General features: G+C 43.5%; 5 protein-coding genes and 2 pseudogenes across 10 annotated transcripts; 5 read left to right on the forward strand and 2 right to left on the reverse strand.

Moving 5' to 3' along the window:
• The first annotated feature begins 24,533 nt into the window (after positions 1-24,533).
• On the forward strand, positions 24,534-33,688 carry PEX26 (peroxisomal biogenesis factor 26). 3 transcript variants are annotated; one of them, XR_012629310.1, is made up of 6 exons: positions 24,534-24,902; positions 25,515-25,655; positions 26,024-26,337; positions 27,041-27,187; positions 27,956-28,192; positions 33,611-33,688. XR_012629310.1 is itself a non-coding variant. In XM_074871737.1 (5 exons), exons 1-5 carry the CDS (start codon positions 24,736-24,738, stop codon positions 28,057-28,059), a joined length of 873 nt encoding a protein of 290 aa, XP_074727838.1. In that variant the 5' UTR covers positions 24,534-24,735; the 3' UTR covers positions 28,060-30,496. The 3 variants fall into 3 exon arrangements, 1 of the variants encoding a protein (XP_074727838.1); XR_012629309.1 differs by lacking the exon at positions 33,611-33,688 and adding an exon at positions 29,217-30,496; XM_074871737.1 differs by lacking the exon at positions 33,611-33,688 and having other exon boundaries at positions 27,956-30,496.
• Positions 33,689-33,735: 47 nt separating this feature from the next.
• On the forward strand, positions 33,736-38,884 carry LOC141944692 (tubulin alpha-8 chain-like). Its single transcript, XM_074871735.1, has 3 exons — positions 33,736-33,824; positions 35,165-35,845; positions 36,574-38,884. The coding sequence occupies exons 2-3, from the start codon at positions 35,249-35,251 to the stop codon at positions 36,865-36,867; spliced, it is 891 nt and encodes a 296-aa protein (XP_074727836.1). The 5' UTR covers positions 33,736-33,824; positions 35,165-35,248; the 3' UTR covers positions 36,868-38,884.
• An 8-nt stretch (positions 38,885-38,892) lies between these two features.
• Positions 38,893-49,146, forward strand: LOC141944691 (tubulin alpha-8 chain). 2 transcript variants are annotated; one of them, XM_074871733.1, is made up of 6 exons: positions 38,893-40,508; positions 41,382-41,750; positions 45,616-45,838; positions 46,529-46,677; positions 47,239-47,919; positions 48,742-49,146. In XM_074871733.1, exons 2-6 carry the CDS (start codon positions 41,748-41,750, stop codon positions 49,027-49,029), a joined length of 1,344 nt encoding a protein of 447 aa, XP_074727834.1. In that variant the 5' UTR covers positions 38,893-40,508; positions 41,382-41,747; the 3' UTR covers positions 49,030-49,146. The 2 variants fall into 2 exon arrangements, with proteins under 2 accessions (XP_074727834.1, XP_074727835.1); XM_074871734.1 differs by lacking the exons at positions 38,893-40,508; positions 41,382-41,750 and adding an exon at positions 41,776-42,264.
• Positions 49,147-55,322: 6,176 nt separating this feature from the next.
• Positions 55,323-71,152, forward strand: USP18 (ubiquitin specific peptidase 18). Of its 2 annotated transcripts, none has more exons than XM_074871739.1 (11): positions 55,323-55,554; positions 58,318-58,513; positions 59,594-59,690; positions 60,962-61,107; positions 63,012-63,091; positions 63,901-64,047; positions 64,888-64,983; positions 66,015-66,185; positions 67,114-67,245; positions 68,276-68,325; positions 68,847-71,152. In XM_074871739.1, the coding sequence occupies exons 2-11, from the start codon at positions 58,345-58,347 to the stop codon at positions 68,893-68,895; spliced, it is 1,137 nt and encodes a 378-aa protein (XP_074727840.1). In that variant the 5' UTR covers positions 55,323-55,554; positions 58,318-58,344; the 3' UTR covers positions 68,896-71,152. The 2 variants fall into 2 exon arrangements, with proteins under 2 accessions (XP_074727840.1, XP_074727839.1); XM_074871738.1 differs by having other exon boundaries at positions 55,329-55,446.
• Positions 71,153-76,207: 5,055 nt separating this feature from the next.
• LOC141944156 (aldo-keto reductase family 1 member B1-like) lies at positions 76,208-85,691 on the forward strand (annotated as a pseudogene).
• Positions 85,692-93,027: 7,336 nt separating this feature from the next.
• Positions 93,028-103,299, reverse strand: LOC141944695 (aldo-keto reductase family 1 member B1-like). 2 transcript variants are annotated; one of them, XM_074871740.1, is made up of 10 exons: positions 103,140-103,299; positions 102,226-102,393; positions 101,608-101,724; positions 100,200-100,277; positions 99,684-99,806; positions 96,164-96,270; positions 95,927-96,008; positions 95,304-95,387; positions 94,402-94,484; positions 93,028-93,657 (listed from the first exon to the last, which is right to left on the reverse strand). In XM_074871740.1, exons 1-10 carry the CDS (start codon positions 103,203-103,205, stop codon positions 93,615-93,617), a joined length of 951 nt encoding a protein of 316 aa, XP_074727841.1. In that variant the 5' UTR covers positions 103,206-103,299; the 3' UTR covers positions 93,028-93,614. The 2 variants fall into 2 exon arrangements, with proteins under 2 accessions (XP_074727841.1, XP_074727842.1); XM_074871741.1 differs by lacking the exon at positions 103,140-103,299 and adding an exon at positions 102,518-102,926.
• A 9,112-nt stretch (positions 103,300-112,411) lies between these two features.
• Positions 112,412-122,736, reverse strand: LOC141944157 (poly(A) polymerase gamma-like; annotated as a pseudogene).
• Between the last annotated feature and the right edge of the window lie 5,329 nt (positions 122,737-128,065).

A 128,065-nucleotide genomic window follows, 5' to 3' on the forward strand; every position in this document is an offset into this window, starting at 1 on the left:
AAGGACGCGGTTCCTCGCCACAGCCCCCTCACGCTGCCGGCTCCTCCCCCGCGCCCCGGCAATGGTACGCTCCCGCCGCTCGAATCCCACGGTCGGGCGGGGATTGGCCGCCCCGGCGGGGAGGGGCGGGGCCGGGGAGGCGCGCCAAACGCCACTGGCGGAGCGGAGATCAAAACGCAGGGGCGGGGCGACGCGGCAACCGTTTAAAGCGCCCTGGGGAGGGGTTGGCGCTCGCGTGCGGGGCGGCGCGCGCTGGGGGGGGGCGAGGGCGCGCTCCGTGACCCGAGCGCGCGAAGGGCCATCGGGGCGCGCGCGCTGCGGTCAAGGCCCTTGGGGTGGGCGCCTTCTCCCTACCCGGTCCTAGGGCAGCTGCCCAGGCGGGCCGCCCGCCCGCCCCTCCTCGAGGGGAAAGCGACTGTCTCCTGTTCGAAGTAAACCCGCTGCTGACCAGAGTCCCGCGAAGAACTGCCTCCCCCCACGGCCCCCCTCCGCCCGGGACACAGCGACCGCAGCCCGACCGGCGAGGCAGGGCTACCGCGGGCCCTCTTGCAGCCGGGCAGCTGAAACAGTGGGCACTGCCACAACAAAGCGCTGCCTCGGCGAGGCTCCTGGCACCAGCCGAGGTGTGCGCTCAGAGGTTGCCACACACGCTCTGCGTGTACATGTGAAACGCTGATGGAGCCGAGCGCGGGAGAGATGGCACATAGGAGACCGGCAGGAGAAAGCTGGCAAATCAGATCTAAAAAGGGCTGGAGACACGCTTATAAAGTCATCATGAGAAAGGGCTAAATATACTTTCGGCTCGGGGTTGGCTGGGGAGAAGCTTGGAGCTGTGGTCATAGCAACTCCTCCTGTTTGGATCCTGCTGTGTGGGGAAAATAGCTCATTGCCTGTGTCTGTGAAATAAACAAAACTACATCAGATAATGCCTGCTGCCCTTGTCCTTTTCTCCTGCCAACTGAGTCAACTTGGAAGACATGAATATTGACTAATCCCTCAGGTTACGCTGAGGTAATAGTATAGGTACTGGATGGACCTGGAAATGACAAACCCCTGTTCTTCAAGAAAGTACTGAGAAGCACATTGAACTCTTCAGTGTGTGTAGGCTTATATATATATATATATATATATATGTATGCACATCTGTTTACTTTTTAAAATGTTCTCAGAAGCCACTGGTTACTGGCTGAGTGCTCTGCATCTGAACTAGCAGTCAGGAAGAGCACTGTTAGTTCAGCATATACATACACCCACATGTCTGTGTGCAAATATATATATACAGGTTTGTACACTGTTTATATATAAACATTTCATTCCTATCTGTATGCTTTAGTGTGTATAAGCAGTGCGCATGTATATGCTGTCTTCACCACACTCAGCTGAATGTGCCCTTCAGTTCTTCAGCCAAGGGAGCCAGTCAATGTGCACCCAAATAAAGCAGGAATGCACTGTGAATGACCCAGGGATTAGGAATCAAGAACAAACCCAGGATAATATCATAATAGCAACAGTAATACCAAAGGAAACCAGTTTTCCTTTAAACAGGTCTTTCCTGCAGAGATAATTCAAACACCTTTCACCTCCAGACCCACACAGTCCCAGTGCCCTACTAACGCCATAGTTCTCCAACCCCACCTTAAGAGAAGTTTTGATTGCCATAGCCTATTAGAGATTTTGGCATGAAAAGCAGTGGAGTACTGCAATAACGTGGTAAAAAACCAAAATAGGTACTGTTCATAAGAGATACACGAGTTTATGACACAGCTGAGGAAATTCTTACTACAGTGTGGTGCAACAAATATCAGCCAGAAGTGCACAATTCCCAAATCACTATCTATATCCCTGTCTGAGAACAGATGGAGGAAAGCCTTTTGCTGATCTAAACTTGGCTCAACCCACCCTGTTTACTGATGGAGTTTCCATGAGCTACTGGTTGCACTCACTTGAGAGCCGCAGCCTGCTGATTCAGCTTACGTGTTGGAAAGCCTGGCAAAGACGCCCGTCCTTACCTGAGTAGAATCACAAAGTCACCACACACGTACAAGTGCCAAAGGGCAGTAAGAGCTCCAGTCAACCGATATTTCCGCCTTTGAAGTCAGCGAAGGCCACTGACGTAGTAGCTCTGCAGGCCTGGCAGCAGCCTGTATTACCTCTTGATAGCAAAATATCGAGGTGTCCTCCTCTGCAAAGATGCAGGTTGAGGATGTGTTAGATTATTGAAAAATGAAAGCAGGCAGAGGAGAGGGTTTACATATGGTGATATAAAATGCTCTCAAAGGGGCCAATACCTGCAGTGTGTCCACTGATGACTGGCTGAGCACTCTGCCCCTGAGCAGTCAGGAGGAGGGCTCTCAGTGTAACAGCAATCTTTGTAAAATGCTAGTAAGGACCCGAACAATTCCCCTTGGGGAACTGAAGAGCCATCTGCATGCTAGCATGAGGCTGCCTATGGCATCCACAGCAAGACTTGTACTTCTTGGCTTGATATTTTGGAATCTAGCACCAGAGAGACTTAGTCATATGACAGGGTTATTTGCATCATTATGCTGTTAGATTCCCAGAGACGCTTTCACAATGCACTGTACGAGGAAGGGTTTAAACAAGTGGAACTAAAGCAATACCAAAGCAATGTACTTCCTTCGCGTGTCTCTTTTCACTGCGTGCACCATGGTGGTCAGAGTGGGAGGAGGGTGGAAGGCAGCACTGTACAGACCTTCAGGCTAATAAAGTGCATGCACAAAAACAAGGGGCTGCAACATCGGTACAAAATGGGCTACTTTGTAAAAGCAAGCAAAGACAGCTGAAATCCTGCATCACAGCCTAGTAGAGGCCGATGTTCCAGGCTGGTGATGTGCAAGGTAAGCCCATCACCATATCTTCCCCAAGGGCTTTACCAAACTGCAGGTTTGCACTGGGCTAGGTAACAGTCACCTTGCCCCAACCAAGGGGTGATTCCCTGTGAATGAACACCTGCAGGCACTGTAACTGCGTGCCTGGCGCTCCAGAAGTGACCACTAGTAAGCGGATCAGCCATCAAGAAAGCAGTCCCAAACCAGCCCAGGGAAAAATACTGTGATTCAAGATTCAGCTCTTAAAAGGAGGTGAGCTGCTACTGCTCAAAATAAGGTCAGGGTATGGTACAGTGTCCCATTCTGAAAAATCAATATACAAAAATAAGGTGTGACTTTTTTATATATTCCGCTACTAAGAGAAATTATTGAAGTTTCATAAGGGCCAGGTACTGCTCCCAGTTAGACAAGGAGTATAGCAAGGGAGGCAAATTACAGAAGAAAATCCAAGAAAGTTTTTGGTGATATCAATGATATCAAAGCTATTTTCACAGTAAAAATGGCCAAGGAATCTGGAATTCTCTTCTGATGACCTTCCAAGCCTTAGAACTTGCCAGGTGCATGACTGCTCCTGTGGGAATTTGTAATCTCTAAAAACCAAGAACAGCAAATTCCACTGGAAGCATACTGTCCCAGAGCAGAGCCCCCACATCTGGAATTAGCAAGTAAAAACACAGCAAGTGGATTTTCAAACAAGGAGGCGATCACTGAATTACAGGGCTGAAAGGGATACTGAGAGGTCATCTAACTCCATCCCTGTGAAAGCATCTCTGTCCCATCTGTTTTATCCCTTACAGACCTCCCCAGTGCTGCAGACACCACAGTCTATCCAGGCAAGATGTTCTTTTCTCATAATTCACTCTTTACCTTTAGAAAATTTTCCCTAATGATTAACCTGGATCTCTTTTACCATAATTTGCATCTACTTCTCATCCTACCCATCACAGACAAAGAAAACACTTGTTCCTCTCACTCCTGCAACAGCCTTTTAGATGCATGAAGATTTATCATGTCACTTCTTATTACATACACTCCCCAGACCTAAAACTTCATTTTTTCTTGCCTGTCCTCCTAGGTTACGTTGTGAGACCTCTGGTGATTCCCGATGTTCACCTTTGATGGCTCTCACTTTAGTCCATGTCTTTCCTGAATTTCCCTGAGCAGGAACAGCACACAGCATGGTCCCAGTTGAGGCTTTACCAGTATAATGTAGAGTGGAAGGAGCACTTGGTGTGCTCTGCAAACATCCCTCCTGTTCATACATCTTAGTATGCTGTTTACAGTGCCAGAGGATTTCTTTTTCTTTCCATACACATGGCAGTATTTGTAGAAGTCAAGGCCACAACATGAAGCCAAAAGTGCCACTAAAGCATCTGAGATGCTCTCCATTAACCAGAAGGCTTCTCTCCGGTATGAAAGTGTTTCTGCTAAAAGTCACTGCATTTAAATTGTTACCTGCTGGAGGCAATTTAATCGGGGATCTCCTTGATGAGTTATAGTCTAATTTTCTGATGCTCACATCTACTTGGACAGCTAGAGCAATTTTTTTTTTAATGTAAAAATAATCTCTGTATAAATCAGCAGCTGAATGCTTCCAAAAGAAGAAATGTTTCCAGAAGAAACTGAAGGACAGCAGAGAAAGTCTACTTGACAGAAGTCTTACAATTTGCTGTCTTCTGCATCAGCTGCAACTATTAGCAGGAAGAGTTGTCCAATTGCGGAGAAAATACACAGCTGACTTCCTAAGCAATAACACAGGTGTTCAACTTGTGTTTGAAATAGAAAGCAGAAGTCATCAACCACCCAGCATTCTCCTGATGCAAGTGGTTATTCACTGCATAAGCATTTGAATAACTGTAATATTTATAAAATGATGCTATTTAACCCCCTTTTGCCACCCCTGAACATGCATGCATACACTAATCTGGAGTGATGTTGTGTGCAGGGGTGGGTGCTGAGCTCCAAATAAATTGCTGGTGGTGTTTTATTACAAGAAAACAAATACAAGACTAATTCACTTGAAAAAACTACCTATTGGCTCACTAAGAAAAAGTAGAAACTTCTCTAGGTAAAAACTTCTCCAGTTCACCAGGGAAATAAAAAGTCAGCCCCTCAGATCCAGTAAACTTTGATCACATAGAAAAATGTTTCTAACCCTTCAGGCTAAGAAAATAAGCTTTCAGATAGGAACTAATAAGGAAGTTTCTCTGGGGCTACATGCAAATCTGCTGAGTGTTCAGTGCAGACTTAAGCATTTGGGAGCATTTTAGGAATAAGAGAGACTCCAAGTCTGTGCATACATACTGTAGATAATTTCATTGCTCACAGATTTTTCCAAGAAGTAAAATATAAAATTGCAGTTGGGTTTGCTGCTGTGACTCAGGACTGGGCTTTCAAGAAGCTAGTAAGAAACATACAACTTTCACTTCACTATACTGTAAATTTTTAAGTAGAAATAAGCCAGAACAAAGGCTACACAAGGGCAGAAAACTCCCTCCCAAAACTGTACAGTATGCTAAGGGCCAGGAAGAGTAGCCCAGCTGAGTCTGACTTCACACTTCCTTTAAGAACAACAGCTTGGGTGTTTAAAGAGGTGCAAGATCACCTAAAGCGGTAAGACAAGTGCTTTTCAATGAGCAAAATAGAGACATGGAAGAACAAGACCATATCCAGATGAAGTACTACTAGACTGTTGTCATACTATGCAATTAATATATTAAACAAAAAATCAGAAATACAGCATTTCCTTGTATTCAGTTAGTCCCCAAGAAGGACTAAAGGAAAGGATTTAAATATACCTTGGTGAAACGTAATGGAAAGTCCTGTGAGGACGTCACTGAGACACTTTGTTGGTTCTTCACCTACTTTGGGCTATACAAATGCCACACAAGAACTGCCTGTGCAGGGCTCCCCGTGGGACTGGTTTACTCCATGTAACATGCATTAGTGTCTAAAAGGCATGTTTACTATTTGGAGTTTGGATTAGGGGAGAGCCTCAACTATGATTTGTATACTTTTTTTTAAAGCAACAGCTTCTTATTCCTTTAACCAAGTGTATAGAGCAGCTCCCTTGTGGTGCTGCCTAGAAATAACCAACAGCCCTGAATCTTAAACAGGTCTGGAAGTTTTTTTCAAACTCTCAATTTACCCATGGTTGGGTTCTCTTTAGCAAAAGGCTTTGGGGTCCTGGTTGAGAACCTTATTGCTTTACTACTACTATTAGAATTGTCCTTTGACAAACTATAAAAGAGACTCTACCTATGTTCCATCCAAATTCATCGCTGTTTAGAGAAGTATTAATAAAAAGGGGAAAGTAAATCAATAAAGTCACTTTATTGATTCTGAGAACGTGGAACTACTATTAATAAAACATGTTGATGTTGTTTTATGGATAGGTCAAAGTCCTGCTAAGGGTGTGTTTGTCATTCTAATTTATGTGCAGTTTCATCAACAAAGTATTTGTTATTGCAGTATTGTATTTATTCATCTCCTGTTTTCCTCACCCACAGCCAGAACATCTGCTAAACGTTTCTGAATCTAAGCTTGTTGGGATAGGGCCCATTTCTTTTACATATTTATGAACTGTGTGGTACACTGGCACTCATTCAGCAAAGACTGTTTCCCGAGGCTCATGCGCGAATGACATAAACCGGTATGGGTTTATGTGCAAGAGGTTCACATGTGCAGGGGTCACAGAGGGGACTGGAAATCCAGTTACATCCAGAAGTACTTAAACTCCACTGCTGCAGAGGAGCACTATCTGCTATTATTTGAGTGATGCAGGAACGCAAAAAAAAAAAGAACAGGCATTTATGGCGTCCTAAGGAATTGTAATGAAGAGTAATGGGATAAAACTGAATCAAAAGAAGCTGTATCTGACTCCAGAAACATCCTCTATCATCAAAATATTTTCAAGTTTGGTCAAACAGCCCAAAAAAGCAAAAGCTACTATGCTTGTATTAGTTAGACTGGACAAAGCAGAACACAGGACTCGTTCTGGGGATGGAAAAATGAACAAATAATCCATCTCTGATTTCTGTTTTTCTTCTGTTGTAGCCTAGCCTCTCATGCCAACACTCACACAGGCATAGCTTTATACTATTTACACACTGAAGGGAGTGTATTCTGCCGTTATTGTGCAGAGAACTTACACATGTGACTCCCATTACCACAAACAGAAGCTATGTTCATAAATTGCCCTTGTGTGCCTAGGCTGAGTGGACCTGTCCCTATTTGCCTTTCCGGGTGGTTTGCAAACAGTGCCTTTCCAAAGTTGAGGCTGTAAGATTTTCAGACCTCGTGAAATAGAACGTAGCCTATCTCCTCTCAACTGTGAGAGCCATCCATGCTCCGATGATCACTTGTCTGCCTAAATGCATGCCAGGAACAGAGCACAAGCACAATCACAGCCTAATAGTCTTAATGAGATTACAGCTAGAGATGCCCCAGTGTTGCCGTCTGGCCAAGGAACAGAACAAGCACCAAATTCATCTGGAGAAAAAAAAAAATCTCCTTGGCTTTCATGTGAGCAGACTGCAGGATGATCAAGATTTTAGATCTATGGTGTACAAGATCCCTTTGATTTCTTTTTCCTTATAATTTTTTTGCAATGCTTTAATTTTTACAAAGCAACATATTCTTCTCATGGATCTCTAGAGTTAATTAATATTTTTCAGATGAGAATTTAAGACTGGTGATCATACTGCTCTGTAGCACAATTACATTTATAAGATGCCTATTGTTAGCCATGCTAGACTGATCGCACCCATGGCTTTTTTATGGTTGACTACTGTCTGTCTGTATGCTTGTCTATGATATCCATGTGCTACGGTGGAGTGTGGTGGATCTTAGCCAATATAATAATTCTTTTTATCAGCAGTTTATCTGATGCATCTGTTTAACTCACTGGAATGAAATTGCTTGTAACTCTATCCTACATAGGGCAAATACTCTTTCTGCACCTGTTCCAAGAAGCAGTTGGTTTACTTACTGCTTAAATTCTTAATCTCAACAAAAACAAGTAAGTTAGCATGTATAACAAAGGGTGGAGTCATGAATTAAATTAAAAAGCTGATCTTTGGATAGTATCATACCAGCTGGCTGAAGTACAAAACCTGGTATCAATGCATTACGGTACGGATTGTGCAGTGCTCACTGCAAACTGCAGATACTGGCCTGCAGATTTCCTCAAGCTTGCTGTGAGAAACCTGCTGCTAACGGGTAAGTCTGCAGCTCCTACAGGACTTCATGCCTAGGAAAAAAAATCCAGTAGTAGTGTATTCGTGGATTTTGCGTGAAGCCTACTTAGAAAAGCTAGCACAAAAGAAAATTCCTCCCCTTAGAAACAAGAAACCCCAGAATTTTATAGTCAGCAACAAGCAATAAATAACATTTTCAGTAGAAGGTATGAGAGGCCAGCTGGGTCAGTACTCACAGAGCAAGGCTGCGTAAGTGACCTTCTTCTCACACAAGTCAACTCCTCCCCAACAGGTGCTCATAGTTCGCCTGCCTCTGCCAGGGTGGGAGTCTAAATTAGAGCCCCCTCACCACTCATCTTGCCCTGCCTCCACACAGGTTTCTCTTTGGAGAGCTCAGACAATTTTCTCTTTTTCTAGGCTTGCAAGGTAAAGACAAAGTAAAAAAGAAATTGGATCTTGGATGCAAATTTTCTTCTGCAAGTCTTTCCCAGAGCATCTCGCAGGGTGTCAGGGAGGCTGTGTGATGATGGGTTTGGCTGCCAGTTCGTCACTGTTGCCACGGTAACGGAGCAGTGGTCCCCTGTGGCTTGGTAAGGGAGTGGCAATGGGAGCACCGAATGTATGTATTGTCTCCTCCTTTGAGGACTCCTCTGACCTAGGTAATCCACCCATTTCTTTTAAAAAAGGCTGTTTTATACAAAAGGTAGTTCCCTCACACTCCACAGCCTACATCCCACTTTGGTTATTCCACTCACAGAGGTCTACAGCATCTGTAAATCTTGGTTTTATGGTATAGGAAAGCTGGCATAACCCTGAGAGAGCCACTCACTTCCTCTGGGAAATACCATGTCATGTAAAAACAAGAAAAAAGAAACCTTGTTCTGGTAAACATCTGAAAATCAGCACACGTTCACCAGTGTTTGAAGAAGTGCTAGGACAAAGTGATATAATTTTGTCTCTCGGAGCAGGTGAATGAGCAGCTGAGACGGCAATAGGGTATTTTTCTGCCAAGTGTTTCTCTGCCAACACAACCAAGCACAAGTGTGTCTGTGAGCCCTATTACAGCTATGGGGAAGCTCAGGACAGGCAGAGTTCCTTTGTTCCTGTCCCCTCAACTGAAAAGTCATGGTGTTATCCTTTCTGAGCCTTAATATTGTTGTCTTCTACTTGTGTTAAGGTATTTTTATTGTAACATTGACATAAATATTATTAGTAATGTTAGGCAGGACAGACCACATCAGCAGAAACCTACAGACTCCAGGCTGTAGTTAGAGAAGCAGCCAGGACTGCAGGAGCAGGTGTTATTTTGCTGCACAATGAACAATTCAGGCTTGTTTTGGAAAAGCAAATCCATGGTCAGTTAAATAATACCACTTGTTTACAAGACAGACTATTTATCTCATCTTCTTAATAAAATGTTGCTAATGGTTCTTCGTTGCTTTCCTTATTATTCTCTCTTAATGCCAAGTGTTTCTTTTAAGGTAATGGATTTCCTCTCTCAGGACAACAGTAACAAACACAGCTCTGTGTGCACGTAGGTGGTATGGACAAAAACAAACACAAAGAAGTAAAACCCACACATTTGCTTTCTTAACTAACTTTCCTATCCTCACTTTTAACTCACATTGTAGCTCTGACAGCAGTTCATCAAAGCTTGCTAGGTAGGGACAGGCCTACAGATGCCAAAATCCAAATATTAATGATCCCATCATGACAGGGGGTTAAGTACCTTTTTGCCCCACTATAATTTGAAGCAGCAGAGATGGGACTAGCTCAGAACAGCAGTATCAGCCAGAAGGGTTAAAAAGACTTGAACCAGATTCAAAAAACTGTGAGTGGGCTAAAAAAATCTCAGATGTTAAAAACAGTAACAATTCAAGTCTTTTTACTCGTCTTTGCATCTGCCTTCAGACTAAATTTTCCAGTTTTTCTCCAACATACTACAAGGATTATAATTTGATTTAGAAAAAAATTTTCATTTCTCCTATGCTTATGTGATTCTAACACATGGGACTTGGAGAACATCACCAAATGCAGTGATGACCATGACAATGCCGCTAGATTTGGCAGTGCAGAAGTATCTCTGCAAAGTAGGTAAAACCATCTAGGCCCAGTCTCTGGAAGTATGTAGCCTTCACACTAAAGATGCTGGACTTTAACAGCATCACCCCCACCTCCTTCCATGGTGGCTTAGTGGTTTGTTCAAAATTAGTTATGAGTATACCCAGACTTATGAGCTTCTGGTTCCACACAGATATGAGGTTACTAAAAATATGAAGGCCTGTTATAAAAATCCATGTTACCATGGGCATTTTACAGCTGCTTCTTCACTAATCTTAAATGAGAATGCAATAAGATCAGAAACTGAACTGCACATTTAATCTTACATAGGGAGAATGCTGGTTGGTACATATAATTAAATATATCTGTCTTGCTGACACACACACTCCCCTTCCCCCAGACATTTTTATGCTTGACTTAGCGGAAAAGACTTGGTGCCTCTGGATGTGATAGCATGAAGCCATTCAAAATAAAGCTGTCCCCTGAAGAAGACAATCCTGAGAAGAAATAACGCTAGGCTAGCAGGGGGTATGAAAACAGCAGAGGAATGTAGTGGAGAGGAGGTGGCTGGGCTTGGCTTGCTGCACCGAGAAGCCTTTTCCATTTGCAGCTTTATGTTCCCGCAGTCAGAGCACTAGCTAGAGCTATTTAATGGGATCACGAGGGCTGCTGTACCATTACTTACAGAAGAGGGTATAAAAATGACAGCAGCTAATAAGCACCAATTTCTCATCAGTCGCCTCATCAGGCTGATTTCACAAACAGAAGGTTTCAGAGGTTAAAGGGCTGGAAATGACATTCCAGCTGCTGGATCCAGGCCAGTACAGACAGAGTACATCCCTGCGCCTGACACTTCAGTCTCAACCACAAACAAAAGAGAGCTACCCTAAATGTACGTCCACAGGAGGACACATTTTATAAACTGAGCTGGAAGGCTGAAGCCACAGCACATTCATTCTTTCTAATGATGAACAGGCAACAGGAGCGGAGCGGGAACATGAATGTTCCTTTGTCCATAAATGTCCACACCACATTCCTGGTTGTGAAGTTCCCTCACAGAAAGGAAGGCTTTGTCTGGAGCTCATGAGAGGACAGCAAGAAAGCCTTAAAAAAACCCCAAACTTGGTGGACCAGGCTGGAAACACACCTTTAATTGAGGAGTTAGTTCAGAGGAGGCGTTCATGCGTCCGAAGGAGGAGGCTGGCTGATGCAAAGGGCAGAAAGTGGACAGAGATGCGTGTGTGGTCCAAGAGCAGGATAAAGGCAGGGAGTGTGTGTTTATGCGTGTAGGAAGGGAATGGACTGTTTGTAGTGGGAGTGCAGTCCATGCATGTGAATTATAGATGTCAAAGCTGAAAAAGAGCTTGTTGGCCTTTTCACTTTTCCTTCTTTCAGCCCCTAAAGATTTGAAAAGTTGAATCTTGCAGTCATTGCACCGAAGGATCCAATGTAGCATATCTGCTCTAGTATCATCAGTCACTAATTAGGTAATTTTGACAAAAAAATCTGTGACAAGATTTGCTCTTTCAAAAATCAAGGTTCATTTTTACTCTTAGTATCACTATCCAGTTTTTTTTTTTTTTTATATGCATTTCATTTTTTTCACGCTGATCTATAGTTAGCCTTATCAAGGAGTGTCTATGCTGTTTTGCTATTTTTAAAAGTTGGGCCCATATTTGCTCAGTTTTTCCTTGAAATTCTCTGGTGCACTGCTGGTAAAATTAACTCACAATGAGTTTTCAAGGCTATGAGAAAGTTATCACCACACTAAAATATATTCTATGCTAAAGGATTTGTCTATGCTACTCTTTTTTTCACAGTATTTCCACACCTGGTTTTCATGGAGATCTTTGCTCCTGCTTGTCTATACTACTGTTAACTGCTGCTGTGGTCATGCCTGTTATTGATGGGTTTCTGGAAAACTCAGCAACTCAGCAATTTTATAACCGCATTATAAATAATTCAATCAACTGTTCTTCCCCACATCTAGTTCTCATTTATTAATGGACTTTCTTTCTAGGCAGTATTTTCTCATCTCTCATCACCATCCAATATATATACTTGGGGGAGGAATGTAATTAGTTTTGTGGTCCTTCTGCCAAAACTTCCACTGACTTCAGTCAGAGATTTGCCTGGAGAATGCCTGATTATAGCCTGTAGGAGTTGGTCCTATTTCTGTACACCAGGAACAGGCTGAAGGGAGTGCACACACGTGGGCAACGGAGTCCCACGAGCATTTTAACCCACAGGCATTTCAAAAGATGCATGAAAAGGTGGGTTTATATGCATGAGAAGAAGGTGAAGGACATGGGAGAAACCAGACAAGGTGAAAGAGGATTCTGTTATCCAAGAGCAAAGCGAACTGAAGATTTTATATGATTAACTCATGTTAAACTCTGTTTGGTTGGGGTTTTTTTGTTTGTTTTGGTTTTTGTTTGTAGGGTTTTTTTAAACTTTTCAAATAACAGAAGACTGGATTTTCTTTCTCTCCCCTTTTCTCTCATCAGACAGCTGTGCAAATATTTTAGCATGTGATTGTGGAAGCACGACACTGAAAACTTCTGAATTGTGCCAAGAGAAAAATACAGGAAAACAAAAGGCAAAAGGCCTGGGGTAGATCTAGCTGCCAGGATCTCCTGTCCCCAGGGGAACTAGACAGAGGAAAAGGCAGAGAAAAAAGGAGAAGTCTGATAGCTTTTATTGCTTACAGTGACAGTAACCCAGGTCAGAAGGAAACACAGGCTTTTGAGGTCTTTTTGAAGGAGAGTAGCAAAGGTATCAGACCAATTAGCAGTCTATTAAATCACTGGGTTCTTAAAGATTGTTGGCTTTATCTGCAGCACCAACTGCTTGTATTGTGCTTGCTTAAGATACTGAGTTCTCAGGTTGCAGGTAAATTGAAAACTTAGTGCAGTCAGTCAGTCTTTGAATTTAGGAAATCAGATCTACATGCTTGATCTGCGGTTATACTGGCCTGGCATAAAAAAAGGTCTTCTTTCAGCAGCTTACGGGGTTCATCAGCAAAGCCGTGATTCAGGCCAGCTGACTAAAAGTGCATCTCTTCACAAGTTCTCTCAGGAGTTTATGCTACTTAAGTGTGGGCAGCAGGTGATAACACAAACCTAAATATGCCACAGACAGGAATCAAGTTGCAGTTATTCTCTACCAAAGAATCCTATCTTCTTACTGCAGGGGAACGAATCAATCCATGAAAAAATTAGCTTTCACTTGCAGCGTTCTCAGTGTATTTTGCCACATTCATTCAGCGATTCCTCTACATCAAATGACAGAACAACTTCATCTTCAGCTCCTGCTTAAGTTGAAGCAATAGGTCATGCCGTAACTGCATCTTATCTCCCAGCAATGGCAGATGCTAAACTTTGCAAGGGAACGCGTACCAATCCATTCTGCTGGTGAGAAGTCAAAGGAACAAGATTTCTTCCTGAAGCTGGTCATCATTCTGTGCCCTGAAACAGAGCTGGTGATCTTCTCGTTTCTGTTAGGCCCATATAACTGCTGAAGTTACTCAACAAACAAGAAACCTTTGGCTGTGCTGCATGTAATCTCCCATCCCAGGGAATTAAGCAGGTGGTTATTAAAACTGCAATAACACCCACACTGCGAGCACGTTTAAACCCTAAAGGAAAAAGTCTTCCTTCCATCAAAGACAGCAAAATCATTTAAAGATTTCAGGAAGCCTTCATACTCCAAACTTCCTCTAACCATTTTCATTCCACTTCCATTTAATTACCTGAATGATTAATTAAATTAGCTAATGTTTTGCACAGTGCTTTGAATAAGTAAAGCACTGTATAAATCCTTGGCATGAATTGTTTATTAGGCTACTATTTATTTCACTGTTGTTGCTCTCTGGGCTCTTCCTATTCCTTTTCATATTCCCTTTTATAGGCAGTGACCAGTGCTACCATGGCTATTACTTCTAGTCCAAGTTATGCAGTCAGCAACACCATCCTCCTGTGGCCATTTCAAGAACATAAGGCTTTTCTGGTATCATCACATGTACTTTTATGCAACCTGACTGCGCAGCAAAGACCTTGCGCCCCATTATCCACTTAACAGCATTTTTACCTCGACACCAGGCTCAGACTCCAGCCTCACTGCACCTGTCCCCTGCCCACACCTGCACAGCAGTGAGGACAGAGGCTCCCATTGCTCAGCACGACAGCAGAAACCAAGGGTGGTTGCAGCACCTCCCCAAAAGAGACCAGTTTCCTGACTGAGTCCTGGAAATATCTGCAACTCTGTCCTTCCTTTAGGAAGCCTAACCAGGCCTCTCTTGATGCCACAGGGGCTGAGCGGAGACTACTGCAGTCATGGTTAATGTGGCCTCCAAAGACAAAGAGGCTTGTCTGTGACAGAAATCCCACCCACCTCCCAGCTTCTCCACAGTCTTGTACGACTCTGAGCAGGCCATTTACAATTAGATGTACAAGCATTGATTTTGGGTGTCTCAAGTTGCACTTGTTTTGAGAGACCAGAGACATGACTTTAAAAAACAGGAAGTATCCCTCCAATTGAGATCAGTGGGCTCTGTAGTTATTGTCCCTCTAGATCCTGTGAGGTAAATATACAAAATACTGAGTTTGCTTTGTTTTTCTTTAACTGTCAGCCATACAAATTCAGCTTTATAATTGAGAGTCAAGTCAAGTTCTTTCCTTCTTACTCATAAGTAATATTCAACAGGCCAAAACAGGCCACAGGGATGCCAAAAATATAACTCTTTGGAACTTGGTAAACAATTCTGTTGATACTGCTGAAAATGGAGCAGAATCATTTTCTCTTAGCGCATTGGCTCTTCAAAGGTAATGACAGCTCGTTTCTTTGAGTCACTGAACTGAGCAGACCCAACTGTGAGTGCAACCGGGGCAGGCTGAGCTGGTGAATCTCATGATCTTTCATGTTCCAGCTTACTTTAACTCCTTCTAGGGTCTCCAAAGCAAAAGACTGTCTCATGCTCAAAGACACTGAAGCTGCAAAGGACAAGCGCAGAAATAAAGTCCCTGTAATGTTCCTTTCTTCCTTGCTTACGTCGGTGGCAGACGAGCATAGGACTTTCTGGGCAGAAACATCCATGAGAGAAGGGACAGAAGAGAGGAAAGCACCCTAATCATTCTGCCCTCACAATCCCTTTCCTTCTGTATCCTCACATTGTAAGCAGCTATGGGCATGGTTTGGGGGGACTACGAAGCTCTGCTTTCTTCTAATCCTTCCTGTCTTGGCCCTTATTAACCCTGTAAGAAGGCTGCTAACAGCACCGGTTCCCACCCAGGGCGGCCATGCAAAGCATCTGTTGCAAGTTCTCCAAGTAACTCCCACAGTGATGCCCAGGGGTTTGCCCATCACAACTGCCAGTCACAGTCACCAGGGCTGAGAAATGATGGGATTTGCAGTAAGTTAGCAACTGAGGAGCAAGGAGCCAGAAAACAAAATGAAGAAAAGCAAGGGGAAACAAATGGACAGCACAGAAAAGAAACATACAGAAAACAAAAGAGAAATCAAAACCACTTAATATGGTTTAACTCATCTGTGGCTGGCATCTCAAAATACCAAGAGATCTAGTTAAAGCACCAGAAAGGTGGCATACTTGTCCTGAGACCTGTACGCACATACAGACATGGAGGCATTACACAGGCAGTATGGAGAATTCAAATATAGGGGTTAAAGTCTATATACTACTGTGTGTATGCGCATGCTACATGGTATGCAGTACCAGCAGCTCTGAGAGTAAAAAATCATGAGTCAGGCCTTGCGTTATAAAACAATAGGCTTAAAAACCTTAAGATTTTGGGCTTTAAAGAAAAAAAAAAGACACGAGCACTTTTTTGCTAAAATTGCAAAAGTGACAGAAAAAGGTGAGGAGGAAGAGAAGTGGTTGCTGAAGTTTATCTGTCTGCCACCCATTAGTACCTGTGCTGGAGAAGGTACACAGACCTGCCAGTGTGTTCTCTGCCGCTGCGGAGGGTACTGCTTTATCTGAAGAAAACGGCAAAGGTAGATTTGCCCTACCTGTCTTGACTGATGTGGATATAAACAGCAAATGATACATTTGGAACAAATTGCAGCAAAAGGCTGATGAGATGCTGCCTGAGTGCCCAACACAGAATGTAAGGAACAGCCTTGTGAAGAAGACTGGGCAGAAGGAAGAAAGAGTATAAGGGGTTTGACTTTTTTCCACCGAGTAAAGAAGGAAACAATATATAGGTCTTCCTTCTCTTTGGCTACAGTGACTCTGCGAGAGCAGGGAGATTGGTTTCTGTGGCTCATTAACCCAGGCTACTGCTGTTTCATGGAGATCAATGTATCATTTAATAGGGAGAGGCTTTTCAGCTCTGTGAGATTTTATCTGCTGATGGCTACCATGATATTTATAGACATATCCATCACTGTAACAGCAGGAAGCAATTCTCTAGGGATGGAATTGGGTGGATTCCCCCCATTTAAACCCCATTATGGATGCAGCTTTCTGTATAGGATTAACCACTTAACTCACTGAATCCCGAACATCATCAGCTATTGTTCACAAGAACTGATGATCTCCATGGCTTAGTTGTGGAATGGTTGACTTGTTTTCAGCCTCAATTATCTTTTCAAAGAATGAGGTCCTTTGTTAACCTCTGACTTGCTGAGCAATGTGTAGGCAGCCTATTAAGTACTTCACAGTCCTCTTTTAACCCTATGATTCAGGCAGCTCTAGAGATTTAGTCCCATGATTGTCCTATTTCTGACCAATCTGAATCTTCAACTGTCACATGAATAGCAAGACCAGAGAACCAGCTCTGATCACAGCACGCCCGTTTAGGAAAATAAACAACAGTGGCTTGGAAGATCAAGGCAGAAACTATGTGCATATTATGCAAAGTGTTTTAATGCTTTCAGCCTAAGTTTTGGTAATGATTTACAGAGCATGCTTCCCTGCTAAGACTATTTTGAGAGTTAGCTCCTTTGGGGATTTAGCATGCACTGATTCTATCTCCTAAAATTATCCCGGTATCTTTATAGTATTGAATTTCTTCTAGCGAACACACCTTTTGGCATGAGATAATCTTACAAGGGGAGCTCAGAATAGACCTATTGTTCCGACAGCTCACAGCACATAGGGAATGTTAACTGCTGCTTAATTTGACAAAGAAAGAGGGATGTTGAGACCTTGCATGGACAAGTATTCTTGAACACAAATAACAAATTTGAGCTATTTAATGTTTTGTTTCTAATCGCCAGAGCTATCATCAGTCATGTCTGTCCATCCTCTTTCCCTTTCAAATTTACCATGACCCTCTTATCCCCCTATTTCTCTTAACCTTCCCTCGTGTTTACAGTGACCTCCACCCTCAAGACTTGGTTGTATTCCTAGTGCCAGCCTGACATGCTAGCATGAAGCTCTCATCTTCCTGTCTACTAGTGCTTCCTCACAAACAGACTTAATGAGAAACATGAGGGCAGATGCTATCTATCCCCAAGTGCAAAAATTAAGTTCCCAGTCTCTGGCAGAACCCACCCAATTTTCCATCCTTGAAGGTCTGGTCAAAGTTCATACATGAATCTCATTCACATTACTTTGCTCTTGAGTAATTTTATTTTGCTAGTGTATACAGCTACAGTGTACTCTTGCTCCTTTGCTTTACACCAGCCCGTATCGTTTCATCCAGATATCTCAGAACACTCCATAAATACAACTTAAATTAAAAAACTGATAAGTCTTCTGCCAGGTAGGAAAGACAATGATGTTATCATCTTTGTTTTACGAAAAGAGAAGCTGATGTTCAGAGAGAGAAAAAATGTATAGGAAGAAATCTCTAGTTGATAAACTCTGCATCCAGGGTGACTTGTGATAATTGTAATGCTTGAAATACACCTATCCAGGACACTTTTAATTTTTAGCTAAATCAAGACACTTGTGCAAGTCTATTAATTAGTAGAATTGTTTTAAAAATATTACTACATTATATAATTCTTTAATCATCTTAGCAACACCTGGAACAGTGTAAGAAGTCATCATCAGGCCCGCACCCACCATGGCATTAATAGACTTTAAATGCCTCACTGAAGACTCTCACCCTGCACTCCCTGCCCAGCGGTCCTGGAGAGGGGGATCTCTATTTAAGCCCCATCCTGGGCACCCAGGCCTGCCCCAAGCTACACTGTAGCTGTGCAAGTCTGTGGCCCTCTCTCTGTCGCTTAGGTGGATGTTGGACCTATGTCACAGTTCTGCCTCCTGCTGTTCCTGACTGGAGTCCCAGGATGGACACTGAACCTGATTCATCACCTGGCCTTGTCTGGCACACTTGATGAAACCTGTTAGCAGCGCCTGGCGCTGCCCACCCTGCTCAGGTCCTCTGGGGGCAACTGTGCCCTGGTCGGGGAGGACACTGTCCCTGCCTGCCCTGGGCTCACCCCTGGCCTGTAACTTGTCCCCTGCTCTTTCTGCTCCCCAACACCCTCATCCCCACCACCAGGTCATTCTCATACTGGAAATGCTGGAAAAGATCTTGTGAGCACTTCAGCACAAAGCCAGCAAGCCACCTTGGTCCAAAACCTTCTCAGTGGTGGTTTAAAAGCAGCCACTGACTTTGTAGCGACGTGGCTGCCAAGCACTAACACCAGCCATTGTGTTACCACTCTCCAGATGAGCCAGTGTGATCTGGGGTGAGAGTTAAGTTACTGTGGGAATGCTATGCTGAATTCCCCTCTTTGCATCTGCTGAAGGATGACTGCAGGGGGAGACGCAAGAGTTACAGCTTAAAGTTCACATTGATAAACCAAAAATATTTAAAATACAACTTGCCCAATCTACGGTAGAGTTCCAAAAGATATTAATTACAGTTTATTATCTTTTCCACAATATTTCATGTAAGTTCTTTCAGGCTATCTACACTGAGTCATTTTTTGGAAATAAACATTTTGGACCTAACCCTAAGTGAGAAATTATTTCAGATTTGGTAATACAGACTGGATTTTCAACTTCCTCCATGGACAGGCATCTGGAATGAAAACGTATCTAGAACATTTTGGCCTGCCTGTTCAGCCTGCCCAGGCTCAGGCTGCTCTCAAAGCTGAAAAACTCACTGGGAGACAATGGTTAGATTCCTCATGGGCTGCCCTTCCCCCAGTGCCAAGAAGTAAACACGTATATCTAAAGCTACATAAACTAATTAGACACCTAATCCTACCTTTGTCTGCATCTGGTAATGCCGAGAAAGATGAGAAGGAACAGCAAGTAAGGGAGGAACAGAGGGAAAGAGAACATCAGCTCATTGGAGAAATGGGGGTCAATATACTGCTCGAGACATTAATTTTACACAAACTATAAGCATACCTCTCAAACCAGTAAGACCCTAAAATAGCACACAGATCTCCAGGAGGGGAGAAATCCTCCCCAAGAGAGGTGCTGCACTTTCACTGACTACATAAAAGAGCTCAGAGGCAAATTAATAAAAAAACCAATAGTTTCTTAATCACTGTGTCAAGTTTGTGAGCAAAACAGCAAGCAGGGCTGTCCTTCCCACTGCAGTGCTCCTAGCAGAGGGGCACATGGGGGTAACACTCACCATGATACACAAGACACAAAGGTTGCATCAGCAAAGAAGCCCTTCCCAGTGGGTCCTCTCCCAAGGTTCAGGTGACACTACCACGCAACTCTGTGGCACTGCTGGCTTTCCTAAAACAACCTCTCATCACAACTTTTGTGAGCATCACAAAACCTGGCCAGAACCAGCAGCCTGAGATGCGAAAGAGTTTAACTTCTGTTACATTTTCTGCAATTTCCAATTCAAGATGCAGAGCACACATCACCTGTTTGTAGTGATAATTAACAGAAGATTGCAGTAAACATGCATTCAAAATGAGGGACGGATGTCTGACAAACTCTGAAAAACGAAGTACTGACAAGTTAGGAAGCTAGGTTAAAAATGAGATGAAACGTACTTTCTCAAATCACCTCATTTGCATTATGGTACAAATACTTTCAGGACTCACGCTGTCAAGCATTTCTAACCATGAGAGCACAGTATTTGCTTCTGAAAAAGAGGAAAGGTGGAGATTAATGGATGACAACTGATTTTGGCAGGTGGGGTTCTGAGAAGAGGTATTAAATATTAGAAGGGCTTGTGACTCTAAATCAGTGAGCAAAGAGATGCTGTGCTAGACAAACATGATTTAATTGACCTACAGTGATGACAGGTTTTAGTATTTTCTCACAGATAATAACTGGTTGCAGAAAAGAAGATGCCTTAGGCCTTTAACCAAATTGGTCACCTTAAAGCTATGAAATGCCCCACCCAGCACTAATTATTGCTATTATAACAGTAACAATGAAGTCAAAAGTAATAGCTGTTATTCTTTGACTGCTGCCTTACCAAGGCTGGTATTTTGATATGGAGCAAAAAAAGAGACTTAATCAACTTAAAATCACCCTTTGTTTCAGAAAGCTTCTTCCACCATCTGATTAAAACTCAGGTTTTGACAAGTTGTGAAAACAACTCTGTGTTTCCAGTTTCCTAATTTCCAGTGTTTATACCTTACACAGTGTTTGTACATCTGTGATGAAGGTTAAAACGGGGACTCGATCAGACTTTTATGTTATGCGATACCCCCCCACTTGGACTGTAGCTGTGACTACCCCTGTAGTTGCCTTTTCTGCCTTCTGTTGTCCTCGCTTGTTTATACGGGTTTTCATGCAGCCAAAATAAGAGGCAACTGCTTTTAAATACAGTAACGAGGAACATCAGCAGGTGGTCTCAAAATCATGTGAGTCGCCTGTTACTAGCTCTATTTTTGAAACAACAAAATGGGTTTGATTCTGTGCCACCACACTCACTGAGATAAGAAAGCGAAGCATCACGATCAGCCATCTGTTCAATACACAGCCAGAAAGCGTTCACCTTTACCCAATCAAGGGCTCTGACGACCACCTGCCAGGAGCTCAGGGAGCCCTGAATCTGGGGTAATTGAAGGGATCTGCAGCCAGCTATCTTCATATTTAACAGGGATGTACTGCTGGTGGAAATTACAAGCAAATTACAGATTCCAGCATCTCATGGTCTAGCCAGACCCAAACAAAAGCACGTGGTGATAAGGAAAGAATGCTGCACGCTGGGACCTGCGGTCTCCATGGACCTCATTGCTTTATTAAAGAGTTGCTGATAAGCTATGATGTACTACAAAACTTCACATCTTTCCTAGAAACTATCCTTTCCTCAGTCATGTTTATAATGCCTTTTATAATTTCCAGCTCTTCTGTTCGTTTTTATATGGGTGTAAGAGGGTTTCTTTATCTTCAAATCAAATCATAGCGCCTCAGTTTCTAGCTCAAAGTCTCCCTAATGCTGCTAATCTCATATTAACAGCCTACTGACACAGAAGAGACCACAGAAAAGACTGATTGCCAGCCCTCTGGCCCTGTGACCGTGTGTCAGTCAGATCTGGATTAATACTTGAGGCGATTTACCTCAGGAGGCCTTGTTACAGGTGCCTGTAACTCTAAACTCTCCTTGAACTGCCTGGCAGGAGAGGGAGGAGGGGAACCTGTGAATCCACAGCTGATGCAGACACAAACAAGGCCCCTCTGAAACTCGCTTTCTTTTCCTATAGAAAATCAGGATGACAGCAGCAAAAAAATCCTTGATTTCAGATAAAAGGTGAGGACATCCCACTTAAGACACAAAATCCACTGCAATGCTCTCTCTTACTACATGTCACTGACAGCAAGTTTACTTGACTTTAGCTTTTCTGGTTACTAGAAATTGTTACTCAGGAGCACAGGCAAACATGCTGACTTCCTACAGTGTTCGTGTAGCAGTATAGCCCTGCTGGGTAGGCTAATTCAGGTACAAGAGCGACTCTTTCAGCTTTAGAAACAGTTCAAGCTGTTTACATTTAAGAAAAGATGGAAAAACAGCATCATTCTTATTTGGCAATGAGTGTCCATGTGACAGTTTGGTTCACCAGCCTGAAGGGCCTCAGGCTCCTCTCCAGGGCTGGGCTGCACCTCCTACATTGGCAGCACTGTGCCCTGCCGACTCTGCTGCTCCATGACCCTGCACAGGAGGAGAAGAATGCTGGGATGACAGATCAGGCTGACCAGCTGCGCTTGACGTCACCCAGCAGAAGAGAGTTCACGCATTGCATCCGAGCTGCACAAGGAAGATGCCCAACTGCCAGGGAGAGAAACGGAGGCAGGAGCTGATGCTGCCCACAACCAGGTCAACCTCTGAGCTTTGCATGTGCCCGAGCCTAGAGCTAGAGCATCTCTCATCCCCACTAAGGTGATTCTATTTTGGAATTATTTCATTTTGCTTGTTAACAAATTGCAAATAAAATAGGTAATTGTTCCTGGCCTGAAGTTAAACAATCCTGTTACTGAGCTACTATTATCTGCAGGTCAGAGAATGGCAAGAGGTTTGGCCCTCAAGGCACCACACTGTCCCCTCTAGGAAGAGGGGTGAAGTACAAAAACAGTATACCGTTCCTTTACAGAGAAATTAATTTTACCTATAATTATTGTTATCACAAGGTTGCTAGTTCCACACTGGCTTCTTAAACAACAACACTGCAACTCATACTTCTGTTTAGAGCAATACTTACCTCTCCCTGACCCCTTCCTGCCTCTAATATAACTGCATGAGTGTTGCAGCTCGTGTATCTTTCCATAGGTCTTTATTAATAAGGAACATCTGCAGGGAAACAGGATCTGACTCACTCTGTAGTACAACTGCTCCTGCTGCTCACTTCCCCACCTGAAACAACAGTCGTTTCAAAAGTTGCCTCCATCACAGCAGCAGCCAGCTCTAACATCACCAGTGTGATGCTGTCCTGCCCTTCTAAGGGACAGAATATTCCTAGCCGCTCCCTGCAAAATAAATTCTTGAACATATCTTTGCATATTGCAAACTTACCTTGTTTTTGTGCTGTCTCGCTCCTTTTCTGAGTCTCAGTGGGGAGTATCCAGCCAGTGCGAGTCTCTTTCAAAATTGATTCCTTATCCATATTTGGGAATTTGTGCTGGGCACTAGCTGGTACGAGGCATGTTCTTCCCACAGTGCACTTTGGGACTTGTAGTTCCCGAAAAGGAATGTTGTTTTTCAAATTGCAAGTGCCAAGCAACAGAAAGAGAAGTCTGAAACGCCTTTACCTCTGCCTTTGCTTAGCTGCTGGGCCCTTCCTTTTATAATGTTTCTGTGCTGTGGCTTTGCCTTAACCAGCCTCAATCCTCCAGGAACTTCCACCATTAATGGCAGAGGGTGCAAACCCCTTGGATGCACCACTGCGCAAAAGCTGCTACTGCAGAGTGCTCCTGCTGCTACCGTGAGGGGCAGGTGCATGGCCCTACCTTCTGGAAACAGCTACTTATTAAAAGAGTTATGATCAAGTTTTTAATCATACTCTCCATACTTTCTTCCCTGCTTACAACGTTGAAATGGCATAGAAACCCCCCTTTAAAAGATGTGTTTCACTTATTAAAACGTTCTGCATCAGCCTGTTTGATTTTTTTAAAATTAAATCATCATAGTAGGGGCTCAGCATTACAAAATAAGTAAATCCTGCCTCTCCTGTGGAGATTAATTTTTGAAGAGAGTTTGCACTGACTGCCATAATTGCCTTGTAACCAAGACACCCTATTGTTTTTCAGTAATAACTGAAGAAGCGTGTGAATCGTTGCCTGTAGGGCACTGATGGAGACACCGCCGTTGTGCCCGAACTCCAGTTCCTTTGACGGCCTGATGCGCTCAACACCACGGACACGGGGTGCCTGAGGAAGGGGCCTCGGAGGAAGGGGCGGCCGGCACAGGAGGGCGCCCATCACCGGCCCTGGAAGCTGCCGGCCGAGCTCTAGGGGAGCGCCTCTCCCTGTACCACTCACGCCAAGCCCCTTCGCCGGCTCGCCTGGCCGCGGTGAGGAGGGCGGCCGGACCGCAGCCTTCCTCCGCTGGGGCCGGCTGCTCGGCAGGGCCGCGCCTGGGCTGACGCCCGGCGGCCGCGGCGAGAACGGCAGCGGCCGCTGCGGGGCTCTGGCCCGCCTGCTAACGAGGGCAGCCGGGGCGGGGGGCGCTGGCCCGGCCCTTTCCCCTCGGCAGCCACACGAGTGAGAAACTGAAGGGGTTTCTGGCAAGGGACCCGCACCGAGCCCGCTGCCGGCAGAGCTGACAGCGCCCTGCTCCCACAGCCTACAGCTTCTGGGAGGGCCCGCGGAGGCCCCGCTTTCAACCGCTGGCCCTCGCCGAGCCCGCTCTGCCACCGCCCTGGCTGCGGGCGGGATGGCCCCCGGGGAGCCAGGGCGCCGGGAAGCCGCCGCTCCTGCGTCTCGCCCCGGCAGCCGCTGACCCCCCGCGGCCTCCCGCCGCCCCGCGGGGCGGGGAGAAGATGGCCGCCGGGGCGGCCCTTCCGCCGCTGGGAGGCGGTGGCGCGGGGGAGCAGTCGCGGCCTTCCGGGGCCGCGGGAGGCCGTGCTGGTGCCGCTGCCTGCCCGAGCCGAGCTGAGCCGAGCCGAGCCTAGCCCCGGGGGGGGCGGTGGCGGCGCTGGAGCCCGAACCGGAGCCGGGCGGGCGGCGGGTGGTGGAGCGCGGGGAGGGCAGAGGCGGCAGCAGCCCCCCCGGCAGCCCTCCCGCCGCCGCCATGAGGAGCGAACCGCTGGCCTGGCCCCCGGTCTCGGCCCAGGCGGCCTCGCTGCTGGAGGAGGCGGCGGATCTGCTGGTGCTGCACCGGGACTTCGCTGCCGCCGTGGAGAGGTGTGAGGCGGGCTGCGACAGCCTGGGCCCCGGGACCGGCCCCGGCCCCGAGAGGTGCGAGCGGACCGGGGACAGTGGCTCGGTGCTGCATCAGCGTCAGGCGGGCTTCTGACTGCAGGCTGCGTCTGTCCTGTTTTGTGGCTTTAATTTTTTTAATAGAGGGCTTTTTGGGTTTAATAAAATGGTCTTTTGGCGGGGTGTTAGGAGCTTCTTAGGTTTGAATATAAATATCTGTATAAATGGCAGTAGTGCCGATGGTCCTTGCTGTGGTTTTGCTTAGCTTTTTCTTAATTATCTAAATTAATAGAGGATGGCGCTTGTTGCTTAAAAAGGAGTCAGTAACCGTTCAAAACCCGGCTTGGCTTTGGCTGCTATTAGATAACGGCCTGTCTATATTTACGTGTTGCGTGTGAAGGGATCTGTGCGTGTTGGAGGGAAGCAAGGTGTGCCTAGGAGCCTTTCCCGTGTCCTCCTGGAGATACAGACTGACTGCTTCTTCTCGGGGGGTTGAATTTACCTTTTCATGGGGGGTGAGGAGAGGGAAAGGAGGGGAAGCGGCTGCTAGAGAACTGTAGAGTGTCCAGGCTGGGCTGCAGCTCACTGGAAAGGATGTAAGGGATAACATGGTTACAAGAAGTGCTTATTTGGGTGTCTTTTTGTTACCAGTTCTGCAGATGTGAAGTGCTCCCTTTGTGTTGTGGGGATTCAGGCGCTGGCTGAGATGAACCGGTGGAGAGAAGTTCTGTCTTGGGTCCTACAATATTACCATGTCCCTGAACATCTTCCTCCAAAAGTTCTGGAGCTGTGGTGAGTTTCTGTCCGTGACTGTCAGATATACACAGGGCTTGCATTTAATAGCAGGCCAGACTTGAACACTGTGTGACATTTCCATTTTGCGCCATGTAAGTGAGGGTGAAAGCAGAACCTGGGACAGGCTTGTTCTTGACCTGTGTGTGCTGGATAAAAATACAAATTATGGTGATAAAATACAAAAAGGGTGATGCTGAGAAAGTAGCATCAGTGGCTGCGCCTGTTGTCCACCTCAGAAATCTCTGTGCTTCAAGTGTTGACCCTGATACATACCTTCATGATAGCTACTTGCAGGTAGTAACTGTCAGTGATCTCAACTTTTACAAAGAATTACTGTTTTCTAATATTTCTTTCTTCTGTTTCAGTATCCTGTTATACAGCAAAGTGAGAGAGCCCCAGGTGATGCTGGAGGTTGGCAGTAGCTGGCTGAGAGACCAAACCAACAAGAGCCTCCCCGAGTACGGTTTGTTGCTGGAGCTCTATCTGTCACATGTGTTGCTTCCGCTTGGCCGGTTTGAGGGGGCAGAAGAGCTTGTACGCGGCTGTGATGTTTTTGACAGCGAGCAGCAGCTAGCATTTCTTGGGACCATTTGTGAAAGCCGATGTCAGTGGACTCAACAGGAAGAGATGCACTTGGCTGCTGAAGAGCAGCAAGACGCAGCAACAGAAAGTGTTTTGGGTAGGCTTTTCCTCTGTTGTTTGTGCTCGTCTCATTTTTTATAATTTTATTTCAAGTTAGTTGGTCCCTTACTAACAAAGGCTAGCAAGGATTAACTATGTGTTAAGAATATTGTCATGACAAACCAACAATGAGGAGGTCCTGTTGTGTATCACAGAAGGAAATGAAAGACATAGCGATCCATTTGCTGACAATTACAAAGCATATTTAGACTCTGCCGATGTTGAGAGGTGAGAATTATTTTCCAGGTTCAAAAGCACTTCAGAATAAATGTGGTTTTTTTTAAAAAAGGGTACAAAAGGGAAACTAAAACTACCTAGCAATCCTTTAAGGGTCCATTTCGTTGGCTCTGTGTACTCTCTGCTTCATCTCCGTTTATAGTGGAACCCATGTAGAACAATGCATGCCTAGCATTTGAAGTACTACTTCACCTCCAGAACTGTAAATCACTTGACGTTATCTCCCAGGAGAGAAGCTGGCACTACTGTGGTATAAGATCTTATACAAAAGTAGATGCATTAAAAAAAAGGTATAATGAATTGTATTACAAAGTCATCTCTCTGTTTTCTATTATGAAAAAATTCCCAACTCTCATGCAAAGAACAGTCTTATTTTAGTATCCTAGTTTCTTATTATCTGTATCTATGTGATTACTTTTTTTACTTTGCTTTGCCCTAACAGCCTTTCTGTCCTTGTACTCTAGGTGCTCTGTCCCAAAAGCTCTTGACCATGTTGACATTGCTACGTAGAGCACTGAGGTCCATGTCTAGCCACTTCTGTTTACTTCCTTACAAAAAGATGCTCTTGGCTACTTTTCTGCTGTACCTGGTGGTGGTGAGATTAGACCCAGGTACAGTATTAAGAGTTTGAATTTTTTAAATTCCATTATGGTTACAGAGAAGAAAATAGTTGCTTTTAATAGATTTGGTCTGTGTAAATGTCTCCTCTTTGGGAGACACAAAAACTGGGTGACTAGGAACTTACTATTAGGCTTGTTTCTAATGTTTCCAGCTGCAATCTGTGCAGGAGCATGTAGCTCTACAAAAAACAGTTTTCTGAAAACAGTTATTCCATCCTCAGCTCTTTCCAACAGACAAGGTACAGACTGTGAGAGGTAGGCTGAGCTGTCCTAGACTCAGCCTCTGCCTCAGTCAACTCGAGGTGCTACAAGGTGAATGTCTCCTGGAAGAGTGATTGACTGACAGTCTGTCCTATCAGGAAAGTGGAGAGTTGCCCAGGGCAGCAATGTAGTCATGCATTTGATTTGCATATGCTGGACTTTCACTAGTGATGGCTGCTGCTGTTGCTGAAGATCGGGCTGATCCTATGGCATAGAGGTGGCAGCTGGGATGTGGAGGCGATGGGTGTTTCCCCCTCCGCTGGGTGATGGGTGCTCCGTAGCTATTCTGCAAATACTCCATTGGAAAATACTGAAGGTGCCTCGCTAGGGATGGGAGCAGTGCCCTGAGCGAAGGCCCAGGTATTGAACCAACGGAAGGAAGTAAGACAACTAGGTTTTGATTAACTCTAGTTGGGATTAGTTCTTTCTTAATGTTTAGTGTATTTTAGTTTTACCTTTTATAATGAAAGCTCTTTTGCTTTTTATTTTGTTCTGCAGCTTCTCCCACATCACTGCCATTCATTTACAAACTGGTCCAGCTCTTCCGACAGGCTTGGGCAGCTGTATTTTCTCCAATTCATAGGCCTCCAATTCAAGACTAAGCGTCTTCCGTCTGAATGAGTTTTTCTCTGCTGCTGTAAAACTGTCAGCTTATCTTGAGGATGTTATCAGGCTCTTCAAGGACTGTTGAAATCAGTGTCCTACTTGAGATGACCGCCTGTGAACTCCTGTGTGGTAATAACATTTGTTTCTTCAGATGGGGGGGGTGGTATATGAATTTTGAAACCACGCCAAGTATTTCTGACGTTTTGCTTGGCTCTACAGCACTGTTCTGTCCAACACCATGGTAAAGGCTCTCTTTCTGTAATCTACAACTGAATAAGAATTCTCCTTTTCAAACACTTTGCTTCAGATGTAGCTCTTGAGTGAGGGTTGTGTAGCCAGTTACAAACTATGGAAGAAGGCTCCATCCTTGCAAATGCTGGGCAGTTCTGGAGGCATGACTGTAAAAGGTAATAGACTACCAGTAATTAGGGGAATATTCTGTTTTGCCTGAAGACATCTGAAAAGCCCAGTTCCTGCAGCACGGGATTTAGGACAAGCACGTGAAAGAAAAACACTGGAGAAAGTGAAGCCTGTTGCATTTTGAATGCCATGGTTTCTCTTGTGACTGATGCCTCCTTATACAGGCACTCTTGATTTTAGTCATATTTAAGCCAGAAGGCCAACGTGGTGGGCCGTAAAGACTATTGTACTGCACCTACTTTTCTTAAATGCAAATTACAACACTTCGTGCATGCCTAATGCACAGTAGTTCTTAGGAGCACGTGGTGGTGGTAAGGAGATAGATTTATTTTTTTTAAACTATATTCTGTATTATTGTCTAGTTGAACAACTGAAGTTGTTGCGTTGTTTTACACTTTCCCTATCTCTTGCTTTGTTTATGTAGATGTCAAAAAGTCTCTATATGTCTAGAATTGCCCTCCCTGCACCCAATATCTGAAATCCTGGGTTACGTGGGAGCCATTTAGCAATCCTCTATTCATTGAGAACAAAAACTTATTAGTAGGTAGAAAGAGATACTTCTCTGAGATCCCAAAACCTTTCCTAGATCTGTGGCAAGAAAATTACTCTTTTCTTCTTTCTTCACCAGACTGACCCCATTTCTGACCACTTGGGGCAGAAATTGGAGCTTTGGGGTAGAACATTAATTTCTTATCTATCTGTCTCTCTATCAATCAATCATTGATTGACAAAGGGTGAATTCCAAAGGGGAGAGCACTTGCTCTCATACTGCTTTCACTGGAGCAAACTGTTGTGTGCTGGAGAGGACGAGTTAAAGGGAAGGAGCCTTTGTGGCAAACAAGTAGCCCGCCATCCCAACATCTGTGCCAAAAGGATTCAGACTGACTGACGTCAGCCCAAACTACAAAATGTTGAACAAAGCAGCCTTTTTGGTGGGCAAATTCTATCCAGCAGACCCAACCTGTGAAAAGTAGCTGATATAGATCCCACTGTGGTGTCTTAAGAACAGTATTCCCCTTCAGGTTGTTCCTTTGTCTCCAGCAGTAGCCATACACTGAGGTGGTGGCTGTTTTCTCCACATGGATGACAGCCTGTTGGTGCCTTCAAACTCTGTGCAGTCTGTTGCTTTGCTGTCTGCCAGGATGCTTTGAAAACAGTCTGCATCTTCACTGCTAAAAATAGTTCTGTGTCTATTTCTTCTTGGATTATCCCAGTAGAAGAACACTCCAATATTAGCGTTGGATAAAGAGGGGCAGGTCATTCATAAATGCAGTAATGACCTTGCCTACTTGTCTCAGAGGAAAAACCAAAACAATCCTATGCCCTTCCCCAAAGTTTCTGTCTCTGCTAGGACTTTACACCAGGATAAATAAGAGCTATTTCTTATATACTCTGCGCACATAGGGAAGAGCTGCTCTTAATATTGCTAGATGGTTCCTGTAATCCAACTATAAGTGTATCTACGACTCTGCAACCAGCAGTTGATGGGAAACAGAATAAAACACAAAAGCTCTGTCTGAGCTTTCAAGAAGTGACTACTGGCCCCCTACTTTGCAAAGCCTCACTTTAAATACTTTGTAAGCCAGTTAATGAAATAGCAAACTTCACTCTGAAGTCAGGCCAAATTCTCACCAAATTGACTGCTTAGGTAACAACCATTTTTTGCTCTCATTTTGTATTAACAGTTTTAGTTAGATGGCAGAGCTGCATTTTGGGAGTTGGGACAGTGGTCTGGGCAGGCCATACGTTATGTTTAGAATGCTCTTAAATGTCATAGCCATTCATTTGTCAGGACTTTAACACTGAACTTGAACAAGTGTAGGTTGGTAACCTTCACTTTTTCTGAGTACTACTGATTTTGCATTTGTATTGTACTTACTGTTTCATTACATACAATACATACTATTGTATTCTTCATGAGAGGGCAAGAAGGAAGAAAAAAGCTATCAGGGTTTTGCAATTAAAACTGCAATATTTAATTTTCACAATAAAGTGACTACTGATTTACCTCTATTGAGTTGCTTATTTGTGCTGTGATTAAGTATATGAAAACTTGCATTTAACGTATTGATGCTCTAGAGTTTTCACAAAATTTCTGGAAATGTTTCACTACATGTCCTCATTGTACAGGCATATTTGAATTAAGAACAGAACTTGTTCAGTGTGAATCTGATGAGATCTAATCAACTGTTGATGTCAGTAGGGTGTAAATCTGCATCTTCATAGGAGTTCACAGTGGTAATTTCTCTGACTGATCCATTTTTTTTTTTTTTTTTTTAAATGTTTCCCTGTGTACCTTGGGATGGCCAAGACAGTGCTACTAAGAATAAAGTACCTGGTATTTATCTTTAGATGTGTATTTCTCTGCACTCTCATTATATCATGGAGGGAAAGACATAGCCATGGGGATCCTACTATTTAAGCCTTGGGAGAGAATGTGTGTGTGTGCCCTGTGTATGTGAACTTTCTGCTAGTAACTCCAGATATAAGAGCAAATTACAGTTCTGCTTTTTGTTTTGCCATCTTCTTGATAAAAGCAAAAAAATTGTATCGGCCTATATTGTAGGCAGCTGAAGGACTGAAGAACAATTGTGTATAATCAGATGGAACAGAGATCACAAAGATAAGGAATGTCTGGCAGAAAGATGAAGTTTGGTGCATTAGCACCAGGAGACAAGATAATAATCCCATGTACCTTGTCCACAGATGATCAAATAGTCAAGTGCAATTCCTTGCAGTTCAACCTGTGCCCCAACTCATTTCAGTCAGTGGAACTTAGGCAAGTTAACTCCATGTCCACCAATCCTCTACAGTCGCCTTTGTCAGAAAGACGCCATTTAAAAATGATGCCACCTTTTGAAAGCATAAAGGAAGACATTCTGAAATGGTTAATAATCTTTAAAATTAGTTACCAGTAGTATATTCACCAGTTGTTAGAGTTTTAAGGAAGGAAAACAGTTATTTGTTGAAGATGCTCTTTATGTGTTAAAAATTCTGGTTACTAATACCAGTTGTAGTTTTCTTCTTTTTTATTTTTAAAAACCTCACCTTAGGTTTAGCTTGGAGAATTAACTGGGAAGACTTGCTTAAAAACACTTCAGGGCTGGGTCCTGTACATGGGTAGAAAGCAGGCTGTTGGTGTAACAGGTGAGTGGGTGGAATGAGATGGTTGCTTGGAGAGATTACGACCTCTCCAGCCTATGCTGTGACACCACGGGGCCCCAGCCAGGAGGCATGGGTGCCCAGCCACCTTACACCATGCAGCTTATACACCAGTAACCAAAGCTGCTGCTACCAGTCAAGAAAGGAGGCACGCAGGAGAAACAATGGTAAGAAAAGAATCAGATTATTTTATGAGAGAATGAACAATGACTTTGGCCTTCTGTTTCCCCTTACTCTGGCGAAGATCTGAGTGAAGATGGGAAGGTTGAAGTGAATTTTTTTGCTTCATTTTGGTGGCAACAAATGTTGCTCACAGTGTACTGACAAACTATTGTATCAGATTTTTGGTAAACAATTTTAGAATCCAATATGTACAGCTACATTTGTGTTAATAAATTTATTACAAGGGAAGTCATATGCAGAAAAGGAAGGATGGGGTTGGAATTTATTTTTCCCTTTTGGGTAGAAGCTACTCTGGATGCACTTTGAATACAGTATGTTTAACCCTGTATTAATGGTGTGTGAGTTGACACAGGCATGATGCAGGAACAACCACAAAACCATGGATGAAGTGCAAAGAGTAAATTTATTCTCGTTACCTCATGACCCGGGAGATCTCCACAGCAGCACCCAGGCAGAGGCAGGCAAACAGGGACACAGGCACCACAGAGCTCAGTCCTTGCTTGCCAGAAAGAGGAGAAGAAAGAAAACGATCTTGAACCTGCTGCTTTTGCCTGTATATATCAGGGATTTTCACAGGCGTAGTTTTCCACTGTGCTTTGATCTTTCCAACAGCAGGGCAGGACTCTTAAAGATGTTCGATAAGGTGCCTCTGAGTCTATCACAAGCCTATGTTATCTAAACACAGATGTTCTACCTGTCAAGCACACAAAGCTAAACAACAATTAGTATGATACATGTGGGTTTCGACACCCCAGCTGCAAGTCACTTCAGCGTGTTTACAATCCTCCTCACCAATCTTCCATTGTATTCCCACAAATGTCCCTTTCCTCGTGAGTGTTAAAATTAAGAGCAAAGAAATGGTGGACATTTCCCTAAGATACTCCATATAAAACTGGATGGGAATCATCTGCCAAAAGAGTCATACCATGTCCAACAAGAGTGTTTTGAGAGAACCCTTCAAATTCACAGTACTTGGGAGTCTGCATAGCAATCTACAGAAGAAGACATGCTTCTTTTTCTTTTTGAATATGATATATTTTGTGTTTCAGATTTCTGTTATTAAACTATGTGTATGACAGTAATAAACACTTTAGAAACTGGTTATTGACTGAACAGCTATGCTTACAGAAGTGTATGTATGAGAAGGATTTCTCAGGAGATTAATTCAGTCTAACATGTAAAGAGTACCAGGTCCTCTTGAGTATCAAGTTAACTCTTGACATGTTAAATTGAATTAAAAGTACCCATAGAATGGGCCAAAACAATCAGTGGTGAACTTAATTAAGGTACTAAAGGCACTTTAGTTCCTTTAACTCCTACAAACCTGTTTTCCACCTGTTCAACACACATGTTCAACAGAAGGCTGAGAGATCAGAAGATACTTCATTCCCTTTGCTTTATCTATATATCAGTAAGGCAGCATAGCTGTGTCTTGTCCCAGATAACTGGACTTGGCTCATATGCCTTAGCTGGGACCTACTGTTGTTTATTTTGTCTACCTATACACAGTTTTTCTATTTGTATAGGTTTATGTGTGTACTGTACACCATGTGTAGGCATGACTGCAAATTGCTAGCTGTTGTGATTATTGTTTCTTTCCATGCACAGCAAAATATTTTTCTTCCTATTTCTAAATAAGTGTCAGATAACTTTCCATTAATGCTAGTCTTGTGGAAAACTTTGTAATCATTGGTTGATTTGGGGTTTCAGGTAAGATCAGCTTATAGACTCTTAGGATATTCACTGGTTCTTCTCACCACTTCCCTTGTCCTCCCTTTTCAGCGTGAGTGCATCTCTGTTCACATTGGCCAAGCTGGAGTTCAAATTGGCAATGCGTGTTGGGAACTCTTCTGCCTGGAGCACGGCATTCAGCCAAATGGAACCTTCATCGACCAACCCAGCAATGATGACTCTTTTGCCACATTCTTCAGAGAGATGAGCTCTAGACGATACATGCCCTGGGCTGTTATGGTGGACATGGAGCAAACTGTAATAGGTCAGTAGGGAACTATTCTTGGAAAACAGAAATGAATTAATTCTTCTGGGTGCCAAAGTTCAGATCACTGAGGAGCAGGACGATGTCCTTACCATTAGGGATGATCCCAACACACAGGCAAAATGTACAGATTTTAAGTTTTTAATACCAGGTGTTACTAAAAGCTCTGCTATTCTTAATAAAAAGATGAAAACTGGACTGCACTCTGTCAAGGGTGCTCTACTAATAATTAATAAAATCAAAAGTTTACTATTGTTTAAACCTCCACTGGTTATGAGTACAATTTGGCTTTCTTAAAGAGATTCCTTTCTGGTCTTTTTTTGTGGTGTTATTTTTCCTTTGCTAACTGACAGAAAATTCCTTCCTCTCAGATGTAAGAGAGGAGCATGAAGAATCAGACAACAGAAGTGTCCTGACAGATTTTCAGAGGAAACCACTACTTTACTCTTGCAAATCTCCTATTTTTCCAGTCATTTCCCTAAAGGTTCTGATGGATTTCATCTGATCAGTATACTGAGCTGAAATTTTACCTGAGCATGGCACAGCCCTCATCTGATAAATTAATTCATTTGTATAGCACAGCAACTTAGACTTGGAGCACAATCCTCTTCTTTTTTCTTCAGAACTGAGAACATCTCAGATGATACTCCTCAACCTCTGTACTTTGTTTATCAATATTCAGATCTTCCATACCATTTTGTGCCAACATAAAATGCTCCATTTGTTTGGCAAACATTATCAATCTTGGTGAATTATCTCTTCCAAGTTTATGCTTTTTCTCTCTTGTTCAGATGAAGTGTGGACTGGCACCTAACAGTAGCTCTTCCATCCAGAATAGCTGATCACTGGAAAAGAAGATGCAGCAAATAATTATGCATGTGGCCACTACTCTGTTGTCAAAGACATAACTGACATGGCATTATATCGTATCCACAAGCTGGAATGCACTATTACATTGGAAGCAAGAGGGAGGGTTGGAAGGGAAAGAAGCACCACATACATTTTTTTTTGGTAGAGGCTCTCAGTTTGCTTTTACTATTGTCATTGGCTCAGAACAGAGAAATGCAGGTCCCAGATGTCCCATCTTAGTTTTCATATGAATGGAAGACTTCAAAGGAAAACCTCAAATATTGCTATAGCATTATTATTGTAAGAAAAAAATCAGTGTCATTCTATTGATACTAGCCAGAGTTTTACAGGGGAAAACAGACAATGAGAATTTTCTGGGAAAACTGCTCTCTTTTGTACTGTGCACTGGCTGTGGGTGTTGCTGTCTCTATTTGAGGGTGTAATTTAAAGATATGTTCACTTATTCTTTCACTTTCTCTTTTGCTTTCTAGACTGATGCCTGTTCTGGGCTGCAAGGATTCCTGATCTTCCACAGCTTTGGTGGGGGTACCGGCTCTGGCTTTACCTCCTTACTGATGGAACGCCTCTCCATGGATTACGGAAAGAAGTCCAAACTGGAGTTTGCCATCTACCCAGCCCCTCAGGTCTCCACCGCTGTGGTGGAGCCCTACAATGCCATCCTGACCACGCACACCACCCTGGAACACTCGGACTGCGCCTTCATGGTGGATAATGAGGCCATCTACGACATCTGCCGCCGAAACCTGGACATCGAGCGCCCCACTTACACTAACCTCAACCGCCTCATCAGCCAGATCGTTTCCTCCATCACCGCCTCGCTGCGCTTTGACGGTGCCCTCAACGTGGATCTGACGGAGTTCCAGACAAACCTGGTGCCCTACCCGCGCATCCACTTCCCCTTGGTGACCTACGCCCCCATCATCTCCTCTGACAGAGCGTATCACGAGCAGCTCTCGGTGGCTGAAATCACCAACTCCTGCTTTGAGCCCAACAACCAGATGGTGAAGTGTGACCCAAGGCATGGGAAGTACATGGCCTGCTGCATGCTCTATCGTGGTGACGTAGTTCCCAAAGATGTCAACGTAGCAATTGCTGCCATCAAGACCAAGAGAACTATCCAGTTTGTCGACTGGTGTCCAACAGGCTTCAAGGTGAGTAGGGCTGCCATGAACTTCTCTTTAATGTTTAAAGGGCAAGTTCAGTACAGTGGAAAAACTGTATTTAAAGACTTAGATCATGTATGTTTTCCACTTGTGAGATGAATCAACATATGCAGGATGCATTTGTATAAAATGTGCCTTTTCTCCTTTGAACAACCCATTGACACAGACTCCTAAATATTTTTTAAAATTGAAGCATATACAGTATTTCTATATTCAGTAACAGGAGAATGTCAACCCTATAAGACTTTATACTTAAAGAAATTCCATTTTAGGAGAAAGATCAAAGTGAGACTTATACTCTGAAGACACTGAGACGCTTGAGTGTGTCCTTCATGACATTTAGTGATCAGTAATATATGGTTGGCAAGTGAAACATTTCTACATCTCTGCAAAGAGCAATTTTTTTCTTTGTCCCAAATTTTTCCATGCATACTGACATATTTTTAAAAGTTTTCCTTCATTTAGAGTCCAGTTCTGATTGGTCTCACTCTTTTTTTACTTTTTATTTCCTTGAGTAAGGGTAAGGAATTGACTTGTGCACAGAAAATTAGCTTGAATGACATTGGACTTAACACTGATGTGATTTGGGTTTTTCGCTACCTCTTTTCCTCCCCCCACCAATGCTTTTACAATTTTCTTAACCTGTTTATTGCTTAATTTTGTCCCTTTTCTCATAACTCTTTTTATTCCTTCCTCTTTTCTATTGTTATTTGCAGGTTGGGATCAACTATCAGCTTCCTACAGTTATACCAGGAGGAGACCTAGCCTGGGTTGAGCAAGCAGTCTGCATGCTGAGCGACACCACGGCCATTGCAGATGCCTGGTCAAGGCTCGACCACAAGTTTGATCTGATGTATGCCAAGAGAGCTTTTGTGCACTGGTACGTGGGTGAAGGCATGGAGGAGGGACAATTTGTAGAGGCCCAAGAAAACCTGGCTTTCCTGGAGAAAGACTATGAAGAAGTGGTAACTGACTGCTTTGAAGAAGAAAATGAGGGAGAGGAATCTTAAAATTTACTCTGGCCTTTTCCGTGTATAAGATTGTCTCTATGTCTCTTTTTTTCATGTGGCTGCATTTCTGCTTGTCTCACACACACCAAGTCCATTGCCATCTTAGTAGATTATAAACAGGATGAGTTCTCCACTATGAGATCAGAAGACAGTAAATGTAGGATATATGACCAGCTAATCATTAGTCACTTTGCCTCAGAGTGTGGCAGGCTTCATATTTTTTTCTACTATATTCTGAAAGTATCTCTGTCATCTATACTGTCATTTATTCAATACAAAGATACAGCCATGTAGCTGTAATATTATTTGCAGAACTCCTGCTTCAAAATGTTCCACGTAATTGCTACAGACACTACATAAGGAGAAGTTACCTCCAGTGCTCAGTCTTTATTTCATACTAATTTGAAACATAATGTTTGTAAAGCTGTAAGATGCAGTAAGAACTCTGTTGGTGCCAAGAACATACAGCTTGTCCTAAGCCCTTGCTTCTATAGAATCCACACTGTGGGGTGGTTAGAAGGTGTGATTTTGCCAGCTGCCATGAGTAGGGGCACAATTCAGGTACTCTTAACTTCAGCAGGAGTTTAGAGCACATTATACTTGTGCAGTGACTAACAATCATAACTGGACTGGTCTGGAGGTGCAGGTATGCTGACACTTCTGTTGTAACTGCTAAATGAACATCTGTGACAGATTTAAGGGCCTTGAAATGACCAGCTTGTGGTATGCAGGACAGAAGCACTACCAGCTCCATCAGACCTACTAAGACCACAATAAATCAGAACCATGACAGGTATAGATGGGATGTCTAAGAACATCAGGTATGAGTTCACAGCTTAAGTCTTCATAAGGTATATTTTTGTATATTCCCATTGGTTTAGGATTTCAGAACAATATATTGTTAAGGTATGCAGACAGGTGGCCAGCCATGGCCTGAAGTTGAACTGATGGGATAACAAGAGAAACTGTTGGATGTTGCAGATAATGGAACAGGAAAAGTGGCTGGCCAATCCTAACCTGGGTCTAAAGTAAAGAGGTAATGGCAGGAGAAGCTCCTGGGCATTACATATAGTGAAAGGGGAATTCTGGGGACAGTCGCCTTGAGTGTAAGAAATCAACAGAAAGTGAAGGGGGTGTTGGCTTAGTGGGGGTACTAACTAAAGCTGACATTATGAAATACAGGTGTCAGATTAGCAGAGCAGGGCCAGTGGTGAAAAAGGGGTGTGTGTGTGTGTCTATTTAGGAGGGAGGGAAGCAAGAGAAAGGTAATAGAAGGTAAAGAAAATGGTGTCCGTTCAGGGGTACCTGTTGAGCAGTCCTGTGCTTCAACAATGCCTACAGCAAGACAATAAGCCTGTTGTGCTGACCTTGCCATGTGTGTCTGACTTGCTTTTGAGCTCACCTGGAAGGTTTCTCTTCACACTGATGAAGTGTGGAGACCAAATATATACCGTTGTTACTTTAATGCTGGATTTACCATTGATCTTTCATAAATTTCTTTTAAAGAAAAATCTATGTTTTCACTGAAACATATACTCATGGCATACAACTCCTGCAGGGCTACAAAAATGCATTATGTTTTCCCGAACTGTTGAGGACCATTGTCCCCTTTCTGGTAAATTTGTTTGTATAAGGTTTGCTAAAAGGCATAAAGCAGGCACATCCAGAAACATTGCTGATGTAGTTGGTCTTTTTATCTGCAAAATGAATGGCTGATCTTTATATTAGAAATTATAGTTCTGAACTTCCTGTATTAGGGGAGATAATTCTGCAAGTCCAGTTCTAATTCTATAATTTTTAACATATATAGAGAAATTTTGTATATGACAATTCTTACCAAAAAGGAGGTAACTATTTTGAAACTGTATCCCAACATGTGTTTAATTTTTCTTTATTTAAAAGTAATTTTAAAAATACATAGAACAGTTCTCTGTTTCAAGGCTAATGCCTGAAAGCCAGTATTTTATCAATATAGCAGTTTTATGTAGGTACTGAAATACTAGACTTTGGGATTTCAGAAATACCTGAAATGAGATGCTGTCAATTCTCCCAGTAGGTGGCAACAGAATGACAGAATGTAGTTCTACAGGGGACACAGGGAAGCAGTTATATCTTCATTCACCTAACATAAGGAGGTATTATAATGTGTAGGAAACGCAAAGACTTTCACACACACCAAAGAGGTTTTTGTATGATCACCAAAGAACTTCTTAGGAGTGCACTGTTTTGTAAGATGGCACATCACTGTTCTAAAATAATCCACGATTCTGCCACTATTGGTGAGTCACTTAGATAACCAGTCTGTAGGGAGTGATGTACATCTGGTAGAGGAGATAAAGAAGTTGACTGTCCTTCATTTGCCTGTTGACATGTTTTGATCTCTAGTCAGAACAGAACTGATTGATAGATGACAGGACTCAGTGGTTCTCTTGGCTTAAGATCTGGTGGACAGTACTTCTAAGATCTAGATTATTCAAAAATGCTATTTTCAGAGATGTGTCTATTTTTAAATAGAGAAAAAGGAGTTTAGGTTTTGTATGGCCATGTTAAGGGGTTTTTAAAAATCCCTCTAAGAGGCTGATTTTCATAGTATTATAAACAACTGGAGATAATAACTCACAGCTCCTCTGCTCTATTGCATTGCTCTGGAGGGCACTTATGGCACAGCACCCAGTCCATGTGCACATGAGAAGCCCTCCAAGAATGTCCAGAGTATCCCAGTTGCATGGAGGCTGCGCATCATCCCAAGGAGCATGGGCTATTCACAAGCCCTCTGGCAGTACCAGCAAAGCCACTCTAGCACTCATGCCAAATTCACTTATTTGCACACCTCAGGACTTCATGGAAGAGCTTTTTTATAATCAGCCCTATTTAGCTCTCATCATCATCCACCAGTGTCTCAAGGTAAAAGCTGAAGTGGGCAGGTCTTGACCAGGCTGCTGGGCTATCAACCCTCCCCATGCAGGGCATGTCTCAAGCCTGTTCCATGCAGGACAGAGAGGTGCCCCGACAAGCTCACCATCTGCCCACACAGGTTGAGTGCCAGCATCGAGCAAGATGACTTTCTTTCCAAGAATCTGGGTCCAGGCCACATCTGCCTCATGTCTCTACAGAGCAAAACCTAGAGGTCAACTCTGGAGGCAACAAAATTCACCAGTACCTGGGAGCACAGTCCTACACTGTGCTTTCAGGTTACCCTCCAAATCTAGGCCAAGGGTTTTCTGCCCAAGCATTCCACAACACAGGTGGACAGAGCAACATAAGGAAACCTCATGAAAAACAGTATGCCCTCAACGTTCTTATGTCTGTGTCTGACCTTCACGCCAGACCAGCACATATTTCCAGCACTTGAGTTCACGGGCTATCTCAAGACAGAGCAGAACAAGCACTGTCTTTGGTCTAAAGCAGACTTGCAAAGGCCTTTTTATTAGTTATGCATGCGTGAGAAAGGGAAAAATAGTAATTTGGGTCATCCCCAAGCTCTTCAACCTCAACTGGTTCTAGAAATTCTCTGTGACATTCTCTATGGACACAGCCATTTATTCCCACCAGCCAGGGACCCTGCTCAAGACTCCATCACTCCCTGCTCCCTGGAAGTTTTTGACTGGTGAGACTCCATTCAGTGTGGCAACCCAACATTGGTGAGTCTATGGATGCTGGGACAGTTGAGTTTGAGTGGGGCAGAGAGAGGAATAATTAACACTGACTCCCAGAGGCGCTCTTACTGCCTATTTCAGAAGAGAGGAGGGGGGCAATGGAAGAGCAGAGAAAATGCAGAAATTGACTAAGTTGCAAATAATTTAGTAATTCACAGACCTCTCTTAGGTTTTGTAGCTGCTAGATCTGACGTGTTGACTCAAATAGTGCCTAGGAGGATTTGGGTGGTGGACTGTTAGAAGTATTTGCTATGAGACTTTTTCCTGAGGTTTCCACATCTGGTGGAGCCATGAGCATTAACATTTCAGATTGGAGCACCGCAGCTTGGCTGGAACATTACCAGTTCCATTGGAAGAAGAACACTAGAACAACCTGTTCCTTAGTCTCAAAGCAATGATCTGACAGTTTTCTGGAGAAGTGTGGGACTTAGCTTAAACAAAGCAGCAGATAGAAATTACCATGTGAATTATTCCTCTGTAAAAAATATTTGTGGCTCCAGAAATCTCTGTAGCTTTTCCCAGCCAAAATCAAAGAGTAGTGATTTCCAGGTTTATGTAAAGATTGGCGAAATGAAGACCATACTAAAGTAAATGTGAATTTATAAAAACCAGTATGAACTACTTCACACTGTTAAAATGTAGGTGTTAGTTAGAGAAGATACTTGAATGTTGGTTGCCAACAGTGGCAGAATAATCTATTAAACTCATCATGTCAAAGTAGACTAACCTAAATTTTAGGAATTGCTTATTTAAATTTCTACTGATTAAACATAATAATAAATAGTATGCTTATAAAGTCAGGGGATACATAATATTCAGATTCAAGCTACTAAGTCTGCTTTCCTCTTTGTTACCTAGGAGTTGCAAACACGAGGATTTCACCACCGAGAGAAGCTGCTGCTTTCCAATGCTGAGCTAGTGCAGAAGGAGCAAACAATAAAGTGGTGGAGGCAAATACCCTAATTTGGTGTGAGAACATCTGCGTGATGCCTCCAGCTATGTCTTGCAATAAGCACTGCATTAAGAATCAAATTTCTTTCTGTGTTTGGACGGACAAGTTAGAGTCTGTACTGAATGCTGTCCCGTACTGCTGACAGCCCAGATGACTGTACACAGAAAGAGAAGCAATAGAAGTAAATTGAAACATTAATAGAGAGGCTGCTGGAGTAAGGAGAGAAAGAAGTCAGGCCAGCATTTAAGAGCACTGGTAGAGCACACTTCAGAATGGTAATTACACTTTTCCAGTTTTCTGGTTTTGATCCTTCTCTTTCCTATTCATTTGCTCTCTTATGCCTTCTTGGTCTTCTGTATTGGGATTCAGGAGTGATTTTCATCCACATACTGGCAGAACAGGAAACTGGGATGGTATGTGTCTTGCAGGTGATATATATGTATAATACTGAGGTGCTAGAAAGTATAGTGTATGGCATGTTACGTGGCCATGCTCAGATTTAATAAGCATGCCAAACCAGGCGGGACTAAATTTGAAATCTGGGGTATATCTGAGCCCTGCCTGTCCTGATGAATTTGCATACGTGGGCAGCAAGGCGAGCAGTGATGCAGCAGGCAGAACTGTGGAGCCGGTGACCTATTCCCTGTGACGCTGTGACACTGAAGCACAGCAGCAGGTGCTGGGTGCGGGGCCCAGGCTGCCTCCTGTCCTGCAGCCCAGAGCTGGGCTCCTGCAAAGACCTGACACCACTCATCCAAAAGGGAAGGAAACACCACTGGAGACACCATGGTAAGGGGGATGTGGGGACACCAGGAATACGGGGGCCAGGAGGACCATGGGCGAGGGAAGGCAGGGGGTCTGCTGTTGTTATCAGTGCTTTGTGCCACAACACCCTGATCTCATGCACCAACTACCATGTAAGAGGAGAAAGGACTGTCAGAAAATCTCACTGGAGCTGTAAGGCATGGTGAAGCAAAGTTTTCTTCAGAGAGTCTCTAGTGGAATTACAAGATCAATTAGATCTGGAATCTTAGCTTTTTAGTACTTTCTTTAGTACTTTGACTATATTTTCTCAACACAGGTTGATTTTCATATGAGAGAATAATTTTTTAAAGAAATAAACCAAAAACTTACTTACCTTTGTGTCTGTTTTAAATTAAATTAGCCCCAATGGCTGGGCAGTACTGTTCATAGCTGTACAGTGTATACATCTGTGTTTTCAGAGTGCATGAATGTTTTTATACGTGTATGCATTTAAGTAAGCAAAAAAGACCCTTCATTTTTAAGATTTGGGAGTTTACTATAAATTTGTAGAAATCTCTCAGCATTTCACCCCAATTCATGTCTAGCACTCTTATTTTGGTGCAGAGAACTATGTTATCTTCTGCTAGTACAGCTGCAGGTCCAGAATGAGCACGCTGATTTCGCAGGCAGATACACACTTCCACAGGCTCCCCGTGCCTTAAGGCAGACCTAGGGTAGTGAGTATGTTTCAGGACGACTAAAGTCCGCCTTTGTACAGTAAATACTTAAGCCAGGAGTATTCTGGTTTTTTATTAGAGTGAAAGCTGTCCCAAGTTTAGTTTCACAAAGGACCTGGCCCTTTCTACTCTCTCGGTAGATAAAAAGTCAGGTCCACAATTCATAAGACAGGTCCTGGTACACTGGTGATGGGATGTGAAACATGAGTTTGGAGTAGGTTCCAAATTTAAATATCATGTAGAGATCAGTTTACTCTGCCTGTGGCTCTGAAGAAGACCCACACTCTTCCCTATTAAAAGTCTGATATCTATTTTAAAGCTGTTTACTACACAAAATTAGAAGCCTCCTTGTTACTGTTTACTCTCATCAGAATATTTCCAAATTACTGCTGGGGTAGGAGAAGATGGGAGTTGAAGGCAGGAGCATGGCAAGAGGCCTGGCTCAAAAGGCAGGGTTGAGATAACTGCTTCAAACTAGTGTAGCTAAAAGCTCAGTCTAAAAGAAAAGAAACTGGTTCTGCAGTCTTCAGCTGTAGTCCTGTACTAAGCTTTACAGTATTAACTTTCTAAGGCAACGTTCACTTGTTCCATCTGTGAAAAAGCAGTCCGATTCCTCTACTGATCTGAGGAACAGAGCAAAGCAGCTCTTTAAGTTCCAAGTACTGCTTGACTTGTAATTGTAGTTTTGCGCTAAAAGGTACCCTTTAAAAAAGTCACCTGGACTCATTGCCATATTTAAAAGGAAAAAACTTTTATTTTCTTGCTGCCAGCCTCACAGATTCACATTAGGATTTAAAAGAAAAGCAGGAGCCTATCCTGTGCAAAATCAGCATTAATTGAATTCTCTAAGCCCAAATATACCTCAGTGTCTCCCGAGTAATCCTCCAGATTGCAACTCCCCTACAACATACAAAGCTATGAAGCCTCACTGGCACCCAAACAACTCAGATACTTTTGCACAACTCAGTTGAGAAAAACAGGGTTTTGCAAGTACACTTGAGAGCACGTTACACACGCTGCTGCATATGCATTTGCAGAGTCAGCAACTTACAAATGAGTACTGAATAGAAATAATATAATCATTGAATGAAATACTTAAATTGACTTTCCATATTCATTTGAACTTCTGAGGATGACTAACTGGGGTAATGACGACTTCTGAAATCCCACTTGCTTCTGAAAAAATATCTTTAGTTATGTTTCTAAAATATATGTTAATTTGTGAAGAAAACGCTGCTCCAGAACATTCCTCCTGAGGATTTAGTTTTTGCAGAAGATGCATTTCACTCTCAGGTCACAGGATGATTTTGCAGGGTAAGCAGTTACAGAATTTTTTTAAAAAAAAGTTAACTGGCCAAATCTGATATTAAGTCATTAGATATCTCTAAATGTGATATTACAAAATAAAAATGAGCAAGGACCATTCTCTGGCCTTGAAGCCAGGTAGCACGCTCTGCTTCATATTTTGGCATCTGAATTCTGTTTCCCTCTCCAAAGCCAGGCAGTGGTCAGTGAGGTGCTTACTGGAAACCATTCTTGACCATGAGTTGTATTCTGGATGGTGCCTAAGCACTGTCTGAAAAAGTATGAACTGGCATAAGCCAAAACTGTGCCAGAGAGCGTGCTAATTATCATCAGCACAGACAACTGATCACAGGTCAGTGTTCCGTACTATGACCTGACCCTTTCTTACTCCCTTGTATAGACAGGGCCATGGAGATCACAAAGATGGAGCTCAGAAGGCTTTAATTATAATTGCTCCAAAGCAGAAACTGAAGCTGAAAAACTCCACATCTGAAAACACTCTCTTCTTAAAAAAATGCCTTTCACTACACTCAGTGTCGTAATCAGGAACTAACTCAGAAGTATCTGCTTTGTAATTCTGTTTTTGAACTTATTAAATCCAGCACCAGGTCCTTCATATTCCTGTACTCTAAAGTGTAAAGGATTTTTGAGCAATTGGCACCTGCCTATTTTAGCCTGGTGTTACATACATTGTTTTCTTTCATTAAAATTCCTGGCTACCACAGAAACTATGCTCAAAATTATGCAGATAAACACGCTATATTGCAAGGACACCACCTGAATAAGCAATAGAACTGCAATGTAAAATTCATAGCTGCTCAGGAGCTTGAAGGAACATTTGTTTCAACCAAGAGAATCTGAAATAATTTCCTGAGGTGAATATTGCTTAAAGCAGTTCTTCCAGATTTCCACTCTAGCCGGCTATCAGAGGGTAAAAGGATCAAAAGACATCACCTGTCTTGGGTTACATAAGGTTGAAGGATACCACATGGCTGTGTCATGTTCCAGCCAGGAGTAAAAATAAACTAAAATGGGACGTGCTCCTCCTCAGGGCCAATCCATAGGAGGAAAGGTGGGGTTTGTGTAACTGAAATTATTTTTTTTCCTGCCTGTTTTCATGTACCCATATACTACAGCACATAGATCTCAATTTTTTAAAGAACTGTCCCAGTATCTGGCATGTATATGTACAGTCTCATTGTGGTCATGGGGTTGAACAACCAAATGAAATGCTGACAGTGACAATTCACCATCGTCTGGGAAAAGCAATACACTGGGAAAAAGTAACCACTAGGAATAAGGAGGACTGATATGCACTGTCTTCTCTGACTCTGTCTCTGCTCTCTCCCCTTAGCGTGAGTGCATCTCTATTCATGTTGGCCAGGCTGGAGTTCAGATAGGAAATGCATGCTGGGAACTCTTCTGCCTGGAGCACGGCATTCAGCCAGATGGCACCTTCAAGGATCTACATGATAAACTCAACTATGATGACTCTTTTACCACATTTTTCAATGAAACAGTCACTGGGAAGCACGTGCCACGGGCCGTAATGGTGGACTTGGAGCCAACTGTAGTAGGTCAGTATAGAAGTAAACCTGGAAAATGGAGGAGAGCTTACTCTTCCTAATATCACCATGGTGTGCCACCAGTCTCCACTGGTACAAAGCAGCACAACCTTTGTATCTTGGTCTACCACTAGATAGCATGAAATTAATTTTCTTGTGACACAGAATGCCAGATTCTGTCATGTGTTATAAACATAGGAACGGCAGAATCCCCAGTAACTTGATAGCTACTACACATGGTTTGTATGACTTCTCTTTGCACAAACATTTAACTTTTGGTTTTGCTTATCGCGACATTTTTGCCATTTGAATTCTGCTTTTCTCTAATTTGGATTCAAAGTGGGAGCCTGACAGTTTCCCTCCAGGAATTGAAGGGTTTCTAAAAATTGGGGCACCTTGGGGAACCTGATTTTCTTCACACTTTTTTCCTGGTGACTCGTCCTCTTGTGGGTACAGGCTGTACAACTGACAAGTTCATGAAACGTTAACAAGTTATGTGGCTGCATACAAGTCACACCATAAATCACCAGACTGCAACAATGAAAAAATGCTTAGGAGACAGTTCCCTTCCCCATCAACATTTGTTTTTTGGGGTCATCGTCTCCCATGTCTGAAAGCTTGCATCAATGCCAACAACAACCAGAACTTGTTGGCAAGGCAGCACAGCCATGCAGCTTCTTACAATTTCTCTTCCTTGCTCAGATGAAGTGCGGGCTGGCACCTTCCGGGAACTTTTTCATCCAGAACAGCTGATCACTGGAAAGGAAGATGCAGCTAATAACTATGCCCGTGGCCACTACACCATTGGCAAAGAAAGCATTGATATGGTGCTTGATCGTGTCCGTAAGCTGGTAAGTCCCAGTAGTTTTGAAACAGCAGTTTGGATTCTGCAGAAGAAAGAAGTGCAGAACAGGTAGTTTGTTAACTACAAATTATACCAATGGTTCAGAAAGGACCTTGCAAGACATACAGAGGCATCATTACTAGGCCAAAAGAGAGAAGCCCAATAGTCCACTTTCCAGCTGTATGCCTCAAGATATTCTTAAAAAGTGGTTCTGAATATGTAATTCTTCATTATTAGCACAGCCCTAGAGCACCAATACTGATACAGAAGGGTGGATTAGGCAGTTCTACATTGCTGGCTTCAGCTAGACTAACTAAAAGAAGTGTGAAGTTCAGAGAGAGAAGCTCCACAGATAAGAGTCTGATTTTTATGTGATAAATTCAGCCAGTGAGGAAAGAAAAGGATGGGATTATCACCAACCCTTTCTCAGGAAAACCTGACATGAAATCTATGCTGTATATTGCTGATGACTGCTCTTTCCTTCAGCTCAGAATAAGCTGAAGTAGTAGATGAAGTCTTTTCATTCTTCTTCAGTCCCTATTCTTTCACTTTCTCTTTTGCTTTCTAGACTGATGCCTGTTCTGGGCTGCAAGGATTCCTGATCTTCCACAGCTTTGGTGGGGGTACCGGCTCTGGCTTTACCTCCTTACTGATGGAACGCCTCTCCATGGATTACGGAAAGAAGTCCAAACTGGAGTTTGCCATCTACCCAGCCCCTCAGGTCTCCACCGCTGTGGTGGAGCCCTACAATGCCATCCTGACCACGCACACCACCCTGGAACACTCGGACTGCGCCTTCATGGTGGATAATGAGGCCATCTACGACATCTGCCGCCGAAACCTGGACATCGAGCGCCCCACTTACACTAACCTCAACCGCCTCATCAGCCAGATCGTTTCCTCCATCACCGCCTCGCTGCGCTTTGACGGTGCCCTCAACGTGGATCTGACGGAGTTCCAGACAAACCTGGTGCCCTACCCGCGCATCCACTTCCCCTTGGTGACCTACGCCCCCATCATCTCCTCTGACAGAGCGTATCACGAGCAGCTCTCGGTGGCTGAAATCACCAACTCCTGCTTTGAGCCCAACAACCAGATGGTGAAGTGTGACCCAAGGCATGGGAAGTACATGGCCTGCTGCATGCTCTATCGTGGTGACGTAGTTCCCAAAGATGTCAACGTAGCAATTGCTGCCATCAAGACCAAGAGAACTATCCAGTTTGTCGACTGGTGTCCAACAGGCTTCAAGGTGAGTAGGGCTGCCATGAACTTCTCTTTAATGTTTAAAGGGCAAGTTCAGTACAGTGGAAAAACTGTATTTAAAGACTTAGATCATGTATGTTTTCCACTTGTGAGATGAATCAACATATGCAGGATGCATTTGTATAAAATGTGCCTTTTCTCCTTTGAACAACCCATTGACACAGACTCCTAAATATTTACCTAAGTGGAAATCTGAAGTGTATATGATTTAAAATTTAAAGAAGTATTCATTTCAAACCTGAATTTTGGAAAATCCAGTGAGTGTTCCCTCTGAAGCCACATCTAAAATAAGGAAATACCAAAACTGATACAATTATTAAAGGATAATATGCTGATATTTGGAATCTGTCAGTTGACCCCCTCACCCACAAATATTATACAGCCTCTCCCCACTGGCTACATAGTAGTGTTGGGAAACATGATTTCAACCATAATACAGACATTAGCAGTGGAAAAACATTTGTCATACAAATAGCTGGTTTAATAATGAAAACTTTTAACTGGGAACCAACTTTCTGTATCAGTTTCTATCAAGTATCTTGATGAAACTTATGTTCAGTGTTGGTAGCTGTTAAGAAAGCTACGAAGTTGACAGTTTACATTAAACAGAAGAATAATACAGACATGGAAATTACCATCTTTTGTACTGTTTATTATGTTATTATTTTTGATGGCATTAGCCATCTGGTAGTTTTGATAGCTGCACCACTCTACCCCAGCATCCGTATCTTTATTCACATTTTTTCAGCTCTTTGACTGCTTTCTGCTCTTGTCTTTTTACCACCTTCTCTCATATTCCTGTTTCCAGGTTGGGATCAACTATCAGCCTCCTACAGTAGTTCCTGGTGGAGACCTAGCCCAAGTTCAGCGAGCAGTCTGCATGCTGAGCAACACCACGGCCATTGCAGAGGCTTGGGCAAGGCTTGACCACAAGTTTGATCTGATGTATGCCAAGAGAGCTTTTGTGCACTGGTACGTGGGTGAAGGCATGGAGGAGGGAGAATTTGCAGAGGCCCGAGAGGACCTGGCTGCCCTGGAGAAAGACTATGAAGAAGTGGGAACTGACTCCTTTGAAGAAGAAAATGATGGGGAGTAATTTTAAAATACACTTTGTTCCTAGTGAGCACAGAATTGTCTCTGTATTACTGTATTACACACGTCTATCATTATGTCACCTTTTTTGTTTGTAATATACAGAAATTTAGGAGGGGTCATATAGAGACATCTTTTATTCCATAAATCACAGGTAAATTGTCCTATGAGACATGATCAGTTGTAGTAATGCCCCACCACTCCCAGCAATGCAAAAAGACTTGCTCTTCTTCCTTGCACATTTAACGTAAGGCTCTAACACACCTCTTCAAGCTCTAATACACATGCTAAAACCACTACAGTTCAATATATGCAAGCTTATAATGGAGCACAGTCAATCAGTAGAGTTTTCAAAGTTCTAATTTGACATACCTTCACCTTTTGCTTGTTGGCATGTCAAAAAATAATGACCATGGAAAAACGGGTCCCCTGCTCTGTGCTTTATTATCCTCTCACTGACCTTCAGCTGACTGACCTAAAATGGACATTTCATTATTCTCTGAAATACCATTTCTGGTAAAGCAAGCACTTCCTTCAGAAATGTTAAAGCAGTGCAATTTTTCCACATTTGGGGGATAAACATCTGTGTTATGAAAACAAATATCCTTTTTGGTTGGGTACCGCTGCAGCAGGCATAAGAATTTTTTTTCTGTGTCTCTGTGAAACTGTTTAAATGAGAAAGCTCCCTCCTTTTTATAAAAAAACACTTTTCCCTACTGAAAACATTTCAGTACTCCTTATGCCACCTGAATGCTTCTTCCTCTGCAAGAAGCAACCTCTGCTTTATCCAGCAGACCACTGTGCCATCTGTGGTAATCTTTATTCAGTGCACCATGTGCAAGTGAGCCTGCAATACAGGCAGTTGCATGTTCACTCAAAAATAATTCAAAGTAGTGATCAAAGATCTTGGATTTATAGGATTCACATCTTGCTAGGCAATGAAAAATTTTTTTGACTAGGAAACCCTTCAGTAACTTTTTATCTAGGTCTATGTCCTTGACGGGATGCATCCATGAGTGCTGAGGCAGCTGGCAGATGTCATTGCAAGGCAACTCTTGATAATCTTTGATTGATCGTGGTGACTGGGAGTACCAAAAGACTGGAGGAAAGCAAATCTCACTCCTATCTTCAAAAAGGGCAAGAAGGTGGACCCAGGGAACTACAGGCTGGTCAGCCTCACCTTGATCCCTGGCAAGGTGATAGAGCAGCTAAACCTGGAAAACATTTCCAGGCACATGAACAAGAAGAAAGTCATCAGGACTACTCAGAAGGGATTCACCAACAGGAAGTCATGCTTGACCAACTTGATAACCTTCTATGGTGAAACAACTGGCCTGGTAGACAAGGGGAGAGCAGTGGATATTGTCAACCTAAACTTGAATGAGGCTTTCAACACTGTTTCCCATAAAATCCTCATATAGAAGCTGCTGAAGTATGGGCTGGATGAGCAGACAGTGAGGTGAACTGAAAACTGGCTGAATGGCTGGGTCCAGAGGGTGGTGATCAGTGGCACAAAGTCTAGTTGGAGGACATTAACTAGTGGTGTACCCCAGGGTCGATACTGGATCCAGTCTTGTTCAATATCTTCATTAATGATCTGGGTGATGGGGCAGACTGTATCCTCAGCAAGTTTGCAGATGAAACAAAACTGGGAGGAGTGCCTGATACACCAGAGTCATGCTGCTATCCAGAGGGTCCTCCACAGGCTGGAGAAATGGGCTGACAGGAACCTCATGAAGTTCAGCAAGGGGAAGTCCAAAGTCCTGCACCTGAAGAGGAACAACCCCATTCACCAGTATATGCTGAGGGCCACCCATCTGGAAAGCAGCTTTACAAAAAAGGAGCTGGGTGTCCTGATGGACACCGAGTTGACCATGAGCCAGCAATGTGTCCTTGCTGCAAAGAAGCTGAATGGTATCCTGGGCTGTATTAAGCAAAGTAAATCATAGAATCATAGAATATGTCCATATTCCATAATGGTTCATCATTCCATAAGGATCATCAAGTCCAACTCCTGCTCCTCACAGAACTACCTAAAACTAAACCATATGACTAAAAGCATTGTCCAGATGCTTCTTTAACTCTGACAGGCTTGGTGCCATGACCACTTCCCTGGGGAGCCTGTTCCAGTGACTGACCACCCTCTCAGTGAAGAACCTTTCCTAATGTCCAATCTGAACTTCCTCTGATGCAGCTTCATTCTGTTTTCTCATGTCCTGTTGCTGGTCACCAGAGAGAGGAGATCAGCACCTCCCCCTCCACTGTCCCCCTTGAGGAAGTTGTAGGCTGCGATGAGGTCACTCCTCAGCCTTCTCCAAGCTGAACAAGCCAAGTGACCTTAGTCACTCCTCGAAAGCCTTGCCCTTGAGACCTTTCACCATCCTGGCTGTCCTCCCCTGGACACATTCTAATAGTTTGATGTCTTTCTTATACCGAGGTGCTCAAAACTGCACGCGGTACTCAAGGTGGGGCCGCACTGGTGCAGTGTAGCGGAACAATCAATCACCTCCCTCACCTGGCTAGCTATGCTGTGCTTAGGAGGCCGAAGGAGGTGATTCTTCCACTCCACTCAGCAGTGGTGAGGCCACACCTGGACTACTGTCTAGTTCTGGACTCCTCAGTACAGGAGAGCCATGGACATACTGGATAGAGTCCAGAAAAGAGCCAGAAATATGATTAAAGGACTGAAGCATTTCTCCCATACGCCATCTGGACATGGTCCTGGGCAACTGGCTCTAGGTAGCCCTGCCTGAGCAGAGGGGTTGGACCAGATGACCTCCAGAGATCCCTTCCAACTCAACCATTCTGTGATCGTCTTCATGTGGAGATTTCTATTTCTGTTGGCAGTTACATTTCACAGTGTAACATCACATTGAACTTGCATACTCTGTATGCATTATATGCATTTAGTTAACCAGATCAGTAAATTACTAAACTATGAAGTTATGGAGTACCAGAAATATCTCTGTTTAGGAAAATATCCTACTCAGGATATACTTGGTTATGTACCTAACTTGAAGCAACGTGAGTAAGTATTACCCAGCCTAGTGGGATTTAGACTCTTACATGGCTTCTCTCACAGTTCTGTCCTGAATTGGGACCAAAACCAGAAACAGGAAATTTCATACACGGAACATATGTATGTGTTCAAACCATGAAATGACCCTGCTCTTCCAGTGAGAGAAGAAAAATAGGGGGCAAATTAAAGACAAAGATGTGGTTAAAAATGGCAGATGAATTGCTTGTTCCATTCTTTGAAAAACTGCTGAAAGCAGTGCAATGAAGAAGTGGAAGTTATTGATCCAGTGTGGAGTACTTTATAAATTCTAAAACACTGTGTGTGGAGTTCCTAACTTTCTGAAAGCTTTTTAAATCTCATTCTGATCATCAATGTTATGGTTTATTTTATTTGCAAGGACACTTAGGAATCAGGATCCCTGCTCTCGCAGTAGTCAATGCACTCTTTGGAATGGTTTGTAGACTACTTTAGAAGTGTAGCGGCAGTTATTAGGAGCTAGCAGCTTTTGTCAAAGTGACACTACACCACAACACTCATCAGGCACTGTATTTGGAGGTGCGAACACTGAATCTTTCAGTTTTAGCCATCTCTTCATCCGAGCACACTTTCTAGGCTCAGGCTTCTGCCTGCTACCTGTTTTGGAAGTGGGGTGTCACAACTGACTTCCACAGGCAAAACTTAAAATATTCTTAAATAAGATATATGCTCCTCTTAATCAAGCATCCAGGCTCCTACAGGGGTCATTACCAAAAGCCACTTCAGCTGCACACTGCTTCACTAGCTTCCACAGACCTATCCGACCTAGTGCCTGTTTAATCTCCAGTGTCGGTTTGCGCGTTGCTTGGGTGGTTTAACTGTCTCTAGGCAACTTACGGTTTAGCAGTTCTCTCTCTCTTCCTCCCTTCTATCAGGCAGACCCCACACAAGCTAGAAATAGAAAGCGAATATCACTAAATTTAAACTATTGCCAAGTGGCTCTGCCAGAGTCACAACAAAGATGCTGAGTCATTTGTACCCTCCCGCTCACATGTCCCTACAGATAGCCACACCCACCCATGTGGCAACTGAGGAAGCTTCTCACTGCCACTGCTGCTTTGGGTGAAGAGCTCTGACTGCCAGGCAGCTGTGCTGCCTCCAACAGGGCCAGGCTGTATAAGCAGGCTCTCCAAACTTGCCCAGAGGGTAGGCAACTGGGACCTCTTCTGTGGGGACTGCAACAACGACAGCTCTGATGGGCTCCAGACAACCCCTCCAAAAGCCTCCTTTGCACTGTCTCCTTCCCCTGGTCCAGTGAAGCAGGGCAGGTACCTGACACAGGGCTGGGAGCGTATGCTGTCCTTACCTGTGCTAACAGAAGAACTGCTGACAGTTTAGCCTCTCTCCACAATAAATCCATGTTAGCATAACCCTTCCTCCAGAAGGTGCACCCAAAGTGATCTGTGTTATGTGACAAAGGGGAGGCAGTGAACATCCCTTCTCACCATCATCATCAGGGTTGCATACATCCTTCTCTGAAGACAAAGTCTTCTAGCCACTACCTCAGATGGCTGGCTCTTTCATTCAAGGTGTAACAGGAACAAACAGTATGTTAATAATAAGAACACTTAGGTCACTTAATGCTTTGTAGAACCTCTTTGCTGCAGAAATATTATAAAGGACTTCCACATTCTACTCCTAAATACCCTCTAGAACCGCTAAATATCTGTATAATACAGGAAGGAGCCAGTGAGTCAGGGCTATGTTAAGCGGTGGTTTTCCTCCCCACACCTGTTTTTTCTGTAACATTCCTTGAATTTAGTAACTTAGTGAGACAACAGCTGAAGGCTTCTGCATAGCACATGTGAATTCGGTTTGTTATCAGCTCACAGAAGGGGCTTTTCTGGGGGACAAAGGGTGCCCCAAAGACACCAATGAGCTTCTAAGGAGCAAAGAAAGGGAAATGAAAGCCATCAGGAGCTCAGCACAGCCTGTAGAAGGGGGCAACACCTTTCCCCTTGCTAACCCCTCATGTCCTGCTAAACCAAACCTACAGGCAGAGAGAGAGGGGGTTTGAACCTGTCCCTGGGGACCAGCTGGTGGCACCTGCAAGGGAGGACGTGGTGTCCCTGACCCAGCTGGAGTTCATCCATAAAGGGTAGGCAGGTGTGCCCTGCCAAATCACACAGGGACTCTCTCTTCTGGGGTCCCAGAGACTCAATCTATTTCACACACATAGCAGGACTCCCTACATCACCTGCACCATTTCCCTAGCCAGCAGAGCTCTGTGGAGCTACATTAGTCACCTTTAAACTCTCCCACCTCCTCAAGTGGAACAAAGCTGGGCTACTGGCCATACTCTGACAAGCAAAGCTCCCTTACAGGATGCTGTGCCCCTCTGTTCCTCCTGCAGACACCCAGGAATAAGATGAAGGAGAAAATCTGGAAACCCAACATACACACCAGAGAAGTGGCCATGCAAGCACTTCTGCTTGACCGGACATAGGTGACTTGTTTGGGCCTGAAATCTCATAGCTTGGGTTGGTGCTGGTATTTCTTTACTGTTTTGCTGCCATTTTATGTATCTTGCTGCACACCACAGCCCACCATCAGATGGGAAACTGCCAAGCCTTTCAGTTTGCCATGTGGGTTAAGTTTCTAAGCGAGTTACTTATTTGGGGTTATTTTAAATGAGCTATTTCTTGCTTCCAGGTAGGCTACTGTAGGCCTTGATGAGAGTTTGGCTTTTCTGTTGCTTTTGTGGTTAAACCCAACAAATGCCAGGCCGAAGACATGTCCGCTTTTGAGAGGAAACGAGTGACCACGCGAAGCCTGAGCAGTACAAACCCCTGAGGTACTGCCTCTGCCGACGAGGGTTTTTTCCTGCAGAGTTCAATTTCTCACCCTTCCCTTGAAAGCTCGCTCTTACCTCTGCCTAGAAGAAACCAGGCTGAACCAGGCCGAGGTGTGGGAGCGGGGGAGGGAAGGGGCCACTGCCCGGTGTCAGCGCAGTTCTTCCTGGGCCTGCGGCCCCCGAGACGAGCGGGCAGCCCCTGAGCCCAAGGCGGCTGGCTATGGCGCCTCGGCCGCCTTTCTCCCACCGCCGGCCCGCGCTGCCGTGAGGCGCCGCCATCTCGCAGCGGCGGGTTGGGGAGGCGGCGGCCCGGCCGCGAGCAACGGCGGAGCCAAGTTTCACTTTCTGTGCCTGTGCTCTGCGGAGCGGGAAATGAAAACTAAGCGGTGGGATGGGCGCTGCTGCCCTCTGACGCTGCCGGCGAGAAAAGCGGCGGGGCAGCCCCATTCCGGCCGGCAGCACCGCCGCGGCAGCCGCTGCCCCTCCGCGCCTCCCCGCTCGCTGCCGGCAGCCCTGCCGGGTGGCAGCCGCTGGGCCGGCCCGCCCAACGGAGGTGCTCCTCTGTGCCGCAGGTGAGCTCCGTGGGGGAAGACGTGGGGCTCCCGAGGGCTTCTCAGCTGGTGCGGCGTGAACGTGAGGACCTGCCAAGGCTCGAAGCGCGCCTGGTCCTGTGGGAATTGGTGAGAAAACGTCTTTGCTGGCGTGTCAGATAGGATGAGCCAGAGCCACAGTGTGCCAGGAGAAAGGGAAAAAAAAAAACAGGAGAGGGGAAAAAAGAAGGTTGAACAAATGCGTAGTTTGACACCAAAGTGGGGAAGTCTCGTTTCACATCTGAGAGAAGTGTGGAGGTGAAGGGCTCAAGTCTCCTCAGGGTGGCCATCTCCTCCCCAGGGCTGTTGCCTCAAAGCCCACCTCCCGCCCCAGCACCATCCCCCCCTGGCCGCCTGCTCCTCGAGATACCCCTGAGGGGAAGGGGTGACAAGGGGGAGAGGTAGGGGGTCCTCCTTAGGCAGAGGGGGGCTTCGGGGACTGTGGTATGAGGGTGCGAAGGGACTCTTGGGGGTTTGTAGTGAGCGGCTGGTGTCTTGGGAGGGCAGTTAAGCTGCGGAGCAGGCCAAGGGGAAAGGAGGGATGCTGGGCTGGCTGAGGGAGGGTGAGAGAGAGGGCTAGATGGTTACGAGGTGGAGGGTGCGAGGAGGGTATCACTGCTACCTTTTCTCTGCCTAGCGCTAGCATGGTCGCTTGGCTTGGCCAAGCCATGTGCATTGAGGGAGTGGTGCTGAGTCCTGCGAAGGAAACTGAGAAGCAACCCTGCTCCTCCAGTGAGAAAGGAGAAGTCAGGAGCAAGAGGAGAGCCTGCTCCTCAATTCTTGTGCTCGCTCACCATTTTTTTTTATACATTTATGCAGGGAAAGGAAGGTCAAGTGCAAATCTTAGTAATGCCATATTTCTGATAACCAAAATGAGGCAGTTCCGTGCAAGGGTTGGGAAGTTTTGTTCATGTCCCTGCTCCCGCACCGGGGTTTCCGCTGGTAGTGCCTGGGGAAGAGTTTCATCAAACCAAAGACCCAAATCCTCCTATCTCTGTATCCCCCTGCACCTTCCTGCCCTAATATCTTTCGACCTAATTCTCAAGTCAGCCAAAGCCTTTTAACCCTGAGCTTGTTCTTTCATCCCACCCTTAATCCTACCCCTCCTGCCAAAAGCTGTGTCTTGCAAGTTCACCCCTTCCCCAGTACATCCCTAGCTGTTGTTCAGCTACCTCTGCTCTGCCTATCCCCCTCCTTTCTGTCTCCTTCGGCAGCCTCAGGGGCTATGCGCATTACTTACCTTCTGGCTGAACTACAGCAACTAAACCCAGTAGCTCTTGCGGTACAAGGAAAGATGGGCTCCAGCTCCAGCTGGGCTTTCAGAAACCTGAATGCCTTATTAAATAATTTCCAGGGGAAGAGGCAGTGTGAGTTCAGACTCTGTTTTGCGAAGAAAGAAATCTAATCCAATTTCTCTTTTCCTGTGTAGCTGTTCTAATTGGTGGTTTTGGAAATAAAAAGTAATATTCTTGAATCTATCTATGAGTTTATTTTTTTTTCCCCAAATAAAACTCTTCAGCAAACTCGACAATGTTTAGTGAAAGTGAGTGTATGACACTTAAGAGTTCAAAAGTAATCTTCAGAAGTGAAGAATCAGAAGTACAGTTGGGAAAAAGTATACTTAAGCTTAAAGGTAATGGGGGAGAAAAAATAATTTCTAGTTTCCCTGCCTTAATCTTCAGAAACTTTAATATTTAACATTATTAGGCATAGTTAACCTGAAAAATAACTTGCTTTTAAAGCAAACGTTTTCTTTTTGTGGAAGGTGAAACCAGGATTTTTTTCTTATTTCCCTTTCTTGTTAGCTTGCTTTCATTCTTTCAGCACCTGGCCTCAGGTTCATTTTACATGCTGTTTAATATTTGTAAAATAATAATTTCTGAGCATTTTTTTTTTTTCCCCCCCTGTGAATGCTTCCCTAGGCATTTCCTTTTGTTTCTGATTCTGCCTCCCGGTTGGAGGTGTGCTTTTAAAAAGTTTAATTTTTGCCCGGTTGGAGGTGTGCTTTTAAAAAGTTTAATTTTTGCCCGGTTGGAGGTGTGCTTTTAAAAAGTTTAATTTTTGTGTAATTTCATTTGAATATTTGTTACATTGTTTTGCTTGTGTATTTTTAATTTGCTTTAGTTTGGTGGTTTTTTGAAACTTACCTAAAGAGCTAGTAGCTGAGTCATAAGAGACTATCAGATTAATGGTCTGTTCAATACTGCCTTGAAAATCAAGGTATTATAATGGTTCTCTTGCTTAAACAGTTACTTTTTCCTGTGATCACTTGAAGGAGCATAAGAAGAAACTGCTATTTAGGTGCTTACATGTCTTTAAAAATTACAGTCCAAAGTGCCACAGTAGAGCTGTGACTAATGTGCTTAAAAACAACGTGGAGACCCCAGTACAGAAAACAGACAAATGCTTATCAGCTCAAAAAGCTAGAGGAGGTGAAATTTGCCCTTTTGAATACTTGGGTGATAAAGCATTACTTTTACTGAACAGAGGAGTTTTGCAACATTTGTCATTTGGACAATTTTAATCATATTATTTATTCCATCTTCTTGAACAGGGATATCTGGAGTTCCTTGGCTAGGTGGAGCTGTTTCTGTGGAACTGAAGGTTCATTTATTTATTTAGCCACAAAAGGAAGACAGGATGTGCAGTTGCCATCAAGCTGCATGTCTGTTACCTTGCCAGTAGTCCGCACACCTACAATACCCATGTTAATTCAAATATACCAAATGTTGTTGCAGTAATCTAATTGTATTGACATTCCAGCTTTTTCATAATGAAAGTACCAAATACAAAGACAAATCCTGTGTTTCTGGGTGCTCTCCCTCTTTCTGATCTTTCTGTGTCTTTCTGCAGTCCTTCTGTCTTTGTACAGTATTGTTTATGGGACAAAGAAGTGGACGTCAAAAAAGAAGCAAGAAACTAGAGGTGGCACTAAGCAAGACCATGATGACAGAAGCAGGAGTACAAAGTAATAAAGAGGAAGCCAGAGAGCCAAACGCCAAAGAGCAGAGGCTAACATCAGTCTTTGGTGTGGCAGACTTAAAAAATGGTAATGTTTGTCTATTCTTCACTCTCATATCTTGCATTTCTAATGCCTGCTGTTCTGTTCTCTGTCCTTTGGCTTCATTTTCTCCTATTCTTTACCTCTTCACTGAAGAATATACAGATGATTCTCATTTTGCCCTGTGAAGTAAGCATTTTGTTTTTTCGGGCAGGTATTACATGAGGATCTCAGAGCTTTTTCCCATTTTAAGTCCTCAAATTGGCCATTGCAGCCGAAAAGGTCTAGATGCTGGCCCTGTCTCTTTCCAAATACAGCCAGCATTGCTTCTGCATTTGCTAAACCATGAACTAGGCCCTAGTTATTCTGCTGCATCACTAGATAGGCCTCTCAAAAGCTGTCATTGGTATTTCAGGTGTATATACTGTTCTATCCCAGGTATAGCCCACCCTTACCACTGACTGTATGCATTTCAGAGTTGTTCTGAGTTTCCGTTCCATGTCCTCTCTCCCTTTGGTGATGACTCCAGAAGAAAGACTTCTAATTTCTGACCACAGTTACTTATACTGCTTTGGGGCACAGAATAAGTCATCTTCTGCAAACAGCTGTGACTTGCTTTTTCCACTCCTCTCAGGGTAGTTCCTTTCTTTGAAACTGAAACAAAGAATACCAGAGGTAGGCTGAGGTGGAAACTTGAAGCCTGCATGGTGGACAGCTAGCATTTGGTCCCACATGTAGCTCTTCATTTCGTTATTAGGCCTGGCTGTGTAAAAGCCTGAATGAAAATCCTCATACAGGCAGCCTTTGACTTCTGATTTTTTTTTATTTTTGTCATTTTATATTTAGGTGTGTGATGTGAGGACTGAAAATAGAGGAACTGGGAGACATTTGAGTATCATAATCCAGGCTTACTTGGATTTTTCCTGTCAGTTGCCAAACAAAAATAAATGTTATCTGCTTGAGCAACATAAGAATAGATTGAACGCTTTGTCAGGTCTGAACCAGATGCTGAGCCTGTACACTGAATGGCTGAATATATGCAAGAGGAGTTTGCTGCTTTCAAATAATTTTCACTTTCTTCTCTTGTACCTATCTTCAGGCCTCACTTCTCTTTTTCTGTGCCTACAGAAGCTATTGGACTGTACAACATTGGACAGAGCTGCTGTCTGAACTCTGTGCTCCAAGTGTTCCTCATGAATACGCGCTTCACAGGGATACTTCGAAGGTACCACTTGTTTGAATTAACCTGAGATAGATACATCCATAGTTGCTCTGTTGTCTCCCCTCCTTTTTTTATATGGGATGTACATTTGAAGGCTTGGATCATCAAAGTTCTAGCAAGGTGCTTTCAGTTCACTCAGCAACGTCTCTGCCTTGTGTCTGTCATATACAAGCTAGGGCCTGCAAATGTAGAAGTTGCAGTGTTATGACTTGTTTGTCATCTCTGGTTCACGTGGTGTTTGCACACTAGTAAGCTGTAGTCTTGAACTGAGTCTTTATGACTTGTATCTCTCTTTTCCATAACAGGATATGATTTTATTCCAGGTATACTCATAGGCCATTATAACTGAAGGATGTGTCGCGTAAAACCATATCCACTATTAATTTTGTAACTTTAAGCATGTAAGTGTAAACATATTGTGATCCATAGCCTCTGGCCCCTGATTGTCCTGGCTAGCACCTGAGAGAGGGTAAGTGTTGTTGCAGATAGCAACTACCTAGTGTTACTTTGTTTTGCTTGACTGTGCTCTCTACTTGTTTGTGAGGAGGATTTGGACTTCTGCCTCCCTACCAACTATACTAATAATTGGTTTGATTTTTTTTTTTCAGTTTACTCAGTTCACTGCAGCTTTAATCATCTAAGTGGATCATTCCTATTCAGTCCTCCTTTCTCCAGATTTCTTACACACTCATCAGTGTGCAGAGGGGGAAGAAGACAAGTTACAGACATGCAAAGATGAGAAGTGTCAGAAATGGTCAAAGCTAAATAATGTAGACAGTAGGTTACCGTTGTTATTTGAGGAAAGACTTAGAAAAACCTGCGGACTGCAATAAATTTAGGGATGATAAAGAGTTTTCCAGTTGGCATATAGTTGGAATACAAGCATTATGATACACATGCCCATGAAATTTTGAGTGTATGTTGAGAATGAAGTCAGGAAGAGGTGGGAGGCAAGAACAGCTCTGCAACTGTCTGTAACTGATGTTGTTTCTAGAGCCCAGAAAGCACTTTGGGTCCTGCTTGGTTTGCCCCTTATTCAGGAACAGGCCAACTTTACAATTGTGGCCTTTTACTTTAGAAATATCGGTCTGCACTGTGGGATGAGCTAGTGCAGGTGTCTGCTTCCTCTTCTTCCTTCTTTTGCTGAAAACATGCCCATTCTGGTTCCTCTTGAGTTGCTATCTGTGCTGTCCACCTCTTCCTTCAGATGTGATGTCTAATATTTCTCCATCGTACTGCTTGGTTACGATTCATTTTGCTTCTTCTCTTTATAGGATCACAGTGCCACCAAGTCCTGCGCAGAAGAGGAAGGATGTCCCATACCAAATGCTCCTGCTGTTGGAGGCGATGCAGTGTGGCAAGCAGAAAGCTGTTTCTCCCACAGCCCTCGCTTTCTGTCTTTCAGAATACAGAGTGAAATGTAAGCGGCACTGCCTCATGCCCACTTCTGTCTGCAGACCAGGGATGTTAATTATCAAGCACTAACAAGCAGTGCAAACTTTGACATCTCATTCAGAGATTCAGAAAGGGGAGGAGTTAGGTATACGATGACGTAGTGCTCTTTATAGCTGCCTCCCAGTTGTGAGTTAGATGCTGTGTCTTAATTGTGAAGAGGGGAAGAAAAGCTCCTTCCAGATATCCTTGTGATGTTCAAAGGGTGGGAAGACTATCACGCTGCTACAGGACTCAGCTACTGATACTGGCTGGAGGGAAAGGGCTGTGCAGGGGAGAGAGGGGACAGTTTATAGCTTGATATGTCTTGCTATGCTGGCATGGTAATAGTGAAACAGCTGCTATTATTACAAGGAAGGGATTGTATGAAAAAGCTACTGAGTTCACCCAGATCCGCAAGGATAGAAACCATATCCTTCTTGTTCCTTGTTATAAGGGCAGAGAGAAGAATTTGATGGCTTAATCTCCCATGTGGACAGGATCCCAAAGGAGAGAGACTGTTAAATGCATGGTGACGAGTAATAATGGGATACTGAGGATCTGTTTATATATACAAATACACAGGGTATATCCAAATGCCCTGATCTTTATCATACAAAAGCCCAAACAGGACAGCACTGAAAAGGACAGATGGTAGCCAGCCCATACCTATATTAAGGAGGAACGTGAAATAACATGAATATTTCTGCTTGCATCATATTTCTCTCTGAGACTGAATGGCTCTGCATTCTGCCTTCTCCCAATTAAAGAGGGTTGCCCAAAGAGAGTTTGTAAAGCTTCAGTCTCCCACCTTGTCCTTCTGCTTTAAAATTCAGGTGTGGTTCGTGAAGTCCTATATCCCAGCAAGTGGTGCTTTACCTGGATCAGAGATGTGCTGTTAGACATGAGGAAAAGTGTATTTTCTGAGCTTCATTCAGTCAGGGATGTCTGTAATCTTACTAGAACCTAGCTGAAGTCAGTACCTGTGGACTTGCAGGGGAAGTTGAAAGCACTTCCACCTCAGGGTGTTGGATTATTCCACACAATTTGTTTCACCTAAAATCAAGCGTAGATGTAGTCCAGAAATATCAAGATTTTGCAAACCTATGTGTAGTTTTTGCCTAGTCTTGAGTTCATCATGGGCTGACAACATCCGTTCTTTGCATTCAAGGATGTGGATTTTTCCCCCTCTGCCCCAAATTCAATCTTGAAGCAATTCTCTGCTGAGTCATTCTAAGCAAGCTGTGCATTGAGCTGTATCCCACCATTTTAGGTTTCTTAATATGCCAGTCTAGCCAGAGTGGAAAGCCAAAGTGTAATGTTACACCATCCTTGGCTTCCTATGCTGAAACTGCCTGCTTTTTCCCTGGGTAGGGATCAAGGGGTTTATACCATTCTGTGGATGAGACATATGGATAGGCCTCCCTATCATTTTTATCTTGGCACTCGGAAGTGTTATAGCCTTAGTGAGGGGGTGGGGTAGACGAGTCTGTGGAGTAACAAAGGTGGAAAAGAGAACAGAATTCTCCTTCTATTGTTTCTAAGAAGGACTCAAATAAATGCATCCCTCAACTCCATGAGACATCCAAGCCCTATCATCCAGTAGGTATTGAGTAGCCTCTTGGCCCCACATCCAGTGACAAGAACATGATTTTTGCACTGGATTGTACAATGGGGTGCTCAAGCCCTCCTGTCTTTTCCCACTGCCTGCTCAGGTTGCACAGAGACATTTCAGCTCATCTCCAGTCTAAGCTTTGTCCCTGGCAGGGGGTGGCAAGGGAACAAGAAACTGGATCTGAGGGGGGACAATAAATCTCTCTTTGCCATCTGTGGGAAATCTGTGCTTGGTGCTGTTCATAATACTGATTAAGGTTGTGTTTTCTGTTTGTCCAGTGTTTGTGCAGCATGATGCTGCTCAGCTCTTTCTGACTCTCTGGAACTTGATAAAGAGGCAGATGAAAAAGCCAGAGCTGGTAAGGATGGTCACTGAAATGAACACCAGGTCCTTTGGCCCTTATCATGTGTGGATTCCTCTGCTTGTTGAAGAAGAATCCCATTCACTGACAATTGTCCTAAATGAAATTCTTAGAATTATCCCCTGTTTGGATCTTTCCTCGCATCTTTCAAATGTGAAAGAGAATCTTCGTTTCATAGGCTTCAACATTTTGAATCACAATTAACTTTTGTTCTTCTTTTAGGGCATGCCAGGGTCTCCATTCTAATGGGAGAGCTGATTAATAGCAAGAAGATTGATCTTTTTGCAACACTGAATTTAGTTATCTTGCATTTCTTTTTTTCCCAAATTTCTGTAAACATTTATTGATATGTCTTGACACAGCTCTTCCATTCTTTGAAGTCAGCCATATGCATTTTATTATAATTAGTCACTGTTAATATGCTATGTATATGACAGTTTCTCCCAGGAGAGCTGTGTAAGGTAAAAGTGACTCTTCCTCAACCCACTGTCATAGTTTCCTTCACAGGCTTCTGTTGCAGTTCCAAACAAAACAGTAAAATTCTGCGTCAAAGCAGACATTTAACTGTCTGATCTTGTTATAGGCTGTGTTTTTCCCCTCTGCTAGGGGAGGAGGGGAAGGAGTTGTTCTCCTTTAAATGGTGGGAAGTGTCCTGTCCACATAAGTCATTGTCAGATGTGGGTTCAAGCCTTAAGGCAGTAACACTGTGTGAAGTAACTGTCCACATGGGCTTTCCTGCCCACAGAGGGAAATACCTCAGCTGTGTTCTTCATAAACCTTGTTTTGACCTTTTTTTGCCCCTCCAGGTTGAAGAGCTGGGTGATTTGTACACTATCTGTGTACAGGAGCATCTGGCCTGTCAGAAATGCTCTTTTGAAACAAAGAGGAACAGCAGCATATTAACCCTTCCACTCCCGATGTTGGATTCCAGTTCTCACGTGCTGAAGAGTCTGGTAAGTACAGTGGCAGCACTGTTTCCTTAGGAAGAAGATTCCCCTCTGATCACTGTGGGAGCCTTCTCCTTGCAGCACTGGTGTCTCCTGGGACTCATGTAGAATCTCTGCAAGAATCTCTGCAGGGTGTCTGGGACTTTGAGGTGATCTTTTCTCATTAGCATTTCTTCTTTGTTTTGAGGAGGTTCTAAATTTCTCAAAAGTTTGTTTGATTTGGGGGATGGAAAATAAAGTCCTTGCATCTCCTTTCTGAAAAGTGTTTTGACTAAACTCTGCAAGACTCAAAGATTTATACTACATAGCGATGTGTACCTGTGAGGCCTTAGATACCACAGTGAGATGCCCTAGATAGCTTGTAATCCCTGGCCAGACACCCTACGTTTGCCTAGTGCAGTGTTCTTTTACTGTTAAATCAGTACTGCTCTTTGATAGCCAGATACAGCAGTGATGGTGGCTGTGTAGGTGCTGCCACAAATAGACGGTGGATTTTTCAGGTGACAGTGGACGATTGGATCTCATTTATTCTCTGACCACTTTATACTGTTTCAGCCTAAAGAAACCTATTTCAAAACCTCTAAGGCTTTGAAGTAGGTATAAAATACACTTATACATCAATATCTTTTTTGTGGATACCATGGTACTTGGTTTTTTTTCAACTAATGTCATCACAGCAGCAGCTAGGAAAACGGGATACCTTTTTTAGACTGCTAGGCAATCTTTTGTCCTTTGAATAAAATATGCCTTCTATAGCTTTGCTGTTTGCTTGTACCCTGTGAAACTAAGCAGAAATAGAAATCCATCTTGAAGGAATTCAGTTGAAAGAAATCTCTGTCTTCATAGGAGGACTGTCTGCAATACTTTTTCCTTCCAGAAGAGTTGACTGATCACAACATGTGTTTCTGTGAACAGTGTGGAAGGAAAACACCTTTTCTGCAGGTAATGAGAGAATTATTTCCCCATATGTCTCTTGCACCCAGAACTCCCTTTAGGACTGGGAAGGGTGGGGAAAGGACTCAACCATATCAGTTTTAGAGGAGATCAACAATCCAAAGATTTGTCAGCAAAGCAATGTCAGATAGGTATAAACCACATTAATCTTTCCTGTAGGAAGTTCTCTACTGTAGATGTAGTTCTAGCAACAAAAGAATGCTTTCATGGGTTTTAGTGTAAGTTACCAAGGGATGCAACATTTCTGTACTAGTGGAAAAGCTGCTGTTGGTTTATGTGTGCTTCCACTGTGGGGCTTTACACTGCTGCATAACTCCAGGGGTAGACAAGAATATGTTACTGAAGCTGTGCATACACATAAAAGTAGGATAATGTGGGGTGACTTTTTTTCTTCCCTACTCTCCACTGGGCTCCCCATTTTTTACAGTATTTCCCTCTGTCAGCTGATGCATTAGCTGTTTTGTGAAGAGGCAAGTGCCTGTGAAGAGAGGTGTGTGAGGGAGACTGCCTCAGCTCAAGGCTTGGAGGGGACTTTTCACAACATTTTCACCATTGGACCACCTCCAAGGCCACAATGCATCCATGTGTCTTGGTGGCAGCCATGGCAGCAGCAGTAGCATCAAAAGGCAGTGCTGGAAGGAATAAGCAGTCAGCTTGGCATCCTCCACAGAGCTCTGGTGGCCACATGTCACAAAGAAGTTGGCTTGCCTCTCCTCACCTACCTAGTGCTAGCAACCTAGGGTTAGGAAAGCAGATGAGAAACAAAGCAGCCCTTGAGACACCCAAGGCTGGGTGCTGATCATGCTGAAGTTGAAAAACTTGATTATCACAGCTCTGTTACATGTGTATATCTCATGTATGCAGATGAGCTACAAAGGTTTGGCATCTGCTATCCGGTGGAACTGGCAATCATTTGACTGTTCTCCATGCTACCTTCACTGGGTGGCAATGGCTGTTTCTACCCCACCTTCCCAGGGTTTGTTCCTTAGTTCTGAACTGCATTATTTATTGCTTTGCAGAGCATGAAGCTAGTCCATCTGCCACAGACTCTGACCATACACCTAAAGCGCTTCTGCTTCGAAAAATCGGCCTGCATTCACAAACTTAGTCACTATCTGCCATTCCCACAAGACCTTGATTTCAGTGCAGTCTTGACAGAAAGTCAGTGCCAAGCAGATGACAATGAAAAGGTGAGATGCTCCTAATGCCCTGTTTAAAAAGGGTAGATTTTCTTCTCCCCTCTGTTCAAATCTCATAAAAACTTAAGAGATCACACCAGGACTTGCCTCAGTTCAAAGCATCTGTCTTAAAACTGTATGTCTCGAGCTTTACCTGTGCCTGGTGTTGTCTCACGTCCTGTGCTTTTAACTGATTCAGGCATTATTCAACTTCCTGTGCTTAGATTAAATCACCGAAGGCACCAGAACTGGAGCTTTCTGCCATAAGGACAAAAACCAGGCTTTACAAAAAAACCCACCCAAACCCTTTTTTTTCTGAGAGTGTTTAGCATAACTTCTTTCTTCCATTTCTAAATGTACTAAAGAAAAGATGAAAACACAATTCATTTGGATGATGAAATCCAGACATTGTAAACAGTGTCTCAGAGGCAACTTTTGTCCTGGTGGTTCAGCGTCCAGGGCAAGATGGAGACGCAGACATACTGCTTTGCAATCATCACCTGTCTGAGACAGGGGAACTCCATCCCTGGCAGCTTCCCATGCAGTGGTGTTTGGTCACAGAGTTGAGGTTAGCAGGGAGACAACAGCTTTGCTAAGCAGCTGAGAGTGATTTGCCACACTGTGCATCTGTTCCCCTTACTGAGAAATAACAAGGAAAAATGTGGCAATAACAAAACCTTGCTGGTGCAGTGTTGACTGCAGTGTAACTCCATGCTGCCCCTTTACTGTCCTACTGCCTTTTTCACATTCCTGTGATCTCCAGGGAGGCTTCCAGCCCATAGCTGTCAGGCTGAAAAAGGCAGGATCCTCAAGGCCAATCTAATCTTTCTCCTTTTTCCTTATGAAATGCACATTCTTGCTGTTCTGGCTGCTGCTTCTCTTCAGCCAATGGCAAATGACAATTGCTGTGCTGAGTGTTACTCTTTGTGGTTCTTCACAGGCTGCCTGGCAGTATGAGCTTTTTGCTGTTGTTGCTCATTCAGGATCAACTAATTGTGGACACTACTGTGCCTATATTCGAAGTCTCACAGAATGTAAATGGTATTGCTTCAATGATTCTGAGGTTTGCCAGGTGAGGAGACAAATCCACCTTTCTTTTGTAGCTTCCTGGACACTCCTCCAGATCTCATTCCGTCTGACTGACTGCTGATTAAAGAGGGCCAGGAAAGAAAACTGAAGCTGCAGAGCTTTGTGCACCTCATTCCTCTGCTACAGCTTACTCTGAGCTGAAGGCAAAGCAGCTCTAGCTTCTGTACCAAACAAGGTCTCAGGTTCTGGTTTGCAATTTGCAGAAGCAGCCATTCTCTGTATACCTTACTTTATGTACTCTAGATCTGTTTAGTGTATTGTCGTGGTTTGAACTTGACCAGCAGCCAAACACCATGCAGCCACTCGCTCACCCTCCCCCCCGCCTAGGGGATGGGGGAGGATTGGAGGGATGAAAGGAGACTAGTAGGTTGAGATAAAAAACAGTTTAGTAATTGTAACAAAATAATAACAATAATAGAAAGTACAAATGGGTAATGCACAATGTGATTGCCCACCACCCGCTGACTGATACCCAGCCTGTTCCTGGCTAGTGATCCTGAAAAGAACAAGGTCCCGCAATTGCAATCCCAGAAGCGAGAGAGAACCCCCTCCTTCCCGGTTTTCCCTCCTTTATATAATGAGCATGATGTTACATGATATGGAATATTCTGTTAGCTAATTTGGATCTGGTGCTCTGGGTGTGCCCCCTCCCAACTTCTTGTACACCTGTGCATGGACAGGACATGGGGAGTTGGAGAGACCTTGATCTCTTAGCAACAACCGTAAACATCAGTGTATTATCAGCGTTATTCTCACTGAATCCAAAGCATAGCACTATTCTAGCTACTAAGAAGAAAAATTAACTGTATCCCAGCTGAGACCAGGACATGTATGTGTTCAGAAGAGGCAAAGGAACTGTTTTTCCTTGAAGGGTAAAAGCGATATACCAATTTAAAAGGTGTTTAGTTCCTACTACCACTTACCTCTCTTATGAGAATTGCTGTGCCAGTATCATGATGTGTCCATCTCTTAGAGTTTTTACCAGCCTCCTTTTGTGTGTTTTTCTTCTCTAGGTATCGTGGGATGATGTTAAATGCACCTATGGACATTCCAACCTCCACTGGTAAGCAAACATATCTCTGTTTTTACCTAATACTGCTCTGAAGTTTGGAATGAGGGTAGTAAAGAGAAGGAAGACAAACATTTTGAACTGCATATTGCCTGGGATGTACTGGGTGCGCAGGGGAGTAGAAAGGCATCCTTGTATACTGGTTACTCTGATGTGACTGTATGTGACTATACCAGGAGCCTGCAGGATTACTGAGTAGTCACAAATGGGGCTTCAGGAGTGGTCGTGTTACTTATGATTGCCACTTGGACTCTATATCCTGACTGATGTTAGATATGTCAGTCATGATTCCTCCATGATTTTCTTTGATGTATCATAAAATGAGCTGTGGAGGGAGATAATCCCTCCTGTAAGCTATAGCGCTGTCAGCTTTGTATGCTGCCTCAGGAACACTGAAGAGGGCCAGTTCAGTTGACCTAAACATCAAAAAGCTGAACAGGAGCAAACCTGAGAGGTTACTTGCCACCTAGATCTTCAAAAATACATTTTGTTTTGCTTTTTCTTTGCTTCCACAGGGGAGAAACGGCCTATCTCTTGATTTACATGAAGAAACACCCTCAGTAGCCTTATCCAGGAGTGTCAGAATGTCTCCCGAAGCTGTGTGTTACTGGAGCTCAGCACCTCTGTGCCAGTGTGGACATGTACAAATGTTCCACAAGAAAGACATTCTGCACTCAGTCAGTGACCTCTACCTTCACATTTATTTTTGAAAAAAGTGCAGAAGAGACTCAGCTAGAGAAAGGATCTAAGAACTGTTGCACCTAGAAACTTTTTCTTTCATATATTTTTATATTTATGTGATTCTATATATTAATTTCCTCTTAAAAGATAGTGAAGTTAGTCCTCATTTCTGCTGACTTGCCAGTTGCTTTAATGCTGAGGCCTAGATTCCAGTACAGGGGAAGCGTTTGGCCTGAAAGTCTTGAGAAACAGCTGGAACAAGGACCAGAACCCTTATGACACATGCAGCAGTGATATTTACTCCTTAAAACCTCCCTGAAAATTAATCACTTCAGGGGTTGAGATATATTTGAAAGTTGGTGTCAGCATAAAGAGGTGTTTCTATATCGGGAGCTATTGTAGTTCTTATTTACAAGGTGAGTTTGAATATATTTATGCAGATGATTATTGTTTTAGCATGCTTATCGGGCATTTATATGCATTTTCTTTCCTGTATAGATGTGGTGGGTTGACCGTGGCTGGATGCCAGGTGCCCACCAAAGCTGCTCTATCACTCCCCTCCTCAGCTGGACAGGGCTGCAGGGCCACAGCCTGCCTCACCATGGGCTTCACCACAGGCTGCAGGGGAAATCTCTCCTCCCCCTCCTTCTTCACTCACCTTGGTGTCTGCAGGGTTGTTTCTCTTGCATAGTCTCACTCCTCTCTTCAGCCACAGCTGCTGTCTTTTTGTTTTTTCCCCTTAAATATGTTATTGCACAGGCAGTGCCACTGTCACTGATGGGCTCGGCCTTGGCCAGCGGCAGGTCTGCCTTCTAGTCAGCTGGCATTGGCTCTGGGAGACATGAGAGGCTTCTAGCAGCTTCTCACAGAAGCCACCACAGTAGCCCTTCCTGCTACCAAAACCCTGCCACTCAAACCCAATACAGAGCAACAGAGATTCTGAAGCTAGCTGGAGATTTTGCACATTACGGTCCATCCACTGTGATAAGAGGAGATGTGAGATGCCTTGATGTGCTTGAACTTTTGGGATTTTCCTTTAGTACTCTTCAGCTGGTTGCCAGCTGGAATCTTTCATTCTCTCCCTTCTTTCTCTCTGCCCATGAAGTAGAAACATCCCTCAAGCAGAAAGTGTTCTGGAGAGAACAATTTTATGAAATGAGTAATTTTTAAATCTCCTGTTGAATCCTGTCACTTTGTGCTGTTGGTTCAACCTGTGCTCCCATGGGAAGATCACACAGCTGGAGGGAAAATGTAGAGGGAGCTAGAAAGAAAGGTTGGTCATGTGACAATCAGAAGAGTGTTCTAAAAGGTCATCACAAGACTCAGCTGTGAGGAGAATTAAAAACTTTGGTTGTGATGCTTTTAAAGCACTCGTTGTAGGTCTTAACATACCTGTTTGTGAAAGGATTGGTGATTCCAGTAGTTTGAGATCTAAAAGTACCTCCTAGCCTAACATATTCTTTGACTGTATCTTTGCAAGGGTGCTATTTTTGTGTGACTGAGCACATTTTAAAATTACTGATCTAGTTATAGTAGTAGCTATATATAACCTAATTTTATTTTGACGATGATGATGAAGTTCCCAAATCACTTCCGTTTTCTGTTGTTATGTGGAAGGTGAATTGAGAGAGCTTGGAGCATAGCTGTGAAATTACATTTTTATGAACTAGCAGGTATTTATTGCACTGTACTAGCAAGGTCCATTATTCTTTCTACTCTCTTCTGGTTTAAAAAAAACCCCCAGTGTATTTTTTGTCACCAGAATGAGGAATTTTCAGCCTATTCGCCTTTGGGAATGTGTTACACTCTTTCTAAAGCACCTTGCAGTGGGTAAGAAAACAGAGTTCCTGTCTGCTTTATCCAGGGCTTTGCATATGTGAAGTAGCTGAAAGACAGTACACTTCCAGAAATTGAGAAGTTAATGGGTTAAGAGACTTGACAAGACATTTCTAATTTAAATTTAAAATCAAGCTATGCTTATGAATAATGCCTCAAATGTGTCATAACCTTCCAGGTGTATCACCCATCAAGGAAGTAATTGCTCAGATAATATTAAGAATCTTTACAGATAGTATGTCAATGAAAAGTAGTTGGTGTTTTTTGAATAAAATAGTACGAGGTAAATTCCCTAGAAAATAAATCTTGTGAATTATTCTTTGTTTTTCCTAAATGCCATCAATGCAGGTAGGAGGCCACAGGCCACACACTCAGAGGATGTGTGCTCAGATTAAGTATTCAGGCTAGAGCTACTGCTAATGTTTATCTCTAACAGCTGAGGAAATGAGGCTAAACCTTCCCTGGGCCCTTCATCCTCTGTCTGGAGACACAGTGGGTTTATTGTCAGGTTTGCTGTCAAGTGAAAGCTTACATTGCTTCCAGATCCAGATGCGCCACGGGAGGAGTGGGAGAGTGTGCAAACTGCATCGCATATAGATTAAAAAACTGCCTGACCTGAGCGGCTTTTGAAAAAAGTCACCTTGGCTGCTTCTGTGTCCACAGCAAAGTTCAGTCGTACACTGGATAAACTGCCAAGGACAAGTTTTATTTCAGTGCATGGGATTCAGCGCTAGCGTACTGATGTACAGTTATAACATGGAGGTCAGTTGTAACGTGGCGTCCACCTCGCCCAGGGGCTGGCTATAGAAAACCAACACCTGGATTTCTGCCAGAAAAAAATTTTCCACCATAGAGCCACCACAAAGGAGTTGGGATCATTTGTCCTGTGTTTGAGCCACTCTGTGAATGAAGCCTAGCACAGGTAGCAAGGACTTTGAAAAGCCAGGTAAAGCCAAGAGTACCTGTGTGGAGAGATTATTGTAGGTCCTGGAAACTCTTCCTTTCTGTTTTTTGTTTGGTTTGGGATTACCATGTTTCAAGGGAAGGAGCAGTAGCAAAATACACACTCTCTGCTTCATCTCTGACAGACTCCTCATTACGTTCAGATACTCCCCACCTCCAAGAAACACAGAAACCCAGAAAAAAGTAAATATATATAATATATATATCACACACACATATAATCACTAAAACTTCAATGTGTTGTAAATCCCAAAATTATACACAAAAGTAAAAGAAATATTTTTTTGATACTTTCAGTATCAATCTGTAAGAGTCACTTATCAACTAGTTAGTTATCATTGGTATTTACACAAAAATGCTGCACATGAAATCTACGTTTAAAAAAGACCTTCAAAAAAGGACCTACTCTAATAAGGATTAAGAAACATGGGTTGATAAAACTAGTTACTCTATGATGAAATGTGTAAATCATATTAGGACTTAGCATTACTAGTAATTTTAATAATAATGGCTTTACTGATAATTTTGTGGATCACAATAATCTGTTGTGTCTGATTGATAGATTCCAATAGCGAATCCTGTGATAATATTCCTGCAGGGGAATGGTGGTAGTTTTGTCGTCAAAGGCATCTTCCTCCACCAGGTTTAACCTTTGCTAAGCAGATTCTCTCACTGGCAGTTGCTGCTTTTTTTGCTCCCTGAGGACAGCTTCAGTTTTTTCTGGAAGCCACCCAATGCTGTCCCTTTGCTGGCCCCCAGCATTTCTTACAGTGCTGCCTTTCAGACAGCTTTATCTTCCTGGTCTCCTGCCCTGACTGAGGCCACGCTTCTCCCAGGGACATGTTGGCGATGTCAAGCCAGGATCAGCTTTGCCAGTAACGACCATGCTGGTGTTTCTTCTGTAACACAGCTTGGGCTTGAAGCTGTGAGCAGAGAGCAGCACTTTCCTACAAGTGCAAACAGAAACCTCAAACAGCCTTTCAAAGGTATTTTATGAACCAATTAGTTTTTAGAAAGGAGCTATTTAGCTCTGACTCCATGCTGTTTCCCACATGGCTGGCTTCTATTTTACCAGCTTCAAATTGGCAGGCTCAGCACTGTTTGCATTTGCCTGTGGAAATGTGCCCAGGAGTCACCAATGCTTTAGAGAGCTTCATAGATAATAAAAATTCCTGACATATATGAAGTGAAAAAAATAGAAAAGAAATGATTCTTAGCTAAATCTACCTGATTTAAAGGAAAAAGTCGTAAGTACTGTGAAAAACTGAGGAAAGACTTAAAGGCAAAGTAAATTAAGACCTTCACACAGGCTTAAGAAATACTCTGATGGTTTTCCTAAATAGACTAATGACTGAAATTTCTGCCAGCTGGTGGGATACAGTTTAATCCAGTATGAAAATGTGCTTTGCTGTGCAAGGGATTGCTGGAGCAGGGAATGGGATAACACTCTTTATGTCTGCCTTTGTGATGGGCAGAGCGGCGGTTGAGGAACTGGGAGAGTCCCCCTTGTTAGGGAGGTGGCTACACGTCATTGAAGGACAGGGGACACGACAGCTGTACTGGAAAGCCAGTTTGTTAATCTACGTTAGTTTCTGCAATGAGCTGAAGTGAATTTCTTCCCATCCTGGGTTGCAGACCAGTTGTACAGGTACCTTGGCAGTCACTGTGACCAGGGTGTCAGGTGGATGATCCAGAGAGCCATGGTCATCATCTATCTTTCCTCTATATAATCCATTTTTCTCACAGGTAAGGACAAAACCCACATAAGTGCATCAAATCTCTACATAGCAGAACTGAACAGTACAACTGCTGGTTAAACGTTGCTTTCATTGCAGAATTCAGGCATAACAGGCCTGGTATGTTTGACCTCAGAAATAAAATTAAAAGGGTTTTCCTTTGGCTTGTCCCAAAGCTGCAGCGACCTGCACACCTCAATTAAAATCCTTGGACAAGCGGCTGAGGTGCCCATGATCCAGGCCAGCTCTGGCTCTGAGCACTGGGGAAAAGGCTGAGCTGTAGGATGGGGGAGCAAGAAGGTCAGGCCGCAGGCAGAGGGGCTGCTGCTTGAGATGGGCACAAGCAATGACTTGAGGCTACAAGAGGAAAAGTACTCAATGTGAAAAGGTACAAAGCCCTAAAGGAAATCTGGCTCTGGAGGACAAGAGTTTGGTATCACTGGGGACCTGTTGCAGCGAGCAGCAGGGTGGACTGTTGGCCACCTGATTGAGGCCTGCTGGGCCTCTTTGGGTGTCTGCCCTGGGAGTGCTGAGCATGCTCATGCTCAGCCTCGTGTCCTCTCAGGCTTGTTGACTTTGTTGACTTTTACCCTTGTTAACTTCAAAACAACAGGTTTATGCTTTCAGGTTGAGCATATCCTGCATGCAAGGTCTGTGCACAGTAAAAAGTGCCTGAACGAAGTGACCTGCCCCTGGTCTCTGGGTGTTTGGGATGCTGCCTGTTGAAACACGGTGTTACCCTGGGCCTGGTTTTGCAAAGAAATAAAAGGGAAGGAAAAGTTCATTAATGGCTGGATAAACAATAAACACCTACCACTCCTATCTTTAAAATGAGTTCTTGCAAAATTTTGGTCAGGGCTCTGAAACCAGATAGCATGCCAGCTCCTTCTGGAGCCTTCAGGAGCCTCCAGGCTGGGGTCAAACCCACTCTGCATAAAAGTGAGGGGTTTTGGATTTTCCAGAGCAGGCTGCTATTCCTACTGAGCCTTGTGAAACTGTTTTTTCAGTTTATGCAGAATAAAGGATTTTTAATTGTGGACTGTAAAAAAGTCTAATGTAGGACAGCATGCAAACAGAAAAGGCCATAAAGTAGCAGTAACACAGTGTCAAGGGACAAGACATCCAAAGCTGTTTGGCTTCCGAAAAGTGGGCAAGTATAGAAAACACCACGTTGGTTGCTCATGGAGACACAAGTGTACCATAGTGTGCCATTAACGATTATCAGTCTTGCAGATTAAGTAGTTTTGATTTGGAAGAGTCACACAGAGCTAACACAATAACTCCTGAAAAGACAAAGCTTTATTTCTTAGCTTCTCTCTCAAGTAGGGGGAACCCTTCCTTAAAAGGACTGTGTTGTCACTGTGGTTCTTGACTAATCACACTGTGGAAATGTTCAAATGCTTCCAAAAGTTTGTCCTTAACAGTCGAATGGGGATATAATCCACTGTCTACCTGATTATTTTAAATATACCGACAAAATTTGATCAGAATATTTCAAATGTGTTGTACAATCAGGTGGTTTGACCTTTGGCAATATATCATTATCACATCCTAGGGATGCTAATATTAATCCTGAGAAATGTAGGGGGATTATTTGGAGTTACTATCTCACTTAAAATATTTTGTAATACAGCAAATTATACTATAGATAAGTCATCATTCTATCTCAGAAGCTGAACATCAAAGTGAAATATTCTCCACAGGTATGAAGACCTTTGAACAGATGAAACCCTAGTGAAAACTTAAATGTGTCTTCAATGAAGGTGTTAATTCACATCCTTACTGGGCTGATACGTCCTTAAGCTGAGGCTGGAAAGTTTGTAAAATGTATTTTCTGATACTAGAAATTACTTTTGTATGGTAAGGCCAGACTGTGGAGTTGCAGAATGACAAAGATGGGAGCGATGGACAGCTGAGAAAAAAATTTGCGTAGGATGGTATATGAATTAAGTGAACACTCATTGTACAGTGGTTGAGAGCAAAAGCCACGGGGGGCTGGGGGCCTCGAGATCAACCAGAATCCCTGTGGCACATCAATTTTGATGGTGAGTTTGACCACAAACACCAGGCAACTTGGTGTCACCATTCAGGAAAGTGAGACGTGTGCTGCCATCCCACAGTTCGTGAGAACAAACCATAGGCTATAATGGGGCAGTGGATAACATGGGTGCCCAGTGCTGTGGGGATGAAGCAGTATTAGGAATTTTTTTAACAATGATCCCTCCTGTGGACAGATCTGTGCTTCCTCCTGAAAAAAACAGCTTTGTGGCTTCTTCTAGTGATGTGTTCAGGAGAAGATAGGTGAGATGAGAACTGGTTCTTGAGGTGTGTGCAAACTCCCCAAATACCACTTTTCTTGCAGAAAAGCAGAGACTATGAGGTATACAAAAAGCTGCCACCTCAGTCAATGCAATATGTGTAACTGGCATGACGAGCTTACTCATCGAATTCATGTGAGGAGCCCACAATCAGTTTTAAAATTCTTTGAAGGGTGAGATAAAGGCAAAATCCCTGCCTTCTCTTGCTTATTATAGCACTTCCGCTCGTATTTCCTTCTTTGCAGCCAGTCAGGAGGCAGGAGGGAGGTCAAAGCCTATTTGAAAAATTTTGCAAGGGGCTGCAGCCTCTCCTTGCCTGCAGTGGCTGAGAAAGGACCGTGCATGGCCACCTACCTGGAGCTGCCCACCCATGCGAGGATGCCCATCCTGGGACTGGGGACCTCTCCTCATTCCTGTGCCTCTGGTCACGCAGGTGGCACCAGAAAATTGCTGAAAATCATGGTAGACTTTTTCAGCAATCTCCTCTTCAAGTCAGGAAAAAGCAGCAAATCCTCTATGTGGCATTTCTTGCCTTTTGAAATATTTCAGGTAATGCAGGTATTTACCCCTGTCCTTCAGGAAATTTTTTAAGTGAGCAGGTAGTTCTCACTTAGTGCAGGTAGTGAGCAGGTAGAAGGAGATTTTTCTTAGCTATGGAAAAAATACATACTACAAAAGTAAAAACTTCTGCCTATCTTTTTTTTTTTTTTGGCACTGGGTATTAATATCCCAGCATGTCACACGTAGATATGGGAACTTAAGTGGCAATGAGTGGATTTGGAAATGGGAATATACATTAACTCCTTAGAGAATGAGGATAACTTATTTGTATGGCAGCAGATGAGTATGCAGCACCTTGGAGGAAAACAGTTTGGGTAGTTACTTACCTGCAAATGTTATCTAACGGACTTCTGGTGAGAGAGAAGATTTAATGATATACTGAGTTATCAATGTAAAAGGAGTCTGGAAATGAGCTGAAAATTTTAAGAAAGTGAGCTTCTTAAGAAAGAAGAAAAAAGGTGGATCATCGCCTGGATTTGAGACTGGAAACTAAATATGTTGAATTGCAAGCTACCAACTCTGTGAAACACTGTCCAGACTGTCCAGCATAGAAGCATCTGAAATTATTCTTGCTATATTTTTAGGTCAGCTGCTGCTAATCATCACATAACTCATGCACAAATGGGGCTGGGTTTGTTTAACCCTTTAAGTCTTGATTGGTCTGATGACAAAAGACACTAAGAGGCCTAAAGTAACTAAGTAGGCTTTAAAAAAACAAAGCGTGCCTTGTGTGGGGCCTCTTAGGGAACTGACACCATGATGGATGAGCTCTCTGAAGGAACCTGTTAAGATGCTAACAGGAACTGGTTAGGACTAAACAGAAGGAAAATTTTGGACACGTGATCTGTGCCACCACAAAAATCTCTTGTATTAATGCCATGAAAACATGGCCCAAACCCACTGCGAATATTTAAACAAAGCTATTTGATCTCAAGGTTCCCACAGCAACTTCAGCTGTGACTCCCTGCGTTTCGGTGCGGCAACAGCGCCTCCCCTTTACCCAGCCACTCTGATTTGAAGTCCTGTTCAGTGAGCACCATGTAAAATGAAGCAATGGATTAATTTTTTCTAAAAACCATCTCACATTAGAGAGTTTTGTGTAATCACAGGGTATATTGTCACCTTTACTCTCCACCGACGACTCCTTCACTCAAAAGTGATGCCGACCGCTCCTGCACGACAACCTCCCCATGCTGCAGCAGCACCCAGAGACAAGGCACTCTATAATGCCCAGCGTTAGGCCCATGTCACTGTTAGTCTGCTTTCCCATGCCGCCCTAGGAGCTGCAGAGTTCGTACGTAGGAAGGGGTGGGATGAGGAAAGGGGCTGCAAGAAGGACAATTTGTAAAAATTTAAACTGGCTATTGAGTTATGTGTAGTCTTGTGGAAAAAAGCACTGCTGTTTCTATGTGCGTTTTTTTTTTTTTATTTAGGTGAACCAGCCAAGCACCCTTCGACTGGAAATACTTGGAGAAGTGAAATCATAAAAAAATAAATGGTGATGGGTGGGGATGTAATAAAGTTAGATGTAGGAGGTGGTCGTGGTTTTGAATCATGTTTCTGTTTGATGTGCCATTTTACCCAATTGGTATCCAGTCATCAAACAACTCCTCAGTGTCTCCAAGCCAAGAACCTGAAGTGATTTACTTTGCTATTAAATATCAGGTTGTGTATTTTACCCAGGAGGTGGCACTGTCTGTAGCATTTTCCCATCCTCTCACCTCCCTTGTCCTGTGTCAACAAGAGCCGACTTGTTTGTGTGCAAGGCCAGCAAGCTTTCCAGAAGTGATCCATTTCCTCATGTCACTAGTATCTCACACTAAAATTGCTTTTAATTTCTGGGCAACTTAGAACTTATTTTGTGATAGGCCGATGTCCAAATATGAACGTTCAATCCTTAGAAAAGGGCAGATCAGCTCAGTGACTCCTGTGGCCATTTTATTCCAGAAAACTAATAAAAGCAAGATCCAAACTGGAACACCTTATTATTTGGGGTCTTAAAGTCTCCAGATTTGGAGAATAGCAAACTTATTTTTCTGTTATTTACTGAATTACTGATGTCTCTTCTTATTTTAGTCTCCCCAAGGGACAGTGAAAGATGCAGTGATGTTTGCCATTGATGTTGGGTACCACCACTTTGATTGTGCCTACCTGTGCCAGAACGAGAGTGAGATCAGGGATGCATTACAAGAAAAAATTAAGGAGGATGTTGTGAGGCAAGCAGACCTCTTTATTGTCAGTAAGGTATGTCCTTGGATAACTTGTCTCACATGAGGACAGCTCTTGGGAGGAGAGACAAGGTCCCAACCTGTGAACTGCCAGCAGGTAAAGCTGGACAGAGAATTAACTCCCCTCTGTCAGGGCAAAGTGTTTTGCGGATGGAGGGAAGGAAGAGGTCAACTTTTGAAAAAAAAAAAGCCTTGATTTGAGAGAGATTTTTTTGTAGTCCATATCCATTGTCAGCCATGGAGACAGGAACTGAGGCCGTGCTCTCAGTTGCCTCTGAGATAGGAAGCAAGGCTATTGTATTTGTGGTCGCTCCCGCTGTGCTGCCGACCTCAGTCTGTTAACTCCTGTATGTTATGTTTTGTTTTGTTTTTTCCCCCAATAACAATAGTAGGAAAAATAAAGTAACTTCTATCTGCTGGAAGCTGGTGGGTCGATTTTCACCAGTTTTGCTTTTTTGATTCATTTCATTTAATCGTTGTATAAATTGTTGGAATTTTAGAGTATCTCATTCTCATTTTACTTAACTGACAGTACCGCAGATAAAATAAGGAGCACCAAAGTGGCACCTCCTCAAGACAAGATGTGAATCATGAGCTGCCTCTGAGTCTGCACTGTGTGTCTCCCTGCCAGGGATGCTCTGCGGTCATAAGGCTAGGAGAGCAGCTTCCCAGGCTCTGTGTTACCCCCACAGCTGTGGTCCACCTTCCATGAGAGGCCCCTGGTGAAGGAACCAGGCCAGAAAACACTTGCTGCCCTCCAACTGGATTATTTGGATCTCTACCTGATACACTGGCCCATGGGATTCAAGATATTAAGACAAGATATTGAGACTCCTGGGAGTCACCTGTCAGAGCTCTGTCACTTTTTCCTTTGGGACCAGACGTACCCTTAGTCCTCTTTAATGAGGAGTGTTGTTAAACCTCATTAGGCTGTAATGATAAACCTCTGCACAGAGTGCCCAGGAGGAAAGATAAGGTCATGGCTGCTTAAACTAGGTCTTGTAGTACAAAAATCACCTTATTTTACCCTGCAGAGCATTTCCATGTCATGGATCAAATTACCATACCGACCAGATTCTTCTGAAAGCCTGGGATTTGGCTGTCATTTGCTTGTCCAGGATCAAACACTTGTGAATTACTTAGTTCCTCTCCTCTCCTCTCCTCTCCTCTCCTCTCCTCTCCTCTCCTCTCCTCTCCTCTCCTCTCCTCTCCTCTCCTCTCCTCTCCTCTCCTCTCCTCTCCTCTCCTCTCTCCTCTGCTCTCCTCTCCCCCAGGTTAAATAAATCCTTGTTTCGCCATCAAGTCACATCCCTGGTCTTCCCCCAACCTGACTGAGGCACATAAAAGTGTCTGACCTTCCTCTGCCTGCAGGACAGATTCTCAAGAGGCAGATTTTGTTGAAGATTATTAATCTGTTCGTACAGATTACTGATTTTGGCCACCTCTCTCCCCAGCACAGGCTAAGCCAATATATGTAGCATGTCTCCAGCTCCACTTGCCTGTAGAATTTCTAAGTAATTTCTTTAACTACTTGCAATTCAGCCTACCTTAAACACAATTTTCTTTTGTGATCATAGGCAGGAGAGGAGCTGTTTCCTGCAGATGGAAATGGCATGATCATTCCCAGCAATACAGATTTTCTGGGTATGTGGGAGATGCATTCATTCACAAGCTGAAAAATTCTTGCTGGTTTGAAATAACAGCATGAAAACTTAAAGGTTTCCACTTTGGGAACTGTTCTAAGAGAATTTCCCATGTGAAGTATTCCAGATTGCTGATTTCTGTGTGCCCTTGGGCTCTTTCTTGTCTTACTTTGCCAAAATTGAGGTATTTTTAAGTCTCCTGCTTACTAAACTGGCTGGGTGGGCATGGCAAGAGGAAATCTTTGACTGTGTGTGTTTGCTGCAGTGGCTTGAGCTGACAGATGCTGTTGCTTCAGTCCCCACACCACACTCTGGGCATTTATCGGTGGCTTTAGCTGTATCCATGCTCATCCCTCATTGCACCTGATCTATCCAGACCATAAGAAAGCCAACATGCCTGTGCCAAGGTACTCAGACCATCCAAAATTCCCCCCTCTAGAAAGTACTGCAACTTGCCCAAAGTCCTTCGCTAAAGCTGTGTGTGCACCACAAACAGACATGAGCACAGGCTGCATGGGAGACAAGACTTGGGTGCAAGTTCCAATTTCTGCTTGGCTGATGGTTTGGGCTTCCTTTCCCCTCCACCCTCACTGAGTGCTTAGCATGGCCAGGTCAAAAGAAAAGAAGAGACTCACCAGAGTCAGAAGAATTTGCTGATGCTTTTTTCCTTCTGTCAGATGAAGAATAAGGCACATTTTTGTTGCTTATTTGAAGGAAAAAAGTGGACATTTCAGGCTGCAGCTTATGATAGCAACTTCAAATAAAATTGATTTCTTCTTTGGAAGAGGTGTATCTTCTGCTCTAAAGGCTGGCAATGGATTATTTTCTCCTGTTTCTTTTCTGCTGGAGGTGCCCATTTAATTAGGGCTGTCTAGCTGTTTTATTGTTTGCTACTGTGAAAGAAAATAGGTGGCGGTGGGGGAACACAGCACTGCCACCGCTAAATGGGACATCTTCCTTGGGAAATTAAGCAGTGTTGATGATCAGGTGTCCTGCTCTAGCTCTTCCAGAACAGCTCCTTGTCAAGCCGCTCTGTTCCAAATGACATGCTTTTTATTACGGGATAATTATCTTAGCAGCAGAGGAATTATCCTAAAAAAACCTCTCTTTTATTTATGAGCAGAAGGTCTATCTGGGGATAATATTTCAAAATAGTTGAATTCTACTGAAATAATAATAGTGTAGTAATTGTTAATCTTGAATAATGCTGTTATTTATTTGTATGATGATATATGATGTGAGTGCCTGAGTCTTGACCAAGGTCCCACCATTCAATGTACTGTACTAACACCACATCAGAAGAGGATCCCAGCCATTATGATCACTGAGGTCTTTGTGCAGGTATTTTTTCCATATGAAAAAAAAAATCTTAATTCAATAGCAAGTCTGATTCTGTAGTGTTTCGAGGCTATGGAAGACCTAGTGTATGTGGGAATGGTGAAGGCCACTGGAGTCTCCAACTGCAAACAGATCGGCTGCTGAGCAAAGCAGGCTCATGACACAAATCTGCAAATAATCAGATAAATCATTCTCAAATTCATCAGTACTGACATCCCACCTGTCTGGGACAGGTGTATTTGATGGAACATCTCTGGCAGTAAAATACTTTTCATGGTAAGGCTGTGCTTTTTCATCTCTTTGTGGGAATACACCTGTATTTGGCTAAATCACAAAGTAATGAAAGATGCAGAATACCTGTGCCCTTCCTTGCACAGGAAGCTGCAGTCACACAAGCCTGCGGCACTCCTGGGTTGAAAGTGCAACCTTCACCTTTCTTCTGACTGCAGCACTGAGCTCGTGCAGGCTGAGGGCTGAGCTCTGCAATGGGCAATGTGGCGGGGCTTACCCTTCCTTCCTACAGCCCCTAAGAGGCTGCATGAATAGATAGGACCAGAGCCAGGCTACACTGCTGGGGTGAATAGGTAGGATTGGATGATGTGAGAGTGGGTGCTTCATCTGGATGTGCACAACTGGACCTTTCAGCCCACTGATACGGGGACTGTGAGAGGTCATGAAAAATGAGGCAGGCAGCTGGAAAGAGAAACTAATCTGTGAAGATTGGGCCTTGCTGGAGGCAGGGTTGGGAAGAAGGGGAAATCATCTGAAACACTGGCTGACTCTTAAGAACTCTATAGCTCCAAAAAGAGCAACCTTTTCAAAGCTGATGGGGGGCTTGGTAGGTCACCATAGTGATGCTAAACCTTGGAGTACCTTCTGCTTCTGAAGAAACCTAATATTTATTTTGTAGATTGAGAGCCACCCCTCTCTTCCCCAGGAAGAGCTGATGAAGTTTTGCCAGTCCAAACGGATCTCTGTCACTGCATATTGTCCCCCTGGAGCGCCCAACTGGCCATGGTAAGAATGCTTTGTGAGACTTCTTTCTTAGACACAGACTGGAGCCAATAAAGTAAACCACTCTTAGGATGTGGATAAACCCTCACAGAGTAAAACTGATGTAATTAGAAAAATATTTACTAATTCATTAAAAATGACACATGCACAGAAACCTCTCACGCTTATTGTGCTATTCAGTCCACTAGTTCATATCCATGCTGTTAGTGGAGTTTCATATTTAGGAGAAAAAGGATCAGTTGGTTGGTGAAAGTAGTGAAAATAATTCTTAATTGAGCTTGGGTGAGCTTATTAAACATGTAAGAGAATGTCTGAACTAAAAAAAGCCCAAAAACCAAAGCAACACATGCTTATGAAAACAGCAACTTTGCAGTCCTGCTGAGACAAATGGATTTGGTTTTTAAATGGATGACTTGAAGAAATTTTGCTTTTACACCAGTCTTCATGGCTTTTTCTGACCTGGGACAGGGCATTTACCAGAGCAGCTGTGCTTGTGAAGGACATGACAGCTGCCTATTCTCAAGATGAAATGTTTGGGATCTGGACCAAAGAAATTCCTGGCCTGATCCCAGGCTGGACTGAAATGTATTAGAGTGACCTGTTATACTAGAAACTACAGGCCTCTTCTCATGTGCCAAACTGTGGTAAAAGGAAAAGAATGAAAGCAGGGACTGAAGCAATAAGAAGATGGTGAATTAAAGCGTGCAAGATGATACTTTCTAATCATTTAAATAATATTCTTACACTACAGTGCTTGAGGGAGAAGACAGTGGGCCATTCAACTGCTGAAGACTGCTCTTTCTTTTCACAGGTCCGAGCCTGAGGATACTTCCCTTCTGGATGATCCTCAAATTAAGGAAATTGCACTCAAGTACAACAAAAGCCCAGCTCAGGTCAATACTTGTCATAGTATTTTCTGTGGTGACATGTATTTTTCCCGCTTGTGCTAAAGTAACAGAGGTATTATGCTACATACAGAGGTATTAAGCTGAGTTCCAGCTGTGTCTCATACACATTGTAATGTTTTAAAAAATATTGTCTCTAACATTAGTTATAATGATGGACAGAGGATTACCAATGGCTTTGGGCTTTAATGGGCACACTAGCCACTTCTACACACAGCATCCCTGGCCAATCCTGAACTCTTGTTCAATGCACTCCCATGCTGTCATCACAACTCCAGAGACAGATGATTAAATGAGCTCATGTAGTAATTAGGAAGGGTTTACTATAGTGCTTTTCCTATGTGAGCCATCTCTGATTATCAGTAGAGTTGTTCTGTGTAACCATGTAGGCACATATGGTTTTCAGATTTCAGAAGGCAGACAGAACTTCTCAGCTGTAATTCCCTATCTGTTCCTGCAGCTGCTTATCCAGCTCCAGATTCAAAGAAACCTGAGTGTAATCGCCGAATCTGTCAGTCCATGTAATACTGAGGAAAATTTTAAGGGGGTACCTTACAAAATTATTAATATAAACTTTACACAGAAAAATCCACTCTGCCATTGGAACACAGTACCCTCTTCATACTTAGAACTGATGAAACCTTTTGTCTGTCAGATAGCATGTAGGTTACTTTATGAATGCAGAAAGTTACTTGAAAAGTAAGGAGCCAAGTCAACTTCATTAGAACACATCAAGTAAGAGAGATTAACTTTTCCGCCTTGTGATATAAATATGATGCAATTAGACCCCACCAGCACTGTAACTTTATGACAAATGTGCATCTGTCGCACACTTTCTAGTGCTTCAACAAATACAACGCTTTCCTACTTCTGTTTTTGGTATTTTTTCTGCAAATGAACTTACACTTGTCTTTTTGCAAACTGAAGTAACCCAGCTGTTTGGGACCTTTATTCAGGTGTGTTGAATTGGTTAAAGAGGAGATGGAAACCTTCCTTGCTTTCAAGGAACAATATTGTATCTGTGCATTAAGCGAGTGAGTAGCTCCTCCTCCATGTTTCAGCAAGACTGGATTATCATTAGATATCCTCTTAACAGACAGTATTTGACAGCCCCAATTAAAAACAAAAAGAGAGAGGGAACTTTAGCCAATACCTTGTCACATCTGTATCTGCTGGAATCCAGCACTAGGGTTTATCAGAGCAATGCCCATCTTGTACAGGTTGGTAGCACTGGGAATTTTGCAGGTACGTTGTGTGTTAAGGTATCTTGTAACGGATGTGTATCAAACGGCTGTCTGAAAATCAAAATCAGCTGGAAACTCCAAAATAAATAGGCGACAATTGTTTCTTCTGTTTTCTTTGGCTACTTTATATAAGAATAAATTCCATTTTAAGAATGAGAGTTGTAAGGTTTTTTGTGCCTATGTATTTATGCCGATGTTATTAAGCCAGCATCTAGATAATAGAATGGTGAGATACAGACTTACCAATATCTATGTGGGCAACCTGTTTTCCCAGGTTACTCACTTATCTAATAGCATACTGCAGATTTAGGAGTTCACGAGAGAGGTTTAATATCACGGCGAAGTTTGGCAACTTCAACTAAGCAAAAGATGCAATATCTTTTGAGAACAAGGTCACTGGTATCTGTGAAGGTTACAGAGCATTAACTTCCACTGCCCTGTGTAAACTAAGCAGACTCACATTAGTGTTTTTACTGTAGTTCACAGTTTTATCTCTGCAGAGCTTTTGTCAGACAAAAAAAGCTTTTTCTTCTTAGCCTTAAGACTAGATCCTTAAAGTGTTTTAATCATACTCTCTTCTTCTAGATGCAAAAGTCACAGGGACTATCCTTTTTTGGAAGACTAACATAGGCGTAATTTTCAGATGCTCCAGGGATCAGGATATTATTGTATCAAGCAATTTGTAATACTTCATGTGTATTAAATCACAATGTAAGTGGAATATATATTACAAGATGGGAGAAGGTAGCTCACAGGCATTCTAAAGTGATCTTTGAGCATGCATGTGTTTGCTTCCCTTATTATCAACCACAGTTATATCAGCCCTTTACTTGTATCTTTGCTGTGCTTGTTGTAGCAAAATTCTCAGTTGCAGCAAAATATATATTCTTTTATCATTTAGTAATGATAGTTAAAGAAGTTTAATAAACCTGAATCTTTGGGATTTGTGAAAAGCAGTCTTTTGTCATATAGATCCTGACAAATTTTAGAGAAATTTAGATTCTTCTAGTGGTTGTATTTTTGGACAAAAGGGCAAAATATATGCTATCTTTCATGTTAATATAAGACAATCCATTTAACATCAGAAGATCTTTATGAGATAAGACTATGCTGCCTGAGATTCTTAATTCAGTAATTTCAGTGTAACCTTTTCAAAGGACACTGCTGCAGGATCCATTTTTTTAATGAGGTTTCCTATTTATGAACTGCGAAAAACTAATAAACTGGTGGGAGATTTGTATGTTTGGTTTATCATATCTACAAGAGTATATAAATACTGCCTTTATCAGTAGAATGGCTGTAGTTAAGACTGAATCTCTCCCAGCAAATCCAAAGTCTGATAAAGGAGACACAGAGGAATTATTTTGTTTGGCAACTGTGTTATTTAACAAGCAGAAAAGCTAGGCAGCTTCATAGAAGCCAACAGTAGATTTTCACTCTCTTGTACTGCTCCCCAGATACTGTCTGCTTGTGTTCTGACTCAGAGGATGTCACTGTATGTTGTTTTCTCTGGTAAAAAAAGTCAGTGCTACTGCAGACCATGCATCTGCTGGAGTTTTAATGAGGTGTCTGTTAATCAAGACTTCTTGCTCTTGAACTCTAACACGTGACTCAATTACAGGAGTTTTGCTTTAGGCTCTTCCAGCCCAGAAGAACAATGTGGATCAGCACTGCCTGCAGAGAGGAAGGACAATTGTGTAATTAATGTTCAGGGCTAGGATATACACTTCATGGATATCCTTTTCCAAGTGATTTTCTTTGTAGTTGAGGTTTTTAAATCTATAAAGGAAATGATGACGTATCTTTGAGCTACTTTAGACTTTTGCAAGATGTTTGAATAGCAGGTGCCCTAGAAATGGCAAAGCAATTCTGTCAAATTGGATTTCCTACAGCAACTCCTCTAAAGAAACAGGTCTGAAAAACACATCAGCAATTGACACCAAACAGTTACAGTGCAGTGGTATGGACAGGAAGGTGCTTGTAATAAGCACTCTTTTTTTCCTCCTCCTGAACATGCTAAATTGAAAACGTCAGTTACAGGATATCATCATAGCCACAGTAAAAAAATGAGCTATGTGGAAGGTGCTCTGCTCCAGGCATTCAGACTGCGGTCAGGTTGTCAGGCTACAGCAGTAGGAGCAATACCCACTTAAGGCTGTGGCGCACGGCCTATCTTCAAATATTCTTTACTTCATAGGTATTTTCTAACCACATTCCAATTTAATCACAGCTATCAGAGTTGAAGTTATTTACAGGATGTTTATAGACTGTGGTAGGCAGGAAGTCAGACTAGATGATCACAGTAGCCATATAATAGTAAAAAATTCAAAACAAGTTAGAAGCCAGAGATTGTCCGTTTGTTTTAGAGACAATAGATCTTTTTCAGCTGCAGAAACTTTAGCAAAGGTAAAAGGAGAAAAATTTGGGTGATGTCAGTTACTGGGAAATAAAGTACCTTCACTTCTACAGCAGATCTGCAGGCCTATGACTTGGACAATATGCCTTTCTAGCACACCACTGCTGCCTCACAGCTGCCTATGACAGTAGTAAGCCTGCTGCTATAAGCTGCTGGAGAAGCACACTTCCTAGCTTCACCACTTCACCTACCCCAACATGTATGGCCCAAGGGCACTGCTCTCTACATCTCTCATTGCCTCTGCTATCTGCAGAGAGGAAACCATGAAGCATGATCTCCCTTGTATTTGGCTTTGAGGATTCCAAAAATCTTCCAGCTTCTTCTGTGGGTTTTTTTATTTTCCTGTGTGGTTTTTTTTGGTTTTTTTTTTTTTAGTTCAGACTTTGCTTTACATAGAACCTGCTTGTTAAGAAAATAAAAATTGCCATAACAGGCTAGAGTAGAGACTTAGCCTTGTTTTACTACTGTTTTAAATTCAGTTGACTAACGAAGAGCAAGTGTTTTGTTGATCAGATAACTGCAGCAGAAGAGAGGAAGGGACAAGCTACAACTGTCTTCTAAAGGGTTTTATCTGTTCTGTCAGTGCAGGAACCTGCAGCAGAGGTACTGCCACACTGACAAGTGCTGGAAACCTTCTAGTCTCCATATTCAGATTCATGAACCCTGTGTTAATAAGCAAGTGCATACTGATGGCCATTTAACCCACTCACTTTTCTGTGGTTGTAACTAATTCAACTGCATGCTGCTATCAAGGTAGCCTCAGGATACATGCAGTGACAGTCTGTCTCCACATACTTTTCAGTGGCTTGTGGAGCATTTGTTAGTTACTAATCCCCAGGCTGGATCAATGTCTAATGAGGAGCAGATGTGCAAGAGGCCACAGGACTAGCACTTCACAGACCTGAAGATCACAAGACTATCTCTTAAAGCCAGGAGAGAACATGCCACACTACAAAAAAATGCTTCAGGAAAAGAACATGAGTATTCTCCCAGTGTCAGATGCAGCATAAACAGGCTCAAGTCACCATGACCAGTTCTAGGGAGTGGAGTAAGTTTCTTGAAGGACTAGCAGCTTCTATTCCTGTGTGCCTACTTCCTCAGCAGCAAAATCATCAGCTTTGTTGGAACTACAGCAAGAGGTTTATATTATTCCCAAATAAGTTTCCATCAGCTATGTAACAGTGCTCTTAGACCAAACCAGCAGACACATCTTTCCTAGTCAGCAGTGATATTATCTGTGCTACTGGACTGAACCCAGTAAATGGAAAACACCTTAGCTTAGCATTTTGCCTTTGTATCACAACATGCTGTCCCATGACTTGAGCTTTTATTGTGCAGTTCATCCATTCTGGTATAGCCAAGCCTTCATTAAAAGTTCCAAAGAGGCTGGGTGAAAAAATAAAATATTATGTCCATGTTTTAGAGGGAAAGCAGGATAATGTAGAGGTAATCAACAATAGGTAAAATTCAAAACTCTTTGTTGATTATTGCTGCTCAGGTTTTCCATCTATTATAATTCCAAGCTCTCCCATATTGAGCTCAGTATCATTCAAAAGGAAACATGGTGAGAAACAAAAGAAACAGAGAGCCATTCCATCAACTTCTTGCATTCAATCCTGCACAAAAAGTTCTGGTCCTTGCCTTCCCCTATATCTTAAAGATTTATAAGACTGACTAGGATAATCAATGGCTTACGAATAATTTATACAGATGGCAATTAAGCAGACTAAGACTTTCCTTGACCTGACACCAGTGCAGGGAGCTATGCCAGAAGTTTACCAAATCTGGAGCAGCTGGGAAAATATGACTGGAAATAGACCAGCTGCTATCTCCTCCACTGTAAAAACCAGCAGCATCAAATGAGTCTAGCAGCAAAGCCCAAAACAAATGAGAACAATTTTTCCCAAGATGTGTGGGTGTGAAATATCATTCCCCTGGAACGTAACAGATTCACAAGGTAACTGAACCAGGAAGAGAGTTCACTGATGGCTGTTAAACATGAAAGATCTTAAACTGCTGTCAGAATATTTAAAGAACACACCACTACAACGCTCAACTTACTCATCTTCAACAACTTGTTTTGGCCACAGTTGGAGACAGGATGCTGCAGTAGGTAGATATTTAGCAGTTCAGCTGTTCTTATGAGCAGCTATCAGCTGGCTTGTTATCAGGCTTATTTCAGTTCAGAAAAGCTAGACTGTATATTCAGCTTGATTTTTTTTTTGCTTAAGAATTTGAAATAAAAGATTAGTTTTGCAGATGTTTGTACTAGTGGTCACGTACCATGCACTTTAACAACTCAAAATGCAAGAACAACATGGCCTATGAAATGTTGCCAAGTTTAAGAGTTGCCTCTCAGCTTAAATAAGCAAGGTCCTGCCAGAATAAGGCAGGGCTCTGTATTTAAGTGACCAAGGACAAGGCAGAGGGAGGGATGATGGATAGTTACTGACAGAGTTTATAGATGACAAATTAGGGGAGTATTAAGTGATTAAAAAGATAAAATCATTTGTCCTGAGTCAACTGTTCTGTGCCCCAATTAAGCAAAAGACTCCAGATTTCTAGTCATATCTTCAACATAGTGAATACAGATTAAAAATCCAAATACAGGATTTTCTTTTCCTGTTTTGAATAACATAGTTTCCTATGCACCGGATTTCACAACTCTGCACAAATGTTACAGTATGCACTTGTGTCAGTCTCACGAGCTCAGCAAGAAAAAAGAGATCCTACCTCCCCTTCCCCAGAGAGAAACAAAGACAAAGTTACCGAGCATGATATAAAAAGCAATTCCAGCCAGGCAGGCTTGGGTATTTTATGTTCCAATATCAGAAGTCAAGACATTTTCTCCCAAAGGAACATCAACTGCAACCTGAAACATACTGTGCTTGTAAGACTGTTTGTGGTATCCTACCTCCAACCAGCAAGATGCCAATTCCAGCTGCTTTTTGTATCCTCCTCTGCTACACAAAAAAATTCTCAAAAAGGTCTCTTGCCTTCTCCAGTGAGATAATTGCCAATTTTCTCTACCCCTTTTCCCTGATAAATCAGTTCATCATTCTTTGCTACTGTGGACATGGATCTGTTCTATCAGACATTTTCTTTTAGCATGAAAGAAAGGCTCCTAGTCTGGTATGATTTGAAGCAGTGAGAGTGCAGCTGGAAGTGAAACAAATTTTGAGTGCAAATACCAATTCTACTGGTCCCAAGAACATGATTTTTCTGTCTCCTGATCTTAATCTTTCCTTTAGGCTGGACTTCTCTTCTAGGGTGTGCTACAGTATCACACTAGCTCAACTGCTGCAGCAGAGTCCTGAGAAAGTCTAGTAAGAGGGGCCAACAAGGTGGAGCTGAACTACAAGTTCTTAAATCAAAAACACAAAAACAAAACACAACCACTTTTCATTGAAAGAGCTACAAGATTGTATTTGTCTTCAAAAATTTCTTTGATCAGAAACCCAGAGATCTGTCAAATCACAATACAAAAACAAATGCTGTGAACAGTTGCAGCAGGAAGAGCTCAGTTAGCAGGAATGCTAGGCTCCGGATATCTAATTCTTTGATCTTTCCACTTTACCTTTTAGGAGATGAAAGGAAATCTCTACCCTTGTATGCAGAGAGTGTGGCACAAGTATGGGGGTACAACAGTAATTTATTTTACTGTAACAATCCCCAGATGAATCTAGATTAAACAAAGACTTGGCTGCAGTCTAGAAGACTGGCTCTTCCTCTATCTTAGCCTCATTTAATTATATCTGGCCTTGAAGAAACACTTCAAAATCATTATGGGTGACAGCGTTTTCTATCACTCCCTTCCCACTCCTTTCTGCCAACAGCCTGCTTTCTGTTCAAGCTTATGCATCGTTGTTCCTTGGCTCAGGTGCTTCTCTTTTTCCTCTATTCCCACTCTCATATTTTGCCAAGCATCCAAGCCCTCTGCCGTTTAAGTGCTGCACTGTGGCCCAGAACGACCCTTTCCAAATTCTTTCCCACTAAGTCATCCAGCAAAATACAGAGTACGCCTGTTACAATACCACTCCACCCTCAGTGCCAGCTAGTCTTCCTTCTGCTGCGGAGCAGTCTGTCTGAAAATCTTCTCCAGTAAAATTCCTACTCTGAGAATGGAAAATTTCAGGCACAAACTTTCATAAAGTTACAGTGAAATGAAAACAGAGGAAGTTAACAGAACCTGATGTACTATTTTGGAAACCCTGACCCTCAATGTAACTTCTTGCCAGAACACACTTGTCACAAAAATGTTATTTCCAAGCAAGTCAACATTGCCCCAAACAGTTTTCTGTCACAGCTCAGACCAATCCAAGAACATTAGCTGGTTTGCTTTTTTTAGATGCCTTTGGGCTTTTATTTATCACATTATAGATATACAAAAACACTTGCAGAGCTGAACCTTTTTGTATTTGCTTTTAAGCCCAGAATTTAAACTGATTATAACCAATTTATGTTAGGAGAATCAGCATTAGAAGAGAATATTGCTTAGAGTCAGATATTGATTCTCCCCTCCCTCATCCTCATGTTGTAAGTTCTCAACTGTGTCTGTTCAACCTCTTGTAAATTATTCTGACCAAAAACATGTTGCATGTCAAGTCTGGCCTCAGCAATAGTGGAGAGATTTAAAAGAAGCATTTGAAGATAACAAAATCTGTTTTCTAATATAACAGTTAGTATTTATCAGAAAGAGAAATTTTAAATTAGTATGACTCCTTGTACCTTTTTATCAGTACCAGGAAACAAACCACCTACTTCACAAATAGTTTGAGAACAACTGCGTTCACAGTATATTTTAACCTGGCTGAGCTCCCTTTAAGGTACACTGTGCTATGTGGTTATGGAATCAGAATCCTACCTTATGTTTACCATTTAGGGGTGGTTACACATTAACAGTTCTGGTGTCTCCCTTATTTCATCTGTTCAGAAAGAACCCACTTTCTGTCAGGCCTACACAACCTCCTTCAGAGGACAGTTCACACTCTAGACCTACTCAGACCTTAGAAAAAAATTTACAAGAACATCAAAGAAAAATCACCCAACACTAGCACCTGTTTTTACAATGCCCAAATGCATTTTGTGAATCATCTTAAGCAGCTCTCAGAAGGCAACAACTTTAAAACCATTAACTGCAAGTATTGTGAAAACCATAAAAACAACCCCAAGGGACAAACACACCTCATGTAAAAATTTGGGTATAAGCCTGTTTTTCTGTCCCCCCAGAAAAAAAGTAGTAAGTTTCTGATCTACTAGCTCATGACACAGGATTTTCTTGGAAACCCACTTTTACTATATTCGCAAATGGTAGCTTGTGCAAGCACAGAATTCTCTCCTGCATCATGTGCTGCCTGCTTGGAAAGGGCAAGTTTTCTACTGCTTACTAAAACAATCCCATAGGATGCTGTGTAGGCTCATGTCTTCAATGGAATGAGTGTTCTACTAGTCAAAGCATACTACCACTTCAGTAAAATAAAGACTGATTTAAACATTAGTATATTAGCTGTCAGACATATCAATAGAGGTCTATTCAAAGAAAGGCTTAAGCAGGCTCATCAACAGCCACAGGTACATTACAGTGTACATCAACGGCCACAGGCTCATCACACTCAGGTGTTCTACACGTGCACTAGCATGAGAACAGCAAAAAGCTAGCAGGTCATACGTAAGAAGTTAATATCAACAGCAGATGATTTCTTGGGGACAATAATTTGCTTTGCTTTTATGTAATCTCCAGAGACAGCTGATATAATACAGCTACACCAACATTACTACCATTAGAGCACTGCTGAAATAACCATCTCATTACACACAGTAATGAAACTGTACTTTATTATAAGCAAAACCAGCTTTTATATCACCAAGAAACCAGGACCTATACACTTTTTAAAGAGCTACCCATGTAGAAACTGCTGTACTTAGAAATCAACTTGTACTTCCAATTAGAGAAAAAAGCATGGAGTGTTACAAAAAGAAACAAAACCAAACCCAAAAGTAATCAGAAAAAAGCAGACCTAATTATGTAAAATCTGCCAATATCCTGGTCCTTCTAGACAATAGTCACTAGCTCCAATTCACAGTATTCCAAAATAGAAGTGACTGCTTGTTTAAACTTCCTTCATATTTTCTGCTTACCAAATTCCAGACATGCAGTTTGGCAAAGACAATCTACTAGTCCACACTGTGCTCTTCAGAACCATTTTAGCATTTCCTTCTTCCAAAAAAAACAACCCAAAAAACCAACAATCCAACACAAAAGTCACCGAGTACATATACTGCATTTTTGGAGGGTGGGGAAAGGGTGGGGTGTCTGATGCAGTGAAAAAGCTACGTGGACAACTCGTAGGCAACAGCAGAAGCATATCCAAGAAGTCTGGAGAAAGGCAGGAAACCATCCTCAGTATTCCGCATTGAAAGGATAGTCCTTGTGAGTTTTGCACCTGGAGGAAATCAAAGAGGAAAGATTATCTCATGTCTGAAAGATACTATATGCAGCTGTAACCACTGCAAAAAGCCACCCAGAGAGTAGCTGAACCATATAAAAGCAGTCAGTTTGTTTTCCTTGGTGACATGTTGCATTTGTAAACAGAAAGATTCTTGAGTGACTTCTGTTGTTTGGGCTCTGACCATTTCAGGCCATGCGACCTAGGTGCTTTGTAGATTCAAGGTTTCACTGTTTACTGCCAGGAAGACCTTTTTTGCAGCCTTTCAACAAAGATTTCGTATCTGGCTTTAGGCTTCCAAGTTGCAAATCCTCATGTTACTTTTTGAATGTTCACCCACTTTCCCAACCACTTCTGAAGAACATAGTAGGTTTTTATAATATATTAAAGACAAAATACCACAAGCAAAGTTAATCAAGAATTTGAGTCTGTGTCACGCTCATTCCTCCAACACAGACAAAATAAAAATTATGAATAAGAAGCCTTCTGTTGTAACTCCATCTACAAAAGGTTTTTTGGAGACTAAACTGAAAATGAACATGAAGTTTGTTTTATGCTCACTGTGATTTGGTTCATAACATGAACATTTAAAATTTTACTCTGAAAAGTTACTTTGAGGATGACCCCTTTGGAAATTGAGTTTGCATATCCTGAATTTCAACCAAGCCTAGTATCTATATTATGTACTAAGCTATGACATACTGGTAACTTAACAGCTTGAAAAAACCCACTGCCACTTACGTGCTCATTGCACAGACTCTCCAGTTTCTATTAAAGCTGAGAATAGTTGCCATCTCCTCTTTAGTCAATTCGAAGTCAAACACCTAACAAAAGAAACAGCTGGAAATCACCTCTTTGAAGAAATCAGAGATTGTAAGCAAAAATGCACAAAATTAAAGAACAAGTCCACAGTGTAGGGATGCTTGTTAGAAAAAAAATGACTGTTTCATGAAGGAGGGAAAGGCACAAAATGGCTCTGGATTTCTGAGACTCCACTAGCTGGAGTGGGGAAGGGAGGTGAGCATGGAGAGGGAGGAATTAAAAAAAATCTCAAGTTGCAGTAACACGTGCCAGTTGTTTTTAGAAGTCTGGAGAGCATGTAGTGCTGCAGAATGCCTCCATCCTCCCTCTGCGAAAGATGCATCTTTCTGTCCTATTCCAAAGGAACATCTACAAGATTTTAATATTCCACCTAATGCAACCAAGTGTTTTCCGAAGTTCTAATACTTGTTTCAGTCAAGGGCCACTGAATCAACAGCAGTGATGTGGTTTATGGACACCAGGCCTCTTTTCTTAAGAGTGCTTGCTCTACATAAGCCTTTTGTGGTGTACTACTGCACTCAGGCCCCAAGCAAGCTCTGTCAGACAGCTCATCCATGTGACATAGAACAGGAAGCATCACATAACATGACTGCTAAGATTATCAGCACAGTGTTTCCAACAGCTTTATTCACTCCTGCTCTCCAACTGTAACTTTAAGCTGAGCCCTCAGCAGACCATAAGTAAACGTAGAGACAAAAAGCCCAGTCCTCCTGCCAGAGGACGACTTGGGAAGGGTGTAAAAGGATTGCTGCTTGTTCTGCAGGGAAAAGGCACACCATCCCTGAACGCGCCATGCACCCAGGTCACTTCTAATGACTCACCTTGAAGTTCTCAACAATGCGCTGCGGTGTGACTGACTTGGGAATCACAATCACATTTCTCTGGATGTGGAACCGAATGAGAACCTGCAAGAGGCATGTCACTGAGTCAGAGATAGGATGGCTTTTGTTCTATGGCAAGAAGAACCTGTTCCAACAGTTGTTAGAAACTGTACAACTCAGCAGAACTAACCCATTTCTGTAGAGCTGCATTTTAAATCATACCTGAATTCTAAGCAGCACTTTCTGAAGAGCAAATAGAGAAGTGATGGAGCCCCACATAGGTCTCCTTTCTCCTTTCCCATCCAGTTTAGTGATACTCAGTTCCTTTCTTTCCCACCTAGCCTTTTAGTTGTCTATACAAGGGTTCACTTCTCTGTAACAGGACTTGAGAGGGGAAGACTGAAACATGACAGCATCTGAAGATGGGTCAAGAAAGTGTTTCTTGTCCATGGCCAGAGAGCCCTGGCAAGCATGTGTTGCAGGCCACGTAGTAAACATACCTGCGTTGCTACTTAACACAACAGAAGAGCACCACAGGTGACAGGGAACAAAGTGCCAGCCTGTCCTCTACATTGGCATTAGCTATTACAGGAAGAAGTACTTGCTGCCCAGCACCTACGTACCTGTGCTGGTGTTTTGTTGTGCTTGGTTGCAATCTCTTTGATCTTGGGGTCATCCAGAAGGGAAGGATCCTCTGGCTTGGCCCTAAAGACAGGAAAGAAGATCAGCAGCAAGAAACCTCCACAGATCCAACCTAGCAGAGATCTGTATCTGGATTAGTAATTAATGGTGCACTTGTAGTCTCAAAGTTTCAAGCATAATCCACGCCAGCTCACTTGCAAAGCACAAAGCGATCTTACCATGGTCGGTCAGGAGAGCCAAGGGGACTGTACGCTGTCACAGCAATCTCCTTGGATTGACAGTACTTGATCAGCTTCTCCTGGGTAAGGTATGGATGACATTCGATCTGTCAACATAAAAGTACAGAGATTGACAGTGATTTAACTGTTTTAATATGTTCCAGGGATTAGACTTTAATCAAATCAAAGGCAGATTTTAGTGTGTTTGTGATATTACTCAACCTTTGTTTTCTCTCTGTCCCCACTCCCTTTCTATTTGTAGTAGTTGTCCTTGCAATGAAGGGTCTCAGGACTGTAATGCCACTTCTTAAAACTTTGCTGATCCATATAATCTCCAACATATGGGATGACCAGCTACGCAATTGCTTAAATGGGACGGTTCAGTAAAATGCACACAGAAGAGAACTGTAAAATCCTAACAGGATAGCAGACCAGTACATACAAAGTTCTCTTTTCATCCCTAATTAAACATGCCATAATGTTTTACAACTACCATATTAGCTTCAGTATCAGTATTGTTTCATTCGTTTTTATTTGCTTTGTGTCAATACTTAAGCTGAATACCTCCAGTCTGCAAACAGTGAGAATGGCTAACTGCTACAGATTTTAGACCTTCCGCTTACTCTCCATTATACTTTTTATAAACACATGTGTACTTACCATGAATTTCCATGAGAGTATCTATGTAACAGAATACAGACTCCTTAAGTGACTCGGTATTCTGCCAAGCTAAAGCCCAGATATGCAGTATGGAACAGGAATTATTCACGTGTCAGGAGGCAGTGAATGAACATGAATATTTGATACTTTGCATAGAGGGACTTTCAGGATAGTTCCACACCAGGGAGCACTGCTTTTCCTTCAGCAGGCAACATCAGGAACCTTTCTGACTACACTGTCATTCGAGCCTTCTGCAGCCTGCTGCTGCATTCTGAGGGAAGTCCCTGGAAACTTGTGCTACTGGCAGGTGGATCGAGAGTGCAAAACACAGTATCAGTTTATAGCCTTGAGTGCTTTATTTGTGGTTCTAGCTGCTTGCTGTTATCAGAAGCCTGCAGGGCTGTTTTCCTTCTCGGGCATGTTGGAATAGTAAACAACAGAACGCGTAACTCAATTTTTGGGACAGATTATACATATTTATTTTGCTTCACAAGCTCCAGAAACATAGCTACTCAGGAATAACAGAGCACTTGGTTGTTTACTCAGCTCTTCAATAGGTAGAATTTACATGAGGCAAAGTCATCCTTACCTGTCCACTGACACTCAAGTTGAAAAACTTCTTAGCTACGTTATCTAGTCTTACGTTTGGACCAGGATGAAAAGCCTATTACGTACATTTAAACAAGTACCTTAAACTATCGCAATCCGTACTGTATGATAATGATCAAGTACTTAAGAGTGAGATTTCCTTACTGAACTAAGTACTAGTATCATTGTAATGTAATTACTACCTTGCCAAATTTAATTTCTCACCACAAATGAAGCCAATGTGCATACCAACTGCATTCAAATTAAGAATGGGAATGACACCAAATACAGGGGATTACCAGATTACATGTGAAACACCTGCACAGAGAAAGTGTTTGCAGAAGCACTATCACCAACTGGTGTTAGTAACAGACAAGCTTTCAGGCCTGCAAGCATTTTTTTCAGAAGCAGTAAATTTTGAAGGACAGGAACCAAAGACACATTGCTCTGAGCCTACCTTGATTATAGTAATCAGTTTGAGAACATTTGCAAGTGTGAGACATATAAGGTCTGTGACCTCTGTGCAAGAGACAAGGGTAATTATCAACCAAGGTGGTAGTGGCACTGGGGCGTGGCAGATGTTGAAAGGTATCATAAGACTTCTACTAATTATCCTAAAAGTACACTGGGACTGAGAATGAGAATATGTAACAGAGAATTGTGAATTTTACACTTGTCAGAATGTTTCAGTTTTATGTTGACTTCCAGAGAACAATCCTACTAACTTTCTGAAAAGAGGTGTTAAAATCCCTTTTCAGTACATATGATCACACTATCACAATAAAAGAACCACTTCTTGTAATCAGTTATCAATAACAGATTGCAGTCCTTCAAATGCCAGAGCAATCAAGGACAAGTCTAGACTGACCCCACAGGGGGGCTATGCTGGGACCTGTACTTTTCAACAACTTGTGTCAGGCTGTAATCTTGTCAAGTTTGTAGGTGATTGGAGAAGGACCAGTCAATACACTCAAGGGCAGGGCTGCCACATCAGAGGTACCCACTCAGGCAAGAACAGGCCAACAAAAAAGTTACAAAATTCAACAAGGCTGTACACAAAGCCCTGCACCTGGAAAGGAAAAGCCTATGGCAATAACATAGGTTGGATCCTGACTACCTGCAAAGCAGCTATGCTAGAAATAGCCTGTGGGCCATAGTAGGCCGAGCTGAACATGAGCCAGTAGTGAGCCCTGGGGCAGCAGGAACACAGCCAGTAAACTGTAGGGAGTGATCATTTGTCTCCACTCAGCACTTGTCAGACCGCCTTTATAATGTCGTGTCCAGCTTTCCCCCTTCCTAGCTCCCTCAGTAGTAGACTGTCATGAATTCAGCAGGAGGCCACCAGGATGGCTGGGGGCTGGAGAACCTGCTGTATTGGGAAAGGCTGAAGGAGTTGGGCTTGTTCAGCCTGGAGAAGGGAAGGCTTCAGGTCTCCTAGTAGCAACTTGTCAATACCCAAAAGAAGGTCATTCAAAGACAAGCCAAGCTCTTCAGTGGTGCATGGTGAGAGGACATGAGACAATAGGCATAAGTTGAAACAAGAGGGGTTGAGACTGGATACAAGAAAACTCCCTCCCCCATACACCCAAGGCAGGGGATAAGGCAGGGGAGCACACTGCCTAGAGAGGCTGTGCACCTCCATCCTTGCAGGTTTTCAAGACAGATAAAGAGCTGGGCAACCTGGTCTGATCTCACAGCTGATGCTGCTGAGCTTTGAATCGTTATCTCCCAAGGTCTCCTGTCATCTGACTTTTCCTAAAATTTTATTCGAGTGCTGTCTATATACCTTGACACTTCTACTTTACAGCCTACCTTGTAACTCCCTTTCTTCCTCCCTCCTAACCCTCCTCAAGTCTATAAGCAGTCCATAAAGCATGTTTCTGTTCAATTCCCTCAGTCATCAGCAACAGGAAATGGCCCCTCCACAGAAGGGTCATCCAATTCTGCTAGGTCCTCATACACATACAGTAGGTTTTACTCTGCTTCAAGGAAGTTTTTAAAGCTCATCCGAGTTCCTTCTGCCTCTCCTCTCCCCCCAGAAAACCCAAACCCAATAAACAAAAGGGATTCTGGAGTTGCTCCTTGCAGATTTCCAATCAGTAGTGCATCAAGAAGTAGTTGAAGGGGGAAAATTGAGAGAACATGCTGTGTCTACTCCATTCTCTCTTTCTATAATCTTATTTCATAATAAGATCTTAGTAATTCTTAAAAAAAATAACCAACCAAAAAGCACCACCACCCAAACATTTGCTGCTGTCACTTTGCAGCTTACCTGGTTATTTGCAGGCTTGTATTTCAGTCCTGGCTTGTTCAAGATTCTTTCAATCTGCTCATGGTTAAAGTTGGAGATGCCAATGGCTTTTACCAGACCAGCATCCACCAGCTCTTCCATGGCCTAACAGAAAGAAGCACAAAGTCAGCATCTAGTACACATGACAGGTCCTGAAGAACACCTTCTTCCTGATATGGCTTATTTCCTTCATGAGAAGCACAAAATAAACATTTAGATTTTCAGCGTTCAAGTCTGAGGAAAAAACCCAGAGCACTATTATATTTGTGATATGTCTCCTACTTCACGAAAGCTCAAAGACTCATTCTTGGAGATTGTGGAAGTTCACAGCAAATTAGAAGTGGAAAATAATGATACCCAACAATCTGATAGTGTACCACTGAGTCCTTCCAAGTAGTTTTACATATATGAGACAATTTAGACTGCTGAAGGTAATGAAAACATGGAAGAGACTGCTGAGAACAGAAGACATGATTCTCCTGCTGTGGCTAAACTTACCTCCCATGTATGTAGAATATCTGTGTTGCTGGGTATAGACATGCCTTTGTCATCTGTGGGAAAGAGCTCCTCTCCTGCCTGTCAGTGACAAAGAAAATGCTTGAAACACTTTGGTGGGAAGTTAGGATAACACCAGCTGAAGACCACAATATGACAAACTCCTACTGCAGGACATACTAATCCTTATTATCTACATACGTATTAGATAATATTCAGACTCACTATCCACATTCTTTTCTTTTGCTTTCACATGTGATTATGGCATTTTTGCCCACAGCCATCCCAATAAGGGTGGGTACTTCTGCTCAACACAATGTCCTCTGGCTCATCAAAATACATATGGTGCAACATAACTCTCCACTTGTAGAATTATAGCCAGTTTACAAGTTTACTTTCTGTATTAGAAAAATACACAGTTCTTATGAGGAAATAATGAAGTGTTTTATTAAAACATGTAATAAGGTCCCACTTAGGACCTGGAACATGTTCAGCCTATATTGGATCAGATCTACTGACATGTCTTTCACAGGGAGACTCATTGTTTAAGTTGCTGGCATAGGGAATGTTAAAACAGCCTGTGTCCCAGTTAAGACTACAAGCCAGGTATCAGCTTCATTCAAAACCAGTTGTTTTCTACTGATAGTTACACCACAATACATTTTCACTTTGATAGTTCTGTCGATATGAAACTAATTTTAAAAGTACATATACTATGAAAAAGTTGCTCTCAGAAGCAACAAATAAAAAAGTTTTGATCAGGCTCTAACAGAAAGACTAAGCTTACAAATATTCAAACCGAGACACGAGTGCCTTTGCATGCAGTCAGTAAAAGAGTTAGAAACTAAAAAGTTTCACCTTTTGAAATCCAAGGTCTGTGGAACACTAAGGCTCCTACAGCAAAGGTCAGTTCAATCTGTACTGTATTAAAGGACTCAGTGATTAAAGACAGAAATGGAAGACAGAAACATTCTCTTGTTCTGTGATTCTGTAACATGCAGAGGAAAGAATTTCTGTCAGGCAGCAAAGCACAGCCCTCCTTCCCGTAAAGGGGGAACCACATCATTGGCAGATGAGTATACTTTGGATTTGTAGAAGACAACACATAGACAATAATCAAAAGGAAAGCAACATAACTTATGCTTGCAGCAGGAAAACCTACCCCCAGTTCAAGGTCTACCTCTTCTATGATCAAAAGGGCAGAGGAAGCTGTGCAAGCAGGAATCTCAGAGGTAGGGATCAACAGCCTGGGTCACATGGCCAGAGTAAAGCTGAGCACCAGAGCAGTGCTGGCATACAACTGATATATGATGATCTGTTGGTTGGAGCAATTACCAGGCTGTAAAGCCACACAGCTATTCAGAACTGCCAGTCTCAACAGACAGAGCCAAGGGCATTACTGTTACTGTACCTTAAAACCAAGAGGCCAGTGGATGAGGTAGAGATCCAGGTAATCCAGTTTCAGGGCAGCAAGAGTCTTCTGGCAGGCTCCCTTCACCAAAGGCTTTTCATGAAATGTGCACCATAGCTAGAGACAAAAAGCAAAGGCACACCATGACCTCCTGGGTTAAAGCTCTTGAGACCCTTCTGTCCTGTTCAACAGAGTGCCTGTTCCCTCTGGAAGGTGATGTGGAACTAGGTCATGCTACTGATCTTCAAACAGGGCTTGCTCTGTGAGCAGGACTAGCCTGTGATACTGGCAGCAACATGTGCAGTGGTAGCACACACGACTGAATGGTGTCGTGGCAGACAGCAGCAGTCTGGTTTAAGATTTCATTTAAAACCACATACTGCATGAAAGAGAACAGTATAACTTCATGCCAGGAAGTTTAAAGCATCACCTGTATCAGTGGTACATACCCTGCATAATTCTCCATGCAGGATGAGGCAAAGTAGGAAGCTTGTCTCAGGAGAGGCCTAAGTGTTCTGAATTGTTCCATGCTGCACCACAGAGTAGGAAAGTAAAGAACTGAGGGGTTACTATGAGAAAACAGGTGTCTTCTAGGACCCTACATCACCAGACCCATACCTTACTGACAATGAAGAGGTCCTCTCGTTTCACAGCACCTTCCTTGATTTTTTGCCGGATCCCATCCCCAACTTCATTTTCATTTTGGTACACATAGGCACAATCAAAGTGACGGTACCCAGCATCAATAGCAGCCATCACTGCAGCTGTTACTTTCCCTGGTGGGGACTGAAAAAATAATATCCAAGAAACTCTGATCAATATATATTGAAAACCTTTATCCTAGCAAGATAAAATTAAGAAATCCACCTCACCCAAAGCAATCCCCCAATTCAAATAAAGCAAAACGCACCAACAGCATGAAAAAGATGTATACATCTTGAATGCCGGCACCTCAGCTCAAAGCCAGTCTCCAGCCGCCCCTCTGTCCCCCCACTCCGGGGCAGGGCTCAGCCCAACAGCTTTGCAGAGCTGAGGCCCCACCGCCAGGACGGTTCTCCAAGGCCGAGCCAAGGCCCTCTCGCTTCCCCACACCACTTCTAAGAGGAGAAGGCCCCGGCAGCCGCTAGCCACGGGGCTTTGCCAGCGGAGGGGCCTCAGCGACCCGCGTCCCCGGGCAGAGCCCCAAGGCGGTGCAGGAGCCCGGGCTGCTGCGAGGGGGTCAGCGGGCAGGGACGGACCCTCGGTACCAAGCGCCGCCGCGGCAGCCCCGTACCGAGCGGCGATGCCGGTGGCGCGGATAACGCTGGGCCCGGGCCCGGGCCGGCGCTGGGGACGGGCCCCGAGCGGGGCCGAGCTCCGGCCACGGCTGCGCCCGCAGGGGCCAGGCCGCCCCCTCTCTGTCCTCAGCACGGGCCGAGAAAGGGCGCCCGGCCCGCCGGGGCGGCAGCGGGGAGGGCCGGGCCGGGCAGGGCACAGCCGCCCTCCCGCCGCCAGCGAGGCGTGGGGGGGACGGCAGCCACGAGCTCCATTACCTTCCACGTGCCCAGCCCCAGGATGGGCATCTTGGCCCCAGTGTTCAGCTGCACGTAGGTCGCCATGGCCCCACACACCACCCAGAAGCACCACCGCAGCGGTGGCTGCCGGCCCAGCGCCTTTAATAGCGGCCGGCCCCGCCCCGGCGCGGCGCGGAGGGGGGATGGCGGGGCGGTGCCGGCGCTGAGCTCCGGAGCGCAGCTGCTGGGCCCGGGGCCGTGGCCGTGGCCCTGTGCAGTCCGGGCAGGCGGCTGAGGGCCGAAGGAGGTCGCGTCTGTGAGCCCCGGCGCCGGGGTGAGCGTCACGCAGCGACCCGCGCTGTGTCAGGCGGTGCCGAGGCCGCGGCTGCGGCGGCCTCGCGTGAAAGGCGTGCGGTGCGCGCTGTGCGGTGCGCGCTGTGCGGTGCGCGCTGTGCGGTGCTCGGTCGTGCCGCTGCACCCGGCTGTGGCCCTCCCGCAGCGCCTCGGCCCCGTGATGTCGCCTCTCTGCCGTCTCCGGGGTGGGAAGGGCAGAGGAGACGTGAGACAGAGGTGTCTCCCTGCACCCTAAGAGATATTTGCGGGTTGTGTCTCTCAGGCCAAGGCAGGGCTGAGCCCTTCGCTGGAGCAGCGTGTTCCCACGACAGGGATGGTGGCCTGGGCTGGTGCCCCTTGTCGGAGCCTTGTGACCCAGCGTGCTGATACAGCCAGACGGCCAGAGAAACCTTGGTGTGGCTGGCTTGTGAGAGTGGCGAGAACCTGCTCCAGAGGTGACAAATGCAGCTTCCACTTCAAGGGACAGTGAGCTGTGGCTTAAGAGTAATTTAGGATAAAGTGAGCTTAAAAAAAGAAATTTATTTTGAATGTTGGAAGAGGTTAAAGTGTTTTGAAAGTTGCACAAGAGGAACAGTTGACTTTTTAATGAGTGACATAATGATCAAATTGTCCCTCCATCTTTTGGGAGGTGCTGAGGGCATTCAGAATAAAATGCATGATTGTAATCCTACATGGTAGATGGCCAGTAATCTCACATCAGGAACTGGCTTTGAAATTTTTGCAGACAACTGTACACTGTTCTGAAGAAGTCACAGCGCAGTGGAAAAAACCAGACTTGCCTGGGAAGCTTTGCTGCTTACTCACACGTGGAGAAGTTTCTTCAGGTGTGAGTGTTTGTTTTGGGTGCCTCTCCCACAACAGAGGCCCCCTGCGCTCTGCACCTTGGTATTTTTTGCTCCATTTAACTAAGGGCGGGCAAGGTAATTGGTTTTCCTCTTTAATGTTCCTCCTGTTTTGTGTCAGCGCCATCAGCCGTCCCTGGCAGGATGCGATGTGTTTGCACTTGTATCATGAAATTGTTGTATAACTCAGTGCTTATCTCCTACTGTTTGGGTTCAGTTTTCTCTGATGGTTTCTTGTCAGAGAGATGTGTCCATCTCATCACAGGAGGCTTCAGGCAGAAGTCCTGCATTTCCTTTTTTCTGTTCCCTCTCGTGAGTGGGAGTGTTTCCCCTCACAGCTGTAAGGAAGGTTGGCTTTCTGCTGTTTACCTCTCCCGAAGGCCCGGTGGGGGCCGCCGCGTGGTGGCAGGGCCTTGAGGGAAGAAGTGCTGCATGTGGGGGGGTGTGTGTGTGTGTGTGTGTGTGACATCCAGCCTGGTAAATCTTGCACACTGTGTCCTTGATAACATGGCCAGCTATTTCTTTACAGTGAGTGCTGGTGATGAGGAACTCTGCAGGGGAGGAGGGGTTTTCTTTTATTTTTTGATCCATGCACAAGGTTTTGCACTGAAACAGGATGTGTAGTATCATGAGTTTTTTGTTTAGTTTTGCTGACTTTGCGTTTAGTAACCGTAATTTCACCACAAGTTGTGACTTTGGAGACCATCAGTATTTGGTATCTGAGAGGAACAGGGCCCAAAATAATGGAAGGGGGTACATCCTTGTGGAGGCAGTTTTTACCGGCAGAGACCCTGTGGATTGCCAGAAAAGTGCAAAGGCAAAGTATGGAGGTGACAAGAGTTGTAAACTGTGATCATCTCTGTTCCTAAGGGGGAGAGCTGGAGGGGTCTGCAACTTTAGGGCTACTGACAGATACAGGCATAGCTTAAACCAGTGTTTTGAGGTGAGGGTGTACAGGTTTCAAGCTCAAATCTCTTGGACTGTGGGAATTTCCACCTTGCTTGGAGCCTTTAAAAGGGGAGGTTTATCTGGCTCGGTGGGGCGCACCACTTCAACCTCCGGGTGCCGGGAGGCAGATCTGAGGGTCTTGGCTGAACCCGACTGTCCTTGTCCTCTTTTTTGCTCTGAGCTCAGATCAAGCTAGGAGCATGTATCTTGGTGGATCTCCCATCTTCTCAGAGTTGATGAGGCATTTTGTTTCGCGCTAGTATTTGTCTGTTAATCCCATCTGCTTAAAAAACACACCCTGGGCCCAGCCAAGAGCTCAGCAAGCGTTCCCGCTGCCCGTGGCAGTTACTGGGTGGGAAGGACAGGGGAGACCTGGGCAGGAGGAAATGACAAACTGCCCCAAGCCAGTCAGAACGGTTCTGGCAGCCTCTGAAACCGGTGCTGCCACCCAGGGCAATGGAGCGGAGCTCTGGCAGATGGGAAGAGCCCATGTGCCCCCCCCCCTCCAACCCCCCTGCAAGGGGAGAAGAAGGACAGCACCTCACCCTGAAGGGACTGGCTGCTGAGGGGCCTTCGACCTGGGCCACCCCTGCTGGGCAGCGGCAGGCCTGGGGACAGCAGCCTGCCCACCTGGGAGTACTGAGACATAGTCAGCAGGACCGAGTGGTAAAGGGCACCCAGGCCCACCCTCCGAGCCACCCTCACCTCAGGGGAGGGATTGGGATGGACTGGGTGTCATCTGTGGTGAAAACAGGGGAAGTGGAGAGGAGGACAGGAAGAGGATTGGTGTTTGACTTAGAGGCTGGGGAAGGGGGAGAAAGGCATTTACTGTTTTGTTCTTCTGTGTTCTTCTGCCCCTCTTAATACCTGAATCAGTGAAATGAAGTTCATGTTAATTGGTGATAAATCAGCTTAGATTGCCCTGAGATGAGACTGTTTGGCCTGGGACAGTAGTTGTTGGACAATCCGTGTGACACCCAGCCCTGTCACGGCCCAGAACTGGAGTAGTGAGAAGGGCTCTGGAAGGAGCCATGATCCTGGTCCTGGGAATACGCGGTGGTGGAAGTGGCACAGCCAGTGTGTGGAGTGAGTGCAAACAGTGTGCAAACAGCTGGAGAAAGGAGAGACCTGGGGAGACCACTGCTGGGTGGGAAGGTGTTTGGGAAGAGAGAGACATGTGCTTCTTCAAGGCCTGTGCCCCAGTGGCTTGGTGTAGTGCTGTCTCCACATGTAGGATCCAAAAGCATTGGCCAGGGAGCTGCAGAGGGTGAAACACGGGGAGGGAGGTGTGCAGCTGTGATGCGGCTTCATGCTGAGGCTTGCTATGTGCTGCCTGTGGGGCTTCAGAGAGACCAGGAGTCAGGCTGATGATCTTTGGTGGAATAATGTGCATTAACAAGTGCTCAGGGTGAAGGGGAGGCCCTTGGTCAGGGGTGAGCAATAGCACTGAATTGGCCAGATGGAAAGCTGTGTGCCAGGTAGGCCAGGTAGCAGTTCCAGTGCTCTTAAAGTGACCCTGGCACCTCTGGGGGGAAACTGAGGACTGATGGCAAAGCTAAAACAAAGCCCTTTCAGGCAGCCTGAGTTGCAAGGTTAAGTAGACCTGTGGAGATGGGAGTGCTGCTCCTAAGTGTGAGCGCTCTCTTGACAGTCCTTTGCTCAGAATGAAATTACAGAAATTACACTTGCAGCAACTGGTGTCCCTGCAGCAGCTGTGGTGGTGCTGGGAAGCTGGACCAAACGGGATACAGCTTTTGTCTTGGAAGAACAGAGTTCTCGGCAGTTTGGGCTCTATGCTACTTGCAAGCACTGCCCTGCACAAGGGAGGAAGGAAGGCTTTAGGATCTGTTGGTGAAGGGCCGTGTAGAACAATGTCCTGATCCTGCTGATCCCACAGATGAGACACCTCCTCAGAGGGAGTGGGAAGAAGGAGGTAATTGACTGCAGTTGCTTGAACTGCTGGGTTGTGTTTACAGGCAAAGGGACCCTGAAAACGTGGTGATCACTGGTGCCGTGGTCTGAAAGCTCCAAAGTCTGAGCATGGTTATTACCACCTCTCTGGTACTGCCTGATAAGCTGGTGGGACATCAAGGAGTGACTTATGTGTATTGTACTGGAGGAAGCATGCCAGAAGACAGGTAGGAGATGAGCAGCATGGCCAAGGATAATGCTGGGAACCCAGTAGTATGGTTGGCCTTGGAAAAAGTTTTAGAAAGGGTTGTAAAGTATATGTTAAGATTGTTGCAGTGTTGATCATCATGGCTTGTATTTTATCTTCTTTGGAAGCATTGGCTTCAGCCAGATTGCTGGTCTGTTTAACAGGTAATTATTGGACACGCACATTAGAAACACATTTAAGCTCCCACAGCCAAAGACTCACCCAACCCTGTATAAAGCAGCCCAGCAGTAGCTGAGGTTGCATGAAAGCAGCTGCTTATATGAGCCAGAGCTGTCCCAGAGATGTTCTGGGGAGCCCTTACGCCATCACATGGTGTCTCTGTGCCTGTTAACCTGCTTGGAAGGAGCATTCTTGGGCACTCAAAACCTGAGGCTCTGCTTTACCTTACATAAAGACTTGTGTAACCAATCCAAATGTCTTCCAAGTGGACTGAAGCTCTGTGTAGAAAAATTACATTATCCAGTATTTTTAAACAGATTCTTGAGCTCCGGAGTATTTGAAGGAGAAAATCTCCACTGTACATTTAATTGAGAGAAATGTATGCGAGTATCACTGTTTACATTTTGCAGCATTAAAAGGACATACAACTTAACAGGGAAGTTTCTTTTGCTCACTGAAATTCAGCTTCAGACACAGAAGCATTAAGAGGAATCAAGCTTTTTATAATTCCTCAGCAAGACAAAAGATTCTTTTCAGTAGAAATTTGACCATCGTGTGCTGTAGGCAGCCCTGTCCCCTGCCTACTCACTTCTTCACGTTAAGTGATTTAACTACGGTCAGCACAACCTGCAGGTTTTTTCCCATTTACTGTGTCCTTCTAACACACAAATTGTAATAGAAACCTTATGCAGAACTAGATCCTCAAATTATCGAAGCCAGCTGATTTTTTTGTAAGTGGCATCTGTTCAAATGTTCTCATTACACACTAGTCCAGATGCCAGCAGGGTCTAAGGGAAGGATGTAAAGGATACATACGGACCTTCAAGCACCCATCATTCAGACCAGCTACTCATGGTTTTGATTTTATATGCATTCATTCGCAAAAGCAACCAACTAGTTTCAACAGTTTATTAAATGGTTGTTTCATAGACACAACAGTAACATAATCCAGATCGACATCTATGACATCCCTCCCATTACCATTTACAGAAAACTTTACAGATACTTGACTAATTTGTTTAAACCCAAACAGTTTACAAGACACATCCAAAACTCACAAAGCATTACTAGGCACAGACCATAATTCAAATATGGGATTTTGTACAAGGTAATAACAAAACAGAAAACTTTTCAACACATTGCCTCCATGCCAAGCCCGTCTGCGCTAAGGAGGTTGGAGTATAACAGCTGGGAGCTGCTTTACGTTACGTTCCTGCATTTTTCTGAAATACATTTTCTCAAAAGCTTAAATGTGTACACCACTTGGACAGTTTTTCACATTTTAGAGTCAAACTTCACATGAGTTTACAGAACCAAGGACATGTTTAGGGACAGCACTAATGGAGACCAATTTCTCACCTTCCAAAGTAACTGTTGGGGTTTTTCCCCCCAAATGTACACAATTTAATTCTGCAGTGAGAGAGGGAAGAAGAGAGTGGGAACAGATTTCTCTTTCTTGGAAATGAACTCCAGCCTTTATTTTCAGAAGAAAGAACTAGCTCCTCTGCATGAAGCCCTGCCTTCTCTATTCTTTAAGACTAGTGATTTGACTGGCTCACACTACCCCTTTTCACAAAGTGCAACCACTAGTGCTTTCCCAGACCAAGTGACACATTGTTGAGCAAAAAATGCAAGCAGTTCCATAGCAAACCATGGCATTACAACAGCTTCAGAAGGTCACCTCTGCTAATATGCCACACTCACACATTGGTATATTCCTGCAAGCAATTAGGTACATTTACACAGTCTGCGTTCAAACAAATTAGGTTGTGTTGTCCACTCTCCATATACTACATGTTATTAAACTATGCAGCATTCAGAGAGTGGATCTGTAACTGCAGTGACTAGAAACTCAACAGTAGCCACGCAACTGTCCATGTTACAGAAATGCTTCTATTTTGGCTGTTGCAACACCCCCCCCCCCCCCCGAAATGTCCATGACTTGCAGCCAGTTAAATTCTTTTGTGAAAATTGTGTCAGTCTCCAACGCAAAATTAACGAAAGGTCTGAGAAACAGTAAACAGCTTCTGAAGTGCTGCTTCTTTGTGTCTTGAAGATGAGCAGTAGTGCAACATTAGGTTGAGGGGCTCCCCTTCTATCTTCCCAAACTGGGAACTACTCTTTACAGGATACTATGGAAATATACACACATTTTAAAGGTAGAACCAACACAGTAAATTATTAAAAATTAAGTTCTGTTCATATTACAGTTATCCAGTTATACATCACCGTACAAGATCTAAAAATACGAAGCAAGTGAGTTTTTTTGTTGTTGTTGGTTTTTTTTTTTTAAGTCTTTGACAAGAATATACACATACCTTAATGAGCTGGGCCAGAGGAGTAGGTGCAGAAGAGTCCTCAATCTGTTCACAAAAAATTAAACACATATTCAAGTTGTACAATCAAAACATAGCAAAAGTTAACCTCTACTGTAGTCTGAAAGTCTGCACTATATCCTCCGAGTGTCACGGAAAGAGACATTTCCAACCTAATGTAATTGTATTTGTTCAAAACAAAGTCCAAACCTATGACAGCTTAAGAGGGCCTACGTGGTTCATGAGAAGCAGCTAAACTTGGTGCGCTGGGTTTTAGATATTTGCATTTGCACACAAACTATGAAACTGAACCGTTTCATCGGATAAAGTGGAAAGATCAAATGCAGAACTTTAGAATACCACTTTGGATACCAGTGGCATTTAAACTCACAGCAATCTGTTAGAGATCTTTATGTACTCAGAGGGGGCCAAACAATATCACTTCAGTTATACAGCTTTAGGCAAAAATACCCAAGTATTTCAGGACACGAAAAGGAATCTTTTAGCTGCACAGAACTGTCCTCAAAACGTATGGGATACGTTGATTTTGGTATTTGTTTGAACCGCCAAGTCAAAAGTAAGAAACGGTACCAAGTGGGACAACAATGGCTTCTCAGTGCGGTTTGATAACATCTTTCAAAACTGTTAGGCAAAGAAAGTATTTAAAAAAAAAAAGCTAAGTGATACAACGTGAAAATGGCAAAAAATACACTCCAAACAATTTTAATTGCAAGAAACAAAGAGCACACAACAGCCTACACAAACATACTAGCTCTAGACAGACAGATGTGGAACACAGCACCAATTCAATTGTGCAAACCTTGAACCTACATGATCTAGAAACGATCCTACATGTCTTCAAATATAACTGTATAGATGTGTATATTTTGTCCTATATGTATCTGTATATACATCCATTTTTATAGATTGATATGCACACATCATTAGTAACTGAGTTTCATTACATGTGTTCATTTTCTGATGAACTTTCTCTGCCAAAACTTTAATAAAGTTCTTCTCTTCACAACTGCATTTTATCATTATATTTGAGTGATAAACCTGTAATAGTCCCCTTTCATTGTAAGTGCTTGCATAGTAACCTAGAATACCTCACATTTTTCCCCTCTTATCTACTGCACCAGACAATGCCAGGTTGAATAAATAGTCTTTTAGTTTTCTGAAATTAATTTGAGAAGTAGACAAGAAGGACAGAAAAAATAGGTTACATTAAAATGAGAAATTGAACCTTTCTATTTCTGAAGTGAATAAAATTGACCTTTTTCTACTTGTTGCAACGTGAAAGAGTTTGCACAAGTTCTTTTAAGAAAAGTAGTTTTAGATTCACAAGATTCTGGAGTGGGTATTTTATCTGATCTCCCTGATAGCCATTTTTTATTTTAGTAGATTTATTTCTATAGCAATTGACTGTAGAAAACAGGCTTCACCTATCTCTCATGTCTGAGAGGATTTTTTTGCAAGAGTAACCGTGAGGGTGCACTTTTTTCTGGAAAAGAGAGGGTAGTCATATTTTTCCTAAATCCTGTATTTTTACTGTATGTATAAAACTTTTTTTTTAAGAGAGTATGAATACTAATTAAATATTAATACTACTATTAGTTAGTGTCCATGTAATATATATCTCTAATGTTAGAATCTATCAGTTTTTGAAAGTGAAGACAAAAACCTGGGAATAAAAAGCTCTGAGATAACTTTCCTAGGATTGCCATTGCTTTAAAATTAAAGTTTTATTTCTGACTCTTTCTGGATTGTATTCTATTGGGGACAGAAGAATTGATTAGGGCAATGAAGCTGGTGCAGGGTCTGGAGCACAGGTCGTACAAGGAGCGGCTGAGGGAACTGGGGTTGTTTAGTCTGGAGAAGAGGAGGCTGAGGGGAGACCTCATCACCCTCTACAGCTACCTGAAAGGAGGTTGCAGAGAGCTGGGGATGAGCCTCTTTAACCAAGTAATAAGCGATAGGACAAGAGGGAACGGCCTCAAGTTGTGCCAGGGAAGGTTTAGACTAGATATTAAGAAGCATTTCTTTACAGAACGGTTTGTTGGATGTTGGAATGGGCTGCCCAGGGAGGTGGTGGAGTCCCCATCCCTGGAGGTGTTTAAGAGTAGAGTCGACATAGCGCTGAGGGATATGGTGTAGTTGGGAATGTTCATTGTTAGGTTAATGGTTGGACTGGATGATCTTCAAGGTCTTTTCCAACCTAGACAATTCTGTGATCCATTATCTGTACAACACAAAGGCATTCAGGAAATATTCTAGCATATTCAATATGAAACACAATGCATCACTAGGCACAAATACCAATATTCACATCAGAACTGTGCAAATGATGGCATTACTCTGTTTTCACTGTGCTGTGAATCAAATACATTGTCTCTACCACATATACTATGTCTTACTGCAAAACAGATTAAGTTAATGTTTGGGAGATTAATATGAGGCTACGTTGTTTAGAATTACGTGCAACGTGTAGAAAAAAACTGTGAGATTGTGTTTTTACATACTGCTTTTGATGTTCCACTTGCTGGCTTGGTTCAAGTTCTAGAAGAAGAAATAAAGGTGATGAGAACTTAGAACAAAGCACTTGTACCCAACCAAAAGCAGTGAAAACAAATTATAAAACCTAAACATCAAGACATTATATTCTGATAGTCTAGTGAATGTGGAAATCTATTTGTATACATAAACTGTTCTCTCTTGGCACATTCAATGCAACTAAAAAAAAAAAAAAACCCAAACCAAATCCCATTTCTAGTTTGTCAGCAATTACTGTAAGACTTACAGCTATAGGACACAACAGTGCAAGAGGAAGTCCTCAGATATTTTGTCTCTGCTGTGTAAGTATCAAAACAATGAAGTCTGTGCTACAGCTTTGTGCTCTTAAATAACCAACCATCAAAATAGCAACCCTTGGTCTTTCCTCTGTAGCCAGTATGCAAAAAAGCCAGATTTGAGGCTTAAGAATACCTGCCATATCCCATCCTGCCTCCCCCAAATGCAAGACACAGTCAAACACTGACAATCAGACTCTTCTGAGAGGGGAACATGCGTATCTCTCTTTACTATAGAAGCAATAAAAAGAAGAAAGATACAACCCGAATGCCTCTGTAAACTAATCTCCATACAAAAAGCTAACACACTGCAACCCCTCACAGACTACAGTGCTTTATGGGTACTTACACAACTCGTGTTTTGCTGGCAGCTTTAACTCCTCTAACAGGGACTCTTCTAACAATTACGGAGGAGTTCTTAGGAATCAGGGCATTATCATCTGTGTATTCTGAGAACACCACCAATACAGAAGAAAACATTAGTCAGTTCGTAAGAATGTATATTAATATGTAATTACATAGCACTTGAGAGAACCCCTTCACAGACATAAAAGCAAAATTTTATATGCAACATCGCACTTCTGTCGTCTCAACACACTAACAGTACCTTTCAAGAAGTCTCCAGGTTTGAGAATCAAACACCAGCAGCAAAACCTTTTCCATTCTTTTCAAACACTTTGGATGCCAGCAGCAAAATGGTCTCAAAGGTCACTAAAGGAGAGTCTGCTCATGCATGAGGTTCTTTCCTGACCTAGCTTAGGTTGCTTTTGCTTCTGTTAGGCTGCACACCCAAGAGATCTTTGGAGAGAAACAAACCACAGCAAAGTCTGACCTGCAGAAACCAGATTCTAAAGTCTGACCAGCTTGCCTTGCAACAAAGCAGGCACTCGGCTAAAGCATGAAAACTCTGCGCAGTTGCTTTCAGAGCTGTTCACTAAAAATTATTCCCCTGTGCTGCGAGTGCTGGGGACTGACACAACACAGAAGAGAGCCGCCAGCTCTCTGTTTCTTGGAGCTTCATCCATGGACAGCCACGCTTGTCAGCTGCTGGAACTGGCAGTGCTAGAACTGGATCACAGAAACCTGAGGGTTTTTTTGAGCTTGCTTTCACAAGTAGGAGAGAACTGGCTCCAAGTAAAGTGGTGTCTCCTCTCTTAAGCTAATCATCTAGTTTGAATAAGCCAAAGGGACGTGAATTCTTTCAATTCGCTTTTTGCAGAGCAGAGAGACTCAAATGAAATTAATTATGAAGACTTTTGAAAAGCCTTTTGAAAGCAGTGTGTGCCTGAAGGTCTCCATGCTTTGCCTTGGCTTACACCCTATTAGTCTTTTGAAGAGGAGGAGCTACCTGAGACACTTTAATAGAATCATAGAATCACTCAGGTTGGAAAAGACCCTTGGGATCATCAAGTCCAACCATCAGCCCTACTCTACAAAGTTCTCCCCTACACCATATCCCCCAACATCTCATCTAAACGACCCTTAAACACATCCAGGGATGGTGACTCCACCACCTCCCTGGGCAGCCTATTCCACTGTCTGACCACTCTTTCTGTGAAAACTTTTTTCCTAATGTCCAGTCTTTGACTGAGTAAGCCTCAATGTAAAGATGTCTCTATGAGAATGGTTTTTATATTGTACTTACACAAGCTGGATATGACTAAACGTTTTAAAGCACTATCAGCAGGCATTTCCTCTAATCTGTCTACAGTTTTAACTATTAAAAGCCCTTACCTTTGGAGGCCGAATCAGAATGATGGCCTGAAAGCCAAAGATGCTTTGAAAGTACTACTAATGACAAAACCTAAAGCTTTCACAGAAGTCATACCCTGAAACCAACGTCTAGAGCTCTGCTCAAATGGAGAATCTCACCATTACACAACTACCTGTCAAGAAAGGCCTGAGCTGGGATTTTTTTATGTCAGAGGAGCTCAAACAGCACTGAGGCCCAGACAAGCAACTGGGAGATGCCAGCGGCAGCTCTGGAAGCCAAAGCAGCTGTTTCCACCTGCTGGACGGAGTCATACAGAGTGTTCTTTCTGGTCCAGATCACAAACCACTGGACTGAGATTTCAGAGGCACAGGGTTGTGGTAGGTCTGCAGAGGATTGCAGGTGGCAGCACCTCTCCTCGAGGGAGGCTGTGTATATGAGGACAGCAACCAGTGCACTTATTCGCCAATTCTGCAAGCCTGCAGAGGTCAGATGGAACATGCACAACAGGTGTATGATGCAAAAAGAGAAATGGGTCCTCTTTTCATATTTTATGAAATTCATTGACCATTAGAAGAGAAGCATTGACATCTGCCTTCTGAAGAGACTGTCCTTGCATGCAGATATATATAGATAGAGAGAGATATGTTTGTTTTCAATCTGCTTGTGAAGTGCACAGGGAAGAGACCTCCAGCCATCTAATAACAGACTGATAGAAAAATGAATTCCCCTTAAAAGTCAATCAGTACACATTTAAATGGATCAACTGAAAACTGAAGAGTGATAATAACCTGGTGAAGTAAAGGCTTCATTTGCATAGGACGCTTATTACTGCACATATTTGTATGTGGGACTTGAAGTATCCCACTAGCTTGGTCACCGAGGCAGAGAATTTGTGGAAGAGGGTTTACAAACAGCGGAGTACACTGCGGAGTTAGTTCTGTGAAGGGACCCGACACCTGTTGGCTTTCATATATTGATTTTTCCTTCACCTCAATTAATTGAGTTCATTTTGGTGATGAAATCTTAGTAAAGGTGAAGTCAAACAATGTAGACTTAAAAGTTAACTTTTTTGTTTTTAAATAGGAAAGGACTAAATAGGAAAGGACTACAGCTGGAGAGTTATTCCTGAAGTCCCTGGAAATTTCTGTTTGCTCGCTTTGAATTTAACAGCTGCCAGCTTAGTCCAACAGCTCTCAGACAAAACTGGCATCTCCCAGCAGGAACCTGTTCCCTGCAGAGCCTTGGCAACTACCAGGAGCTGCGAAGCAGTGTCACTCTGCCTCGCCACAACTCCACATCTGCAGATTGAGCAGCGACATCATGCTCAACAGGGCTACTTTTCACAGTCGTCCAAGCAGAGCTCCAACAGAAACGTTCAACAAAGCTGGAGCCAACACCATTGTTGATTCCTACTCTCTTCTAGCACAACACTTGTTTTACTGCCAGTGATGGCCAGGAAGTGGCTACCGGGCTTTTGCAAGCACTATACATTGCACATCAACCACGTAGTCTTCTGCGCCCAGCTCCATGTCTAACAAACAGATTGGAAGGTAGTTGTCAGAACAGCAGCTACAAAAGAATGGCTCTGTGAGGTCCCCACTCAATCCACAGTTACTGATTGTGGGGACCATCAGGGCTGTGGGGATGTGGGGACATGGGACAGTGTGGGGACACGGGCACTGTTGCTGCCACCATGATGGGGACCCCAGGACCCTTGGGGTGACATGGGTGACAAGTCTCCAGCTGGGGGTCACTGGCAGGGAACACAGGGGGACACTGGGTGACCCCCAGGGACACTGAGGCACCCCTTCATCCCCTGTCCCCATAGAGGGGTCCCAGGACACTTGGGAACACTGAATGACCCTGGGGAGGGGGGCACCTAAAATTCTTAACTTTTCATACCAGTAAGTTCTTGGTGCCATAAGAGAAACATTGTGCTGAGAAGGCACTATAAACATGTGGCAATATTTACATATATACATTTTGTCTTCCCTTAGATGAAGTTACTTTGTAATTTGAAACCTTAGTGGAAGGACTTTTGCTTTTATCCTGATCAGACATCTAAGTGTCAGCCCTCTGCTACAGCTGCAGCAGAAGTATTTGAGCTGTTGCAGCACCAAATTAAACTTGCACTTTCCATTTAGCTGTCATTTTTTCCCTTCCTCCTAATTTTTATATTTAAACTAAACAGTTTAAGTTTTCGCTTACTTGGAGAAAAACAGTGCTATCCTTCTCCTCTTATGATAAGCTACTGATTTGAAGGGCAGAAGGCTGAGACCCCCATGAAGATATTTAGAAGAGTGGGAAGAATTTGAGAGTCATAAGTTGGATGTTCTTTGGCTGGCCAAAACTGAGGAGGGGGAAGAAGACCTACAGGGAGCTCAAGGGAAGCACAAGAGACAACAGCGTGATGGGGGCATAAGACAGCGCTGCACTGCCGTGTGTCAGGCACAGTGTTTTCAGGAACTGCAGAGGAGAGTTAATGCCACTGACGAGAGCACAGCTCGTCTGACGTGGTGGCCCTGCTGGTCCTTCACGTACTGGAAAGATGAACTGTCCCTGGAAGAACCGGTGAGGAAAGCTGCGGGGATTGCTGGGACATGGGAGATGGACATGCATGCTGACATCAGGAGTGCGTGATTTGCTTGGGCCAGAAAAGCAAGTGGGAGAAGAGTGGGGTGACTCCTGTAAATGCAGAAAGGGAAATACCACTTAGGGAGAACAGTTACTAAGACTAAAGAGTATGGGCACCAGAAAAAATGTGTGCTGCCTGGCCCTGAGTAACTTTTAAGCTGCAAACTTAGAAGATTTGGGTTCCCTTCCAAGGGAAAGAAAGAAAGGAGAAAGCAACCAGCCAACCCCTGACTGCTTACTAGGGAGTTCAGTAAGCTTTTGAGGGGCATGGAGATCTCTTCCAATCTCTCCTTCCTCCAAATTAACTGCCTCTGCAGGCATTGCCTTTTAAGATGCATGTTCCCTTTTCACTTTTTAATTGCTCTGATGTCTTCTTGTTTGAAGCACTGAACTGTTGCTGATCAAGTATTTTGATGGCAAAAAGCACTATGCTGACAGGATCGTTTCACTTGTGAGTTGTGCTTAGGTATCAACTCAGATAACGTGGTTTCATATAGCAAGAATTATACTTTTTAACCAGTTAACAAGCACAGGAAGGACTTTACCATATTTGAACTCCTCTCCCATTACCGCTGGCATTGATGCAGATCCCTTGTGTGTAGAGTTCTGCTGTGGAAAGCATGGGGCGAGGATCCCCATTACATGGTACTGGTCTGAGGGGTTCACCTGGGATGGTAAAACAACTGTGCTTAGCATCAGCTTAGGTTAGAAAAACCTTTAAAGGCTTCTGAATTCAATGTTTACACACCCTAGGGTCCTATAGTGGTAAATTAAGATTGCTGTCTTTGGGTTGTGTCAGCAATACAGGATTTGGCCGTTCCCTAGATAAGAAAAACCAGTAACTGTCCATGTAAAACTCGTGCCATGTAATTCAGCTTAGGACTGAATGTTGCCAACATAAATCTTATATGAAGAACTACCTCTAGAAGTGTTACTTCTTTCTGCAAATTAAAATAAACAATAGCTCTTACCATTTTGAAAAAAAAGAAGAAGAACTTGTTCACAAGAGCAGAAGCCAAAGCTTTTGACTAGAGTGGACATGTTCTTGCTACCAGCATTGTCCAGGAAACCCCACCAAGAAATCCCAGCAGGTTGCAGTAAATGCCATGTCCTAGAGCAGATACACTGGAGTTAGCCTGCAGTCTTTCCATACCCAAGGATATTCCTTCAAATTTGCAGCATCAACTTCCCAATCTATAGAATACTCAGTACACTTCAGCCTCAAAGTCAGTTGTTATTGCAGTGCAATGAGGCCAAAATTGTTGGTCCTTAACAGTGATGAGAGAAAGAACCATTACCACACCACTTCCCAAAATACTGCTACTCTGAAATTTGCCTACACTGCTACAGCTACTGCTTCACTCCAACCTCCCTTAAGAAAAAAATTCTGCCATTCTTCTAGCACTTGCTCTAGCCACATGCACAAACAATACTTTCTTATTCCTTACAGATCAAGCTTTTATACTTAACTTGGCTTTTTTATCATCTGTAGTCAGGTTCCTGAAAAGCAGTAAAGCACCTTGTCTTGTAGGCACTCCCCTCTTCTCCCCACTCTACCCCATAGACAGACCTTGAATCTAAACTAAAAAAACAGGTTTTTGTTTGAAAACTGTCATTTAAACGGCTATCCAAAGCTGAAGTACTTCTAATGGTCTTATTATTTCAGCATGAGGTGCCTCTGAAAAGCTTAAAGATTATGAACCATCATCTTACGTTTTGCCCACAGTTTAACTGCACAGAGCATGAGCCGGAAGTTCTTTTCATTTGGCACCAGATGTAGCATTTCATTGGTAACTCTAAGAAAAAAGTTGAAGTACAGAAGTTCCTAGTAACAGGTACAGGTCTGTTTTATGCTATGCTGGATCAATAGCTTACAATTTGTCGTTCAAATCTATGAAAACAAGTGTGGATTACTTGCTTTGTAGTACGTTAAAAATTACAGATTACACACAACATTCAGTATCCCTTCAGGTAACTGGTGCCCTCAACAGCTTTGTCACAGTTTATAGACTATCGCCAACCATTTTTAATATGGCCTTTCTAAAGGATTCTGAAAGCCAGGTTTCTTTCGACAGCCAGGAACAATTCAACCAGTCCCTGCTAAACAGCGAGCAAGTTAGGCTTCGGGTATTTTAAATATCTTTATTTTTTTTTTATGAACTACCACACATTCTTCTCTACCAAGTGCTCTGCCTATTCATCTGAAGCAGTCTCTGTGGCAAACTGGAACAGTGCACACACCCTGATCCAAGAAACATGAAATACAGGTCTATCTAAACACACAACTCCTTGAAACATCTAAATTTAAGCCCACTCGCCACCTCCTCAGATCTCAAGTACACAGGAGATCAGTTTATGCACCTTGTACAGAACCTGGAGTTGTCTAATGTGCATTCTATACCAATTTCAGTAACACTTTCTTTTTAAAGATGTGTAAATATGCTCACCATTTAAGCTCTGTATACATCTTGTATCCAGGCTTCTCAGATGCCAGTCATCTCTGAGACCAAGATTATCAGAAACAGTTTGCACAGACAGTCTTGTAAACACCAGATCCATCTTAAAGAGGAAAAAAAGTGTCAGCTGCACTGTTTGCAAACGGCACACTAGTAGGGGACAGTTAGTCAAGTCTAAAAAAGAGTGGTTAACATCTGTATTTAGAACTGTGTGACTACAGATACATCTCCCAAGAGATTTATTTGCCAAAAAACTCAAGAAAATTGCTAGAAGTTCCATATTTTATTTACAAAACCTTCATTATATCCCCCCCTCTTTTTAAGCTATGGAAAGGAAGGGGTTTTTAGGTTGAAAAAGATTACTCTAAACTTAGAATTTCCATTAAAAGGGAATTTAAAATTAATCATAGAATTAAGATGTAAGTTCAACCACCTCAGCTGTACTTCAGCAAAGGAGAGAGCATTTTCTCTATGCAGTAAGCCCTCTTGATCCTGAAGCATCTGGTTCATAGCACAGTCTGAGGCAAGAAAGTTATTCTGTGAATGTCTGCACCAGGCAAAGGCCAGAAGGTGGTCACGGAACAAGTGTCTTCATGCGAGTGACACCAAGCAGTAACTTGCTTAGGTACTACAGCACGCAGGTCTCCATTCACTGTGTAAGAGGCAGTCAAGATACAAGGATTCCTGCAGCTGACAAACCCAGGCAGGAGTCACATGAGTACTTCTACTTGTCATTTTCCAGATTGCTTGTCTCATGACCACTTCATTTTTGATTTGCAACAAAGCATTTAGTCTGCTGATGTGATTCACACAGTGACTACACCATACCCATCCCTCTGTAGAAAGCCAGCTTGTCAGAGCTGGGAGGAGTTAGCAAGGACACTGCCTCTACTCCCACTCTGCACAGTCCTTGTGAGATAAGTGCTGTTCAAGCACACTACCCTGCTCTACAGCACAGGTTTAGAAAGAGGCGGCCCTGACGTTCCCAGGCCTGCCAGGCTTCCTGGGGGCTTATTTTCCTATCAGCTCCCATTTTACTGCAGCGTCTTCTCCTGGGATATGCTGTGGTCAGGCTGTTTAATTACAGTTTCCTAAGTACACTCTAAGGTACCAATAACCTTGTAAAATAGCATGGTCACAGGTCCCTGGAGAAGTTATCCTATTCCAAAGGAAGAAAAAAATATTTCTCACTTAAAGAAAAAAAGCAAAACGCTTACCTCAACGCCATCAAACTCAAACTTGACAACTGGTACATAACCATCTTCAACTGCCTGTAAAGGAGCGGATGACTCTGTAAGAAAATATTTTTTGTTACTTTCATGTTCTTCCTAAACTGTGATAAACTACAGAATTTACACTGCTGAACTACTTAGTATACAGACTGAGTTGTTTCCGAACCAAAAAAATTGTTAGTAAGCTGCAAGCAGTATGGCACTAATATGGTACTAATACTGGCTTTAAAAAGTTACTTAGCCAAGAGATTGAGAGGCTGATCCTGTGTTGTAATGAACCAACAGTGCACAATGAGCCATCAGTGTCAGTGCTGGTAAGGCACTTACCTTGGCAGTGAGGAAGAAAAGGAAGAGATTTCTGTAGCTCTCCTTCTACTGGTTAACATCCAGAGAAATCTAAAAAGTTCTGTCCACATCGGACAGTGCGCACTAGCCTTCCTTATTTTGATTTTCTACAATGCCTGAGGGGCTGTCGGATACCTTATGGGACAGTTTTCAGTGTTGTAGACCTCCTGTTAGAACTGTGCACAGCCCACTGAGAGTCTGTTCTCAGGTGACAGTCATTCCAGCAAAGGCTCATTCGCTGTGCACATGAAGTCTTTCAAAATGTCTGCACGAGGAAGACCAGGCTAAGAGAAACACTTCTCAGGAGCTCAGTTTCACACACAAGGTGTGCAATACATCACCCGAGGGTGATTTTACAAAGCAGTTTTATACGTTCACAGCGCAGCCCCTATTAACTCTATGTAAAGCTGACAGCGTGCGTCCCTTCCGCAACGTCTCAGGCTGAGTGGGCAGAGAGGAACATGACCAGGGGAGAATGAACTAGAGGTTCTAAAGTACATCCAGAGGGACAGCACGGCAAAGGCGCTGACAGAGCCTTTCCACATCACCTTCAACTGCCTTAGTTTCCAGGCTGCCCCTTCCTTTCCTGCATGCCATTACCTTATTTCCAAGCCCCTCACTAGACCTAAGATTAAAGCAAGGCTCCTAGGGACAACCTTGCTTTCTGATACAGCTGACTCATTCTCAAACCACGGGCAGGGGAGAAGTGTACCACAAAGATTCTGATGTGATGTACAGTCACTGGGAAAGGAACCAAAAGCTTGACTTCTCATGCTGCAGGAAACAGTATTTTAGAAGGTGCTCAGAAACAATTGCTTTTTAAATTTTGGCTTGTAAGACATCCACTACCAATATGAGTCTTACCATGAATATTCTTTTTGTAGAAGTTGCACAATTATCAAGGAGAGAGCTCAATCGCTCTTAGGGTTTTTTATTGTCTCCTGACATTTTGGTTTTTCAAAGAATGACTGAAAAGATCTTTCTACATGTCTAGGAGCAACAGAAACAGCATCTCTGTCAGCACCTGCAAAGAGACTCCATTTCTTCTGTTATTGTTGGAAGTCACTTTCAAACATCAGAACTATCACCAGACAATGAAAATTCTACCTTTAGTGTGTACTCTGAGCCAGTAAGATCCAAATGTAAATATTTTGCCACCAACATTTGCTACTGCTGAAGGGGGAAGATTCTGTGGGTAGAAGAGTTTACTTTAGAAGATACACATTGATCTATGTGCAAGTTCAGGCAGCAGAGTTTTTTAGAAAGACTACAACACCCTCCATAAACAATGTCTTCTCACTCCCTACTGAGTCGTTAGTCTAATAGACTGCTACTGTTTTTCTGAAGTGAGTGCTTGCAACTCAAAAAAAAAAGTAACAGTAGCAGTCCTTTCATTAATTTACAGAAATTAAGACCCATTATTAGTCTTCCCCACAGCAGACACATGTAAATTAACACAATCTAAGAGCTATACAAAGGGCAAGTCTAGTGTAACCATTTCAAACTAGATTGGGAGCTGTAGGCTGTTTGGGGCACCATTAGTGCCATTGACCATCTAACTCACCTTTGTTAACTGCAGCAAGTCAACTGATAGAGCCACTTCACCCATTTATTCAGTGCCCCAAAGACTTCAAGATCTTGATCTGAAGTATCTTTTATACCTTATTTCAATCGCAGTTACTACAGCTCTACTCAAGAAGAAAAGTTAAAGGTTGAACTTCAACATAAATCCTAGTAGTATGGCCTCTGAAAGAAATAAAAAGGCTTCAGCTGTTTTGATTAGAACATATAAAAAATCGTTCCCTTGCTCTCACCAAGTTCTGAAATCCATTTGTTGACTAAGTGATTCAGATTACCAAGAACAACCAGCCTGTAAAGAAAACTCATGTTAAGTTTGCCCTAAAAACCCAAGAGGTTAACAAATTTGACAGTCTTCTTATACCTGTGATTCAGTTCTTCCCCGTCTTTCAATATCCCAGATGGCCTCATTGTTTCAACTAGCTTCTGAGTATGGATGCAGTCTATATCCTTAGGAGGAGCCAAGCTAATCAGAGAAATAACTCCATAATGCCTTTGAGGCTGTTCTGCAGCTTAGAATTACTGTGGGAGAAAATAAAATACTGAAGGCTTCACAAAAGAAAACAAAAACAACCTTACTGGAAAACATCCTTCAGTTTACAGGTTTCCAAATCAATGTCTGTTCTTTTACCCAGCATTAATATAAATGAGAAAAAAATTGTCCTGCTTATGATTTTTAGATAACTTGATCTAACTTGTAAGTCACAACTACTTTTTCAAAAATATCTGTGGATGTAAGAAAAGATCTAAGTTGCTGCCATCTTAATACAACTTATTTGCATTGCTCTGGACAGTTAGAACTGATCACCAGGAAATGAAAAGGTTTGAAATCCACCAAGGGTGACACTACATACAGCAGAAGTTTTGGACACATTTCAGTTTTGTATCAGTTTTCATTTAAGGATATTCCCATCAGCTTCCTGCTAACATTAAATAAGACCATTTAACACTGGCTTCTTTGAGTTAAATGTATTTGCTGTGCTTCCGATTCTGGAAGGGCATTGTAGTTGATTGTAGAGGAAGGACATATAACCAAGTGGTCTGTTAAAGAGTTGATGCAGTAAATTCAGCATCGCCTTGTTTTTGTTTATGGAAGAGTATGAATGAAAATATCAACCAATCTGCAGCTAATTTTGCTAGGAGAGCCTCATGCACTTAACACAGTGTTCAATTTTTAGAGTTCAGAGGCTTAGCTCTACATACATCTGTTCGGTCTAAATCCAAGAGACGTCTCTCAGCATATAAAGCGGCACAAGTTAAGCTCCGTATGCAGAGGGTGCTCAAACCTGGCTTAGCTAGCTCACTGCCCAGTTAGGCTGAGCAGGACACCAGGGACCTGGGTTTGGAGCCCCTGGAACTCCAGTTACAGCAAGGCATAATTTGTGCCTCCAACCCTCCGTTTGCCCTGCGTCTTTAGACTTATTTGCCATCAGAAGCAGCACAGGACTGACATGACAGGACAACATTAAATTAAAGGCAGCATTCACATTTTCTTTACCCCACAGAACCCTTGCTTTAGAAAGGCAAAAATGGAGAAGAAACCCTACTTTACATTACCAGCTGAAACCATGAGAGAAAAGAGCAGGACAGGAGGGAAGCACTGTACTTAACGGATCAAGGGTCTCTACAGAAACACCAGTAGCAAAAGGGGGAGAGACACATTAAAAGGTCTGTACAACTCATCACGCTGGTCAGAGTGCACATGCAGACCCTAAGGCTAAAGGGATTAACGATGCCATTATTCAAACTGGCTCTTTTTCTACTTCACAGACAGACAGCCTCAAATATTACATGGGTTAGTCACAGTATCATAGAATGGTTTGGGCTGGAACGGACCTTAAAGACCATCCAGTGCCACACCCCTGCCATGGGCAGGGACACCTTCCACTAGCCCAGGTTGCCCAAAGCCCTGTCCAGCCTGGCCTTGAACCCTTCCAGGGAGGGGGCAGACACAGCTTCTCTGGGCAACCTGTGCCAGGGCCTCACCACCCTCACAGGGAAGCATTTCTTCCTTACATCTAACCTAAATCTGCCCTCTTTTCAGTTTAAACCATTACCCCTCATCCTATCACTACACCCCCCCATAAAGAGTCACTCACAGGAGCCCCTCCCCTGCTACACACAGACCCAATACAGCTGTGAAGGGTTTTAAAATCCATACAAGCTGTTGATTCTTGGTTTGTTGATCAAAGATCTGCTGGCATAAGAAACATTCCAAAGCAATCTCCTGCTTCATCTTAGATGAAGAATTATGCTTCAACCATACAAATGAACTAAGGGGAAGTGCAATATAACCCATTTTCTGTGCAAACCTTAGCAAAGCCCAACTCTGACCCCATCTGCACATTTTTACAGTGGAACCATCCTGACTCTTCCACCCAAAGCAAATGACTATAGAAATTAATGCAGCAGGATGCAGAAACGCTGGGATTGACCCAGGCATCATGAAAACAAGGAGCTTGGAACAGAATTCACCGAGGAGACAGGAACTGCTAGACGGCAGCTAGACTGCTACTGAAAAAGCATTATTCAAGACAAAATGTGCAGAAGCCCAAAGGTCAAGGTCAACGAGTACGAACTAGCACTGCACACTCAGTAACCAGCTCTTCCCTGAACGACTCCAGGGCAGTGACAAACAAGCACAGAATCAAATGCAGCCTGACCTACAAATTAAAGATTGCTCATCAGTGTCACCCCACGGGCAGAGCAGTTACTCGGAAAGAATATTTGTGTGTTACCCCTTGATTTACTGCCGCAGGTTCAAGATACACCGGCTGGAAGGGGAAAGGGAAAGGAGATGAACTTCACTTTGCTTAGACAGCCCCAGCAAAACCGGCCCAGCAGTTCAGCTACTTTTAGAAGTCTTTTCAGCATCCATTTCCAATTGTCAACCCTCACTTCTCAGGAAAAAAACTGGGGTATTGAGTGAGCTTGCAAAATTATCCCCCGCACAGTAACCTGATCAGGAACACTCAGAGAAAGCCACATTAAGGTGGATACGTACCCTCATCCCAGCATAAAGCCTCAGCCGGCGGCAGCCCGCAGCCAGCCAAGCCGCTGTGAGGGTGCCGGGACACCCCAGCGTGGAGCCCAGCCCAGAGCCGCCCCCAGAACCGCCCCAAAACCAGGGGCTGCGACCCCCGGGGCTGAGCCCCAGAGCCTCCAGCCGCGCCCGCTCCCTGCCTGCCCCTGGCAGAGGCCGGGCAGTTCTTCTGGAGAGGAGCTTTCCCCGGCGGGAGGCAGGTTCCCCCCAGGGCCCCGCCAGGCCCCTCACGGGGCTGCGCGGGAAAAACCCCTCGGGCAGACGCGCCGCCGCCCCCCCGCCCCTCTCCTTCAGGGCGCGGACCCGCCGCTGCCGGCGGCGGCTGTTGGCGGCGGATCCACCCCCCCCTCAGCGGGACTAACAGGCCGCGCTCGCCGGACCGGCGGGGCCGGGGCCGGGGCCGGGGCCGGTCACGGAAGGGGCTGAGGCGCGCCCGTGCCGGGCGGGTGTTCCCGTGGCCCGAGCCGGAGGGTGCCCGCGCTGCTCCCCGCCTCGCAGGAGGGAAGGGGCGGGCAGGTGAGGCGGGGGAAGCCCCCCGAGCCGAGGAGAGTGCGCGGAGGGGAATGTCTGTTCCAACCCGGATGATTCTGTGACTTCGGCTGGTACCGGGAGCCCTTCGCACACACGGTTAATGGCGGCAGATGGTTTCGAGCACTCACCACAGCTCGATGCCATGTGGCGTTTTGGGCCGACAGAGTCCATCACCAGCCGGATCCTAAAGCTGCCGAAATACCCTGAGGCTGCTCTGCCCCGCGGCGTTTAGATGACAGTGCCCCGCTAACATCCCAGCCTGCAGAGAAGTTTAAGGTAAAACCTTAATGCTTTTGTAAAGTCGAATGTATCTTTGGAAAAAAGCTTGCTTCCCAACTGCCTTGATGTCTTGTCGTATCAGAGCCTTTCTCTGAGATTAGCACGTACATCACTTCTGTACTTTTCTGGGTTGTCTGTCTGTAGGGCCTTTGTTGAAGGAGAATAGATTTTTCTCTTGCAAGATACTTTGAAGAAACCCAAACTGAACTTTTCTCCTGAAGTTTCATCAAACAGAACAAAAGCAGCGTTTGCTGTTCAGACACAAAGGTACTTTTAGCAGGACAGACTTATCTACCCTAATCAAATACCTTCATGCTATGGAAATTTAAAAATGACTTGATTTATTTGTTGAATATTTGTGTGACAGTACTTTTGCTAACATTCCAAAGTCTTTGAAAATCAGATGCTTCTGTAAGAAGTTGTGGTGGTAAAGCCAAAAAAGAAAAAAAAAAAGTTTTCAAGCAAATTTCTTGAGAGTTTTTTTAAACCTCTGGTCATGCCCTTTTTATTTGCAGAAGGTCATCGTGGCTTTTAACACTTTATGATCCTCACAACACTGCTGTGATCCTAGAATCAGGACAACTGTTGTTTGTATGCTGCTTCCTGTGCTTTTCTCTCAAGTTGATACCATCTATTTGGTGTGAGGAAAACACTGGCCTTTATTTTTTCCAAGTTTAGATGGCTAATTAGCCAATTTTTTGAAAATCAGTTTCTGCTGCGTGCTTTGGTATTGCAAGGCTAGGTGTATTTGCCTACAGATGGGATGGAAGGTTTTTAATGGAGAGGTGATACCTGTCTTTAAATCACCTACAACTTCTGGGAGAAAATTAACAGGTCTTCAAGCACAGAAGTTTTTCCTCAGGTGCAATTCTAATGTTAAATGGAAATGGAGACTAATCAAGCTTATCTTGATTGTTTCAATCAGGTAAACTACTGAAGAGAAGAGGCAGTGGGTGCCTGAGAAACAAGGGCTGGTAGTGATGGTTGAAGGGAGGTGGTCAGGTCGTGATTCTTACAGTGACTAGAGCTCAAATAGAGGGGAAAAAAAAAGTAATTTTTTTTTTTTTTCTGGAGAAGGGACAGTTCTGAAATGCGATGAGAGCACTAATTCAATAGTGTTTCTGCTCTTTTGCTTGAGTTTATGAATTCTAGTTTCCAGTATTCTCTTTATTTGAGAGTGTTTCCTGAAGGATAGAACTGAGGAGACAGGTTAGGCTGGCTACTCTGTGAGTAATATATTTTCCTAGAAAACAAGGTTCTTTTGGTTTTTGCCGGCTATTTACATAACATTCTTTCTAAGATGTGGCTGTTGCATTTCATCTACATCGCTTCCACCATGTAGCAGTGATTAAAACCTGTTATGTTTCAGAATGTGTAGAATTTGGGAAGAGTTTGTTTCAAGGTAATGCTTTCTTCTGCTGTGTGTATTCTATTAACTTTAAAACAGTTCTGTGTAGTGCTTGGGTTATAGAAATGCCCAAAACCCAATTAAATATTGTTAGTTGGG

The sequence above is a fragment of the Strix uralensis genome, chromosome 5 (assembly GCF_047716275.1).
Source record: "Strix uralensis isolate ZFMK-TIS-50842 chromosome 5, bStrUra1, whole genome shotgun sequence".
Classification (NCBI taxonomy): Eukaryota; Metazoa; Chordata; class Aves; order Strigiformes; family Strigidae; genus Strix; species Strix uralensis.

Coding starts and splice junctions, on each gene's coding strand:
- PEX26 (XM_074871737.1), top strand. CDS start 24,736: ATGAGGAGCGAACCGCTGGCCTGGCCCCCGGTCTCGGCCCAGGCGGCC. Junction 24,903..25,514: donor ACCGGCCCCGGCCCCGAGAG/GTGCGAGCGGAC, acceptor TTTTGTTACCAG/TTCTGCAGATGTGAAGTGCT. Junction 26,338..27,040: donor AGCAACAGAAAGTGTTTTGG/GTAGGCTTTTCC, acceptor CTTGTACTCTAG/GTGCTCTGTCCCAAAAGCTC.
- LOC141944692 (XM_074871735.1), top strand. CDS start 35,249: ATGGAACGCCTCTCCATGGATTACGGAAAGAAGTCCAAACTGGAGTTT. Junction 35,846..36,573: donor GGTGTCCAACAGGCTTCAAG/GTGAGTAGGGCT, acceptor TGTTATTTGCAG/GTTGGGATCAACTATCAGCT.
- USP18 (XM_074871739.1), top strand. CDS start 58,345: ATGGGACAAAGAAGTGGACGTCAAAAAAGAAGCAAGAAACTAGAGGTG. Junction 58,514..59,593: donor TGTGGCAGACTTAAAAAATG/GTAATGTTTGTC, acceptor CTGTGCCTACAG/AAGCTATTGGACTGTACAAC. Junction 59,691..60,961: donor TTCACAGGGATACTTCGAAG/GTACCACTTGTT, acceptor TTCTCTTTATAG/GATCACAGTGCCACCAAGTC.
- LOC141944695 (XM_074871740.1), bottom strand. CDS start 103,205: ATGGCGACCTACGTGCAGCTGAACACTGGGGCCAAGATGCCCATCCTG. Junction 96,271..99,683: donor ACAAGCCTGCAAATAACCAG/GTAAGCTGCAAA, acceptor TTATGTTGACAG/ATCGAATGTCATCCATACCT. Junction 94,485..95,303: donor GCATTGTTGAGAACTTCAAG/GTGAGTCATTAG, acceptor TTCTTTTGTTAG/GTGTTTGACTTCGAATTGAC.
- LOC141944691 (XM_074871733.1), top strand. Junction 46,678..47,238: donor TTGATCGTGTCCGTAAGCTG/GTAAGTCCCAGT, acceptor TTTGCTTTCTAG/ACTGATGCCTGTTCTGGGCT. Junction 47,920..48,741: donor GGTGTCCAACAGGCTTCAAG/GTGAGTAGGGCT, acceptor TCCTGTTTCCAG/GTTGGGATCAACTATCAGCC.